At 44.3% G+C, this 121,896-nt stretch overlaps 1 protein-coding gene across 9 annotated transcripts; it reads left to right on the forward strand.

Annotated features, from left to right (window-relative positions):
- The first annotated feature begins 28,787 nt into the window (after window positions 1-28,787).
- SLC15A2 (solute carrier family 15 member 2) lies at window positions 28,788-103,727 on the forward strand. Of its 9 annotated transcripts, none has more exons than XM_027678981.1 (24): window positions 28,788-28,962; window positions 39,586-40,110; window positions 53,368-53,414; window positions 56,722-56,809; window positions 57,422-57,563; window positions 59,424-59,516; window positions 60,597-60,696; window positions 65,513-65,603; window positions 67,757-67,834; window positions 70,438-70,520; window positions 71,492-71,578; window positions 71,873-71,962; window positions 72,300-72,344; window positions 74,486-74,518; window positions 75,594-75,682; window positions 77,426-77,507; window positions 79,437-79,562; window positions 79,931-80,095; window positions 82,738-82,784; window positions 84,858-84,968; window positions 86,044-86,140; window positions 88,583-88,729; window positions 89,766-89,870; window positions 90,718-103,727. In XM_027678981.1, the coding sequence occupies exons 2-24, from the start codon at window positions 40,044-40,046 to the stop codon at window positions 90,892-90,894; spliced, it is 2,190 nt and encodes a 729-aa protein (XP_027534782.1). In that variant the 5' UTR covers window positions 28,788-28,962; window positions 39,586-40,043; the 3' UTR covers window positions 90,895-103,727. The 9 variants fall into 9 exon arrangements, with proteins under 9 accessions (XP_027534782.1, XP_027534781.1, XP_027534789.1 ...); XM_027678980.1 differs by lacking the exon at window positions 28,788-28,962 and adding an exon at window positions 33,892-33,969; XM_027678988.1 differs by lacking the exons at window positions 28,788-28,962; window positions 53,368-53,414 and adding an exon at window positions 33,892-33,969.
- Window positions 103,728-121,896: the final 18,169 nt, after the last annotated feature.

The following is a 121,896-nucleotide window of genomic DNA, read 5'->3' on the forward strand; positions in this document are numbered from 1 at the left end:
GACTTATAAATCTGGCAATATTTATATAAAGTAATTTTGCTTACTGCTGTTAGAGAAAGACCTCTTAAGAGAACCAGATTCTTAAAGGCAGCTCTTCCATACAGTTTAGAACAAAAAGCACACATCCCATCATTTTCCTGTGTCATCAAATATCTGCTAGCTTTGGAATTTAGCAACAGTCACAAAGCTGAGATAACAAGGAACGTGGCACACACCCAACTTCAAGAATGTAAGTAGCCCATTCTTAATGTGAAGCACAGGTAGCAGTGGCACATGGTATCAGTTCAGCTTGCTATTTTATGTTTTCAAATACTGAAGGTACTTGTACCATCATGAAGATCCAAACAAGTCTTCCTTTACAGTTCCTTATACAGCTTTTTCCCTTTTTCTGCATTAAAATGCAACAGTTCTTATCCTATCAATCTTACTTTTAATGCACTCCTTATTAAAATGCTGTACCTTTTCCTGAATAAAATATTTTTTTAATTAGTCAATCTTTTCTGTAACCCTGAATTGTCACATCATAGGAAGATGTGTATCAGATTAGGAGGTGAAGTGGAATCTAAAATAGGATTCTGGCATTCGAAGGTTATTTGTCATATGGAGATTTGTGCCATATCAGCCATTTTATACATGGCTACAAGGGAAAACATCTGCAAGGTCTAATTGCTGATAAAGAGTAACCTGCCCTGCTACTATAAAAAGGAAGACTGCATTTTATTCCTCTCTCTGCATTTGAAAGGGACTAGCACTTCCTAGCGCATCCTTCAACTCTCTTCACAGACTGCAAGGCCTCTGCTCCAAGGTCTGTCTCTCACTAGATGTGGGGATGACATCTTGCAGAATGCAATTGTTGTATCTGGTGCTTTTAGGCACCAGAGACCATTTCTGCTAATGATTATTTCTTGCAGTAACCCCCATGGTGGTGCTTCTGTTGCAAATCAGGAAACTGTAGAAACAAATCTTACCCTTTTCCAAGGGTGTTTTGTGGTTCAAGCAGAGAGTTGCAATGCAAGGGATCATTTTTGCCTTGCCATTGGCTCTGATGTGACTGTAGGCAAGTAATATCCTCCCTCTGTAGGAACTTCATGTCTCTGAAAGCCTGTTTCTGACATGAAAAAGTGGTTGGGTGTGAATCCCTTGTGTAGTGGTAAAGTAAAAGAGTGCTTTGTTCTTGCTTAGTTGTCTTTTATTACTTACCACATCAAAGAAGAAAATGGTAGAGGTCATCATCACAGGGGGAAATGCCTTTTGAGGAATACTTAATTCACTGAAAAATATAGTTTTGTGGAATAAAATTGTTTGTGAATCTGGGTTGAGTTCAGTGAAGTGTTTTGGCCAAAAATGAAGAGGGAGAACTTTTCCAAGGAAGGTTTTATTCTGACAGACTCAGAATAAAATATGACATATTTTGTTGAAAGTGATGTTTATTTAAATCACTACAATTTCTATTCAGGAAAATGAGACATTTACTGTTACCTGGAGGAGGGAAGGGCTCAGAGTTGACTGAAAAAACCTGAAAAAAGTCTCAAACTGTGTGAGGTCAGCCTAATTTATGGGTTATGATAATTTCTTTTCTCAGCCATCATTCAAAGCTGCAGGTCCTTGTCATGCTATACCTGGGTTGATGAGAAGATTCCCTGATGCTTTTCTTATCTCAGAGTTACAGTTTGCTGCTGCTCTCACTTGCAGGAAGAATTTGGCTCACACCTCAGTGAAGAACACAATGGAGGGGTGGCCACTTCCAAAGAACTACTTGAAACTAGTGACTGTATCCTATGGATGGGCTTTTTAGATATGGAGCCATCTCCCAGAAGAGCTGCCTCCCTCCCTTTCCTCCTCGAGTAGGAAGTGCTAATCAGCATCCTCTTCATACCTCTGACATGGAACTTTGTGTAGCTCGGTGATGTTGGGAGGAAGCCCTGATTTCTAAGACAAATAGTGCCAGACTGAAGCTGTTTTCAGTTAAGATAAATTGTGTTGTGTTCCTGCTGTGTTCTAAACTGTTTGAATTGCAGATAAATTGTCTTATGGGGAAAAGCTCCTAACAGGCAAACCCTGCCTCTCTGTTAGTTTGGTAATGAGCCCTAAAGCCCTGGAGGAAGAGGAAGAAACTGCTGCAGCTATTCTCCAAGATCCATTGGTGACTGTGAGGTCTTTATGTTGGGAAAAGCTGCTTTTTTTTTCCCCTTGAAACTGAGGGACAGGGCATGGTGACTATAGTTGTTTATGTTTGTTATGAATGTGCTGATGGGGAAATTGAGGTGTCCTTCTGCAAGGACTTGACTAGTAAGGGTCAGGAATGATAAAATACTTGGAAAACATGTATAACATCATTTTCAAAGCCTGGCTTAGCCATCAAATGTGGATGTCGATGAAGGACTCTGTCCTACATGCTGGATTGCAGCCCTGTGTGTCCCTGATGCAGCAGTGACTCAGGATGAGCTCTACAAGTTGGACAGCACATCTGTAACACCACTGCTTTAGTGGGCAGATGGGAGGTTTTTGGAGCACATGCCAGTCCCTGGGCTGGCCATGCAGTGGCACTGAAAGCAAAGCTAAATCCCAGATGTCAGCTCTAGCAAGGTGTGTGCTGGCTACAAGGAAGGTGCCGGGCAGGCTCTCTTGTGCTGGGAGAGTGGAGGAGGGATATGAAAGGAATATAAGCTTCAGTTTGCAGAGCACAGGGAATATTCTCCATCCTCCGCCATTTGGGAGTTTGCTCTATTTAGCCCAATTGCTCACAATATGCTTCTGCACTCCCAGCTGATTTTCTGGGGCTGGATTTCACAGGGGCTGTTACCAGAGGAAGGCGAGGTTCTTTGTTGCTTGTTCAGTTTGCCCTGCAGAATGACAGAGATTTCAGCTTTCCCTTCTGCAAGAGAGATGTATTTTCAGCCCTCTTTTTACTCTGCCTTGTCTGTCCCGTGAATGATACTGCCTTGGCTCATGAGTGTATCTGCAAAGTGTATGGGAGCAAAGAGAAGCTGGAGGCAGAAGTGTTGTTAAAAGCACATGAAAAGAAGGGAGTGTCTGCATAGCAAAGGTTCTCACTGTAGCTAGTGACAAAGGCAAAGATTGCCTATTGATCTGCTAAATTGCATAGTATGCACGATGCAACAAATGGGTTTGAGCTGTTGTACTTGAAATGGCTGAAAATATTTTGATGAAATAGCTTTGTTCAGAATATACTTCTCAAAAGGGAGGTGGTTTTGATTATGCTCTGCTTGGATCAAGGACACACAGAGAAATGATTGCATGCTCTGTTACAGTCCATAGCATGGGAGTTAACAGCGCTCATCAGGGCAGCAGGAGCTATGAGACAAAGCTGAATGTGAGCTTGGATGAATGGATCCCAACTTCATGTACCATGCTGGGTATTTTGGGGCAGGTTTTTATCAGTTCATCCTATTGAAACTGTTCAACTTTATAGAAGGGAAATATTCACTAGCCCTGAGAAAGGTGGGTTCAAGTCACTGTTTGGTTGAAGCAGTGATGTTTATGGAGTGAGAAGAAGCTCCAGCAGCAGAGATGGGGGCATGCTTGCAGGAGACCTGCTGAGAAGTCAGCCTGGACTTGAAGAATCTCACCCTGTCCCAGCTGATAGCTCATTGCCACTGGGGTACGCATGTGTTTCTTTCAGAAAGGATTTGAGAGGCCTTGGTTTTATTTTAAAATGGGATTTTTCAAAGTTGCAAAAATCTCTGTTGGGTTGGTAACCCGTTTCCTACCAAGTACTTGTTTCAGTAGAGCAGCAACAGGAGTGAAATGCAGGATTCACTGTGTAGTGTGTTCACATCCATGCAGTACCTAATGGAACAGGACAATTAAACTGCAACTTAATAAGTTTCTCTAGTTTACAGATAAATTCTAAATTGGGAACATTCCCCAGAAGACTTGCTGGAAATCTTTGAAAATACATGAGTATAAGTTTCCTTTCAAACTATATTAGCTATTATCTGTGAAATAACTAGGCAAGCACAGAGCAAACTGAACCCCTGACCTGCTCAAATTAAAAGGTCTCTCTGAGTGAATCTGAATTAAAATAATCTCACTGGATGGGCAGGCTGCCTTTCTGCTTTGGTTTTGCAGATCAAACACTGTGAAAACAATCTCTCCAACCTCGTGCCCCATTTCAGAGCGTCATCTGCCTTGTTCTTGTACGATATCTCCCACACTGGCACTACAGCTACCCCCCTGACTGTGTAGGGACAGAAAGGGTGGTGGACCAGTGCAGACGAACTGTGGTTTGCCAGCTGAATCCATTGGCAGACCACCCATTGCCCCAAAGCATCTGAGTTCATATGCAGTGTTGTTCAGGATGTTCTTACTGCAACATGGGATTGCCATCTGCTCACCCATATCCTTGGTTGCCTCAAAGTACTGTTCTTTCCTCAAGGTGCCTTTAAGGAATGCAGTTATTGCAAGTTGACTTCCTCTGTTTTTCCAACCCCTGAACAAGAAACTGATTTTGCCTGTTGTGTTTGGCCTTTAAATTAATGGAGGAATCATAGGGGTTTCAGTTGGAAGTCTGCACTCTGCATTTTCCACCTGTGTGCCAGTGAGGGGCTGTGGGATACAAACAGACCTGGAAGAAGCATCTTCTTTGGCCTGTGAGGTCCTGTGGCTTTATGTAAACAGCAGGTAGAGAGTCCCTGAGACAGGAAGGTATGGAACCAAAGGGGCTTAGTCTGTTCTAAAATACAAGCCAAACCTGCTTGGGGTGCAGAATGCAGTTTTTCTTTCGCTGCTAGCTCCATGCCTCTTGCCAGGCAGGAAGGTGCAGGCACAAACCTCAGCTCCTGACAGTCACAGCCCGTGCTGCCTGTGCCTTACATCAGCATTCCCCTCACCTAACAGGTATATTGCTTTCCTCCTCTGCTGTCTGTCTCTGACTGATGCTGTCATTTGTGTATTGAGACAACCAGAGCCTATAAATCCCTCCAAATACCCTATTATTAAAAAGGGATCTCACCTTCAGCTTCAGGGTGGTGAGAAGGGCTCATTATGCTTCTGTTTGTTGGCTGTGCTTGTGCAGGCAGTGTCTCCTGGGGCTGGAGATAACGCTCAGTGTGTGGTGTAACACGGTCAGTGAGTCGGTTGCGTGCGTCAAAAGGCATCTCGGGGCAGGCAGAGATTTCAAAGGCAGCAGCCTGCAGAAATTGAGATATTTACAGGTCCACTGTGAGGGCTGGCAACGGGGAGACAGGCATTTGTGGCTCCTAGGTGACTGCTCTCTCCACAGAGGTTCAGAGTGGTGGCACCAGTCCAAGGACCCTTTGCTGTTGCTCCTTACCTGTGGCTGAGGGCGAAGGTGGGTGTAAAACCAGAGGCCCTGCTTAGGGAGTGCTAGGCCTGCCTCACAGAGCCTGTTGCAGTGCTGCTTTGTGGGGACAGAAACAGCCAGTATGAGCAAGGCAGGCGCTGTCATGAGCTGATGAGAGGCTCCTCATCCTGCTCCCCCTGTGTCCTGGGGGATTTGCTTCCGTAGGGGAGAGCAGTCATGGACTGGTCATGCTTACAGACCAGAATACAAAAATATCCATGAAAAGAGTCATCCATGTACAGATTTGGCAGTACTGACTGTCTACTTCATGTCACCTCCAAAAAACCCCTAAAGCTGAGTTAAATATCTATCTCTGTGCTCAGGTGGATTGAGTTTTCCTGTATTCTGAAGGTTTTTTTCTCCATTTTTTATTATTTTACCTCAGGTAGAAGGGTCTGTTTTAGGGCCAGTGTAATAACTATTATAACTTTGTCAGGCTGACACATCAGGATGGTGCCAATCACGGTTATAGAGACCCTGGGACCACTTCATCACAGCAGCTTCACTCCAAGGCTTCCTTTAATCTTTCATAATAAAATTTAAATGACAGTAGCTGTTCCAGTCATGAACCAAGAAAAACCTCTCATATTAGTTCCTCCTTTTTTTTTTTCCTAGTGTTGGGTTCTCCATTTTATAGTTATTAATTTATACGAGAGCTGACATCTTCCGGAGCTGGCTATGTGTGTTTGAAACAAGTGGCACTTCTGTTTAGTGACTCTCTTCTCAGCAGATAGGGTATTTCCAGAGTGATGTGGAAAATTGTATAGTTGGGCCATTGCCATCCTCATCAGAATCCAGGCTGAGGCGCTTGATGATTATGGGTGGTTTTGAACAGGAGCTGTTATTGATCTTGGATAGATTTTTGCTGCAGGTTCTTCTAGTCAGCCATGAGACATCTGACCCATTGGTGGTGCTGAGGTGCCTGTCTGCCTTTCAGTCCCACATTAAACGAGGAAAGCCAACAGCTCCTCACATGTTTACAAACTCTACTCTCCCCAGCAGAAGACGGTAGAAGAAGAACTTTAAGAAACTGCACAACTTTTTCACTTTAAGCATAGGTAGCATTAAATAGTCTGCCTCACTGGGAAATGGGCCTCACACTTGGAAGGAGAGGTAAAGTGGTTTGTAGTGAATTTTTGGATCATGCAGGCTGCACAGTTCACAGACTTGGACCAGCCCCTGAGAAAAAATTTTTTGGCACTAAATGTCAAGCCACAGAAGCCAGTCTTAGCCTTTCTAAAGTGTGAGGGGTCAGGGAGCTGTTTGGAAATCCCGTGGCTTGAACCTCAGTTTGAGCTATTTCTAGCAATGAACACACTGAGACTGGAGCAATAATTTGGATTATGCCCATGTCTTTTGCTTATTTTTCATTTAACCTGCTGATGGCTGCTGTCTTGTATTGCTTTTCAGATCTACTGAGAGGAACTGCTTGTGACTGCATTAGTGGGAATGGATGTTTATGACTGATCCCTTGGTGGTTGCAAAACCCATTATGCTTCATCAAAACATGACACAGTGTGGTTCAAGCAAGTATTTTTTTTGTGGTCTGTTCCTCAGTCTGCTTCTGGCAGAAGGCTGGAGAATGACCAAAATCACTGAGGCTCTCAGAGTATTGGTGGGAAAGAGGAAGGGTGCTGGGGTGGGGAGGGTGTTGGTTTGGTGCAGTGGATGCTGCCCCAGTCCAAACACTCTATGAGTGATGAGCTCTTGCATTGGGGTTGTGTGCTGTGGGAGGGTAAATGCAGGATTGCTGCTACCCATATTCCAGGCATTGCTATGTTCCCTTTGTTTCCTTCATATGCTATGAAGCTGGAGGGAAGGATGGACACGGCACTGGTAACGTGAAATCCAAGTGCTGTGGCAAGGAGGTGGGAGATGGGGACTGATGTCCTTTCTCATCTCTGTTAACCTCTCATCCAGTAAATTCTCATGGGTCTAGTATGGGGAAGACATGCTCCACCTACTGCACCAGCACAGACCTCCCCTTTGACATCAAGACTTTTTCTTCCTTTCTTTTAGCAATTAGCCAAGTCACACATGTAAGGGAAAAGGCAGTGAATTATAATCAAGGCATCTTCCATCTCCTTTCAGAATACATGTCAGGGAAGGTGATATCTGGGGCCTTATTAATACTGCACCAGTGAAGTGTCACTGACTCTGTGGCATAAGCAGGCCTTGATTTACATAAGCATGATAGAGATCAGACTGGGATCCTCAGAATTCAGTGTCAAAGGCCTCCAGAGTTGGATTACATTTTCCTCCATGGTGATGAAAATGAAGTCCTGGAGGACATGAGTGGTTTGGTCTCATCTGAATTTTTTCTGAAGTAATGTTGCCTTCAGAAACTCTAACTGGCAGTCAGTGCCTCTCTTCTTGGCAGTCTCAGCTGGAAAAACAAGGAATTAGTGATCTGGGAACAACATTTTTGGCATCTCTCAGCCATCCGTGTTATCTCATTTAGCTGCAAGAGGAATTGTTACAGGAACATCTGTGGTATCTAGGTGGAGAATGATAACAGTTAGAAGATACACTATGCATCCCAAACTCTGTCACTTTCTAGAGCCAATCCCAAAGAGACCATCTTTGAAGGAGATGACATATTTGTTTACATTTCCTGTGTTTACTCAATATCCAGTGTCCTTCCATCAGCCTACATCTTTCTGTGTGACTGTTTGGCCCATACCCACGGAATCATTGCCCTCTTGTGCTGACACCTTGCCAGCCTACCTTGCTGAAGATCTGGCCATTTAGCAGCACTACATGTTCTGGGAGACTTGACCTTTGAAGACTTCTGGCCAAACTATACCTGTTTTTAGAGCTTGGATGTTACAGCTCTTTCTTTCCTGAGTTACTTGCAGGTCGCTCATTTAGAAAACGCTGCCTAGACTTACGTTTGCTTTGCTGACTGTTTTCAGTACTTAGTACTTCTCAAGTTTTAGATGTTATGAGGGAAAGTGAACTAAGGTCATATCTGAAAGGGATCCTAACATGAAGTTAGGTATTCTGATCCTTTGGCCTGTGGAAATCGTTCTTGTTTTGGTAGTAAAATGGGAATTTTGGGTGCTGCTGCTGCAGGAGATGAGTGTGAAGGCCATGTATGTGGATGGCTGGACAGGCCTTGGCTGCTTGTTTCCCTATGTACCAGTGGTTCTCTCTGATCTCTTATTACAGTGATGTTCGTGAGTCCCATTTATCCCCACTTCCCTTCTGTAAGAATTTGTTTTAAGTTACAACAGAAATGAAGAAGTTATGGGAAAGTTGGCATTGTTTCTCTTTTTCTGCTTTCAAGTATATGTCCTCCCATGGCATGTATATCTTGCCCGGTTCTAAATTGCAAATACCCCCTAAGGGTTGTCTCCCCAGAGACTGCCTTGTTACCACTGAGGCAGAACCGAAGTCAGATATGTCATATGGATTTCTGGCAGCAGTCTGAGTAGTTCAGGAACTGTTTTCAGGGTGAATGAAGACCGTGCTTCTCATTTTCAAGGGACCAAATCCCTGTGAGCTCAGTCTAACCCATGTAAAGATTTTACAAGATGCCTAGAGTTTGCTACAGACATCTGGGGACACTTTCTTGAGTCTATTGCTTTCGGTGGATGTCTAAAGAACATCATAAACTGCCATTTTGGAGCCTAACAGACCCCTAGGAGATAACTGAGGCTCAAAGAATTACAGTAACTCTGGCAACACATTTTAAAACCCTTTTATTTTCTCTTACATTTTAAATCCTCTGCCCCTGTGCCTTTTTTACCATGTACCAGTTTGTGCAGTTTCTAGCAGAGAGCACCTAAAGTTCTGTTTATGGGGGACTTGGGTATGAATTATTACCTGCAAAGCTTGCAGTCAGGTAGTGGGTTATAATACTAATTAAGGAAAATGTCACAGCAAGAGCATGCTGACGTTGTTGGAATTAATGGCCCAGAGCATTACTACTTAGCACACCTTTTGAAGTTAATGGAATCGTATTAATTGGGCTCTTGGAGGGACTGAGGGACACAGAGTACATCACTCCTGAGCAGCACCTCTGTTATTACATTAGAGTTGGAACAGCATCCAAGTTCCTCCTGCCTTTTGGGCCCCTTTTGTGCAACCGTTTCACAAATGAATGGCTCTGACAAGGCCCAGGGGAAGGTTGTTTGGTCCTAGGGTAAAAGGCGAAAAAGTCTATTCCAGCTGTGGTTGCAGAGTCACTTTGCCTCCAGAAACCAGTGCTGAGAACTGCCAAACTGCCCCTGGCACAATCCTGAAGGAACGAGGAGGTGTGTCCAAACATAGCGTGTACCCTTGTCCCTGGGTCTGATTCTGCAAATTCACCTGCCCTCCACAGAGCTTGTTCCGATGAGCACAACCCAGGCTATTGATGTCAGAGCATTTAAACAAAAGTGTTTGTCAGTGATTCTGAGTTCTTTTGGATATTAGTCAGCTGTGGTAGCACCGAGACCAGCACAGTGCGTGGTTAGACCTAATGTCTAGAAAATTCTAGTTCTGACATAGCAAACAGCAAATCATGGAGAGCATTTGCTTTCTTTGAAAAAAACCTGGGAGAGCCAATATTTTCCATAGAAAACGAAAACCCAAAACATTTAATACAGTACTTAGAGCAGCATAGGAAAAAGAAAAAAAGCCCTAACTTTTCTACTGAGGATTTTGATTCTAAATCAGAATGTTCTCATTTTCATCCAAGTTTTCCACATGGGGGAAATAATTTTCAAGCATGTCTCATATAAAGTAATTAACCATAGATGAGAAATGGATGATTTCATAAGAATAGGGACACATACTATCTTTAGTTAATGTTATTAAATCCGTTGTGCACTGGGATGGAAGTTTTTATGATACTGTAGATTTGCTGTGCCATTTTATCATTGTTGAGTTCAGATTTAAAAAAAAAACAACTTAGCTATGATAAAACATTATTTCTGTATTATGAGGAGTACAATTATTAGTTGTCCTTTGCAATGTTATTTGGATATAGGTTTTACCATTGACTAAATTTGTAGACTTTCAAATTATCTCCTGGGTTAGCATAGGGGAAACATTAATATTTGCTAGAAATGGTGATGGTTTGATGTCAGCTCAGTCACCCACTGCATGGAAGTTGAAACAACATCATGGTTGAGCCCATGCTGCCTGCATGGGACGATCCTTCTCAGCTCCATGCTGGCCTCTTCTCCCACCTCAGAGAGACTGCAGTATCTATCCAAAGCTCATCCCATATGGTGCTGCTCAGCTGAGCAGGAACTGGAGCATGTAAGCCCTAAATCTGCTACAGACTTCCTGCATGATGTCAGACACACCTCAGCCTCACCGCTGGGTCTGCTGTGCAGTCACCTGTAACTGGCTGCAAGGGATGGACAGGGTTTTCCAGCAGAAAGCCCTTCTGCTCAGGGCAGTTTCTCTCAGGGCTTGTTCCCCTGACCTCAGCCTGTGGAACCTCTTTGCTCCCAAGCAAGCGCAAAGCGCTCCTGGCTGTTTAAATCTATCGCAGCTCTGTTTGAATTGAAGGATTCCTCTGTTCTTTGCCAGAGTGTGTTGTAAAACAGTGACATTTGTTAAATGGATAACACGTAGGGCAAGGACTCCATCAGCTTGAGGAGACAGTGAGTAATGATCTCTTAATGTCTGAGAGCTTTAAAGCTACTATAATATTCCTCAAAGTCAGGACAGTGTGGCAGGGCCTGGCCTAGCTATCCCGTGTGCAGGGGCAGGTGTTGCTGAGCACATAGCCAGGCACTGTACTTCAGCAGCATCTCTGCAGAGGGGAAGGCATTAGTTGCTGTGCAACATGCATCAGAGCCCAGACAGATTTATTATTTACTTGCAAGTGTTCCTGTAGTGCCTATCACTTAGCTGGTTACCTGCACCTGCCAGACGCTGCCTTGCACTTCTAGTGGCGTCTGCTCTGCCCTCTTCCTGACACAAATCAATACACTAAGCCTCAATGCATTTGGGAAGGAGGGAAAAGTTGCACAGCTGTCACCACAAAAGGAGGAATGGAGGGGAAGGTCACGTCTGTGATTGGATGGAAACCTGTAGTACAGCTGGATGTGGTTTTGGTTGGTTTTAATCCCTCAGACTTGTGATGCCACTGATCTCTGTCCAAGGACTTCATCCTACCGCTTGGGCAAGGTCCTGGCTCTGCAGGGCTCAGAAGAAAAATCAGGACAATAACTCCATTCTGAATCCCCTGCTGGGTTTAGTTTAGGCTGACTGTCTCTTCCCCTCTTGTGCCAATCTCTTGAGTTGTCCTGAGCAAATGCAGGACCTGTGAAGGCTCTCCACCAGCCAGCATGACCTCTTCTGCCACACACAACACAGGGCTGAACTGATGAGCCTCGTCAATATGCACATTAATGCTATTTGAAACTTGGCCAAATAACAACTAAATGGTAATGAACTGCCTGTTTTTAGCTTCAGAGTCTCTGGGACAGAGGGATGGAGGCAGAGGGATGATTTATATTCTCAAACCTGTTATTTACAAGTGGTCATGTTCCTCATCTTCCTGTAGACAAATGGAAAGAGTTGTAAATTTGCCATATACAGTCCCTTGAGCTGATGCTTATGGGAAATGTAATTTAAAACATTCATTTGTTCTGGAGAACTGAGCCTGAACAGCACTGCCATGGAAATAGATACAAAACCTGAAAATAGATGGACACACTCCACACCATCCTTCCTGTAAAGAATTTGCTGTCCATATAGACACAACAGAAGAAGCGGGAGGAAAATTAAGTCTCCTGAGTGGCAATTCACCTTATTAATCACTGCCACTGGTGACTAGTTAAGGACTAATTAAGGGCTAACTGTGGGTCATGAGAAGTGAACCAGCTACCAAATAAGCATGACAGCATTGGGCATTTATTCCCTAACTGATCACTTAAACCTGAAAGTGTACTCCTTGTTTTTAGTAAGCATGGGACTACTCACCTTTTAGAATTTATCTGGAAAACAATTCTGCCTTTTTTCTAAAGAAAAATCTTATGTGTGTGTCTGTGGGAATACAACCATTATGTGAGATAAGGTACAAAGTGTGTGTGAGGATCAGGCCTTAGAATTTTTGCCCTTCTTCCTTTCTGGACACTTTAATGAGAGCAGTGTTGTTCCACAGAACTCACCCCATGCAGAAGCATTTGTAAGAGCAGGTGTGGCAAGGGATGGTTCTTTCTCTTTAAAAATAGTCTGGTACTCTATTATCATCATTCCCCCATGCTTGTGCTTACCACCCACATCATGAGTTTAAGGAAGAGGTGAAATATAGCTATTTTGTGTACTTTGTCTGTTTCCTTGCAAATCTTCTTTCCATCTGAAATACGAATTTTTGAGGGCTAATGTGGAAGTCAATAGATCTAGTTAAATGGACTGGATTCCCTTTTAATTCTAGTAATTGTACTGGCTTGACTGGAGTTGTTACTCATCTACAAGAAGGAATTGCCATTTGTGCCATGGACTTCTTATGTGAAGGAAGAAGCCAAGCCTCTGTAATACTTTATGGCTCAGTTTCTCCTCTCTCACCTTCACAGTCTAGTTCCTTGCTGTGATTGGAAAGCCCCAAGTACAGTGAATCCACAGTGTCTGCTCTGGCTCATGGGCAGAGCTAATGACAGGTTCTCAGAGTCACGATTAAAGGCTATGGCATGAGCCTTCTGGCTGTCCTGCTATAAGGCTGCCACTCATACTTGAATATTACTCCTGCTTGGATATTATAATGAAATATGAGAAGACTTTACCTATTTGTTTGGGGATACATCAAAGTAAAATTACAAGCAGATTGCCAAATTCCTCTGTGCTCTGGATCTGCCATTCTTTTGTGTGTACATGGATCAACCATATCTAGAAGCTCAGCAGGGCCTGATGAAACGGGGCTTTATAGGGCAGCTGCAGCAGAGTCACAGTTACGGAAATGTCAGGGCTTCTCCTTGTCCCAATTCCTCTGATCCTGCTTGGGTATCTCAGCGCTCTGCTAATACAGTAGAGATATTCCAGTACTAATGAAAATACAGCTTCCATTGTGTTCCTTTGCTAGCGTGCTAGCTTCCTTAGATCTGATGCTCTCCTGCTATTATCTCCATTTCCCACACAGCTGTTAGGTGCATCTTCTCTTTTAACCATGTGTTTCATGTATCTGGCAATGGTGAATGCCCTATATTTTCCAAAACCACTTTTGTTGCTATCTGCACATTATTTATTCCTCTCTCTCCCAGGGACTGTCTCTGTCATGGCATTGGATCCTCCCCTCCCTGAAAAGAGGCAGAAAGAAAAAAAAATCACTTAATAAATTCCCCTATTCCATCACCTTCTGACTAGTTCACCTCCAGCATTTTTACTGAAGTAATTGTCTTGTTTACCCTCTGCCTGGTACAGATTTGTCCACAGTGCATTATGCTTCCTGGGAACTTCTCTGTAAGTCTGATACTCAATATCTCTTTCTGGTTCCTTAATAATCCTCCTCACTCACTTCACCATGTTTTTGTAGGTCTTCTAGTCCCCTTGCAGGTAGTTCATATCTTTAGTGCAATTCTCTTTATTGCTTGTACTCCTCTTTACCTTCTGGCCTAAAAACACTGGCCTCTAATGCCTTGGGTTTTGCTCCTAGTGTAGACTCCTCTAATTAGCACTGAGCTCACAGAAGGTGAAACAGTAATTTTACAGACCTGCTCATGGACCTGTGTGTGGGAGAGTATCCAGGGGCAGAGCCTGGGTTTCCCTGCTCTCCAAACTCTCTGCCCTTCATGCTCCAAAGGCCCCTCTTAGACCCTGCTGTTCCTTTCCTTTTCTGTGCTCTACTGTTATTTCAAGTACTGACTTTGACTCTTATTAGGCTTGTTTGGTATTTACCAGAGTGGAGCTTGGCATGCAGGTGTCTCCTGCTTGCAGATAAGAAAGATGCTCCCCTGGTAGCACTAGGGGGGCTGTTATCTCTCATTTTTGGGCTTGTATCTGCAGAAAGTCCAATGCCAGCTCAGTGGAAGCAGAGGGGTGGATTTAACTTGGTGTTCTGAAGCATGTGAAAACTAACATCGATCTCTCTACATGGACACTTTTCAAACCTTAAATGTGTAAAAGTTAGAAAAACATCTGAAGGTATTCCAATATTGCACTAAAGCTGGGAAGAACTCGGGAAATTCAAGACTGATAGAAATGCATACTAGGGTGTTCTGTAGATTAGGGTCTCTCAAAGCAGTTGTGAATCCTCATGATAGTTTGTTCTGCTTCATGGATACGTTTTGTATTTGATGTCATTGATTATATGTGCAATTCTTCAGAGGGACTCAGGACTGCTAACAGAAAGGGAACATCTGTACAGGCAATATGCTAACAAAGTGAAAACAAAAATCGTTTTTCCTTCAAATCACCAAGATAAAGTGAAGTGCTCTCCATGCCCCTGACCTGTCACCCAAGTTCCCATCTTGCCTATTGTCTACAACAATGATGACGATAAATGATCCAGCAGGATGACTTTCCATTGAAGACACAGGAAAGGCCAGATAGCTGCAATATTGTGAGGTTATTCAGAGAAGCAAAGATATCGAGGAACAATTGCATTTTTTTTTTAATGGTAAAAAAAGCTGTGCCAGTATGACTACATCTTCCTAGCGTCCAAAAGCTACAGATGGGCTCTTAAGGCCTTACAAGCCTTGGCATGTGCATAGCATGTCTTGTGCCTAGTATTGCTCTGCCTTGTGGCTGGAACTTTGAAACAAAAAATCTTGCATTAAAGTGGAGGAGACCAAGACCAAGTAATACATAAAGCCATTGTAGTGAAGTATTTATGATTCTGACATATCAACAAGAGGCAGTGAGGATTTTGGCTTTGGGGAGAATGGTGCTGAAAACTCCTGGCTTCTTTTGTTTTCAGAACCAACGTGTGCCATGCATTCCTGCTTGTCTTTTTCCCTGGATACCATTACAGAAATTAATAGATATAGGTAAGAACACAGTGTGTCAAATAAAGTATTAGAGACACTGTTTCATGAGAAGTTGCAAGTAAAATTAATTTCAGTTGTGTAGGAAGTAAACCCCAAGGCTTCAGAGATGGTTAGAATATGAAATGTGTGCTCCTGTCTCAGAGAGGGGGCTATGTCTGTGATTTTCTATTCTTGATTAGTAATGTGCATATTTACTTTGTCATGCTGGAAGAGACAAAACCAGAAATTAGGAATGTTTTAAGTAGTTTTCCAAGCCTGTATTTCAGCAGGACTTCGGCACACAGCCTCCTGAATCTTCTGGGGCAGAGGTCCTCTCCCCTCCCTGCAGGCCATCTAAAGGTAGGCTAAGAAGACTTCCTCTCCTCCCAAGGAAAGGGTTGGAGATGAGCAGATAAATTGCCTGCCAGAAAAGCTGGTCTCCCTCCAGTGACTAGAGGAACCTTCTCAATGAGTAGGTTAGACTACAGGTGTCACTTGTTTAGCTTAAGGTAAGTGAGAGGTGTCTCACACCTATGGTCATACTTGCAGAGATATTTAGCCAGTTACCTGACTGCCTCTGTGCTTAAAGACTCTGGGAATTCTTGTATTCTGTAGAAAACACCTTGAGGGCAGCTGAGGATAGATGTCAATGTCATCTGTTGTAAGTAGCTGAAAGTACATGCTCCTGAGTACTGAAGGAAAAAAAAGTGCTTTCCTATTTGAGGATTTAAATGGTAAGGTAAAATCCCATCATTCAGATTTCCCTGTTGGTTTCTATCTTCTGTTATCAAGCATGTTCTGACATCAGTCATATGAACTGCTGGCTGTGGAGTCAATGCTGTACAATGTCTTGAAGCAGAGCACACCAGCATTCCTGTGCTGTCTGTTTTGAGGATTCGTAGGAATCCTGAACCTGAGATGCAGTCTGGGAGAGTAAGCAAGACAGACATCACAAGGAGATGATCCTTTTGAAAGGATTATTTTTTTTTATTCTCATTTTAAAAATAATCCATATTGTCTTCCATTCCAAATTCCTCAGCAGTTTCAGAATATTTAATTAAAAGGTCATATCCATCTATGGCTGGTGACCTAGATAGCCTCTTCTTCCACTTTCAAGAGAAGCTAAAATTCCCCAGTGAGGATAAATGGGGAAAGTATTAGACCAAATTTGGTAGATACAGTTTCTCTGGAACACAGGGAGAAGGAAAGCATATGTAGAAATCACATCTCCTGACAAGACTACTCAGGCAAGACATTAGTCACAGGCTGCGAGTCAAATGGCTTCCTGAATAACACCGGGAAACAGCAGCTATCATCAAATGGCACATCACAATATGATAGTTTGGGGCAAATTGCTTAATGCATATGCATTTCACCTTAACTCACTGTGAAATAAGGACAATACAGTGTTCACTCATCCCAAAAAGTAAATACGTAGGGAAGGTAATAAGTTTGCTAGATATTCATGTTGTGGAATGATACATCGGAGTGTACTGTGCACTAAAGCTTATGCACTGCTACCTGGTCTTGACAAACATATCATTTCATATGGAGATATCTGGAAGCATCTACTTAATCATCCTGGATTGGAGAGGTTTTGCCAGTGTCCTGAAGTGGGAGGTACTGTCCCATTCATGAGGAGTGCTCCTGCCCCCTGATAGATGTCAATGACATTTCTTTACTCAATCACTCTGAATGCCATGTGCGCATTTTTCCGTGCATGCCCTCATGTGCATATATGGGGAAAACTAAAGAGGCTACATTCTCATACCCCTCAAAAAGAAGGTTATTAAAATGTGAAATCCACGGTTAAAGTTGTAAAGCCAGTTTCATAACTCGTGGTAATGTTTCCTCTATTTAATACGGCAATTCGTTGATCTGCAGCAGCAAATTATACTTTTTGAGCATTTAAGTAATACTTCCACTTGGCTTCCAGTTTACGAGGCAATTTAATATTTCCCTGGGCTCACTAGTGCTGACTGTACAGAACTTCTGGTGTTGGGCATTTATTCAGCATAGAAGCTTGAACAAAGTTATTGCTATTTTATGCACAATATGGGAACATTTCCTTTTAGAAATCTCCCCTTTGCCCAGCTACCACCAGCATCATTGGAGCACACCCAATTCTAGCAAACAAATCCAAAAGACATGGAGTAATCCAAGTGAGTTGCATAGGCAGGCAACATCAGGAACACCTGGCACAAAGAGGACATGGTGCCAGATTTCTAAAGCCAGCCTGACCTGGTCACCATCTCTCCAAAAGCACCAAAGGACCTGGTGTCTCCCTTGAATAACGCGAAGAATTCAAACAGAGGAAACTTTAAGAAAACTATTTCAGAGGGATCCGTTGAACAAGAACTGGTGGTATTTTTGTTTTAGCCCTAAATGACTTGAGGATGATATTTTTATGATCCTAAAGTTGTTTTGGTTTTCTATTTAGGTTGGCTCATGTAATGAGAGAGATTGCTCCCATACACAAGCCTTCTCTCAACTGTAGCCTTAGACCGTGGCCAGCAGGGTGGTCACAGCTAGAGTCCTCACAGTCTGACAGCAGAAGTCCCCTGATCCCATTCAATTACCATCATGGTTGTACTGAAAATCTGCCAGGACACTGGATCTGATTCCTGGAGACAGAAATATCCTGCTTGTAATAGTCCTTTTTCCAAACGTATCCTTCTTCAGCTAAAAGCCTACTCTAGCCTGGATTATGTCAGAATATTTCAGAACATGTTTATTCCAGGATATTTCAGAACATTTTTGAGACATTTCCTTTAGGTGGCAGCAGGAGTACAAGAATATTCAGCCTTCACGGTCCTCTGGGCTGCTGCGCAGCACGGCTGTGTGCTGAAGAATGTAAAGCCAGTTTTACAACCCTTTCATAGCCTAACACACGAGAGTTTATTTTCATTATTAGAGCAACATGCTGATGAGCTGAAGTCCTGAGTCAAAACCCCATCATCTGTCTGGGCAGTCCTTTGGGTGTCTGTATGTAACTGCTATGACAGTCTGGACCCTTCATAATACGGAAAGGATGCAGACCCTGCCTAGGAGATCTGTTTGGACTCAGTATTGCCTACACATAATATTGTGATGGAGTGTGAAAGGCAAGGAGATGGGGAGGAGAATCCTCAAGACTGTGTTGCTTCTTCACCTGTTTCAGGAGCTGAGGCAAAACTATCAATAGGCTAAATACAATCGCACTAGATCTGCTAAACTTTGCAGAATTCCCCATCTCTGGGATGGCCCTACTTCTTACTTAGCTTTTGGGAGGCCAAAAGATATTTCTCTATTCTTCTCCTCATTTTCAGACTCTCCTCCTTCACTGCTTTGGAAGGAAATTCCCATCACATTCCCTGGGAAATGCTTTGAAGTTTATAGTCTGCTTGTGAGACAAGGAAGCCTGCAACACCATTTTGCTTTGAACACAAGTATACCTAGGGGTCTCTTGGGATGAGAAACAGGGATCTGGCTCTCTGAACTCCATAGAATGCCATTCAGGCACTTCCATCCAGTTGGAAATGAGCCAGGAACTCTCAGTACTGAGGGGGACCTGCCTCATGCCAGGCTGGCCTTGGGCTTGTGAGAAGCAAGACAGAAGCTGAACTATGGCTGTCATCTCTCCCTCACCTTAAGTGACTGATGTGGGATTTAGCTGGAGATCCATGGCTCAGGGCCTCAAGCAATCGCTTTTATGCTGCTATATAGGAGCCTGCTCTGCTTCAGACCCTGATGCTTTCTGGACTTGCTGGCCTCAGACTCCTCATTTCTCAGTGCTGCTCCAGAGGAGAAATCACATTTCTCCTATGTGCTGGGCTCCTCAAGAGGGCCTTGAAGCAGACTCCCTTTTTTGAAGAACAAGCAGATACACCTGATCATTGCAGTGACTTGTGAAAGTTGGTGGTATAGTTCCCGGGATCCTGATGTTCTCTGTCACGGTCAAATGTCGTTCCATTCATCTGTCAATGAACAACTGCTGCTGCCTCACATTCTCCTGGAGCCTGGCCATTTATCTGGCTTTTATGGTGAGTAAATAATATGCTCAGTTATATGTCTGGAAATAGTGTTCTGTACAAATTCCTTGGGCAATCAATATACAGAGTCATTTTATGTTAGAAATAGCTTGTTCCAAATGGCCATATATATCTTTATTATACTGTAAATTCTCACACTGTCACTGGAAGCCACATAACGCCTTATTATCCAGATTTGGTTGCAGAGCAAACTCCTTCCCTCCTTCCTTTTCCAAGCTTCTTTCTTTCTCTTCCCATCCACTTGGCTCAAGGCTCAGGAATTAACTGAACTCTCCAGTGCACCCCAAAATCTCTTTCTCTTTCTCATACATGTATCCAATTGCAATTTTTTTTCTCCCTTTGAAGACCCCACTGTAGCTTTAAAAAAACCAAAACAAACAGGCTTCAAATGTCCATGCTCTATGGCCTTACTATTTTAGTTGTGTTTCCTCTGCCAAAATTATTTCTATGGCAAAAGCCTTGAGAGCTCCCAGCCAGCACTGAGCCCTGCTCTGTCAGATGCTGTACGCAGTGCACAGTATATCTTAAGTCACCCTGAACCAAAAATTCTACCAGAGGGAATCTGCATCTTCTGGCTGTGGTCTCTCCATATCTGGGGACTAGTCTGAAAGGTTTGTGAAAGATAATGTTTTGGGACCTGGGCAGTCAGATACAGTGAGGGCAGTTCTGGCCACATCATGGAATATAAAATGCATTGTCACTATGGGCAGGGATGGGGAGATGGGTGATTAGTGCCCCTCAGCACCAGGGGGGCTGCTTCACAGACCTGTGTGTTAGCTAGAACATGGCTGGTAGTGGTATGGGAAGGAGGTTTGGTAACTGTGAGTTTTCTCTGGGGGGGGGGAAATATAAAAAAATCATGTGAGAGGCAGAGAATGGTGATACTTACAGATGGAGAATGAGAGCCTTTAAATACAGGCACAGATGCCCCCCCCCACCGAAGCACTCCCATTCTCCTTCCTGAGACAGGGAAATGAAAGCTATTTTCAGGGTTAAAGTTACAGGCATTGGAGACAGCAAAATAAACAATAATGTCTTGGAGAGAAGACAGGAAGATGAAGCATGGCTGTGCCTTGGGAACAGTCACTGCTTGCACAGCATGTCTTGCTGCTGTACACCAGCTCAGAGTGAGTTCCACCTTCAGACTTTGAATTACTTTAGGGGAGGTATTTCTTTTTTACTGTTCTTAGCACTGTTGTGCTCAGAGAGAGCCAGCAGGGCTTGTCCTGCTCTGGAACAGCTGTAGCAAAGCTCTGGCTAAGTGAGAGTCAGAGACTGCCATGGAAGAGAGGGGTGATGCTCATGGGAGTGAGGAACATGGGTTGTAGTTTACTGTGGGTCTCAGCTAAGCTCAGAAGAAAGAAGTTTCTTTGTGAACTCAGCATGTTTGAGCAAGTTCTGAGGAGGCACTAAAGTGTCTCACTGGGAAACCATTTTTCTTTTTCAGGATGAGCATGGATATCAGATGCATCCACATTGCAGGGCTGAGCCTGGGTGGAGGGGCTGAAACATGGCCCACAGGTCTGGGATTGAGAAGTTTCTCCCCATCCAGCAAAGGCTCTCCTTGGAATAAGAGAATTTCTCTATGCCAGGGGCTGATGCTCTGCTTAGCACAGAGGCACCCACATCTTCAGCTATGGAGATATTAGTTGTGGATGAGTCTTGACCTTGGACCACAGCTCTCAGGTAAGGTGTGTTGCCAGCTCCAGGACCTGACAGAGAAGGCATAAGTGAAGTTGCTCAGCATGGTTATATGACATGTTTGGGAAGGCTGTTAGTAAAACACAACCAGGAGGCCTGGCTGCAGCCCCTGGGACAAGACCTACATTTCCATGAGAATCACCTCCCCTTGCTAGACAGCTCCCTGAAGGCCAGCACTGCTTGTGTGTGGAGGCAGAGCTCCGCTGGAAAACCCAGTGTAATCCTGCAAATTGAAGTCACAGCTGGAGGCAACGGGCACATCCTTTGGTGGTGTAAATCACTATGACCTGATTGATTTCAGGGCCAGCCTTGGTATTGAAGATGTCGCAAAAAGTTCTTTCAAAGGGATCTTTAGAGAAATGCTTCCCCCTTGGTCTTCTGTTAACTTGCCTGTGATAATATGTCTGCAGCATGCTATCAGTGTAGAGCTTGCTTGCAAGAAAAAGAAAGAAGAAGAAAGAAGGAGAGAGACTGCTGTTCATCTTATTGACCGCTTATTCACTTCTTTAAAAGTAATTAGGAGTTTAATCAGAGTTTCTATGGATTTTTTGAGGAATCTGTAATTAAAATCTGCACAGTCAACTTGCATTATATAGTTAACTTTCTTCCAGAGCTGCTTAAATATTTTTAATATTCTCACGTCCTCTAATGGAAACTGTCAAGTACCCCAGCATAAAAAAGAGCAGCTAGCAAAACCCCTGCAACAGGCTGCCAAACCACAGCCCCCAACAGCTTTTTGGTTTAGGAAAGGTCTGCTCTGTGATAACAGCCCAGGCTGTAGGTTAACAGGCCTGATCGACTCCAAGCTGATTTTTCTCTAATGAATAGAAATGTTTCTTTTCATCAGTGTACAGTGCAGCGTATGGAGAGGGGGAAGGGAAGGAGAAGAAAAAAAAGCATCTGACTGTGTAGGGATGGAGCCAGTCTCTTGATAAGCTTTCAATTAAGAGCAGATTAAAATTAGGTTTATCTTCTCCTGAAAATGGCAATGACGTTAATATAATAATACAATGTAATAACTTAATAACCCAGTTGGAAGTGACTCATACACATTGGAAAGATCAGAATTTTGCTGCTTAGTTTTGGGGAGGTTAAGCGTGTCCATCCCTCATCCCTTGTTCCTGCAGGTGTGCAGGCTCCCACGGGAAGAGGAAAAGCTGGACAGTAAATCACAGCCTGGGTGCTTCACCTCCCTGGAGGTTTGGTGTGACTGACAAGGGAGATTTGAGGTGCAGAAGCTTGTGATGGGTCCATGTGTAGAAACAAGAGTTGAGGCTCAGCAGAGTCCTCTGATGCCTGGTCCTAAGTGCTTACCCAATCCCATTGCTCCCCCAGGGACAGGACAAAGACCCAGAGCTTCGAGGTGTAGCAGCTGGTGTCTGGCATTGCTAGGAAAAGAGACAGAGTCAAACACCCATGGCTGGCTGTTTCCTACTTCTCAGTCCAGCCCATCACATGCATTAAGGACTATAAAATCTGCTGGCCTTAGTGGGGATTTACATCTCCTGCTGATCAGTGCTCTGTTGTCAGACATGAGACATTGCCCACTGCCCCTCGGAGGAGGGCTGCCTGTGTTCAGTATCCCCTGCACACCCTGCAGAGTGCGTGTGATATGGCTGATTTCTCACCATTCCTTGGCAGAGGTGACTGGTGCAGGATACTGACACCACACCTGGTGCTTAGCCCCTCCTAGAAACGGAGATGTTCAGCCTGAGAGAGAAAGGCAGAAAGGAGCTTCCAATGCAAGGTAATCTCTGGTATCTCTAGTTCCCTCTTGATTGGGCTCTGCCATCTGCCTTCTGGATTGAGGAGATCTGATTTGCCTGAGGGTAATTTGTTCATCTTGTTTCATGGGGCTGATCAACACCAGCATGTAACTTGTGTGTCAGAGAAAGGTATTTGTGTCTGTGCCCTGTGTGGTGTTTTATGGAGGAGGGTATAAAACACTTCCCTCCCTTTTCATGAAGGATGTCTTGGTCCAGAACCTGGGCATTGAGCCTTACCCATGAGAAGTGATCAGATTGTCTTCGCAGACAGAGCACTCAAGACCTCTAAACAATAAAGAATAATGATATAGTTATTTTCAGATGTCAAGGTCTAAGCACTTCAATGAGTTATCGTGATTTTGTGTGCTGGCCACTCTTTATGTGCTGGAGATTTCCTGCACTTCAGCATGCTGTGCCCTTTAGTTTATTTAGCTGAAAACAATGACTTAAAGCAGCTTTCCACTAAGATAAACACTTACCTGTGCCCAAATACAAACCCCTTCAGAACAGTATTTACTCATTCCTGAACTGTATTGTAGGCCTAACCCTTTACCTTTTGAGTTGACTGACTCACTGTGATTGACTGCAGGATGGGTCTGCTCAGTCCAGTGCACATGCAGGGTGGACGAGTTCAGTGGTAAAGAAAGTGAAAAACAAACAGAAAAAGCAACTGAAGTAAAGAGGAAATGCCAGCCTGGAGAAAAAAGACCATATTTCATTCCCTTGGCATTATGGGCTGTGGTTTTTTCAGCAATAAAATGGAGTATGTAGAAGTCTTTGGTCTTAAACTCTAGCTTTAATTCCAAAATGTCTCTAATGCACTGAAAAGTCATCCCATGGAGAGGGACAGCACAGCAATAATGTGGCCACGACTAATCCAGGTCCTTGTGGTCTTCCTTTTCTCGCTTCTGATTGTACAGCTGGGGATATTAGAGTGAAAGAAGAAATGGGTTGAAAGCAACTAAACTGGAAGGTAGTTAGATCCTATGTAATAGCCATAGGCATAGAAGAGAAAAGGGAAGCAAGGGAAAACGAGGAAAGAAGAACAAGAGGTTTCTCATGACATTGCATGAACTGCATGAGATGTGGCATCAGCACTGGCAACAAGAATCCATTTGTCCATCCTGCAATGGTCATGGAGCTCAGTTCCTTTACCCTGCTCTGGTTTGATTTTGAAGGTCACTTGGGACCCATTTGAGATCAGGAAGAAACATCCCTCACTCCTGTGTTTTTTCTGGGGTGGCACTCATCAGGTTGCTTTTCACTACTCATTGTATGGGTGATGTGGTTTCTCTGTGCTGGAACTTGTGGTGGCAAAAGAGAGGGACAGTCCTGGGACTGCAGTTGTCCCCAGGTTTGTGTCTGATCCTATGTGTCTCTTTACACTAGTCTGTCATTTCAGTGCTTACTAGTGAGAGCATCTGTTAGAGGGGCTGTTAGCGTCGGGAGGGGGTGAGACAGGCTTTGTTGCTGATATTCAAGGCTAAACTTTGCAGCCTCTCCAGTACTGTTTAAATGCTCTTCTCCCTCAATTATTTGAGGATAATGAAGGCAGCAGTTTCTTCTTTGGATTTACGGTGCTTTAGAATGTTAAGCTGTGGGCTGCTTTCAGGCACTTCTATGTCTCATCACCCACGTCCCATGACAGCAGAATTGGTAAGTGCCTGCTTAGTTGCAATTCCCTCCAGATCCTTACCAGCAGGACAACTGCATAGATGTGTTAACACTGTCAGGAGGAAATTAAAAACCTGGGGCATTTTGCAATATAAGTCTGATTTTTATTGTAGCAATGATATAGGCTGTTTTTTTGGGGGCTTTGGCCTGTATTATTTTTCCTGATTTTGACTCAGTTATTTTTTAATAGTTTTCCATTGACTGACACAGAAGGTTACTTGTAAAATTGTAATAGAGAAATTCAAATGTTCCACTCCATAGAAAAATAAGACATTCATGTTGAACATCATAAATAGGGAAATTTAGCCTTTGACAGCAAGAACAAGCTCAGCTGATTGTGGATATTTCTGAGGATGCTTTCTAGCTTTGTCCCCTCTCAACAGCCTAGTCAGGACTGAACCTCCTACTTGGGTAGATGAAAGCTCCTTGTCTTTATTCCTGAGCAGCCAAGGCTAGCCAACATTGATAACTGTATTCAGTATTCAATAAATGGTGTTTATTGTTGTTGGAAAAAAGTAATTCCCCTTCTGGCAGTGAAGAAGGTATGATTTGTAAATAGAGGTCTGGGAGCAGTGCTGTGCCTGCAGATACAACAAGGGTTTGACAGAAAGGCAGCAGAGCTGGATTACGGACGTGTCGGTGTGCAGGAGCAGAACAGCCCTGTCAAAATGCAGACTCTGCTTGTTGGAGCCACCGCCCTGGATGAGACCCTGCAGAAAGCAGATACTGTGCAAAATGGCTCATGTATCATAACTCCCAGCTATGCTTACTAAGGGGGAATTCTCCAAATGATGTGGAATGGGAAAAGCATGCCTAACAGCTTTGGTATCATTTCAAATGTGAAATACTTTTAAGAAAAATATTGTAACTTGTCCATGTTGTGGAGACTGAGATGCCCATTAAGGCTTGTCATACAGGTCACAGCTGTTTTTCTTTGAACAGATGACATTTCTTCTACAGAGATGTGTTCTTCCAAAGCTTTACCACTCACCTGGCATGCTTTTGCCGGTTTTCAGCTCTCAGGAGACTTTGCTCTGCTCTAATCTCCCACCTGAGGTTCTCTTTGTCATTAATTTCCTCTGGAACAGCAACACCTGAACTACAAACTCAGATGCTGGAAGAGCTGGAGGAGTATTTGGGATTGTGCCACTTGCTCTGTTGCTGCATATTTCACTGAGCATCTCTGGCCGCAGTTGGAGGTGTGGACACACACCTATCCTGGTAGTGCTGTTCTTTTTAAGTTATTTTTGTTTTTATTTTCTATCCCACCATTTTACCACCTGATCTCTGTGATGAGAAGTTGATTGAGGACATACCTTGGCCTCTTCCCTAACTTGAGCCTGGCAGCATCTACGAGTTGGATGTGGAGAAGGCAATGAGCATTTCAGGTACTATTCCCTGGCTGCAAATTTAAGCAGCAACCCCTCAGGAGAAGTCTCCCTTTCTTAAATATAGGATTCTCACAGTAACTGCAGATATTCTGGATTGTCCCTCACAGCATTTGTCTCCCTGATAATGCAGCCGGTTTCCTGCCCTGAGCCTGGCAGGCTCACTATTTAGTTGGGATATAGATGTTTAGTATGTTTTAATCCGATCCTCACAAATCAATCCCAGAAGCCTCCCAGACATTTCTGCTGCATTTCTCCCAGTGCCATACAGTTTGTCAATACCCATCCTGCTGCTGAGGATTTAAAAATGTTTATGTGTATTTTTAACCAAGCAGCTCTTCACTGAGCTCTTGGAGAGCAGCAACTGAAGGCTGTGTGCATGGAGGTGTACAAGGAGGGGAAGCTGGAAATGGAGGAAGATCCACCAGGATGTTTGCTGTCTCTGACTGACCACATTGAGGACCTGTTCAGAACCCATGTCTTGTTTTGAGCCTGTCACCTCAGTCATTGGGGAGCTGCTGGAACAGGCTGGGAACAGGCTGTGCTAGTGCCAATGGTGCTGCACAAAAAGGCATTCACAAATAATGAAGCTCTGAAACACCCTGAACATAAGTGTCAGCAGCTTGAATTGGGGTCAGTTGTGCCGTGGTGAGAAGGAGGCTGGGCTGGGGGAGCAGGGAAGAGACCTCCCCCTCTTCTGCCTGGCTGGGGGAAGGGACCTTCAAGGCAATAGTGAGCAAACCTGCTCCTGCTCACTGCCCCTGGGAAAGCCAGGCTCTGACAGGGATCCTTAATCCTGCTGCAGATCAGGGCCTGTTCACCCTGGTCAACTTCAGACCTCATGTAGATACCCAAAAAAGCATCCTCCCAGCCACAGAGCTCGGCTTCCTGGGGCTGCTGCAGCAAACAGATGATGCCCAGACCAGCAGTTCATGTAACCTCCTGTCTGCAATGCCCTGAGCAGCCTTGGACAAGTTGCCACCTTGCTCTGTGCCTCAGTTTCCCCTTTTTTATATTGGGATAATAACACCAAGGGGAGGGAGGAGGTGAGGAGGGATGTTTGTGTCATTTTGGCTGTCGCTGTCAGAGGGGCTGCTGATCCCAGAGAGTGAAAGGAGGTTGGTTTTGAGACTAAGGCAGAAGGATATTTGTCTTTGTCATTAAACTAGTGGCTGTCTCTGGCCACATGATGACACCTCTTAATACTGCTCCCTTAAAACAGGAAGGCAGATCCTACCAGGTATCAAACAGCACCAAGGGCTTTTTAAGCTTAGCTCTGTACCAGCTAGTCTGTGGTCCCCATTTTAAGATGTCATGCCTCTTCAAGTTGAGTTGTAAGGACCCACCACAGCAAGGTTTGTAAAACACTGGCTTTCCAAGGGCTATACTTGCTTTGTGAGTCACCTTTGAGGGAAGAAGATAAGATTTTTAATGCTAAACTGAGTGGCAGCAAACCCTGCCCCTGCCTCCCAGGTATTGAATAGCAACTAAGCTGCTAAAGGATTTTGCCAGCAAAATTGCTCTGCAGTGCAGTATGTAGGATTTAGCCACCAGTGCTACCTGCTCTAAGACATGAGGTGCAGACCTGAGAACATGTGGGATGTAGTGTTGCTATTCCTCACACTGGAGTGGTTAGTGAGTGTGCAGATACCAGCTGGATGAGTGTTCAGGATCCTTACAAGTGTAATCACCAAATGCTATCTCCTGAAACCCTGGGGCTGCTTTGCAGCAAATTAAAGAAGAGAGCAGAAGCCCATATGTTATTTCACTGGTCAAAGTGGGGAGAACAAATTAAAGTGCCTATTTTAGCACACTAAGACAGCTGTGCTCTTCTCAAGCCAGTCCTGAGAAGCCACCTATCCATGCTTGATGGAGGGGAAAGCATCTGCCCTAGCAACAGCCAGTTAGCCAGAAGTGGAGGAGCTGGCTAAGGCTTCTTGTTGAGGAAATCTTTGGATGACACCTTGGCAAAGACCGAGGGACAAATATGAGCCCCAAACACTCCCCACTGAGCAGTGTTAGGTGCCTTTCATGGGACTGTCACGTGCCAGGTGAGAGGGGGCTGTGACCAACACAATGGGGCTTTTTAGGGCTTGGTGGCTGTGGGTGTCAGGTGTTCAGTGGGATTTGTTCACTGTTGATTATGACTCTGGGTTACCATCAGCAGAGCGAACCTCGAGAACCTGCAGGAACAATCTTCAGCTGCTTGCCTGCAAATCCAGGCAGCTACTTAAAGAGCCTGTAGTGGTTTTTGAGCAGCACGTATGTGTTAAGTTTATCATGTTACTGTTAAGCCTTGGTGTGCTCTGTAAATGTCTGGCATTCTTATTCTTCTGTTAGCAAAATGAGGTTTAGGAAGTTTAAGTGATCAGAATTCCAATAGATTTCTGCATGAAGGGAAAGGGGGAAGGTGGGGATGTTGTCATGCCTTACCAGAGGCATTAGAAGTGATGACCGCATGTGCTCCTTCTATATTTCTAATATAGTTTTGCTAATATAAACGAAATTGGAAGTTAGAGGAAATGTCACTTCAGCATTAACACATCACAAGAATCAAGTCACTTAGAGGATGCAATCCCTCCAATACATCCACATAGATACTGAGTGTGTTTAGCTGTTTCAGCACCCAAAATACTGTATGGTGATTCTAAGTGCTTTCTTTTAACCCCTTGCTTATAGTGGTTTATATTTCATATGGGATGACTGAATTAAATTAAATCACACCAAATGTAGCTTATTTGATGTTTAGAATCTTATGCTTTGGAATAAGGTCAGCCTGTGATATGCGTGGTTTTGGGTGCCCCTGGACTATTCCTATGTGGTCCAGAGCTGAGAAAAGTCACTCTTGTCAAATTCAAGTCTACCCGCCTCCTGAAAAAGTTCTTATGGATCCACAGTCAATAAAAGGTTGCAAATGATTGTTATAAAGGGCTGACTGCTTTAAGACAAAAGAAGAACTCCTTTCCTTTTCCAGGTGAAAACTTGTCACACAGGTGAAGTGTTTTGCTGAAGGTCCCTCAGAAAATGTAAGGCAGAGACAGGAGATGAACCCAAGTCACCCGACATCTCATCCTAGCCAAACTGCCTACCTGCATTATGGGAAACTCAGCAAGAAACAAGGGTAATGAAGCTGCCCAGCTGCCTGGAAAAACGACTGCTGCTATATAGCAGGTAATCCTTTAGATTTAAGAAATGGCATAACTTGTAAGGAGGAAGTTTACAAAATATGTCATCTGAAGACACTGCCATGTTTAATGCATTCGGTGCCAATAATTTTCTTTCCCTTGCTATACTGTTTACAGAGCAGCTGGTGCAGAGATGTTGAGCTGCTATTGAAGATGAAAGGCTGGTTGTTTTTCAAAGTCCTTTGTGCCTGTTTGCTCCTAGCTGTCAGTGTAGATGGTTTTTATTTCCTTTATCACTATAGGTCTGAAGTCCCTTCTTTAAAGATTTCCTCAATTCAAAGAAAGATTTCTTTTGCTCTAAGTCCCAAAAGACCTGGAGGGTCTTTGCTCTTTTGTTTGGGCTGAAGTCTCCACAGGCAATGCCAATGCCTTGGAAGGATTGCTGAAAACCTTTAACCCCCAGACAGCCAATGTCCCATCTGAAGCCCTTTGATGAAGGCATGAGGAATTCGGTCTGTTCTGCTCATTTCTGTGGCCTGGGAATGAGAAAACCCCTCTTGAACTATACAGATGCAGTGAAAAACTTCCAGTTCTTACTAGTTAGTGGTGTTTACAATGGTACATAAAGGATGGAGCTTCCCCCCTCAAAACAGTCACAGAGAGCATGTGTTAGGTACTGTACAAACCCTCACAAAGAGGCGCTCACTCAAGTTGTTTAAAAGCCAAGTAATCAAGGCGGCAGAACCTTCCCCATTCCAAAACTGAGGCGCTGAAGTTATAGGAGGTCAAGTCATTTGCCCAAGATCATGACAGAAAGATAAGACACAGCTGAGAACTGAAAACAAGGTGCTGCTTCGGTACCTTAACAACCTGATTTTCCTCTTGTGTTCCATCTCTCACGCACTGAAGTAAGGCTGAATTACAGGATTTTCTCTTGTTCACATAGTTTGTGTGCTGGTGGTTCTGTGACTTTGGTGAGGGAGCTATCTTAGAAATCTTTCTGTCCAGTCACTAAATCTGTGTGATCTCACTGTTTTGGAAATGTTTTAGCCAATGAGTTTCTCTCAGAGACAATCTAATTGGTCTGTAATGACAGTCTGAAGGGCTGCCCATTCTGAGCATGTAGCCTTCCCACCCAGCCTGCACCACCAGGGTCATCAGTCAGTCAAACCAATGCTCCCACATGGCAACATCACCCAGATGGAAAGCAAATCTATGCAAATCTCATAACAAAGCTGTACTGAAAAGAACTGGATCCTGAGTGTTCTTGAAAGCCCTCCCCATCAGTGCATTCAAGTGACTTTCTTACTGATTAAATGCTCTTCAGTTAAACGCGCTTTTCATCTGTAAATGTGTCTTCTGTTAATGATTCACAAAAGTGAGTGCAACTGGTAATTTTCATGTTGCCCTGTAGCCCTGCTACCAACATCCATCCCTTGCTGACCACAGGGTATAGCCCTGGAGAGGAGCTGCAGCTGAGCTGACTGTGAGCTGTGCAGGGCTGAAAAGCCCAGAGTCCAGCCACTCTCAGCTGAATGAGAGAGAAACAGTTCCACAGTCAGAGTTGAAAGTGGCCAGAGTGGATGGATCTTGCTCTCTTTGTGGAGCAGTTTGAACACTGAGCAAGGAGTGAACCCATACTGGGTGTGCTGAAGCCAAAGGAAGAATATCTCTAGATGAATTTCCAGTTTTAATGTTCTCCATTTAGCAGAAACTGATGGCACCTGGACACTGGGAGATCCAAACAACTATCTGCTTTGCTTGCTCATATAAAATGTTTTCTTCCAGTTTTATTTTTTTGCGAAATTGTGTACACAGCAAACTCCATGCAGAATGCACACAAACTTCTTCCTCCTGTACATCCACATGTGAGCTACTTCTTTGCTGTTAGTGATTACCCATTACAGAATTGAGATTAGACATGCATGAGTGTGAGGAGGGTGACATTGCTGCCAAAGGAAACTTGTGTTCTACATCTCAAGTATCAGGTCACCAGAGAACTGTGTAAAGAGTAACAAAAACGCACATGCCTACCACTGAAGGTGGTGACAGGTTCTTAGTAGGGGATGTAGTTCTTCCTCTCACTGTTATACTTGGAAAAAAATGCACATCACTGCAAAAAAAAAACATTCCCCAAACCCAAAAGATAGCTGCAGTCACACAAGTCTGTTCAAAACTGGAAAGTTAATGTGAATCTTCTAAGTCCTAGAGCATTGCCCTCGCTTTGCTTTCTCAAGAAGCCTGATCCTAAGAATGGCACAAATTCTCTACCTGATTTTGCTATCAATTTTGCTGATTTCTATTTTAAAAAGGTTTTGTTGATTTTTATTTTGTAAATTTTAACATCTTCAAAAATATCCCAAGTGCAATAAATATGTTATCTCTTGCCACAGAACCCTTTTGATAATTAAGAGATTGATCATCTTCAGCAACGGACATAAAAGTTTAAACAGTACGTAAGTGTTCTCTGTACTAATGCAATAAAAGTGGCTTTACTTTTACAGTAGTAATTTTAGCAGCAATCTAAATCAACACCCTGTTGATAATCAAACAAATCTTCCTTTAAAGAGAAATGCAGTGCAAGTGAGCTTATTAGTATTATGGGCACATTATTGTCTTTACTTTCCCCAATCAGCTTTTATTCAGGCTTTTACAATAGGTGTAAATTTTTATATTTCCTTAGGCAAGCAGATGAATGAACTGAACATCCGGAAGATTACTTAAAATAGGTTATGGTAGTAAGAAATAGACAATCCTGTGCAATGTGTCAGTGGATTAGAGTGCTGAGTTCTGTAAATGGGCAACTCTGCTCTGTTGGGGCTGACAGGCAGCTGAAAAACAAAAACTTGACTGGGGGGTATTCAAAGTGTGGTAGGGTGTTTTCTGTATGGATGTGTTAGGGAATTTGGGAGGGAGAATGGTGGGGAAAAATTCCTGCTATATGAGGCACAGCCGGTAGTTGAATGGTGTCTGAAAAGGACTCATCTTGTGTGAGGTTGAGGACTTGCTCCTGTGTCAGACCCAGGCTCCCTCAGCTGTGCCTTGTCCTTCAGTTCTGCTCTGCCTTCTGTCATGACCAGGTATAGCAGAAGTGAGGGAGATGAGGAAAATGGCTTTGTATCTTTGTGACAAACACTGTGCAGAGAGAAGAGCAACTCTAGAAAGCTCTGGGTTTGATGCATAAATGTAGGGCAGCCAGTTTTATTTTTCAATTGTCTTGACAATGTTGCTTTGAAAAGTGGAAATAAATCACTGAGATATTTCTGGGCTAAAATTTCATGAGTCCTCATGGCATGGAGATGCTTGTTGCTCCACATGACTCTATTTCCAAGCTCAGACAAGCAACATGGTGGCTGCTCACACTTGCATTGCTTCCAAGGCGTAGCTTTTGTTTTTCCTCTTTTCTAGGTCCAGCCAAAGGAGCTGGGTCAGTCACAGGATGCCCATTATGCTTCTCTCTGGAAACTCTAGATGGATTTATGCTTGTGGTTGATCTGAGGATCACCACTTTCCTTATAATCAGGAGTGCAATTCCTGTTGGCTCCAAGAGAATCTTTTCAGCTGAATAACTAGAGAGACATGTTAATTATGATCCTTTCTGCTTCTTTAATGTCTGGATAGTCCCTTGCTGTCCTCTTCTAAAACAATACCACTCTAAAATCAGATTGAATGCTACACACAGCGTGTTACTCCCACCTGACTAGGGACAGCTGTTCGTGTGTGTGGCTGCGCAGCGGAAAATGCTGAGGTCCTGAGGATGACCCATCTCAAATAGGAGTCACTGCCCCGTGTTTTCCCTTCTGCAGCCTTTCAAACCACCCTCCCATCTGCCTGCTGTTTTGTAAACTCTCATAAAATTTGGTTGCAAAGTGCTACCGTTCGAATTTTCAAGCAAAAGGAGAGAAATGGTGGTGCCAGATTCGGTGCAATGTGACTGAAGGTGGTGACATGCATTACATTATTGTTGGCCTTTTTACCTCTGGTCCTCTCTTTTTTTTATGACTAGCAAGATGACAATAAGTCAGTTCAGGTTGACTGCTCCTTGCCTGAAGGGCTGTGAGAGTGTTTCAAGAGATGGCTACGTGATGATGTCCCAGACATTTTAAATGTTAAGCCTTGTATGTTTGCAGTCCAGAAGATTCCTCATAAATCAGTTCTTAATAGTGCAAGTTCAGATCCTGCAGTAGAAACAGCCTCCTTTGGTAGAAACAGCCTCCTTTGCAACCAACAGGGATGAACTCAGCCATGATCTGGTTTCTGAGGCCTCATCAAATGTGCAGAATCACCCATTTCCCTGGACAGGGGCTGCACCTTCATGAGTTGCTCAGTCAAATGGTTCTCCCAGCAATGGTAGGATGGCTGTAGCAGCCTGGTTTGCTTTGTCCTGGAGAGCTGTGACTCCAGGGACTGCTACCTCATATTTTCTGCAGTCAACGACAGATGGGCATGGCTTTGATATCTGCTTGCTTTTTCCTTGAGAACCAAAATGGAATCAGTAGCTCGTAGGTGGGCTGCTGGATTGCTGCTGAGAGGCAGTGGAATTGTATTTTGTTACCAGTGGGGAAACACAGGGCTGATTACCTTAGCCATCAGGACCAGAATGAGCACTGAGACTCCCACAGCTGATGGAAAGGGAAAAAGACCAGGGATCAAGAGTTTGTGGATGAATATTGAGAGGCAAATCCATCTGTCGGCTGACAGTGATAGCCCTCACCACGGTTCTGGAGTGACTCGGAGGATGTGAGACACTGGATTATTATATTTATTATTGGGTTGGACCAGCTCAGGTGTGTGTGGGGTGGGGAGGGACAGTTTGAATCCCAGGGAGGTGACGCCCTGCCCCTCACAGCAGCCCCTGCGAGGCTCCCGGGGCAGCCCTGGAGCAGCTGTCAGTCAAGGGCCCCTGGAGCCCAGTCCAGCCTCTGATAGGCTGGCACAGCAGGAGCCCCCCCCCCTCACCTGGCCCAGAGGTATAAAAGCAACCACACATGGCTGCCATCTTTGGTTCAGCCCCACCACATTGGGAACTGGGACTTCACAGGATTCTCTGATGGTAGCTATGTAATTTTATCTTTCTCTGTCTTTGCTCCTTCTCTTTCTCTTGATCTCCTTTCTTAACATTTTGGGTAACTTGAGACCAAATGGGTTGGATTTTGCTATGTTGTATCTGTTAGCATGTGCTAAGTCAGTGCTTTGTGGAATGCTTTGTTTTGGTTGTATGTTACCCTTTAAACTTTTGCCAATATCTCTTGTTTCCTGAAGTTTATCAGTAAAGGTACCCTTTGAAAAAATGTGTGCAACTTTTGTCCTCTGTGCTCTCTCTTAACGTGTTAGAAGAACCGAAGGCCCTTCTAATAATCCAAGGGTGGATATTGTTTGAGTGTTGTATATATTTAAGGTAAAGCTCCCTTGGTGAGCTCATAGCTCTGAGATTTGAGGTCTTACAGAGGACAAGCACTCTCCAGCTGCATGCTGGAAGCAAAAGGCTCATTGACAGGAGGTTCTGTTGTGTGTCTTGAAGCCAAAGAATATTTATTTCAGGAACAACCCAGTGCTGGGTTGTGACCTTTCCTATTGTATCCTTTGGGGCAGGTGCTTGGCTCTGGTGCTCTGTGTAAGCCCATCCTTTGTCTTGGTGTTGGCTTTCTTTGCCTTCCCATTTCTGGCTCACCTTGGTTCATCTACATGTCAATTACTTCCATCGTCCCTGCCTGCCGGGATGGGGCAGGGGCCAAAAATACAGTAGAGCAAAAGGTACCACATATTTAGTCTGCTTTCACTGGCTAGTTCAAGCCAGTGGTCCAAAAGCTCTTTCCTTAACCTTTAAGCAGAGAGGGAGCCTGTTGCCTTCAATGACTCTTGCCTAAGAAAGCCCTTTGTGTCTTGTCCTACAGGAAGATGTTGAGTGATGCAGACTTGCCTCTCTCCAGGCCTTGTGGTGGAGAAGAAGAGCTGCTTGCTGTGCTGTCTAAGCTATGTTTGGCCATCCTGCCATTTGGGCAGACCTGCTGCCCTTCGTTGGCTTGCACATCCACACCAACTCCCTCAGGCAACCACCCAGGGCATCTGCCACAGCTTTGCAAAGTAGCTACATGCATTGGCATGGCAAGAGTTATCTGTTCTGAGTGAATGGGCCTGACCAGCATCTGGCAAATCTCTGCACCACTGGGATCTCTTGTAAAGAGCAAGAACCAAGTACTCCAGTAACATGATTGTAGAGCTGAAGTGAGTCACTGTAAGCAATGGCTCTGCCCTAACATGGTTCCCTTTGAGCTAGAATGAGTCAGGCTTCTTCCCCATTTAAAACCATCTGAATCCCCAGTGTCTAGCAGACATTTCTGTCACATAGCTTTTTGGGTGCACATGGTTTCAGATTCAGTGGCTTTGGCAGGAAGCACATAGCTGAGGTATCTGAGAGTCTGCCCCAGCAAGGGAGGGCTGGGTGGGGTGGACAGGTAGGGCAGATCTGGCCTATGCAGGTGGCAAGTGGCCATGCTTTTCACACTGCTCTTCCTTAACAGCAGCACAACCCCAGAGGTTGTCCTTGGCTGACTGGTAAATGGACCACGTTCACTGAGGAGGCAGCCAAGGCAGTGCAGACTTGTATTGCCACTCACTGGCAATAACCTGCCTCACTGCATGTGCTTTGTCCAGGCCAGTGCACCATTAGCAAGGTGGAGAAGTAGAAGAGTGTACTGACAATGCAGTTGTCTCTGTCTCAAGAAGATCTGGGAATGTGATGGTCTTAGTAACTCAGAGATGCACATTTCCCCCGTCACCATAATGTCTGAGATTTAGAAAATCTTCTCAGAAAAAGCTGCCTGTATTTTGAAAAGAGTGAAAACACGGAAAACATGACTTGAGTCAGTCAAAATGTTTTTGACGTGTTTTATTTCAGTTGTAAGCCTTTATGATGTGTTTGCAGATTTTTTTTATCTTCAAGAACTAAAATCCTTGAAATGACATATTTGAATAATGGTGGAACTTTGTATAAGCAATCAGAGAGAAAACAATCTTCTCAATTCCTTTCTACTGCAAGCCCACGCTTTTCAGTGGTTTAAGTGAATCCCTACTTCCTGCTTTAAAAAAGTCAGCTGGGATAATGTAAATCTGCTTGATTCAATTAGAAGGAGCTTTTGAGCAACTGCAAAGTCAGGGAATTTATCTCTTATGTGATAAATGATGGCAAAGAGGTCACCACTTGATACAAAATTAACTCCAGAACTAGTTTTTCCGAGCTTCTAGCTCAGTTTTAAATGATGCTGGTAATTCTGTCTTTGGTTTGAGTCAGGAGATCACAGTAAGAGGCCTCACAAAGCACCTAGAAATGATTTGATCATGAGACAGCAGAGATACACATACCCATGTTTTACAGTCCTAACTGCAAGCAGAGACATTAACTTCTCATTCACTGGCAGCTGATTCCAAATCCCTCTAAATGGCTTTAAGAAAATATATGTTTCTGAGCTTTACCCACAGCTAAGTCTCCCCTCATACTAGATCTTTTAGCTACTTGAGTGATAACATGAGGCACAAGGTAGAAGCCACCTAACAGCTTAGTACCACAGTAAATCTCTCCACTCTGTGGAGCATGTATTGTTTTTTAACTAGACTTTGCTCCAGCTCTGTGTCCTTAGCACACAAAACTGTCTCAGTGGTGACAACCCACTGAAATCAGTGGAGTTAAACTCATATCTGTGGATCTGGTCCTACAGGCTCCTCCTTATGTATGCTGTGCCACAATGTCATCCTGGTGTGTGACCTGCCTCCTCCCATGCTGGCATATTAAACTGTCTGGATGTATATATACTCATTTGTATTTTGATGCTAAATGATGCCTGTAATTGTTTGAACAGTTCAGACTGAGGAAGGTTGAACTGAGGTGCAAAGAAAACAACCCTGCCTGACCAAGATACAGCAAAGGAAACTTCTGCCATAACCAATGATAACAAACCACAGCAATTACTCAGTTAAAGCTAAACCCATCTTTAATCAAGACAGTCAATGTAAAAGGCCCTTGGGATTTCTGTGAGAAGGAGGAACTCCCAATCAGTGCAAAGGGAATTAATTGTTCCTTTTTATTCCAGGGCCGAAGTTGCCCCCAGATTTGCAGATGCTAATTTTCAAAAAGAGAATCATTAGTTTTTAATAAAGAATTTGCAACTTGGGAGGTGGGGGGATGGACTGAAAGCATTTCCTCATACAGTTTAGAGTTCATTAGTGCACCCATCAGGGAAAATGTGTGAGAAAAGTGAAATTGGATAAATATTCCTTATTTAACCGCCAAACCAGTAATTCAGGAAAAAAAAGCAATTTCTTCTAAATCTGAGTTCCAGGTGACTGGCTTTTATCTGAGCTCCATTAAATTATTCCCCTCCTAAATTCTCATGAAATAGGCTTTTGCTTCAGCAGACGTTGACTCTCTGAGATAATTTTGAAAGCAAAACATTCTGTTTTTATTAGTAATGATCCATCTTCCACCCTGATGATGTGAGGGGTTTGAGGAAGGTGTTTGTGCCTAGGTGTCAATCCCTGTTTGTTTGCTGTCATGGGGACAGGCTGGGTGACCTGGTTCCTGCTTGTCTCCTTGGCTGTGGGTAGTACTGGGGTACAACAGAAAGACATGAGAGCACCTGGTAGTGATTCTACCTCCAAACAAGTCAAGAGGCAGTGTCCTTGGCCCGGCGTTCACTACTCAAGCTTGTAGCTAGATCCCTCTCACCCTCATTCCTACTGCAGTGTCTCAGCAAGATCTCCTCTCTTCAGTTTCAGTTATGATAATTTTTTTCCTTCCTTGGTTGCCCCATGTGATTCATTCCCAGTGTTTATTTCAGTGTGGCAACCACCAGACACAATTTTTCTATGGTCTCCTGTTTGTTCTGGAGTTACACACGGCAAGTTTCCTACTCAGCTCCTTTTAAAAACACAGATTTATTTGCTTTTACTGACTCTGGTCAAAGCAGCTATTCTGAAATCCCATAGGGATGGAGTAGTAGAGGCAGACAGATGTGATGAGCTGGAGCTGCTCCATAGACCAAGTGCTGCTGGTTGAAAAGAGCCTTGACCTCTTTAATACATCAGGTCAGTGAAAACAGGGCTGGACAATACTTTGGTTGATAATGTTCTGAGGGGACTGGGCAGAACTGCCTGAACATTTCCCAGGTTGTGTTTCCTTGGAGCCTGTTTGCCTTGACAGATTTCTTCCTGTGTGTGAACTCTGAGGCAAAAGGAATAATTTATGAAGCTTTTTATATCACTGTCTATGGTTTTTGTGGCAAATTGAGCTCCCTTCATGTTGTATCTCTTCTCTTCCTTCCTCTCCTTGGTGACCTCGCAGCCATCAGTGCCTGAATTCCTGCCTTTACATCCTTGATTTTCTCTCTCTGCTCTTTGTGAGGAGGGTTCCATATCCATAACTCAGCATATGTGGCTTTAATGCTAGTTACTGCAGTCTGAAGGGCAGGAGCAGACTTGGCCTGTCCAAGTGAGTAGAAGATCCCAGAAGTCTGTGATTCCCTGCCAGATGCAGCAATGGAAATGACAAGCTTGGTTTGGGACTTTCAGGCTCCTGCCTCTATGCCAGGGAGCCTGGAAGCTACCAGACCCCAAGGGTTTACAGGGTCTTCACTATGGGAATGAGCTGGGTTCATTGGGTAGCCAGGTGCTACTGAGGTCTGGGACCCAGGTGTCCTCACTCCAGTGCAGTCCTGCAAATGCCCAAGGAGGAGATTATTCCTATCAAACCATTTTGCTGCAGGTTTGGCTCTATGGGAAATGCAGAGCCTAGGTGACAGGAGCATCAGGTTTCTTAATCTCAAGGGATGCAGGGGCATTTTATCATGTCCTCTGAATTATTCTGTCACAAGCATCTTGAAGGTCTGGTTTCTCTTCTCTAAAATGATTAGTATGCTGCTCATCAATCATTCTTATTTCACAACTAACATGCTGCAGGTGGTTTAGCAACCTGAGCATTTGGACTGAAATAATTGCACTCTCTAGAGCCCTGCCTGAACCAGGGGGAAGCTGCTGGTGCCTTTGAGGTGTTTGGGTGCTGTGGGGATGGGGGCATGGAGTGCTTGGGTGGATGGCCAGCCAGCCACCTGTGCCAAGCTCTGTCCTTCTGCAGCATGCCAACTCTCAGGAGTAGCAAATTTCAGTTTTACAGTAGATTATGAAGTGAAGGCTGAAAAAAGGGAAAACTTCTTTTATTTCTCAGACAATTAAAGAACTCAAGGTTATTTTGTCTTAGGAACACATCTCTACCTGCCTGGCTTTCTCCTACTTTGCTACAAGCTGCACTTGAGTGGCAAAGTGATTCTTGTATGTGTAGAAAGTGGGGGTGCCTGGGAAGAGTTCAGCACTCACAGGCAGACTGGCTTATTGGAGAAGCTGAATAGTCAGCACAGTGAGTTTTCCCCACTGCTTGCCATTCACCAAAGCCTAAATCTTAGGCATTAAGCTGAATATGAATTCTTGAAAACATATGGCATCAATTCTGATGCTGATTGCTTTTGGTAAGTTGGCTTGATATAGCCAAATCCTTTGAGTTGTTTTCCACTCCCCAACAGGGAATGTGAGAAAAGGAGGAAGATCTAGGTCTGAGAGAGACCAGGTCTGGCCAAGCTAGCTCCAACAATGTACTTGTTTTAGCTATCTATCTTCCCTATAGGACCAGCTGTTTCTTCAGGAGCCCTGCTCTGGAATGTGTGCAAGTTGGGAAAAGACCTCACCAATAACTCTACACTTACAAAGCTGCTGAGTGGTACAGAATATACAGAAGACTACCCTGAAATACGTGAAGTAAAGAGTTAATGAATCCTCAAGAAGCTTTAAGTTTGCACAGAGAAATCAGACAGGGGAGTTTCACCAGTACATTTCTCTGGCCAAACCCACAGATAAAGATTAACTGAAAGTCTTCAGGGACAGCAAACAGAACAATGTTACTGTGAGGCCAAGTGTTGTTTTGCCATTTGTTCTCTGTATGTTACCATGGAGTACAAGTGCTGCTTGTGGGTACAAGAAGAAATAACCTTATATTCGTATCCTACATTTATCTTGGACACATCCTTAAGTTTAAACAGTTCATAGCGCTCTTCTTTTGTACTGGACCATTCCACTGCTTTCTTAATGGAAATCCCTCCATCTGGGGACACTCCACTGACACCTTTGTTTAAGACCCGCTGCAGAGATTTCCGTAAGTAATGTGCTTTGATTGTGTTCCTGTTCTTTCCGCATTCCCTGGCTGGGAGTGCTTGAACAGACAGACATTGCGTGTGGAATGTTTGTGGGAGTGGGCTGTTTTGAGGCAAGTGTCCAAAATATCCATGAAAGAGCCTCAGAGTGAGAGTTGTGCAAATCTGTATTGCAAACCTGTTACTAAATATGTATGCTCATCCAGGTGAAAAACTGGGAAGTATATCATGTAACGCTATGTGTCCTGTTGTGCTTGCATATATTGCAGATCACCAGTGCTGTTAATTAACTGAAATTGTTTGCAGAAACTTCTTGACAAATTGTTCTGAAAAACGTATAAACCTAAGGAAAAAGCATGGCTGTTCGTGGGGGGGGGGAAGCAAAAGGCAGAAAATGAGCAAGCTACTTTTTTTTTTTTTGTGAATTAATTAACCATCTTCAGATCTGACAAAATAACTCAGAGGAGGCTGATGTCTTTTGTTGCTCTATTTTCAGCCAGTACAGGAAGCAAAAGTGTCAGAAATCTCTCTGCAAAGCCTGTTTTGATGAGATTTCCAGCCAGTTTCATGAATGAAGTTGGTTTGGATTAACTGTGAATAAGTCCTTGGGCAGAACTAGCAAATCATGGGTTCATTGATCACAGACACTTGTGTGCATGGCGTCTGACCCAACACTCAATAAAGGCAATGGGAAACCTACTGGGGCAGCTTACCCAATAGCTGTGGAGCCACTTTGCAGTTCCAAAGCAGCTGGAGTCAGCTATTCCCAGACACTGGAAACTGGATGGGAGTGAAATTTGTTTATGTTCCTGATTTATGGAACATCAGGCCCAGGGACAAGTTCTCTGCTGCTCATTTACAAAACTGATGTAACAGATGAGACCTAGTAAGAGTCAAGCTCATCCTTTCTTTCTGCTGCTCTGATGTTTTATTTTCCATCTGTAATTAACAAGGATGGATGCCTACTTTTGGGATTGTTTAACTGTGGGGGCTGTTTCAGGGCTGTCCCCTGAGGCTGTCTCCACAAGTAACATGTTTTTTAAGTTATGCCTCTCTATTGATCCATGCCTGAACAATTACCAGTGGTGCTTGCTCTGAGCCCAAAGGTGTCTGCAATCAACCCCACAATGATATTCAAGGAGAGCACTATTTTAAAAGCCTGCCTCTCCCAAAGTGTGCTGTGTGTTTAAAATGTGACAGGCTACATGACAGGACCCAAAACAGAGACATTTGAGAAAGCTTGGGATCTTCTGATCCTTGAGCCTGAGCTCAGCCATACTTCCTGACTTTGGCTTGGGAGTCTCTGTTTCAAACACACCATTTTCACCTGATATCTGTATCTTTATCGTGCCTGCAGAATAACCACTGTTTTAAAGATTCCTGCCTTGATATTACAGTGTCATACTCTGCCTGACAAAGCCCTAAAACCTGGTGGCTGGTAAATAAAAATTATAGATAATGATTGTTTCATTAGAGGCATCAAAAACTTCACCAGAGCTGTTTTCCTAAAACAGCTCAGCTGCTCTGAAAATGGCAAAGGAAACTTAGTGTCACGTAGCTCACTTTGCCTGCTCTGCAAACTCCAGCTAAGGCTCCTGGGAGTCAGATTTTCTAGAGGTGGAAATCCAGTGTTGAATGTCTGATGGGGCATCAGGGCTACCAATTCTGCTTGTGAGGCTGTATGAAAAGCTAATATGTGCATTGAGAAGTAAAATCACTGACTGAATGATCCTGCAGGAGTTGTGGGCCCAGTTCTTGTTTCTGTGGCTGTTTTTTTTTTTTTTCTCAACCTTGGGATGGTTGCTCTTTCTCCTTGTCCTCACACGGGCTCAGTTGCTGGATCAGTCTTTCAGTAGGTGGAAGAGAGTAGGAGAGGTCAGGCCTCCCATCTGCTTCTTTAAGCAGCCTGGACAGCCCCATGGCTGGCACAGTTTCTGCCTGCAGAGACTGGAGTCAGCAAAGAGCCAAGGGAGCAGGGCACTATGATCCCTATCTCCATATAGGGCTGTCACTGTGCTCCTATGCAGCTGCAGCACCAAACTGCTTGTGGAGCCAGATGCCATACAGGAAATGGGACTTAAAGGGAGCTTCCTTCAGGCACAGGTTTTCCTTCAGAGCTTTTCTTTCAGAAGGTAGATAGTCCTCTGTCACTTCTTCTCAGCCTGGTGGCAAAGTTACTTGTGCTGACAGCCCTCAATTTGGGGGCTGATGCAGCAAGACAGGTTGGAGTGAGCCTGTTTGAAAAGGTCTGTGCCAATTAGGGTCAGCTGTTGTTATCATAGGGGCAGTTAATTGAGGGGCTATCAATAGGCAGCAGGCCATCTCTCATTTTCCTTCCCTCCTGTTATTTAGCAAAACTACTGAGAGGAGGGCTGCATTATCTTTACTTTTATCTTTAATTCTGTGACTGCAGTAAAAGCCAGTATCTGAGAAGCCACTGAATACAGGATAGAATTGGTTCTGTAATAATAACTTGTTTTCCCTCTTTGAAAATAAATATGGTCCTTAGTAGAGAATTTACACATTGCTGGCAGTCAATCAGCCAGGACAATCTGGGCTCTGAGTACTCGATTAGAATAACTTTAAGGAAAATTGCCTTCCTCAATCAAGTAAGGATCCATTAACCTGATGAAACAGGGTTTGCTTATCTGAGAGGTTAAGACTCAAAACACAGCCTCGGCTGTATTAGATGAGGCCTCTTTTAGAATGGGAAGTAATAAAAACACCATCTGTCATGTCTAGTCAATCAGACTTTGTATAAGAGAGGAATTATTCCTCTGACTTTACCATTATAAGATCATTTGTTTGTTAACAATGGGAAGTGTCAGGAATTCTGAACACTGGTTTTATTCCATCAAATTATTTCTAGCTGCCTTTATCTTGCAGAGAATTAATATTAATCTGAGTTTATACAGGAAAGAAATATTTCTAGATGAATACAATGCTAAGGCATTCTATGTTGACTCTCTAGTGATTTATTGTTAGAGGTAAAACTGAATGGGAGATGGAGGAAAAAGTGCCATGTACACTTTACTTCTGAAAATTATTATTTTTGTAAACCAATCTCATGCAAGTTGCTGAGCACTCAAACGTTCTTTGAAGTCAATTGAATATATACCTCTCTTGTAGCCATAAAGGACCTTAAAGGACTGGGGTGGCTAGATCTTCTCATGTTATACAGAGGCATAGCTGGAAGTCCTGAAAAAGGTGATTGCATTTTTTTGGCATGGATTTATGTAAGCTAATAAATGCTGGCACTAATGGATTTCTCTACCAGTACATTCTCCTCTATTTGCTAAGGAGCACTTGGAGACATCTAAAGACTGAATGCCAGACAGCAAAGACAGGAGATGGAAGGAGTGGTGGAAAGCCTATACCAGCATATACCCAGCACTGCTGCTCATCAGCTGGGGGGGAAACATCATCTTCCCTTGTCACACACCACAGATGAGATTGCAGTGGATGCATTAACATATGCCATTGCCTGCTGCTTGGGCACGTGCTGTGCTGCTGCCCAGCACATTCAGCACTACTTTATAGCTTCTGGGTGGCCACAAGCTGGAAGCCACCAGAGGTGGTTTTTTGTGCCTGTGGGAAAACCATTTCTGTGTTCAGGGTTGCTGTTTGCACAAGAGAAGCAAGGGGGTGTTTGCAGGTGTGTGATGCAGGACTCAGCTGTTGTGTGATGGGCACAATCCTATGCAAGATCCCAGGAGGAAGGAGGCAGGCTGGGGATAGAGGAGGGTGAAAGCAAATGCCTAATTCAGCATTCAGTCATAGCCAAAAGATGTGCTCCAGTTAGGCTGCTGAGCCTGGAGTCCTTTGAGAAAGGCATGTTGAGCAGAAGGAAGACAACATGTTCTCTGGGGTGGCATCAGGAGAAGGCTGAGCACTCCTGGTCCCACTGATGTCAGGTGGATCAGATGCCACTCAGCTCCTAGCAAAACTGGATCTCTTTTGGGGAGTTAGCATAAAGATGAAGAATCACACATGAGTTCTTGTTTCTATGAGAGAATAACCTTTCTCCCTGCCAAGCTTTGGGGGGATTTGTCATGAGTGCCAGTGGAGAACAGACTGCTGTGGGCACAGGATGGCCAGGACAAAATGAATTGTGCTACAAAGTGTTAGTGTCCCTGGAGACCCAAATGCTCTATGTTTAGATTAACATTAAAAAAAGAGGAAAAAAAAAATCTCTAATTTTGTGCCAGTCCCTTTGGGACCTGATGCAGGAAAAACCCACATGACTGCGCTTCCCCCTGGAGCTGGTGAGAGCTACTCCCACTCACTGTGTTAGCAAATTGATCCCCATGGTCACTGCGGGGGGAGGCTGAAAAGAATGGATGGCACTGCAAGCTCGTTATGAAAATGCAGGGAACCAGAGTTAATGAATCTTGGATGAGCCCCTAATCTGCCTGGCCCTCGGTGGAGAAAGCTGGTTGGGGAGGATGTGATTAACGTCTCAGTGGAAATGACAGTCCCTAGAATGCAGAAGGTTGTGTCATATCTGTCAGTGCTTGCATCTGGGAGGGGCCACTGTCAGCTGATATCTCTGTGGATTAGATCTGGAGAGTTTTTTATCAAAGCAGAGGTATTTTTGGGATTTACATGTTCTCTGTCCCTGGCAGCTTGCCCTGATGAAATACCGATTACACAATTGCAATCTGACTTAAACTATAGTCAAAAAATCAGCTGCATGTTGGGTTATGGTGAGAATACCCTCGCTGTGATGGCAAAGATTTGAAATTGTGCTGTGCATTTTGTCTCCTGACACAGGGAAACTTGCAAAGAACATTGAACAGGCTGTTTACTGTGGGTATATGGAAAAGAATTTGGAAAACTGAAATTAATGCCTTCTCTGAGATTCTCATAGTCCTGTAGCGGGATTAATGAATGAAACCACTTGCCCCAGATGTACAGAAGATTAGTGCTGCTTGACTGTTGTTATATGGCCAGTGGAGTTAAGGTTAGGAAACCTGAAACAAGTGCTCAAGGGGTCTGACAAGTAGCATAGTCAGAAAGGAACCTCAGGGTCCTGCTGTCACAACCTGTAGCTGTCCCCCTTCCTTCACTGCCCGATAGACCCACCCGGTTCAAGGCAACCCTGTGAGCCGGTTGTGAGGAATAGAGTAGTTACAGGATTTCTGCTTTCTCATTACTGACTGCCTCTTGCTGAAGCAAGTAAAAGCAGCATTTTACTTGGGAGCCGGGTGGGAGAGCGTGTGGGGGACACCACCGGAAAGCAGGTACTGGTCAACTGAGGGATCAGTGCAGAAATTCCCAGGGCAGTGTCTGTCCCAGAGGCTGGAAGTAAGCATGGAGAGTAGGGCACTGTACCCAAGGGGTGACTGGGACACTGTATTCGACTGTCTTTTGGCGTTCCACTAGACCCAAGGCTGCTGCAAGCTGCGATATCTTCAGGAGCTGAGCTGTCCCTCAGAGCCTGTGGCACAATAAATCAGTAGCTGTTTTTCATTTGCTGTGATAACAGTACAGGCAGGGCAGCTTACGGGATAGACTGCTGGGCTGGCGTGCAGGAGGTTTCAGTGGAATCTACCTTCATCAGGATGGTTTTTCCCTCTTTTGTTCCTCTCTGAAATGGAGATACTGATATCTGCTCATTGAGATGCCCTGAGACCTGCTGCTGAAAAGCACTATGTTAAGATCCTGCTTCTGAAACCACCAGGGAGAAAATGTTCTTGGGACACCAAATGGCCCTCAAGTATTTTTCCAAAGTTCTGCATCGCCACATACATCTGTCTTCCAGCTGCAGGGACCTCCCACCTTCTCACTCCATGAAGGGGACAACCCAGCCTCAGCTCCAGGCAAGTGGACTGGATAAATCTTCAGATTTTTCTGTTTCCAGGCTCTCTCTGTTATTCAGAGATTTTGAACAGAAAGCTATATCTGAGCCAGACAGGTGTGTCATTGTGTGTCTGAGAGACTAGCACACCTTGTGACAATCAGAATTGATCACTTGCACCCTTGCAAGTCAAACAGAACTAACTACTGTGTTAGGTCACATGCCCTCATACACCAATTTTGGCTATCCTTTTCTGGATGTTTTTTTTTTTCAGAGCATTCTCTCTGACTTTACATACCTATGTGAACAGTAAAACTAGCTATTGTTTCAACTAGGGACTGTCTCTAAGAAGTGGGCAGCATTCCTAAAATGCTTTAAATCTGTATAAAGGGGAAACAAAGGACTACCAGGAAGGGCAGAACGTAGAAACATCCCAGGGACTGGACATGTTCCGATTGCCTGGGGCACCTGGGTGTACATTTTCTCTATGTCTTGAACTTACTGAAACCAGTGCTACCAGTCAGCTCTGAGTCATGGTGTGCATGGCACCTTATATCACAGCAAAAAGTACAACTTAGAAATGGAGGGGAAAATAGCTGAAAAAGAATTCAAGAGGTCACTTAGCCCGTCTCTTTACTGACAACCTGATTAGTTAAATTATTCCTGATTTTCTATGCAATATATAGCCTTCTTTGGTATTCACTTGCTGTTAATCAGTGGTCTGTTCTGAAAGATCACAAGTCTTATTCTCGAGCCAACTTCCATTGTTTTTTTTCAGAGGTTTTGTGACACTCTCATCTTGGGAGCCTAGAAAGTAATTTAAATTCATGGTTGTATTTTGTTTGTGCTGAGTTTTCTTCATTTCCTGCCTCAGCTCTCTCGTGCCCTGTGTTTTGCTTGAGCATTCCCTCCCATGAAGAGAAAAATCTTAATTTTTCTTTGCTATGGCAGCCTCTTAAAAAATTGTTCAGAAATAAAAGCCCTTCCTGTTGTGGTTCCCCCCTCCAATCTTCTAATAGAGTCACAAGCATTACCAAGTGAAGCTTTTTATTTTTCTCAACAATTATTCTCCCTCCAGCTTTTCTTCTCTATTGCATTTTCTGGCCTGTAGTGCTCATATGTCTTTTCTGCTTGTTTTTCACAGTGCTTGCCCAGAGTCTCATGCTGCTGGCTTTGCCATGCTGTGCTTTGTACTTATCTATGCCATATCTTCTTATAATATGACTAGCGCTCCCTGGATTCTGACCATACTTCCTACATTCTGGAATCCTTCTTACCATCTATCTTTTCTTTAATCTCTCTTCTGTGAATAGCTTGCTCTTTTGTAGCCATTATTAAAGTTTTGCTTCAATCCTCCTTGCACAAGCCCCTTACAATTTGCCATCATCTTTTCATGAGTTGTTCAGGCTGTTCTTCTTCCTTTCACTTCAGGCTGTGCATCCCTTGTTGCTCTGTCAAATGACTCATCACCTCTAGGAATTTATTCCTCATTTCATTTTGGAATTTGATCTGTGATCAGCTTAGGTTGCTCACTATTGCACGTATAAGTAGCTATTGCTGCCTGTTTCTCTTCACTCTTAAGTTCAGATGTCTCTCTGTGTTTCCCTGAAACATTTTTATAGTCCTCCCGCCCAATTCCCCTGTGTCAACCTTTGTCCAGCTAATAGGAGAGTTCAGCAGGAATTATAACCTGTTTGTAGCCTTAACTGTATCTTGTGTGTTGAGGTGATGATGAGAGATATGTGGCCATGAACCAGGTGGGACTTCAGTGCAATGAAAAGGGGAAGGATGCAGGTGGCTTCAGGGACTTGCTTTGTGGTCATGGAGACACGATTTTACTCTATTGCTGAACCCACAGAATTTCACTTTAAACCATTTCTGTACTGTAGAAAACATCTGATGTTTTCCCCTGCGGAGGAGTTGCCTTAAAGCCTCTCTGAAAGAGCAGTTTAGAGGAGGTTATAGGGGAAAGCAGAAAGTAGTAAACAGCAGAAGTGGAGTACAGAAACTGTTGATCCTCTTTTAGGCAGCTCATGGCTTAAAGGTGGAAAAGGGTCTGGGGGAGCAGCATGTCAATGTTACGTCTGCATTCCTATGTGATATGTGAAGAACCAGGAGCTGAAGACAGTCTGTCAAAAGGTGATGAAACCTTGTGTCTTCTCACAACCTTAACTACTAGGTGCTCCATCCCTGGAAACATTCACAATCAGGTTGGGCAGGGCTCTGAGCAACCTGATCTAGTTGAAGTTGTTCCTGTTCATTGCAGAGGGGTTGGACTGGATGGCCTTTAAAGGTCCCTTCCAGCCCAAACTGTTCTATTATTCTGTGATACTGAAAGACATGTATAGATAAGGTCAGCTCTGTAGCTGGTTGTACAGTGTCAAAAATTTGGATTTATGGTCAGCTATAGATCCTGCCTAGTCACAGAGCCAGTCCCTGTCCACATCCAGAAGTAGTAATTTTATTGAAAGGTAGTGTAGCTGCAGTGCGAAGTGATTGATCGTGAACATCCATGAAAGGTGCCATGTAGCCTCAGAGGCTGTGTTCAAGAAAGGCAGATTCCCTATGACATTTGGGAGCTGAGCAAAGATGACTTCAGATCAAAAACTAAATGAAAATTTAACTATTTTGTTGGTGGCCGAAGGACTGCTGTTGTGAAGTGAAACATTAACAACAGTGTGAGAGCGAGCTGGGATTGCTCAACAAGGTTCATCTTCAGGCACAACAGAGCTGGGGTTGTTCAACGCAGAGGAATCGTCCGACATGACAGAGGGGGACGGCACGCCGCGGGCTGCCAAGGAACCCCAAGCTGGTGAGAGAATTTAAAAAGAATTCTTCTTGCTAATCATAGGAGAAACTGAAAGTAAAAACGTGTGAGAAGGGATGAGAAGTTTCTTGGATTGTTACAGGTTGACTAGAGACCAGATGACAATCACTTAAATATAGATTAGGTACTTTATATTGTTAGTGGTATTAATCTAAATACCTTTACAATTTTGAGTCTATACAGGCTGTTGAATAGTGGAGAGATGTGGGTTTGAAGGCCCCTGGCATATTTTCCTGGTTGTTCAAATGATTTTATAAATCGTTTTCTTAAATTACTTTGAAGTTTGGGAGAAGTCTGCAGGCAATGGAAACCAGTCTTGATCTGTCTAAATCAGTTAAGCCCTGCTCTTTCTTGTGATCAAAGAATTGGAGAAAATAAGCCAGATGAGACCTGGAGAGGTTATCATGTCCTTCCAGGGTCTGGTCATTAAGCCCTAAGTGTTGCTGGTGCACATTCTTCTGGCTTCTTAAAACCTTATCTTGAAAATAAAGACAGAGGAGAGAAATGCATATATGGTAAAAGGGCTATAAAATTATGGCCAGTGTCTATGAATTAAAAATACTACTCATTATTAAGAGATGAGTGTGACTGAGCTGAAAATTAGGAAGGGATTGTACAACAAGATGAATCCAGGTAAAAATGAAGAGATTAGTTGAGTATAAACAGATTAGGTTGCACAGCACTGCAGCAGGGAGCAGTGAGAACGTGGGGTTTGTAAAAGCAATGGGAAAATGCAGATTTTCTTCCTGAGGATTTGGGAACCAGAAAAAATTAAATTATGAACTCAAAGTCATAGCAAAATCTATTCATGGGAATTTCTGGCTATATGAGGCATCTGGTAGCTGAATATTACATTTAAGCATGAATCATCCTGCAGACTCCCTACTTGCATAAAGGATAACTTAGAAAAGAGGAAATTATACAGAAAGCAGTCCTTGCTTTTGTGCTTACCAAGTGAAGTTGTTTGGCACAAGATTTTCACAGAAATTCAGGAGGACACCTCATCCATCTGCCTGCTCTGGGACAGGACCTGATATTTATCCAGTCCCGAATACATTCTTATATAACGGAAATCATGGGTTGCCTGAATCCTGCAGCTCCAGCCACACCATCTCTGTTCCAGTGCTTATCTGTCCTTGCTGATACGGAAATTGGAAAAAGGAGCCCAAATCGTCTTTACTGAAAATAAAGTCAGTTATTTCCCTCATCCTTGATGAAAATGGAGAACAGTTGATCTCTGTGGCTGTTTTTCCTGTCAGTGGATAGAAGCAGTGTTTGGTAGTCTTCTTCCCCAAATGTCATATTTTTCATTCCAGAGCTGCAAAATGGTTTCTCCCATTTTGCCACACCGGTTTGAATTCATACCCTGTTCTCTCCTATGCTTCTCCATCCTGGTTTCAGACACAAAGGAGAGCAGCACACTGGTGGGCTGGTGTTCTTTTGCTCATGGAAAAGCTGAGGACCTGCATGTTTTGTGCTTTCCTAGTCTGATGGAAAATCATTGATAGCTACTCTGAGAGAGATTTCCCAGTTGTCCACTATATGGGCATTTCATCTGTGCTTTATTTCCTCGTGAGATACCGGCAATACTAGAGTTAGGATATATTGCATACAGAGCTGCTCTAGTCGTTATGCCACTTACCCTGTCACCAAAGAAAGAAACAGTCTGGTTTGAGAGCATTTTTTCCAACCTGAAATGGCTGTTTTGTAATCCTTATTCTCCTTTTGGTGCTTACAAGGGATTATCTGTTCAAGTATCCCTCTGGCTATGTAGGAACACACCTGGGTTGTCCTAACCTGCCTTTTTAAAGGCAGTGGTGATGCTTGTTGTGCTTCTGCCCCCCATATGGGAAGTGCCTGAGTGTATGATATTCAGCACTTGAAGGTGAATTTCATCAGTCTCGAATGATCTGGGTACATTTGAGGTATCCAAATATTACTTAAGCAGGTTTGTCTTGTTTCATCCATGTTGCTATTGGTTCATTTTAATGGTGTTGGGCATCTTGTTGCAATTTACTTTTTTTAGTGGAAAAAACCCAAAAGGATACAACTTTTCTGGCTTCTGTGGATGAGCTTTTGTTTGCTTGTTTTCTGGTTTAAATAACAGCCTTTCATTTTCCTTCCTCTTTCTCCAGTATTGACAGCATTTCTAACACCTTTTCTTATTGCCTTTTGTGTCCCTCTGCTAGCTGTAACTCATTTTGTGCTTTGGCTTTGCAGCCTCCACCGCTCCGTGTTTGATCTGTTTGTTTATACTTGTCTTCAGAAATGCCACCTTATTTCCATTTGTGGTACAATTCCTTCCTGATTTTCAGCCCAGCCTCACAGGTCTCCTTCTATCAAGTATTATTCTGTATCTGTATCTAATGTGCTTGCAAAGTTATTCTCCTTAACTCACTTTTTGCTGTTTGCTACAAGTTACCATTTATTGCCAGACATTTGAATTCCTTTTCTCCCTTTCTGTCTGTGAAGACCTTCTGGCAGCTAATGGCCTAAAAAGCTCTGCAGTGTATTAGACAAGTAGTATGTTAATCCTACTGACTGATAGGGTTTTTCATGCTAGTATTAAAAAAAATAATCATTTAGCTTATGTGACACACAGGGCTGTATACACACAGAGGAAATATAGCTGCAGAAGGCTGAAAATATTAAGGCATCACATTGCAGCAGTGTGGGAGCCCTGTGCAAGAGACAGTGAAACCTTTTCTGTCTTCCTTTTGTATTACTCCTTTAATAACTCTGCTGCTGTGTTTGCTCTGCTTGCCTGTGTATGGCAGAATACAGCAGGTTTCTACTGGGAATTGTATAGAGATACTGGGGGCAGTAAGAGATGCCACCATCAGAAATACTCCTGCTGTCTCTAGCACAGGGTCAGACTTGCAGGACACGAGTATGTGCTACCCTGGTGTGCAGGAGACAGGACTAATGTGCACAAGTCCTGCTCCTTGCACTGCCTCCAACGTTGGGTCTGCTTTTGAGTCACTCTTGCCCGTGAAATGGGCTTGACAAACCCGAGCTCACTGGAGGCTGGACCCAGTGAAGAGGTTGTGTGGGTGTTAGATAACCATGAGGGCTGAAGATGAGCTGGTCTGTGACAGTACAGGGCAGGTATCAAACTGTTGCTTTGCTGCTGCTGTAGAAGAATAAAGGAGTAAGAAATGGGTAGACCTTCCTGGTCCCATCTGTAGTTTGGGTTTCGTGTTTATCTGCCCTGTTTAGTTGCCCAGTGAACAGGATCCCCGGGGATTTTCAGAGAAAGCAATGCCAGAGCATATAAGGGAATGTGGAGAGTAATTATGCTTCCTCTGTGCACTCTGTCACATCTGATTCCCTTGTCTAAGTGTTCTCCATGTCTTGTTAGCAATAACTGAAGCCAGATTAAGGATCTGTGGTGTGAGTAAAGGCCTGTTTCCTCGTTTGTCAACTGCAAACCTGGTTCTTGTGATACCCAAGCACTATCAGCAAGTCGATGCTGGAGTTAAGGATGAGTTTATGGAGCCTCCTGTACCAGTTACGGATTCTGGGTGTGGTCTGTGCTTTGCTGATAAGAGAAGGGGGAAATATTTGGGAAAATTCTTTGAACAGTCACCTTTTAAAGAAGCCAAGCATAAGAGGGAGAAAAAACTCTGCACTGCGCTGAGGATACTGCAGAGACACAATCACTGAGGATAGTTTATGGGAAGGTTGTGAATTTTGCTCTGTAATTGCAACTGGCACTGGAAGAATACTGATGAAGGGCTCTGCTATTCCTGTGGAAGGGCAGGGAAGGAAGGACATCAGGGTACCTGCAGGGAGCTGAGCCCACATAGCTGCAGAGGGAATTCTGGGACTCCCAGCACAAATAGGCTGCATTTGCCACTTAATGAGTCCTGAGGTGTTCTTTTGAATAATAGAAAGTAGAGACAGGGTTTGGGGCTGCTTCTGAGTGCTGGCTGTGCCCCCTTGATTAAACTGTCCCATGGGAAAAGACTAGGTCGTTCCAGGGAATTGGTGTGGGAATGAACCCTGGGTCACTTCACTCCTGAGATAGCAAAGAAATGATTTAACACAGTGCAGGCATCCATGACATCCACTGTCCAGGGGTTTGATGTGATGAGCATTTTAGTAGTTTATAACTTGAAATGTGTGGCTTTTCAGTGGAATGAGATCCCTGCAGAGTAAACCTGTCATTACCACATCGGGAGGGAGATGCACACTCTGCTCCTAAATCCACAGGCTGTAGGTGTGTCTGGGACCTGGCATTTTTATTCAGCTCACATCTGTGCAGCCTACAGTGCTGTGCTGGCATGGTGCACGTACCATGGCTGGGGGCATGCCAAAACACAGGGAGGTCTGTGCCACAAAGTGCTGACAGCCCCAACCTGTGAATGATTTAGGCTGTGTTCCCTGACTCTTCTTGAACTCTGCAGTTGTCTTTCCGGGTAGCATTTCCCTCCCCTTTCTGCCCTGGCTGCACAAATGTGCTCAATTAGGGTTAACTCAAACTGAATCAAACTTCATGCCTGAGGTTGGAAATCTTCCCAGTCAACTCACCACAGCCACATAGCATGGTGGGAGACAAGGCGAGAGGGGAGATGAACGCTTTTCAGAGAAATGAATCCAAGGAAACTTTGTTCAATTTTATGTCTGCAGGAGATGATCCCCCCAAAGGAGATTTCCCTCTTCGGAAAAAATCCCCGGTGAGTGTTACTGCTGGTTTCCTTTGCTTTGCTTTCTGCTCAGATTGCTCTAAACATTGCAAGATCTCTCTGTTCTCTCCTCTGTTGTGCTCTGGCTAGAGACAAACACCCTTTCTTGCAGAGCGTTGAAATAAGCATTAACAACTCAAGGAAAAAATCCTTCCACTAACCTGATTAAGTTAAGAAAGTGCAGCTTAAAGGGGAAACACAAACTGTCTGAATGTTTGGGAAAAAGGGTAAGGTTTTGATTGCTGCCTTTTTCCTGAACACTACTTTTCTTGTGGGAAAGGACTTACTTCTCTGAAGTGGAGGGGGATGTTGTGCATGGGACAGAGAGAGCTGACCCCTGCATTGGCTTGGTTTGATGAAACCCACCAGGGAAGGGTCCCCAGATGTTGCAAAGCAGAAGGAAGGACAGGAACTGAGGACAGGCCACTGCTGAGTGTTAGAGCCCAACTGTAGTGCCAGAGCCTTGAGTTTGCATCTTTGGCTCTGATTTAAAGCCTGACTCGGTGAATATATTGCTGCTTTGCAGGTTTGATGTTTGTGCAGGTTTTCAGTCTAATTCTGGTTGAGTGCTTGACCCCTAAAAACTATTCACTGCATTGGATTCAGGGGGAACTTGGCTTGTATTGTAGCTGCTTTGACTTGCAGGATAATACGTAATACTTGGTTTTAAAGCTCACAGTCATGTCATTAGCAAGCCAACTGTTTAACTCAGTTATAAGTACTGTGCAGACATTAACTACTGGATATCCAGAGCTCCTTGGAAATATTAATCTTTATCCCACTTTGCAGCTAGACAGCAAGAAGGAGAGGTGAGAACAAACGTCTCCTGTAGCAGGCTCTTTAAACGAACTACCTTTTTTCCAAAGACACAGACTATCAACTTCTACAGTATCTTTAAGAGGTCCATAATCCTGCAGATCCCAGGCTTGCTGTGGTAGCTAAGCACTGCAGACTATCTGTGCGTTCATGAATCCAGGCTTAACCTCTTTGCTTTTGCTGAGGCTCTCTGCTGAGCAAGGTTCTCCTTCGCGAAAGCGAGCAAACCGCACCTGTCTCTCCGCATGGATGAAAGCTTCCCACTTTTGGATGTCCAGGCAGGCCACAGGCAGGTCAGTGATACAGCGGAGAGAAAACATGAGGGTTTCTGCAAGTGCTGATACCATCTCATGTCATACAAGCCAGATGGAAGTACCCCTGCTTGTAAGTCGTTGTTCTGTGTTTGTAAGCACTTACTCAGGGTCCCGGCTCAGGCGCTCGGGGAGGTTTAGCTGGGAAGTCACCGCCCTCTGCTCTCCTTTCCCTTCTTGCCTCTACTCACCTGTAGGAGGTGCCCGTCCCAGAGCAGGAGTGGCTGAAATGAGTCACTGCACCTTAAACCGCTGCAGCTAAATCCACCGGGGCTTGTGCACTGGGTGTGGAGGGGTGAGTTCAGGCAGCAGCACTCCTGACAGCTGGGTTTGAACAGTCACGTTCTGCATCTCCATCAAATGTTGTGAAATGTGTGAGAGAGAGGAAGAAAAAAAAAATCCCTGTTGTACAATTTTACTTCAAAGTTCAGAAAATGCCTCCCAGCACCCACAGGAAACATAATTTACCTCTTATGGCTTTTCTTCTTTTACTATGAAAAACCTGTTATAGAAAGGTATTCTGTGTGTGCTTATGTTTGTGTGTTTGTGCATTCACAGCTTGTGTATGCCACCGGGTTTAGGCTAGTCTAAAAGCAGGAGGCCCCAGTGCTGTTTTCAAGGGACCCTGCTCTTTCTTACAAGCCATATGCTGAGCATGATGGTTTCAGAGTAAATAATAAATGAAATGGATAATTATGTATTTACTCTAGTAAAGCAAACAGGCCAAGGGTTTTTTATTAAAAAGGCAGCCCATAAATAGTGAGAGAATATATGTGTATATATATAAAAGAGGGACAGAAATATTTGTCTTTAGAGATGCTTGGTTAAGTAATGGAAAGTGGGGTGGGGAAAGTTATGGTTTGGGTTTGGGATTTTTTTTTTGACAATCATTCTCTTTTGCTGCTCTTTTATAATGTTGAGCAAGACAGCATAATTAAGCTACTCTTCTAAAATTGGTGCTGTTGCTTTGGGAATCCAAATATGCTTAGGTTTCTTGATGGTGAAATAAACCTGAATAAACACATCTATTTTGGTACCTGTATTTGCATTTGGTACTCTGGGAAGAAGTACAGGAATTCATTATTTCCGACACGAGGCACAGAAATGCATGTGAAGAGTTCATCTCACTTCACTGGCCCATACCATGGCTGTTTAAAACCATAAATATAAGTGCAACTGTTAACATCACACTCCCCTCAGTCCCTCACCAAAAGCATGGCCAGCCCCTCTCTCTCACGGATTGGCAGAGTCTGGCAGTGCTGTGAAAACCTGCTTTCCTGTTGCGAGGCAGTGGAGCTACTAAGCAGCTGGAAGCTGAAAGCTGCTTAGCTCAGACCGCTGTGGGGTAGCAAGAGGGACGGGGGCCCACACAAGGTCATGCCAAGACTCATCTGTTTAATGCCTTGTATTTCACTTGGGAACTGCTGATTTTAGCTGGAGTAAAGTCAGGTTCAGCAAGAGAGTGTCCATGCTCAGACAGGTTTGACAGTCCCATCGCTGTTTTTTTTTAGTTTTGATTAATAAATTGAATTATCCATAGCTATGCCAGCAATCTTGGAATGTGAAATGGATGCCATGCCTGAGGGAATGCTGGACACAGGGCTGATGTTCTGCTTCAGTGAATGTGATGGCACACTTGGGTGCAAGTGAGGTACAGAGATTGAGGGCAGTTGTCACATGGGAGGGAGCAGCTTCACACACAGAAGCAGACAGGAGATCCCTGGGGTCTCCCAACTTCTGAGGCAAGATCTGGTGCTGGAAGAGGGAGCAGTTTTGGGGCAGGGCAGTAGCTTTATATGAGTGTAGAAGAAAAGGCATCCAAAGGTGTTTTTTCATCTCAGTGACTTTTTGCATTGCAGTAGGGAGGTGGTAGCACCCTTCCAGTGGAGTTCCTTGAATTAAAAGCATGGTGGCTACTGACAGCCCACAAATCCCCATGGCAGTCCTTACTGGGCCTGTATCAGCCAGGCTGATTCACTGGGGAGCCTTAATCAAAGCAAGAGTGGTGTGAGGTCCACTCTTTCTCTTGAGTCCAACTCACAGTTCAGTCAAGCAGCAATTGGCACCTGGTTTTTGTACTGGACTCTTCTCCACCATCCAGGCGCTGTGGGGATATGTTGCTGGGGTAAAGACTTTCACAGAGCTGATATGTTCTTGTTTGTCTACCACAGAAACTCTGTGGCTCCAACTACCCTCTGAGCATTGCCTTCATTGTGGTGAATGAGTTCTGCGAGCGCTTCTCCTACTATGGCATGCGAGGTATGTGGCCTATGTCTGGGAAGTGACTTTCCCATCCTAGGGTTTCTATACACATTGGTGTTCCGGAGCTGTGCTATAGGTGATCTCAGCTGTCTTTCAAAGTAAATTGGTATTTTGCAATGCAGGTATGAACAGTGTACCCTGACATTGTTGCTGTATCTGCTCTGAGCAGAAGTTGGGAGTAGAGGGCTTCAAATGTACCTTCCAGTCTAAATTTTTATATAACTCTCTATATCAGACCTGGTTTTCTAGTGTGGTATGTCTTTCATAGCTGTGTGCAATCTGTGTGTTTGGGAATTGAATCTTACAGGCACCTAATCTGCAAATGGAAAATGTGCATAAACAAACTAAGGTTACAGCAAGATAAGCTAAAGAATATATATTTTTCGGGTAAGCATAAATGTTTATGAGCAAAGAATGTGTGATACTCATATATCTCATTGTAGCTTTTCCTGTGTCAGAGATTATGAGGAACAGGTCTGAAAGCACAAATCTTTCCACAGCAGTGCTCATAGTTGCTAGGCAAGTCAGTGGTTTTCTTGCCATTGTGATTCTGCTTACCTGCAGAGATACACATTAATTATCTGATGTGATTTGCTTGTTTCCTTTTAGCTGTCCTGACACTGTATTTCTTGAGCTTCTTCCACTGGGATGAGAATCTCTCCACCGCTGTGTACCATGCCTTCTCTGCGCTATGTTATTTCACACCTGTCATCGGTGCCATCATGGCAGACTCATGGCTGGGGAAATACAAGTAAGTGAAGACACCTTTCTAATTCAGTCAGCATACATCGACACCGTGCAGCCTGTGCAAGGGCAGTGCTGTGTGTGCTCCCAGTTTTGAGCTGGCTCAGAGTGCAGCAAAGACACAATTGGGAAGGTCAGCTCCCCTCTGTTGACAGCTGATCTGTCTGCTCATGCTGTTCCCTGCTCCTCTTACACCCAAGGGCCAATAGGCAACAAAGCTGGAACAAATTAATTGCAACAAATAGGCTTTTTCTCCCCTGCCCTTCCCTACACTGTTCAGGAAGCTGATGTGTAGGGTGATTAACCCTCAGTTTGCCAAGGTGTGCTGCTGGGAAGGATTCAAAGATAATGAGGAACAGGTGTCATCATCTAGATGAAATGACACTAGCTATTGAAATGACACTAACTATTGTGTACTTACTTAGGCTTTTCACAGCATAGGGAATGTGTGAGCACAGCCATTTTTATGCCTGAAAAACCTGGGTTCACTCAAATCATCTCCATGAGAACATAACCAGGTAAACTCTTCCTTAGTAAGAGTCCTTAGGCAGTCTTCTCTTCTAATGATAATTTGTGGAGCCAACATCTGCCCCAGAGTGGTGGTGAGCAGCTGGATATAGGACTTTCTTTGCTTGGCACTGTTTATTCATTGTCTGAGGAGTCTTGGCTGTTGGGGTGATAAAATGCAGCCAAACCCTTCTCTCTAGGACTACACACATCTGGCAGAAGAGTCTCAGCAGGAAATAAACAACTGCCATATGCCTTTCCAGAAGAAAGTTCTTAAGGAAGTATCCATGTTCTTTCTTTTCTCTGTTCTCAATTTCAGTAGTTCTCTTACCGCTTTCAGTGAAAAAAAATAACAGCGAGGGTTTATTAACTTCGTTATTTAAGGTCACCTAGCAATGTTCACTGGTATTTGAGGATGTCTATTGTGCAGCATGATGTTGTGAGAAGGTAAATCCTTACACAGACTTTGATGTGTTAGGCAAGAGACTTTCCCTGGAGTAATCCCTATAGTTTGATAGGAGGTGGCTTTTGCTGTAGCAGCTGGACCCTGGCCAATACCAAGGACAGGATAACAGATTAGAGGGGCTTTTAGGAATGTTCTGATGTGGCTCTAAATTAGCTGTTACAACCAGAGTTTGAATGTATCGGGGACTATTTCCATGCTCAAAGCTCATTGGACTTCTTCTAGTGTCTCTGTCCTAACAAGTCCTTTCATTCCCTCTGTATGTGTCATCTGCACATAAATAGATAGATATCTCTTAATCCTGAAGGTGATGAAGAAATACAATACACTCAAGAGCTTGATTGTCCTACTCTGATTTCTTCTTCTCCTTCACCAACACATGGGAGGCAGATAGATAAGCTCAGTCCTTCAGAGGTACTTGGGATCTAAAACAAACTTAAAATGGGGAAACCACACTCCTAATTCAGATATGTTTGTTAGGTGGGTTGACTGTCCCTAGGGATGCCTTCCAGTCAAGGGATTCATTTAGGCATATGCTACAAAATGCCAATTATTAGTAATCTGGAAACTGAGTTGGACTGGAACAGTATGTTCCTCTTTGCAGCCTTCCATGCATGACAAGACTGAAACACTTTAAGTTTATTCTGCTCAGTAATGTCTGCAAACAAAGCAGGGGCTATCCCTCCTTAATCTGAACCCATTTGCCTATCTGTTTCTTCTAGTGCACTCAGAGTTGGCACAAAGGAATTATAGCTGCCTACTGTACCAGTGGTGGAACAAACCAGTTCCTTGTGTGTCTGCCAAGTAGAGCTGCTGTATCAGGAAGCACGGGAACACTCTGTTTTGGATTATACGTCACCTGGCACCTTCAGTCATTGCTGTTTGCTTTCCTCACAGGACGATCATCTACCTCTCCATTGTGTATGTTGTTGGCCATCTGATAAAGTCAGTCGGTGCCATTCCATCCCTGGGCAACCAGGCGGTTCATGTGTAAGTAGCTGTTGAAGCCACAGTGCTGTAGCAGGTTGCGATGGTAGTTGGTTTACTCAGGACTGCGTTTAACCTCCATCAGGCCAGCAATCTGGGGGCTGTGCATGGATTACTTTCATCAGGGAAGAACTAGGGATGCTCTGAGTAAAAGCAGAAGGGTGGATCTAGTGTGCGAACACACTAGATGGAGTTGGAAATCTCCACAGAGATTCTAAACCCTTTATCACAGGTACCTGTGATTGCCCCCCTCTGTTATACCATGCTACTGAAGTCTGGTCTCCTCCATCCAACTGCCTGCACTGGGCTCATTCCTCTCTCATTTCATCAGCATAGCTGTTCAGCTCAGCAAGGTTCGCTGGTGTGCATGGGAACACAAAACCAAAAATGCATTTTCTGATGACAGAAGGGTCTGTGTCTTCCACTGGGTACAACCCGTCTTGCCCTCTAGATTCTGAACTGGTAGGCTTGTCAGAGTAGTGTCTCTGGAACCACCAAGCTGTTTTTGCCTGTGTGGTCACAGCTCTAAAAAAAAAAGTACATGTAGGCAAGAGCACATGTAGTTTACAGAACAGTTTTCTTTTGTCCCAGATGTGGCCAGTCCTGACACTCTTGTTCCCTGCAGACATAATCTGCCAGGCCAACAATGGTATTTTGAAGACCACTGGGAAGTAAAAAACAGCCAGGAATGAGCCTGTTTCAAACAGTTTGTCTGCACTTATGCAGGCTGGAAGGCTACAGGAAAAGGCGCTTTCCCTCCCCCCGCATTTTTTTTTCTTTTTCTCGATTGATCTGTGAAGTCTTTTGTTGTCATATGAGTGAAAAATAATCCCACAGATCTTTGATCTCCTGTATGTCCATAGGGCCTCAGAACAACAAGAAACTGACAAAAACAGTTTGGTTAATTGACTGCTACTGAATGCAGAAATTAGGATAGTTAATTTGTTTTTCACACTTAGCTGGTTTATCATCACTACCCATGTGCAAAAAGCAATGTTATCAGGGGAATTATGGTGGGCTGACACTTAAAATGCTCTCACTGGAAAGGTTTTGCAATGGTGATATTTTTTTTCTTACATGAAGGGTCCTGTCTATGGTTGGTCTGTTTTTGATCGCCCTTGGAACAGGAGGTATCAAGCCCTGTGTGTCTGCATTTGGGGGGGACCAGTTTGAAGAGGAACATGTAAGATTTCTTTTATTTCTTAAAATCTGCAGTGTCTGCTTACTTTATGAGGATTTTTTTGTGATCAAATCCTGTTGTGCTAGAAGAATAAGGGCCAGTTTGCTGGAAAAGATGTAGTAAGATTTGAGGAAGGATGGTTTGCATAAGACTTGAGAGTATCTGGATGCTTCAGGAAAGGAAAATGACAGCAGAACAGGACTGATATTGGAAAGGATAGGTCATAATTGCATGAAATCATCTAAATGTTAATTGGACATCAGAGTAGCTGGAAAATCCTGTCTCGTATATCATGGAACTGTAGCCATTTCTGAACCAGCTTTAATAGGGGTGATTATAATGCACTGCAATGGAATACAGCAAAGGGGAGAAAAAAATTTTATCACCAGCCTGTGCTTCCATGGGAATTTTTCCTCAAATCATAATCTGTTTCTTAGACATTGTTCAGAAAGAACTGTAGGAAATTCCAGTCTTTTGAAAGTAGTGCCAGAATGTTTTCTAGATATTCCAGAATGGAAAGTTCTGAAGAGTTATGGAAATGTTTCTGTTTAGCTCCACTTGTGCTTTGTATCCTGTGAATTGTAGTCCAGTTGCTTCATGTCCTCATTCTCTGTCATAAGTGCTTAGCCCCTCATCTGCAGTAATCTCAAACTCCCATTATGCAGCACAGGGGCTCAATCAGGGATAAGGTAGCGCTTAAAGAAGCAAAGCAGGTCAGGAAGTGCTAATCCTCAGGCAAAATGCTAAATTTTAAAATTGACCTGAAACTAAACAGATTTATGTTGACCTAAAACACAAATAGAAATTTCCATTTTCTCAATGACAGTATTCAAATCAACAAGTTCTGTGCATGGCGTAAGTCCTCAAATATGTAGAAGGCCACTGCTACAAAAAAGAAAATAAGTGTCAGGGTCTGTGATGACTAGGATTATATTCAAGGAGGATTATTTAGGAGTGACAGTACAAAAAATTGTTCCAGAAATAGTTCTAGAGAAATACTGGAAGATATAAGGACCTTTGGGAGATGGAAATTCCCATCAATGCAATTCCAGTCCTTCATTGAAGAAGGACATTATATTAATAGTCTGTCAGGAAAGGCACAGGTAGAGTTGGACAAGAATTGTCCCCTTGTCCTTGGACAAGGAGCCCCATAGAGCAGTTTTTTCTTTGTCTTTTGCAGTACCCCAGTATGTAGTCAGCATTTAATGAACTAATAATACAGACTAGATGTAAAACTTCATGAAGACTTGTGCTTTGTGCACATGAACTCTGTGATGCTGAAGTAGTGAAGATTATGGTTACTAAGGAGTAACAGACCACGGGATGTTTCACGGTCACTTGTCCAAAGCGTAACCTTTTGCAGGCATGACCATCCTGTGCTGTCAGTTGGATCCAAAAGGATTGTAACTGGTGTTAGAGCAGCATTTACAGAAGTACTACTTCTATGAATATTAATAAATAATAATGTTTATCCAGCATCTTTCAATTACCACCTAATTACAGTATGATAATATGTACCACTTATCTTCAGAGTGTTTTATAGACTTCAACTAATGAATCTCAGCACCCCAGTCAGGCATTTACATATTATTATCCCAAACTTGCAACCACAGCTGTTACAGAGAAAAAACCTGAATCGCTCATGGTTGCGTGGGCCTGTACCCGTTCTCCAGCATTCAGACTACATCTCTCCAACAAATTTATCAAATACTAAGTCTCAAACATTCACCTGTATGCTACCTTCAAGAAAAACTAATTTAGAGAAAGAAAACCGTAAAAAGCATTCTGATAAGGACAATGTGTTCTGGTCTATTCATTCTTTTCAGAATAGAAAGTTTTCTATTTTACCATTTTGAAATGACTTGACCTTTCAGAAGAAACAAATGTTTTATGCTATATGATAGGAAGTTTAAGTCTTCAGAATTGGAATGAGAATTTGTAAGAAATAAAAGGTTCGAGGCCACCACAATATTTCTTCCCTCTGGAGTGGTGTTTGAGGGGACTTATGTTTTTCTTCTTACACTCCAGGTACGATAAAATAAGTTTTGAAAATTCGCTATTAAATGAAGCATTTGATTCTCCCTTATTTTTCAGGAATAAACTTCGGCTGAGTCCTAAAGTGCACAGGCTTAGTTGTTCAATGTGAAAGCTAAGGATGAGGTAGTTTTGTGTGTAAAACAATAAATTGCCCCTGAGACAAGTTTATGTTTTGAGGTAAATGTGCAACATCAGTCTGATCCTCTTTTAAGTACTTTATGAGCGTAATAGTCTTGGATCTGTCACTTTGAGAACAGTACTGGTACAAACAGTGATGGAGAGTGATTTGGCAGGAGGTCAGATAGGGAAAGTAGATTTACCTACAGGAGATTTCCAAACATCTTTGTCTATGGGATTAGGAGTCCAAGTTAAAAATGCCTGAACAAAATTATATTTATGATATGTTATAGAATGTGGAGCTGCTGTGCATATTAATTAGGGACCAAAGCTGCTTTCAGACAATGCAGTATGGTGTTTAAGGTACTAAATAGCTTTCTCTTGGTTTCTTTATTTTCTGGTTGCCAAGCAGATCAGGATTACCATGTATGGTACGTTTTCTCAAATTAGCTAATCCAAATCATGTTGTTAATGTTCGTCTGCCCCAAAGACTAAGACAATAGGGAAGGAATTATTTTTTTTTCCAATCAGTGTAATTTGCAAGCTTCTGGGTCATTATTTTTGTAGCCTTTCTGTGACCATTTTTTTTTTTACATTGTGTGAAATAAGATGCTCCAAATTCTTTATGCATCACTATCCTCTTCTGTTACCACCACATTCTTTTTGGTAATTGTTGCTCTAGACTTTACCATGTCAAGAGCTGCATGCTTGAGTTTATTACAGCTCTCAGAAATTCTGAGTTGCTCAGATATAAAGGGTTAGAGACATGGCATGAGAATTTGACTAGAAGAGAGCAGGACTGTAAGGACTCTACTGCACCACCCTTGACAAGCTATGGCAGGGCTACTGCTGGAGTGGGAAAGATTGCTGAGGCTGCTCATTTCTCTAGATTTCCTCAGGATGACAAATATCCAGTCACGAAGATAGAATGAAAAAGAAAATATGCTTTTACTAGTTTAGCAGTAGAAAGTTTCACGTAATCAAAACCACTGTTAAGGACAGAAATGGAGTATAACAGATAGTAAGACCCAGCGCTGTTTTCTGTTAACCACAGAGATGATTTTTATAAGGCTTTCAAATCCTTTAGTCTAGGATAAATAATTTGTGAGTAATGTATGGACTAGATAGCCTTGAACACTCTAGGAAATAAAACTGTGGAAAAGCCAAAAGCTCAAGTTGATGGGGTCTTCATGACTGTGCTGGGTCAAGATAGAAAGCCCTTAATCCAAGTAAGCAGACCTCCAGACTCCTTGGCACGTGGCAGTGGGAGGTGATGGGGCCCTCACACTCACCTTCCCACTACCTGCTTTACAAGGGAACAAAAAGAAAAACCCTTCCATGTTCTTCCACCTCCCCACCTTCCCTGCAGTGAACCCCTGTGATGAGAGACTTCTTGCCATACGAAGTAACAATATTTCCTGCTATCTGCACCATCAGTTACAGGAAGTTTTGCTATGTTTTTGGATCCCAGGATTCATTACATAAGAGCTGTCCTCTTTTAACTGCCTGCAATTCTTCACATTTTCTCCAGTTTCCTAGCCTTGTGAATAGTGTTGTCTCAGGGAGCGAAAGGAAGCAGGACATATTAGAGGGAAAGGAGACAGAAAAAGGTCCCTGAGGAGTTCCTCATGCTCAGCTAAGTTAAAGCTTCACATTCAAACGATGCTCAGGTCATAGAGATGTGGCTCAATGTGCCCTAAGGAGCTCTCTGCCGGGCACTATGCCATGTCTGAAGTAATTTTCCCCACTACCTTTACCGACTCAGATGTCCCAGAGCTGGTGATAGAGATGAGCATTTGTTAGGTCAGGTACCCTACCCTTGTTTCTCCGCTCTGCTGGCGTCTAGCATTGTATATGCATGAGACTGTGCATGTCTGTCTCTCCCACAAGAGAGACTGGCCTCAGCTGAATGCCCTCACATATTACTCCTGCAAAGAGGGCCCAACTCTGCATCAAGTTCTTGATTCCTTCCAAATGAGGAATAATGCCAGAAGAAAGCATGTCAACAGGAATCCTTGGACTGTATGAACTATAATACATTACAACATAAGTTAAAGTCTGAACTCTTTTGCTTGGAGTTCACCCCTCCATCAGGCTGTTGAATTTGCTCCCCTAGATTTAATTTACCCTTTTAGTTTGAGGTTGACTGTCCTCAGCTTGGTAACCTCATGTCTGATGGATACTTTTCATTTGCTGGCACTCTTTCATCTATGCTGTAATTACCAGCTCCTTAAAATATACAGATTTCTTTTTCTATTTCTACACAGGAGAGGAGAAGAGAACAAAAATAAAGAGCTCAGACATGGGAAGAAGTTATGAGCTTGTCAAACCATGCCAAATTGTATTGAATTAGGTGACAAAGGATCTGAATCATGCTACTTGTTCTGAATAAGTAAATGCTCTCTCTTCCTTGCAATCTCACAACACTCCCAAAGCAGTGGCTCTTCCTGTGAAATGCCAAAAAACCCCAAAGCGCGTCTCAAGTAATGTGAGCTGATTTGTGTGAGCATTTACCATCACCTGAACACAAGCTTGTTTGCTTAACATTTTATGCACTTCGTGTCAATATTAACTCAGCCTTCCTAACAAGAGAATTGATAGTGTTCAATTTGCAAGCCCAATGCTGTGTTAGCCATGACATTGATATTGTCTTCTCTTGTTTTAGACCTCGGAGAGAAGCAAGTTTTTTTCCATCTTCTATTTATCCATTAATGCTGGAAGTTTGATCTCCACGTTTGTAACTCCTGTATTAAGAGGTCAGTGTTGATTTAGAATAAAACAGTAAATTAGCTGCCCTATAACTACTCTACTGTGCATAGTTAGGCTCTTATGACAACTGAATGGCAGAAATTATATTATCTGTGGAGTGGTCACTGTATTACATTTATGCCTTGTTAATCCTGCCATAGCAGTGTAACAGATTTATAATACATACAGACAAGTCACAGAAATTATATTCCTGCTTGTATTTCAAAGCCAGCCTGAACTGCAGAATTAAAACATGAAAGGTGAAGGACCTATATGGTCATCAAATCTCCATTGCCAGTGAAGGACTATTTCCCGTCTTGACTGCAGGTAAACTGTGGATGGGAAATGGTCTCTGCTGTCCCGTGCAGCTGTCAGGGCTGAAAAACTTAGCAGGGCTGGTTTGGAAGTCCTACCTTCTCCCTCCCACAGGATGCTGATGACTTCTGGAGGGCTCTGTCCTGGCACCCAGGTGTACCTGCTTGGGTCTGCTTGCAAGATTGCAGCCCTGAGCAACTAGCCTTGAAGACAAAGCATAGGCCTATGCCCCATTTAAGACCTACTTTATATTCTAGCCAGCTTGCACAAGCCTTTTTATTCCCCAAGTCTTGCTGCACTTTCTTCATTGTGTCACAGCGCCTTGAAGCCAAGGGGGTTGGCACACTCTAAATTACAGGCACAGAGGCAGAGCTGCAGGCCATAGGTGATGGGGACAGAACAGGGAAAAGGTAGACTTCACATTTTAATAGTGATTTTTTTTCATTCTGCCCCATGGCTTCCAGGAAGCTTTCTTTGTTGCAGTTGTTATTTTAACAGGCCATTCATATCACAATGGCTGTGAACAATTGTGCTTGTCTCATGTTTACACCATGCATAGGAGCGAAGACAAATGCTGTATCTTACTCATTCTCTCTCTGGTGTCCCCAGGTCAGCATTCAGTTGGGAAGGGCTTTTGCTCAGTATTGTCAATGGCCAGATGAAAACTCAGTCCCCTCTGAACATCAAAACCTGTGCCATTATAGCCCAGCTATAAACTAGTTGCAACGTGGAATTGAGGAGGAGAGGATGGGGAAGAGTAAAATTTTTGCTAAGTCTGAAAGCTTTGCTTGGAAAAGCAAGAAATGTTGTTTGTAGACGTTTGGCAGAAATGTGAAATATATGCTTCTAGGTGGAGAAGTCGAGCTCATTTAGCACGTCAGAAGTTTAGTGTGCCCATAATGTCTCTCCAAGCTTTATCAGATTTCAGCTAATTGGCTGAAAATAGGTAAATAAATGCTCTGCATACACACAGCTATGCAGCTGACTGTGGCTGCCCAGCTACAACAAATGGGAGCAACAAAGGCTTCATGGATTGGTCTCCTGTTAGCTGTGTTGGCTTGTTTTAGCCATTTTATTATTACTTCTTGTAGGAATGCAGTAATTTCTAGCCACTGGCATAGAAACACAGATCCCACTGCTGGCTCACTGTTTGAAACTGGAGCTCTAAATTCACATGGTGTGAGAACAGAACTGGTCCAAGAGGTGCAGGGTTTCAGTGAACCATAGCTCAGATTGCTCAAACCTGTGCTGTAACACACCTGGCTTCCTGATGGCTTGCTGCAAGACCTGACATTTGGAGCAGGCTGCCCCTAGTGAGACTGGAAAGGTGGCAGGAAAGGGAACTGGAGTTCTAAGACTAATCCTGTGCTCCCACTGACACAGTTATGGGCAGTGGCTTCCACTTTGTCCACTGCAGGTCGCTATGAAATCAGATTCAGGTTTTTCACTCAACAACTCATGCAGCTGGCACAAGTAATGTGGAAACACAGTACTGGTTATTTAGATCTAGGCAAATACAGAATGGCTTCAGGTTATTTTAAATGTTGCTTTTTTCTCCCAAGTGCAGTTCCTAGTACTTTATACCTATTTGTCTACTCCCTCTCTTCTACCATTTGCATCAATATCCAATTATCAGCTGCTTTTGCTGGCAGACTCTAACCCTGCTTAAAAATTGTCTTCATCAAGGGAGGACTACTGTTTCAAGGAGATTCAATTCACAGTGTCAAGCACCAGCAAAGAAGATTTAAAGCCAGGGGAAGTGACTGATTTAGGGAAGCAAATCAAAAGCCCCAGAACCATAAGTCTGACTGTAATGAGGTGCTTTTATTTCTGACTTCTTTTTCAGGGGATGTGAAATGTTTTGGAGAGGATTGTTACGCACTGGCTTTTGGCGTCCCAGCAGCACTGATGGTGTTGGCGCTTGGTGAGTGGAAACAATAATGCTTGTAATAGAAGTTACCATTTTGAGTCCATGGATAGATGAGAAAATGCACAAATTCACTAATTCTGCAAGGGGAAATGCAAGGGTTCAAGGTCATCCAACAATTCCACAGTTTAGAACAGCAAGAAAAATCAGTAGTTCACTGATAGTGGACAGACCATGGTTTTACTGCAATACTTTACCATGATACTGTTAAGGGGGTGGTCTGGTGGATGCTTCGCTCTAATGCAAAGAGAGGCATCAAAATGATTCTCCTCGTGGCTTGCAGCTTTGCCTATGAGCAGGCTTGGCCTTTGAACTGCAATCTGAGCAGTCCTCAGAATCCCCCAGCTTATAAAAGAGAAGCTTAACATGCTGCTTCTAACCTTTCCACGGGCTCTTTGCAGCTCTGGGCCACCTTTAATGTCTCAGACTTTTGCTGCTGAATCAGTGTGCCACGGGAATTGCAGAAGGAGCTGAACGAGATGTTACTTTGTTCTGAGCTGTCTCACTTTGCTTGGCTGAAGTAATTCCCACATTTACAGTGACAACTTATTATGCTGCGATAAAAAGTCCTGATTGTCCAACTGTCAGGAGGCAGCCACAATCCCCCTGCTTCCTAAAACTTGCATCTTAGCCCCATTAATGTACTTGTCAAGATTTCTTCTTCAACCCTTACAAAATACTCAGCAGTCTCAACATTCTTACTGTTACTCCTTGATAGCCTGTACAGAGGACACCCCATTAGCTTTAGTTTCACATCTTCAAGATGCTGAGGAGAGCAGTCCCCTTATTAAGCTGCATTTGTGAGGTTTTGGCTTCTCATTCATATTGTTAGCTTCACTGAGAGACCAAGGAATTGTGTGATTTCACCACAGCATCTGTGATTTGAAAAGCTCATCCCTCAGAGAATGTGAATGTTGCTGTCTCCACTCAAATTTCCATCAGGGAGAAGAGTCAGTAAACTGAAGAAATGTCATCAGGCCACAGCTAACATTACATCAATTATTTTCAAAAAAGTGCATGGTCACAGGCCTGAGAAGCTTCAGTTTCCCCCCGTGGCCCATTCCTATCAGTTTAAGGCAGCACAGGCTCCTCTGTGCACCATTGTGTGATGAATGTTTCTAGCAGAGTAGTAGTTGCCCAGGAGAAAACGAACGTGTAAATATTGCAGTTTCCATGAAGGCATCAATCGAAATGTGTTTTTAGCTAGTGTCCTGCTGCCAGATTCCATGGCCTGCCCAGCAAAGCAGCTCTGTGTTCTTTTGTAACATGCTAAAATGCTCTGGGAAATGATATATTTGACTATGTGAGCAGCATGCAGAACTGGATGAAATAACCGTTTTGTCCCTAACTAGCCCTCTCCCCATGATGATGGAGACCAAGGATAGATTAAGAGGCATAATGAAATTCTTAAAGAGAAAGATTTTCTGCACTGCTTCTGTTTCTGACTGATGAGGTAGATTGATGCTATTTAATTCCAAATGTCAAACCTAATTCAGGAACCTCAGCTCCCAAAGTAGTCAGTGGCATTGCCAGAGGGTGTTTCGGCAAACCTAATGAATCACCTTTTAGGGGCACCAACAGCTTCACAGGGAGATGCTAAAAATTAGATAGTGCAGCTACCCCTCTGGGTGACTTTGTACAAGTGCAAAGTCCAACTCATCTAAACTGACCTCAGATGTCTCTCAGAGGTCTGCACGTCTAACCTGGATGCTAAAAGTCTTCATAGTTAGAAAAGAACAAAGGTGAGTTCCCTGCGGAGTTCCAGGCCTTCTGTATTGCGATAGAAGTACCTACTATTCTTCACTGGCTGCAGACTGACCAGACAATTGGGTTAGTTTGAGAAGTTGGTTGATTTATTATATGGATTGCATGCCTTAGCTTTTATTGTGCTTCTCCTTGATAGTGTCTTTGGAATTGTAATGTGCTCAGAGGCTCTCACAGAGCAGGATAAATGATACATAATCAGGTAGCTCCATCTCTGACAGGATTTTGAAGTCTCGATCTGATATTCTTTGTGCTTTGAGGAAGGAAATCAAGACAAAACAGTATCTTAAATTGTATAACCCTTTGTGGAAATCATAAGTAGAGATAATTTCTGTTAACACCTGTATGTGATGCAGTGACCTTCGTGGCAGTTGCTTTGAAATGTGTGTGAGATGCAAGAACAGAGAGCCCATGTTGTATCTGGATTAATCCTCACACTCTTGCAATGAGTAAGGGCTGATTTCCAACATCAGGTGCAGCAATTCAGTGTGGATTGTATTTTAAGTTTAGTCTACACAAAGCACAGATGGAGTGAATTTTCAAAGTTTTATTCCCAGCATGAATCAGATGTGGAGGTTCCTGTTGTTCCAGAGCAGCATGAGAAGATGATGGTGACTTCCTAGGGGTCACACTGCGTCTTGTAGGATGTTGCATTTTCTTCCATCTGAAGGCATTAAAGGATTCCTGTATATTCATTTAGTTAAAAGTGCAATCCTGTAAGCCCCAAGGGCAGAGCATTTGTGTTAAATACGGGGGTGGGGGATCCTTCCCAGAAGCCAGTGCAGGATTGAGATTCAGCCATGTGAATTCCCATTTGGATTATAATATTTTTTCAGTTGTGTTCATTGCTGGAAGTGGACTGTACAGAAAAACACCACCACAAGGGACCGTCTTACTGGAAGTGTGCAAATGCATCGGTGTAAGTGTGTGCCATTCTCTTTTTCATGCATCACTCTGAGGTTGCAGGACAGGAAAGTGCAAAGGCAAAGGGGAGGTGACTTTTGGAGTTCTGTATGCTGCTTCTGGATATCTTGCTGATGAGCTGAAAGGAATGAGAAACATATTTAGGTTCTAGTTTATTCTTTCAGCATTTGAATTGTCTCTCCTTAGCTCCATGAACTGTTCAGTTGACCTCAGTAGAACCACTTGTGGCAGATGCTGGTGGAGACTGAACTGAAAGGAAAATTCAGAAACTCAGAGTATCAGATATATGACTCCATTTTTTCAGCTAAATAATTTACTGAAGTTTATCAGTTCAGCAGACAGTAATAGCACACATTCGTATTATGCACATTCAGCATGTTCATGTAAATGCAAGAGACACCCGCTGAAGTTGCATTAGAGCCTTATCAATTGTTTTTCATAGTGTGTGAGCTGAATACAGTATATGAAAAAATACTGTCTTATTATTAGGTGGATAATGATGTTTCTATTTCAGGAAGCTGTTGCTAACAGCAGATGTTTTCTTTTTATCTAGGTCAACCCTAGTGCCAGATTTACCTTGGGGAAACAGGCGAGGTCTTAAAGACAGGATTTCTAAGTGAGGTCTGCCTTTTGCCAGGGTGGCTGTGTTCAGTGTGTCCACTGACTGGAACACACAGCGTAAACAGGCTAGGAGTTGGACTTTGATGATCCTTGTGGGTCCCTTCCAACTGAGGATATTCTATGATTCATTTCCACATCATACCTTTAATCAACCAGTGTCACAGAAACTTCCCTGCAGAGAATTCATCATAAAGCATCCAATCTGAGATTTTGGAAATATTCAGCAAAACCCCCTGCAGTTTTCTGGCACTGCTTACGTTTGGGATGGGGAAGGCAGCCTTGAATTGGGAATGTGACAAGGGCAGGTACGGCACAAGTGAGTTACTCACCTGTTTTTCTCCCTAGTTTGCTATTAAAAACCGGCTGAAAAACCGCTCCCGTGAGATTCCAAAGAGGAATCACTGGCTGGACTGGGCATCAGAAAAATACTCGGTAAGTAATGGTCTAACTGGCAGGTTTGGAGGGGGAAGGGGGCAGATGGGCAGACAGTAAGACTGACTCTGGGCACACGTTTTCCTGTCCCTTCCCACATCTGTACTCTCCTGACCCTCAATGGACAGTTTAGGTGCTGCATTGAATTGTAGAAGAGCAAGCATGTCCCATATTACGAATAAGTGCAATGAAGAACTGCCATGCAGACAGAAATAGGAGTTATCATGCTTTATGGCTTGAATCACCTGTTGGCTTTACACCCCCACCTTACCTTTTTGCCTATTCCCTTTTTAGAAACAGCTGATTGGGGAAGTTAAAATGGTGACACGTGTTCTCTTCCTCTTCATACCGCTGCCAATGTTCTGGGCCCTGTTTGATCAGCAGGTACAGTACAGTGTGTAGAGGTCTGCCTGCCAGCCTGGGTTTGCACCTCTGTCCTTCCAGGGTAACAGCAAAGCATCTTGGGGACACAGAGGGCCATGCTCCTACCAGGTGTCTGGGCCTTCCACCATCACTGCTGGCCATCCCTTCACAGTCCTGCCAGGTGTCTGGCAGAGGAGGGTGAGAAGGGAGAATGTGCCCTGCCTACTGACAGGTGTTACAGGGGAGGGAAGGAATAGATGGGAAATAAGACCCCCAGTGCTGTCATCTTCTCTGTCCCCATGTTTTCTAGTCCCACAGGACATTTTGAAGGCTTCACAGCTGTCTGTTTTCTCCTTAGGGATCCAGGTGGACTTTGCAAGCCACAAAAATGAATGCTGATTTTGTAAGTACTTGATGTCACCAGGGCTGGTAAGACTAGTAGTAACATCACTTCTCTTGCTTTTTAACTGGAGCCTTGCAGTACTAAGAGCGTCTGCTTGGTGAATCTGGGTGAGTTTCACTTTTGGTGATTGGAAGCAAGAGGCTCTGTGCAGCCATGTTCGGTTCATCACAGCTTGTCTGTGCAAGGAGCAAGGGCTGGGGACCCATCAGCAGGTCAGGAGGGCTGACCTTCAGGCAGCCAGTCACTCTGTGGCCTAGAGCAGGTGGCATTTTCAGCCTGCTGCCCCCACTGGAGACAGAGAAGTCACACAGCCCTTTTAAGGTGTGACTAGAGCTGATGTAGTTGTGTATTTCTGCTTTGGCTTACTTGGTGATACATTAATGAAGCCTCTCAAAATCAGAAGGTTTCTTGGGTATAGGCTAGGGATGCAATGAGGAGTAATTAGTTAGTTGCCATATAGTTCTTCAAAGGTGTGAATGGCAAAAGGTACAGGCTGCAGTCACAGATAAATGTAGATCAGCTGTGTGCCCAAAGATGCCACCATACAGGGCTGGTTTTAAGACATATATGTTTTAACAGGCAATCTAGATCTTACCTCTGAATGCCCACATCAGAATCTGGGATTGTAAATGACCATTTTCCAGTTTATAATTGACTTAAAGCCCCAAATTTGGGACCTTCTAGGTCACTCCTGTTAAAAATTGGGCTCTCAACATGTGATACTCATTAGGCTTAATTAGTTCAAATGAGGCGTGAAAAAGACTACACCTTGGATAACATTTATTGACCTCAGAAAGACAACACAATGTAAGTCCATGCAGTCTTCATGATGTATTTCTAAAACCTTTTATTTCTACTGTTTTGCTCACATGCAGTTAGTGATCCATCAGCAAGGAGAGATAAGAATCACCAAATGTTACTATTGTGACCCAAACTCTCCTGGGTGGAGAAGGACATATTCAGGGCTTTTTTTGTCACACCAACTTGGATAGTTTTTTTGGCTTTTGTTTCAGTCTCATCCACTCTTCCCTCATGAGTTGTCCCAGCTCAAGAAGATGAGAATTAACTTCAACATTGGGGTGATCCCACCCTTAGGCTTGTTGGAGTTCATGTTTGTAATACTCTATGACCTTCTGTTCTGCAGACAAAAGGCTCAGCTAGGAAGTCTGGAGTCAAACAGGGAATGATTTAGTGTCAGATGAAATACTTCCAGGCTTGTTTCCTAATGGCACATTTCTATAGTAGGCACAAAGTAGCAGGAGGGGGTATTTGCCTGATATTTTTAATTGACTCCATTGCTGTGACCAGCAGTTTCCACTCTCCCAGGAGGCAGCTGCGGGCAGAGACAGGCAGCCATTCTAAGCTAAGCTGAGGACAGGCCTGGTAGACAGGAGACGAACCCCCACAGCACTTTCTTGGAAAGATATTATTTCCTTTCTAATTTCTTTCCTCCCCTCCCCCTACCTCTCCTTCTCTTCATCTTAATTTCAAATGAAGAGCATTTTGTGGAGTTCAGACAAACCAGTCCCTCCCTGGAGACAGGTCATCTGTCCCTTTTGGGGTCTGGTATCCTTTTGTCCTTCTGTGCTCAAATCAAGAAGTCCCAGCTGACCAAAGCCTGTTAGGTGCAGATGGAAGGAGGAAAGAGGTGTTCGTGCAGCCCATTGGCTGCACATTGTTATCCTTTCTGGGGCTTGGGAGAAATGCCCACAGAGCTCACAGGGTCCTGAAGCTTGGGAGCGCTCACTTGTAGGATTTAGGCTTTTCCCATTATAAAAACGGGAGGAAGGAAGCTCTAAGCCCACATCCCAGCTTGGACACTAACACGCCCATTCTTCTCCACTCGCCTAGTTCATGGCTCAGCCAGTCTGAAAGATGGGCCTCAGTACCTGTCATGGATTGTGTCACAAATGCCAAATATCAAGGATTGAGTGTAGCTTCCTTCTGCAAAATGATCTTAATAAACACTGTGTCCTTAGATGACAAGTGTCAAGAGCACAATATCAGCTGCTAAAGACAACATAAAGCATTTGAGGAAGCACCTTGGCTGCTAGGGCCTCTACAGGACCAGTTCCTTATTTGCCATAGGCACTGATTTATTATAGTGTTTATGAATCATTTGCAATATCTTTTTGTTTCAGGGAATATATGTCCTTCAGCCTGACCAAATGCAGGTAAAAGATATTACAGGGTAGGAAATAACCCTTAGAATGTATTTTATTTTTCTCTTTCATTTTTATTTTTCTCATGAGACCAGTGGCCTTTCTCTGCTCCTTTTGAAGGCAGTAGCAGTGCTCCTGCTGGTTGCTGTGGTGTGGACTTTACCTTATTGTTCTCTAGCTGCTTTTAGGTTTAGCCTTGGGGTTCAGAAGACCCCAAGGATGTCCTAACACAGAGGTTGAATCCTGCAGAATAGTGCAGAGGTGTAGGAAAACCTCTGCCATCATAATAGTTCTTGAACTAGTGCTGACTTGTGGAGGATACAACCTGCATCTCCTTCTAACAGGCCCCTGTGCTGGGATGAGCGTTGTTCCTGAAACATGTTGCTTCCTCCCCTTCTGCAAGGCAGATGAAAATGTGAAAGCTCCAAGATGGTGCTGTGTTGTCACAGTTGATTACAATTCCTACGCTGAACAGCTCTGGAGAAATTCAAAGCTGTTCTGTTCCCTGAAATCTTCCTTCGGAACTGAAACAACATTTCCCTCTGCTTGTTCTCCGTCACTCTCTATTTTCTTGCGCTGCCACTGCTGGCAGGCAGACAAGCTGTGCCCCTCCCAGGAGAAATTTTGTTCCTGGGGGATTACCAAGATGTGTGGAAGTGCGAGATATTGCCAATCTCACAGAACAGTGCCTGTTCCTTTGGGATTTTGCTGGAGTCCCAAGATGTTTCCATTGTTGCTGATTTGTTGTTAGGTCCCACCACAGCACCGAAGGTCACCTGTCTCTATCGTCGGTGGGGTTTGTACTCTTTAAAAACATCATGCTTCAGTTCTCTCTCCAGGGAAACTGGGCCAATGATGCTTGCTTACCTGTTAGAGGGGAGGATATGAACAAAATGTATTCATGCCTGTGAAAACTAAATAGCAGAAGCTGTTAAGTGCAAACTATGATTATATTTTAAAAGGAGGTTTTTAAGTGTTTGTCCATGTCCTTTCTGTAATGGAATTATTTCTGGAGGACATTGCTTTATGGGTTTAATTACTGAAAGTTGCTTTCTAGTCACTAACCTCCCATTCTTTTGTATTGCAGTTCTTAAATCCACTTCTTATTCTTGTCTTCATCCCAATTTTTGACCTTGGGCTCTACCCCCTGATAGACATGTGCAAATTTAATTTCACGTAAGTACTTGGAGACAATGCAGGTGCCTCAGTGCTTTTTCTTTTGCAGCAAGTGTGCAGAATAGCTTTTAAGAAGGAGAAACACAAATTTCCATTCACCCTTCCCAGTACTTGATTATACTTCAGCCCCAAGAGGCACCATCACCCTCTTCCATAGATCCTGGAAATTCCAGAGGGGAAAGCTCTGTGATTTTGGATTCTGCTCTGTACAGATTTTCCCCAAAAGCTGTTATGAATAGTCTCACTTTGAATTTGTTCAACATGTTCTTCATCTTATTTCCTGTATCGTGCCTAAATAATTCCCTCCCTGAAAGGTTCATGTGGGCCAAATTCCTGATCCCATGTGGACTACATGTGGTATTGTGAAAGCAGATTCCATACTAAGATCTGAATCAGTGAGTGCATAAGGGGATTTTGTATGACCCAAACACTTTATCCCTAGTCTGTGTTAGCAACAAATGCAGTGTAATAGAAGCAGACCTCCAGGTTGTTTCTGAGACCCACTTTGTGCATTTTGGGTGATATTACTTCTGTGTCCCTCTATTCTGCCTCTGTGCACTGACACCCTGTAGCACTGGGAGTATGTTTGTGAGCATTCATGGAGTGCCTTTGCCAGTGCAGTTTCAGCTGAAAGGAACCAAGTTTCCATGCTCCAGCACCGCTTCTCCCTGCGAACCACAGTGTGGGAAGGGATGATGAGTGGGGAGATGGGCTTAAAAAGCATGTTCCTAGTCCAAACTAAAATGCTGGACAGGCAAATCCACATAAAATGAGGATGGAAGGAGCCTCAGAAGTCTACCCCTTCACCCTGCTGATCCTTTCCCATCATGCTGAATTACTTGCACCTAAAGACCATATCCAAGACAATGTCTAGTCCAGCAGCGGTGCCTTTTGGAGGACACAGCCCAGAGGCTGTGCTTCTCCTCGTTGCCTCAGTGTGAGCCCACGGCCCGGACTGTGCCCTGACTTGACAGAAAACTTTCTGCCTGGAGACCAATTCACAGAGTAGTTCACTCAGCAGCACAAACTCAAGCACCGATCAGGACTGAACACCAGGACTGAAGACCATTACAAAGAGTGGAGACCACTGAATTTACAACCAGATTTGTTTCAAATCTCTGCAATTCAATACTTAGGTTGGACATGCTGTTCTGGACCTGTTTTATTCTGCTTTTTATCAGATTGTCTCATGTAACTCTGGTACAGTTGTACTAGTTTTGCCTTGAGTTTAGAAGCAAGCTCATTATTTTCTAGAAATGTAAATGTATTGGCATGAGAAATAACCCAGAATGATGCCCCAGATGGTCAGAAACATTGATGACACAAACTACACATTTTTCTGCTCCACGTTCCCACTGCTAAGTAGCATGCTACTTTTCTTTTGCCTTTCCCAAAAGGGACTTGAAGATACATCATTTCTAGTGCTCCTTCCAGTATTACAGATTAACATAATGCCATGAGCTATTCCCACTAGAAGAGCTGGGAAAAAGATAATATGAAACTTGCAAGGAAAGAGCTTTTTTCATGGCGTATCAGTTTTAATTGGCCTCAGTGCTGGCCTCATACAGAATAATAAGATAGTTTTAAGTTAAATGATTGGCAATTTAAACAGCCTGTCATCCCCAGTGCCACCTGTTGGACAGTTTATTACATGGTTTTGGCACATATTTGGCTCTGAGGAATGGTATTCTATAGTTTAAATTACTTTTTTTCCTTAATGTACCTCTTTCATTTGCTCCATAGACCTATTAGAAAAATGGCAACAGGTATGATCCTTGCAGGGCTGGCGTTTGGACTTGCAGCTATTATAGAAATCAAAATAAATGTAAGTAAAGCACAAGGGATTCCTCAGAAATACTTTCCTTCCCTGGAGTGTTTTTATTGATATCTGTTAGATAATCCTTTTAACCATTGTGTTCCTTGATCATAATTTGTAATGTTTTCTTTACAATTGAGCATACCAATCCAGTTGCTAATGATAATTCTTACCTTGTCTACTTTTCCCTCTCTTTTTCTCTGTCTCTATGTCTTTCTTTCTAGTCTTGCAGTTTTGCTGTGCTGGTCATCTGTATTGGTCTATATTCTAGATTTCCATCGTCAAAGTGCTTGACAGACACCTAGTTAATGCTAGTGATTAATTCCCAAAAGGTAGTCCGTTCTCTCTCCTATTTCTTGCTGTACCTTGCCTATATTTTTCTGTTTGGGGTCTTTGTGTGTGTGTGTGTGTGTGTGTGTGTGGTGGTTTTGGTTTTTTAATTTAATTACTTTGCTACTTTAGGGTGGGGATGTGTTTTTTTACAAGCCAAATTGTTTCTCCAGTGAGGCAGGTGAATGCAGTCAGAGGCATTAGGGACTGCTGGGCATTCCCAGATAGGATGGCAGCAAATCTCTTGTAAATTCCATGTTAGCTCCTGCAGATTTGCTGTTTGTTTCTGGCCCAAGACCAGCATTGTGCAGACTCTGGCTGACCTTTGTCTCGTGGAAGTTACTATAGGATTAATTTTTAAAGCTTTCATGTATGCTTAAAATGTTCTGTTAGAGTGGCTGGCACACAGCCAGATTAACATCTGCTGGTTCCTCAGGTGAATCCACTAACGAGTCTCCCACTGAAATGAGACTTTGTGGGTTCGGGTCTTTTTTCTGATCTTTTTATGTGAACAAAGAAATGCTCTCATTGCCACCAGCAGCAGCTCTGGCTGAGCACTGAAATTTGCTCTGGCTGTGGGTGACTCCTCTGGGCAGAGGCAAGGTGAGTTAGAGGTTCTCCCCTGCCTGTGAATGAAAATTTTATCCTGAAGGCTAAAATTTTACCCTATAACCTCTAGAGGATAAGATGGTGCACCTTCACTTGAATGTGGGTTGCAGAAGCAAAAAGCCACAGTAATGGAATTTGCTGTAACATTAACAGGCCTGTTGGCAGCATGTGGATACAGGGAAATCAGCTCTCTCTATCTTCTATGGTGGTGTGTGTCCCCACCGAGTTAGGTTCAAAATGTACTGCCTGCAATACCCAAAATATCAGATACGATAGAGAAAAAATGAATAGCTCTGCAGTATTGCTGGCAGCTACTTGAAAATAAAGTGAGAAGAAAACAGGACTTTAAAAAAAAAATTAGCTCTGCAGGTAGTACAAGACTGACACTGATTGATGTACTCTTTCTAGGAAATGATTCCTGACAGAAGGAGATACCTCTGTGCTGGAGGCATCATCTTCTCTTTCTCAGAAAACAGGGAATAAGATCTATACAGTCAGCATTTAGATAGCATGGTGTCAAGTAATGCAAAAGCACCAATTACAGGCATGGAACTGGACTGGGATTTTCAAATTGCTTAGCTTCTGGTCTGATTCTTTTCCCAGTCACTGACTGCAACAGGAAATAATTATTCTGGTCACTGCTTCTGAAAGCTCAGCACAAATTTTTCGTTCTGATATGGCAGTTGGTTAAATCCAGGCACTAGGGAGCTGTATAATGAAAGCTGTGACATTGTTCTACCTGCTCAGTAGGTGTGTAGTTGGTATGCTTAGGGATGTGAAGAGAATTTTTGGGAGGAGTGATAGGTTGGCCATTCAGCTACTATGAGGAAACCTCCCTAAATAAGATTTATGTTCAGTTTTCGCTGAGTGCAACTTCTGATGAGGAAGGGATGGAAAAGTGTCATTACAGAGAGGAAGACTTTTATGGCTAAAAATGAAGAGATATTAAAGTGCTAATAAAGCATACAGATAGCACTTAAAGCCTTTTACTTTAATTAGGAAACCGATATGCCTCGACTTGTCCCAGAAGAAAGTTTAATTCGGGTCCTGAATTTGGCAAAGAACCCTGTTCAAGTTACAATCCAGGACAAGGACTTATTTCAGCAGCCTGTGGAGGCTTTTCAGGTAAACATATATTTGGGGCTGGAAGGCCTGACTTGCATCCCATTGAAGAAAGGATGGGCTTTTTTTTTTTTAAGGCATTTTCTAATAAAGCCAGTGGATGCAAAAGCTTGTTCTCCTCCATTGCCTTAGAAGTGTATGGGAATAGCTTTACAAATGGAACATATTATCTCTGTTATATGAGACAGAAATTGAACACTCGGACACATATTTCTGTGGCAAAGGGAACACCTTACATTTACCTGTAATTAGGAACAAAGGGTAACAGGGTTACAGACTCCTTTGAAGAGAGGATAATGTTGCACTTAGTGGGAAAAGACAGATCCTTTCTCATCTGAAGAAAGTGTAACCAAGTTTGTTTTCTTCCACAGAACCCAGCTGAGTACTCAAAATTAATATTGAATGGGGAGCAACAGAGCCTTCGCTTCGCCCTGCAACATCAAGGATTGACTCTTGCTTTTAACTACACCATGAAGGAAAAATCAGTATACAGCTTAATTGTTTTTGAGGCAGAAGGAAGCCTATCAAGCCGCTTAGTGAGTGTGGGAGTGAAGTGTAAATACAGTATTAATTCAATAGCTGTGATGCTACAATGGGGTAATAGGCTCATTAATTCATTTGCTCAGTTGCAATGTCTGTCTGATTGCTCTCAGATGCTCTAAACCTGACTTCTTAGCTAGCGGCACTGGATCTGTACACACTTCTACTGGTTGATTAATAGAGGCGTTGTGGCATCTGAGAGTTTCTGGGCACACTTTAATCCATTGAATGCTGCAGTGGGAGAGCAGAGTCATGCCTGCTAGGCAGCAGAGCTTGAGAAAGCTGGGGAAACAGAGAGCCAGAGATTTCCCCCCAAAGATGGTTTTATAAAGCAAAGATGTTAAAGAGGCTCTAGGGCTGGCCCTGGAATAACAGCATCAGAGAAATGATTCCTGGTTTAGTTATTGCAAGTGTTTAGTGAAAATGCACAGAAGGCCCATTTGTTTTGCTGAACAGAATAAATGATTAAGCTCATTTCAGGCTCTGCAGCAGAGCCGTCTGCATTTGGACTTTTGTATATTGCTGCAACAATCAGAGAAGGGCATATTGGGATGTATAGGGCAGATTCTGATGTCTTTTATGTGTAGCTGTGTCCTAAGAAGCTCCTTTGAAATGAATGGTGTTATTGCACACTGTGGCAGGTGTGTAAATGCCATCAGAATCTCTCCTCATGCTAAAATATCCATTCTCTTTGCAGTTTCTCAGCCTCCTACATTTCAGGGTTGCCACATGAAACATTCAATATTGTATAGTAGAAATCACATAACTGTTTTTAAAAATGAGTTTTGAGAATTTATTTTGTCATAACATTAAGGTTTTTTGCTGCCTTTATGGTTTGGAGCCTACAGCTCATTATCACACAATGTTGTTAAGTTTCCCTGTGACCTCAATGACTGAGTGCTGTTGCCTTAAGAAATGGATACTTGTACAGTGATTTTCATACAGTCCTTAAGAAGCAAAAGCCTGTGACAGGCTGACGCAAAGCAATGTCTGAGCCTGAGTATATCTATGCTGCCCTAGCTATGCAGCCTGTGCTTAAATTAGTGCCCACCGTGGCGTGGGCAGGCTCCCATGTGCTGGGAAACAGCCGTGCTGTTGGGGGATGCTATTGACCTGCCATTCACAGCTGTAGATAAGGGGGATGTGGAAGACAGCATGGTAAATGATACTCATTTTTTTAGCATTGCAACACAAGGAAGGCAATGCCAGTATCACTGCTGTGTTGCTGGGCTTGCCCTGGAGTAACCTCCCACACTGCTGGGTTTGGCCCACTCACTCAGGTGGGATTGCTTTCCTGGAAGGATCCAATCTGAAATTGGTTTCTTCTCCTTTGTGGGCTGTTGAGTAGGCAGGAAATGAATTTGAGAGCTCTTGGGATCATCAATGAAAACGAGTTATAATTTGGCTGGCCTATCTGCAATGAATTAAAGTGTTCATCCCCATGTGTCTCCCATGGAAAAAAAAATGATGTTGCTGTTTATTATTTATTACTCTGGCATTTGTTATTCACTGTGGCTATTTATTATTTAGGGCATATGTTATTTGTGGGTAGCATATCACACTAGGTACACTAGACGTTTTATAGATACAATGAAATTCTGGATCCTTGGGCTCAGAAGCTCAGGGTTTAGCATCAGGGAAAAAGTGTGGAGAAAGAGCCAGAAAATTTTTAGAGAAAGCCAGTTTCTGAAGGTAGAATCAGTCTCTTTTGGCTTGCCAGAGTTCCATCTGTGGGCAGCGCAAATTGAAATTGCCCTGCCAGCTTAAATGGACAAGGCACAATTTTGGATTTCTGCCAGCCAAGAGCCTTGCTTTGTATTCTTTTTGTGTGACATACAACCTTTAGGGCAGGGCTGTGTCTTTACTGTGTTTTTTCAGCATTGTACACCAAAAAGGCTTTCTTTGAAGGAATGTTGACCATGTTAACTACTAAGTTGCTGCTCTAGCTTTGATCTCCAGGAGAGACATGCTCACTCCCCAGTGTGCCCATCCAGGTGACCATTTCAGGGATTTGTCTGCAGAGACTGTGAGCACAAACAAGGTCGGTGCATCATGGTCTCTCCTCCTCTCTTCTGGCACCATACAGCAGTTTAATCTCTTGAGTATTCAGGGTCAGGGAAAATATGAGTGGTACATGATGATCAGGATAGTAACCTAGCAGTTCCTCTTGGCTTTAGACGTCTGTGAAGTCTATGAATGTGACAAGAATCAGAGTCTGAGAGTTGGACAGTTTCAGATTTTGTAGGAGTAAGGCACTCAAGTTTACTTGTAACTAATCACTGAAAGATGGTAATGTGGATAATGCTCTCTTGCTATCTCCAGATCAAGACAAATACTTTTTGGAGGGTGTTACATGCCTCAATAGAAGGGTGACTAGCTGAAACTGTAGCCTTTGTTACAGAGGAGATGAGAAGAAAAGCTATGATCTCATCTTGGTGGAGATGAAATTTTGCCACTGGCTTCATTGTATCAGGACTTCCCATCTGTGGCCTGACATAAAGCTTATATATGAGAGTACAGTCGAGTTCCACAGGCTTTGCAGCAGATGTGTAACTCCACAGCACTAGTGTTTTCTGCCCCACGTTGTTGAAAGGCAGCATTAATAAATATGTTTGTTTTTTTTTCTTCCCCTCTTTAGATTACAGACTTGGAAGCAAAGCCAGAAAATGGTTTGGCAGCTGTTAGGTAGGAATGAATTTTTTTGAGGATTTGGAGGTGGTCGGGAGAGGGAAAGTGCTTTTGTCTAATGCAAACTGTCTGTAACATAACCCAGATGTTCTCGGGTTGGAATCTAGTCCACACTTCTCATGCAAGACTCGTGTGTCAGCTGCGGAGGCTTGACAGTGTCACCTCCCACACATGCTATGCAGAGCTGAGCATTATTTCTGCTTACTGCCTAGGATAGTCTGGGCTGAGATGGCAACATGAAAGATCTCCTCCCTTGGAAAAGTGGCAAATTCATCTCCCTTTGTCCCACCTCTTTGGGAAAGAAAGAGAAGAAGCAGTTTGAATAGGAGCTGTTGCCATGTCCTCTGCAAATTGGCCAACTCATGATGTTCTCACTCAACCTTATGCCCAAATGCCTACTAAATTGGATACAGCAACAGTTTTACATCCTTGTAAACAGTTCGGCTGGGCACTGGGCTCTGCTCAAGCAGCTAGTCTACTTTCCTAATTTGAGCTAGTCCATGTAGTCCATGAACACTCCTGTGCTGGTTTGTGCCAGCTGCTGACGTGTAGAAAAAGCAAATTTGGAAAAAAAAAATCCTTGTGCACTGTCTGGAGGATTTGGGCAAGCTAAAATTAAAAAGAAACCCAAAACCACAGCAAAAGACCCAAAAAACCCCCACCACAAAAGTAAAACTATGAAACAACCAAATAAAACAAACCTCAAGACCCATGTCTAACACCCTTATCTGAAAGCCTATGTTGACAAAGCAGGACAGCAGTACCTCTTCATAGCCCTGTGCTTGTGAAGGCTTCTACTGAGTAAACACTACTTGATTAATACCTGCAGTCAGGAATGTTTTACATTTTCTTGTGGACATTTTTGACAAAATTCCCAAACTTTCCCTTTACAAATTGCTAAAGAGGAGGAAGAAACTATTTTTCCACTGAAAAGTTTTTCCATTAAGCACTTGACTGTCTTCAGGGGATTACACCCCCATTTTAGGAACTGAAAACCAAAATATTTTAAAACATAGATCAAATAAAAAGCATTTGGTTTTTGCCAACAATTTTTGAGTTGTCAAAAGGAAACTGTCTTTTATGTATTTAAAAAAAAACCATGTAAGCACTGGATTTAAAAAAAAAAAACAAAAAAACAAAACACCAAACCAAAACATTCCCATGTAAGTTTTTGTTTTGATGAAAATATCTTACTGTGCTAGAAAACTCTTTCCCACTGGTAGAAACTCATTGTCAGCATGGTGCACATGCTCATCAGGATACACAACTTCATAGTTTCCTGTGGTGGGCTGAGGCTCTGTCCTCTCAAACAGCCACAGAGCAATCACCATAGAATGGTTTTGGTTGGAAGAGACCTTAAAGATCATCTCATTCAAACTGCCCTGCTGTGGGAAGAGACACTTTCCACTAGACCAGTTGCTCAAAGCCCCATCCAACCTGGCCTTGGACACTTCCAGGGATGGGGCAGCCCCAGCTTCTCTGGGCAGCCTGTGCCAGGCCCTCACCACCCTCATAATGAAGAGATCTTATATAAATTAAGCCTACCTTCTTTCAGTTTAGAGCCATTGCCCCTTGTTCTGTCACTCCATGCCCTTGTAAAAAGTCCCTCTCTAGCTCTCTTGTAGCCCCTTGAGGTACTGGAAGGTGCTGTAAGGTCTCCCTGGAGCTCTCTCTTCTCCAGGCTGAACAGCCTCAACTCTCACTGCCTGTATTCATTGTAGAGGTGCTCCAGGCCTCTGATCATCTTCGTAGCTTCCTTTGGATTTGCTGCAATCTTTGAAGGTCTCTGAGAAGGGATTGCACCTTCTAACCCACAAAAAGGGAGTTCTAACCCACAAAAAATGAGGATCACTTTCCACAGGAGATAGAGTAAAATTACACAGCAGGGAAACTTATATTGAAAAACTGGGCAATGAATTTGGCAAATATTTTGGTAATTTGCAGAAGAGAATGTCATAACCTTATGGAATTACTTGTACACTTTGGGAGAGGGAGCGAACTTCTAATGTGTCTGCTATAATGTTTCTCCTGCATTGTCTGACAGCTCAGTGAAATATGATTTCTTTGCAGATTCATTAATGGTTTGAGCCAAGATGTCAACCTCACCATTGATAACAGGAAGTTCATTGCTGTTCAGAAAAACTACAGCCCTTCTGAGTACTCGCTGCTGGAGAGGGACATGTAAGTTTCCCTTGCTGTGCTGAAGGTCCTTGCTGAGGCCTTTCCCTGGATTCTTTGAGGCTTTTTTCAGGCTAATAGCAAAACCTTCATTGCTATTGTCTTGGCATTTGGTTGTGGGGGCAGATGTTTGTAAAAAGCAGAACTACCAGCTCTATGCAGAGCAGGTGCTCCAGGCCACTTGTGTGCGTGCAGAGGCTTTTATTCACATTATGTGGGGACATGGAGGGAAGAGACTGGTCATTCCTGTGCATCTGTCAGCAGAGTAGGGTGGAATATGGTGAGGTCCCCTCTGCCATTTGGGTCCTGCTTTATTTTGATACTCTCTCAGGCACAGGTTCTTAGTGTTAGGGTGCTCTCACGGAAAGGCCAATTCATATTCCACGCTACAGAGTGTTGGTATGTGGGCTGGTAACATCAAGTAGCATTACATGGCTTTGCAGGCTGAGCTTGTTAGGGGCTCCATATGGCCTTGGTTTGGCAGCATTGGAGTTGGCTCTTGTAGGGTATTTCTAGCATTTCTAGTGTTTCAAAACAAGCTTCATGGCTTTTCTCTGCATCAACTCCATCCAAAATATTTATTGCTGCAATTTAGTAGGATGCAGCAGCCATTGTGGCAATGCTGCTGAGCCTCTGTGCCATCTCACACATCCAAAATCAGAAGAACAAATATGAAGGCTAATTTGCTTCATTGAAAGGAAACAAAGTGGCTTCTGGGTGCACATCTGATTTCCTACAGACTGCTTGTCTGGCCCACAGTTCCTGAGGGAATGGAGCAAAGTTGGGAAGAAAAATAAACCTGAGGGGAAGAAAAATAAAATAAATCAGTACTAAGAAGAAGCAGAAACCATTTAGAAATGTTAGCAATAGCCCAGATCATTAGGTGAACTGCAGTCAGTGCCTAAGTGTTTCTGGAAGGAAAAGTTGGCAAGAACTCTAGTGATCATCTGACATAAATGTTGCTGCATCTTTACGTCTTGCATCCTTCCTGCTCCATTTTAGGGGCACATTTGATAGCTCTGCTCTGTGTTCTTTGTGGAACTAACTGGGAAATACTGTTCTTTATCCTTTTATCTAGATATAATAATGGAAAAATCATAACTGAAACTGAAGAGTTCCCCCTGGAGCTGGGGCTGCTTGACTTTGGCGCCTCCTACACCATTGTGATAACTAACGTAAGTGTTCCTGTGATGGTAACATGCTCCTGTTCTAGTCTCTGGCAGGGCTTTTGCTCTTATGCTGGTGGCTCTCACTTGCTTTCTCCACTCTGAGACCTGGGCAGTAGCCACCTGAAAGCAGTCCATTATGCAAGGGCTAGTGAAAGGTTTTGGCACCTACGTAAGCAAGATGGGTGTGTATTCATTCCACCTTACACTGTGATCATGTCAGATCTCATGGGTTGAAAATTAAAATCTCTTCCTTGATAGAAATCCTCCATGGAAAATCATATAATCTCTGGTTTGTGCTGGTCTCACGCCATCCTTGAGCAGTTAACGTTGACCCAGCACACTGCAAAGAGCTGTTACCATCTGCCAAGAGCTGACTGCTTTTTCTCTTTAAAGTACTGTACCTGGTGGTACCTCACACCTGAAAAACTGCAGAAACAGTCTGCCCTATCCCCCTATTTAACTTACTGAACTAAAGGCTGATTTTCCAAGATTTGTAGATTATGCATAGGGGGAAGAGGGACAAAGTACTGGGGGAGGAGGTTGGTGACATTCTACATCTGTGTTTCCTCCTCTTGCTGTCCGTACAGCTCATTTGGAGCCTAGTGTAAAGTCAAGGCATGGTTTTCTGAACAGCCTAGCCCTGATGGGGTGTGAGCACTGCTGAGAGGGTGGATTCCTTTCCCTGCCTGCCAGCCTCTTTGACACGCTGCTTCAACCTGGTCCAGCTGGTTGGAGCCACAGAGATGAACGTGCTCAGCTTAGTTCCCATTTTAACCTTTCCACTGCACAGGCACACAGACAAACCAGGTCTGACAGGACACACTGCTAAGCTGCCCTCTGAGACTTTGACTACTGTGTTGTGATGAGCAGAGCAAAGTGCTGTCAGCTACTCCCTGGCAGTAGCATCTCCCTGTTGGGCAATTAATGGGAGCTGTTCATGTCTGCAGAGTCCAAATACGTAGGGGGAAAAATATAGCCATGAAGCACCTGGCAGTTCTTTTTTCTAATTCCAGTAGCTGGAGTGGGATGTAGGGCCCTGGAGGGAACAACCAGATGCTGCCATCTGTGAGTACAGAGATTTATGTACATAAAACACACACACACTTGAAGTGATGTTGGCCAGACCCTTCTTCTATGGCTGCAAGCCTCTTTCACCAGATGACAAACTAAGCAGAGAAATTGCATGAAAAATATTAAGAAAATTGCCCCAGAGCCTGTGGTAACACAACTGAGTCAGGGCCAGCTGAGGCAGATGTGTCCCACATCACTGTGGCCAAGGATTCCTGTTTGCGATCCCATCCGCAAAACCTGCTGCCATGGCTGCTCAGGGTGGCTCTGTGCCTCAGCCCCTCAGCCCTTCTGAACCCTGTGCTAGTAATTTAATCTTTTTAACCCTCTCTCTCAGTGGTTTCTGCCTTCTGTAGAGAGTTGGTTTGCTCCAGGCCAAGATCACTTTTAATTATTGCAGTGATTTGTACTGAGCCTTGCTCCTCTGCCAAAGTGCCATATAGAAGAACTAAGAATACAATATATTAGTCTGCTAATGTAGCTGAACTATGATACTTAAATCATGGGGATGCTGCCTTCTACCCAGCCTTCCACAGTGTGCAGTTATAGTGTGGGGCATTGTGACATCTCTTTATGGGCTAAAGAGCAATGCACAGCCCTCCTCTCACCCCTTTTAGCCTGCAAAAATACAGTCTCTTGATTTGCCTCCTACCAATGATTGGTGATTAAGTACATCTCCTAAACATCCCTCGTATTTTCCCAAGTACTCTCCTTAAACACAGGGCTTTCTGCCTGAAGTAATTTCAGCCTAGTGTTTTTCTGGCTACTAGTCAAATCTCTTTCTGCCTCTGAGTCTCTGTGCTTCAGAGGCAGTATTAATTACACCTGGGAAAGCAAACAAAAATAATTAGGAACACAACTACCATATCTATCTGAACACATCTGATATGGAGCAGGCTTTGCTATTCTTGGCACTCCTGAGCTGAATTTGTTTGGGTGTCACTGTTATCGTAGGGAAGTTGTACAGAGCTGATAAAATGGAAGCAGTGACCACATGCTTGCAGTGAGTACTTGTCCTGTCATCCTTTTCTGGCCTTGGGGGCAGCAGTGGGTCACAGGCTCTGCAGAAGTACCACACAGGCTTTTCCCAGCCCAACTACAGAAGGCAACTTGTTGGTTTACAATAACTCAGGGAATTCTTGTGGCACATGAATGAGTTGGAATGCTTCCATCCTGCTCCCTCTGCCTTGTGCACCAGGAGTCAGCCCATTCCCAACAGGCTTGGAAATGGCAGGGGTCAGACCCATAGTTTTGCTGCAAAGGCAGAGCTTTGCTTCCACCTTTGCTTAAAATGTTGTTTTGGTAAATTCACTGTTGTCCAGGCTAAGAAAGATCTGCTCTTTCAGCAGCTAATCAATGTGCCTTTATTTTTCCTGCTAGATTTCTGGAGGTGCTGTTCAGACATGGAAGTCAGAAGACATCAAAGCCAACAATGTCCATATGGCTTGGCAGTTGCCACAGTACTTATTAATATCTGCTGGGGAGGTGATGTTCTCCATTACAGGCCTGGCCTTCTCCTATTCTCAGGTATTCCACTTAATGATAAGGGGCTTACAATTAGACAAGTATTTATTTCTGCAACTGTCATTGACTCGTCATATGTCCTTTGACGTGACACTTACTAATGATGTTATCTGTGCTTCAGCTGAAAGTGGGATTATAACACATCCTGCTGGGTGCCCTCAAGCTAAATTAATTCATACTCTGAAGATACCTGTTCTTAATGATATTTGGAAAACTCCTTATCTGGTAATCCTGAGAACATGGAACAGAACAAGATAGAAGTTTCTTTTAATGTGAAAGCTCTGAATACTGTAGTGTCAGGGTTTACTTCCAGTGAAATATTTTGTGATATGTATTTTTCAGTGATAAAAAGTCAAAGGTATCTCAAGGACTACAGGGTGGTATGGGAGCTTGGAGTCTGCTTTAAACTGAGAGATTGAGGGGGTCTAAACCCACATGAGTCAGTAACAAGGGAGCAAAGGGTAAAAAGTGTGCAAGGGATGATTTGATTGCTGTCTGGGGAGGTTTATGGGAAGAGAGGACTGAGACAATACAAGATCAAAAAGTTGAAGCTACTCAAATTTATCCTTGGAGTAAAGTGCAAATGTTTATTAATAAGGATGATTAATACAGTGGGATGATCTATAATGGGATGTGAATAATTTGTTATCAGCAGGAAGTTTAACATCAAGATCCAGTCTCTTTTGCAAAAGCGTACAGCCACATGGCACCAGACTCCGAGCTGCAGGGCTTGTGTGGCTCCTTGGACTTCCTGATCATACCATTTCAGATGATGCAGGTTGGGGATGACCAGGATTCAGCTCTGCAACAACAGCATCATCTCCTGCTTCTTCATGTGTCCTCCTGTCCATGTTTTGAAAGCTCCTTGTATGCAGCTGTTGAAATTAACCACAGAGATTAAGCACTCTGCACAGAGGAAATCCCACCATCTCCTCCCAGGCTGAGCCCAGTGACACCTGCACTGGGCAGGACATCACAGGGTAAACCAGGGCTGAAGGGCACAGTATGACACTCACTGATCAGGCCCTTCTCTTTTCAGTCTCCAGCCAGCATGAAGTCGGTGCTGCAGGCAGGCTGGCTGCTCACGGTGGCTGTGGGGAATACCTTTGTGCTCATTGTTGCCGAAGCTGCACCAATGGCACAGGTATGGTTTGGCTCATAAAACTGAGGTTAATGCTTTAAAACAGGCTTCTGGTGCTTCTGGACGCCTGTGTCCTGGAGGCTCAGCTTCCCTGTGCAGCCCTCAGCTCCTGCAGCTGATGGATGGCAGCCCCCCCTGAGCTGCCTCCCAGCCCGTGCTCTGCGTGCCCCTCAGCAGTGTTGCCCTGGGGAGCAGTGGCCCTCCCTGAGCCTGCCAGTGGCAGTAAATAACAGTGACCTGCACTGTTGCTGAAGCTCAGCTCTAGGCAAGCTGGCTGGATTTGAACCTGGAGCCTGGACACGATGCCAGCCATACGTTGAGTTACTTACCAGGAACAACTAGACCAGTGGGCAGTCAGCCTCCTCCAGGGTCTTGCTTGGGAGTCCTTCCAGGCCAGCTGCCTGTGGCACCCCTGAGATGTCAGGATTATGTGGGGAGGTTGTGTTGCAGAGGTAGTTTAATTCAGTCTATCAGGCTTCTGGGATGATGTCATGAAGGCGTGAGCTGGGGATTATTTCTGGCTAACACAAAGCTGCCTCTCCCAAAAGCATCTTCTGGGCAAAAAGCCCAGGTAGATATGTTCTAGTCAGGACAGACTTGCAAGAAAAGATATAATTAAACCAGCTCAATCTAACTGGTTTGTTTCAAGGTATATCACATATTCATAATTACATTATGTGTACAAGCATTTACTAGAAAACAGGATGAGAAAGTTTGTATCTTGTGAGCCATTTTGAAAACTAAGAAGTAATTTTCACCCAGCTCTTGAAAAAGCACTTGAAAGTGCAAAGATATCCTCTGGACTGAGAGTCTGGGTTCTCCTGACTTACTGTTCTTTTTTCTTTCCTAGTGGGCTGAATTTGTCTTGTTCACTGTTCTCCTCTTTGCTGTGTGCATTATTTTCTCCATCATGGGATATTTCTATGTCAGTGTGGATCCAGAGGACCTAGAAGAAAAGGAAGAGAAGAGAGAGACCTCAAGCAGAGGAAATATGATTGGTCTCGTTACTCAGAAAACAAAACTCTAACACATGATGGGTTGGGATTTTTTTTTAAACTCAGTTATGAAAGGGTAAAAGAAGGGTGGAGACAGTGTTATTTTATTTTAGAACACTGCAGTCTTTATTACACAAAATGTAGCCACCTTATAAATGGGACCAAATAGCCCTCTATAAAAACAATGGGGGTCCTGAAATCAGAGCAAAACTCCCTGGGAAAGCTCCTCTGGTATTAAAAACCCTTATTAGTAATTACAGTGTAAATTGAAACCTGCCCATCTTTTAAAGTATGGAATGCTTTCCTATGATTTTCTCTTAAACATATATTTAGGGCAGCAGGGAGGAAGGGTGAAAGGAGTGCCGTATGACAGAAAAATTTGGAGATGTCAGGAGAGAAGAAAGAAAACCTAGTATAGGAGTTAGGGAAGAACAGATGTTAGTGACAGAAGAATTTTTAATGCTGTCGTCAAGGACTGTAAAGGTTACACACAGTCCCACAGGATTTCATCATGTAACTCTCCCTATGAGCATTTCATCCCATTATTGCGTGTTATGAATGGTTCTGATTTATGATTTACACCTCCGGCTCGGAAGTAATAACAGGGAATTAAATTCAGCAGGCTAAAATATTCCCAAAACACTACTGACAAAGATAGTCTTGCTACTATCTCTCCAATACCTATTTTTTCCTAGAAGTTTTTAGCAATTGATGGTGTTCTTTGATTAGATGTGATTACAGAATTGGTTTATGCTTTCTTATTTCAGAATTCTAGACAGTTATTTGCCATCTTCCTATACATTAAGCCGTTATTGGGCATTTCCTTTTACAGCATCTGTCACTGCAAGTTAGGATATGGTTGATTTCTTATCTCATACTTCAGTTATTCCCTACTGAGAGACAAGTTGCAGTAGTTTCTATAAAATTCCAGGCATCCTGTCGTGAGTTAAACAAGGATGCACTTTATCATTTTTTCAGTCTACAAGAGGAGACCATGGCATATGAGATTTTTCTTTTTTGTCCTCGTTTTTATGTCTGTCTACCAAATTTTAGATATAACTATTTTACTGGAATAGTGATATAATTGTTTGATTTTCCTCGATTGCATGAAGCTGTGATTTTATGTTCTGCATGGAAGTAATTCAGCCATTGCTGATCTAGTAAAACTCCTGAGAGAAACCCTGCCTTCCTCTGTCACTCCAAGGCTGCAGTTGTAACAGGTATGGCCTAATTTAAAACCAGGTTGTCAATAGGATCTTCAGGTTCACAGAGAATAGATTTTAAATGATGCTTTCCTCTTCCATCTTGGCATTGGGCATAGGTGGTTGCTAATACTTTGATTCAGGAGATCACAAAATACATGTTTAATTTCATTCCTATTCAGGTCAGTGCTAGGAAATACACTTAGTTTGTCACCAGTGTTCCTTTAATGTGCTGCCATGAGTTTGTATGTCGTCTTGTGTAAGACTGAGAAAACACCACTTTTTGGGTTCTAACTGGAAGACTCACAGCCTAAGACTGTTTCCTCACCTTCTTATTCTAAATGGAATTCCACCACTAGTTCTGCACAAGCTCCTGCCCGCTGTGAAATAGCATCCAGGTCCTGTGCCAGAGGGGGATCATGATCTCAGATAAATGGGAACAGGCTGTGGGTGTGCACGCAGGAGCACTTGATGTGGTTCAGTCAATGCAGAGCCATTTATTAAGCTGTGATAGCTGGATCCAGGGAGCTGAACCCCGTGACTCCGTGGGGAATGAAGGGCATTGAAAGCCATCTATTAGGTCATCCAACCTGCTTCTCAGAAGCCAAGTGAGGATTATTCCCCTCTGTTCCTTTCTGGTATTGTTCTCCTGCTGTGATTCTTTGTGCGCATTCTTTCTCCTCCAAGCATTGTTGTTTTCCTAATCCCATTTTATGATACACTGTGAATCAGCTCAGAGGCTGCTGAATCATTCTGCTATGATGCTGTTTGACCAACTTCCAACTTGAAGCACTAATAGAAAGCATTTCTTCTTTCACCCACTGCAAACAAAAATCCCCAAACTGAAGGAATGGCCAGGTTCCAGTTACACTGAACAAACACAATTTAGAATTATTGGAGCATTTAATTTTTTATAAGCCTAGAATTTGGAAGTATGTTGGGGTTTGAGGGCATATGTGGTGAGGAGACAATTGAAAATTATTGGAGCACTTTCCTTAGGAAGCCCTTGGTAAGCAGTTCAAAGTGGCATGAGGGAAAGCAAGGTATCCAAATCTCTGAGACTACATATGCCTAAGAACTTCTTGATTTTTTTGTTTTATTTCCTTATTGGCAGCACTACCAGAAGCTGTCACACACTCTGAGCTTTATTTAAAGGAAGTGTTCCAAACTCATAAAAGATACATTTAGGATGTCATCTGTATCTGCTTTTTAGACTCCTGATGCCAAATTGCCCCTTTCCAAACATCTCCATGTTCCAAACTATCACCATAATGCTGGGGGGAGGAAAAGTTGCAATTCACATTTGGGAAGGTTATGAACAGGAAGGCAATGTTATAAATAAAGTGTTAACATGAGGTTGGGGGCTGCTTCTGCAGCCCCTCCCAGAAATTGCTTGCTTGAGGGACTGTGGGGCTCTGTTCACATTTTCCTTCCAGCTGACACAATTACTTCTTCTCACCTGCTTGTCATGACCTGTTGGAAGCTTTGCCCTCCTCTGATCTGCCTGCTTGGTTGCTGGTATGATCCTTCCCCACCGTTTAAGCTGCAGCTGTAGCTTTGCTAAATTAGACCCGTTTATTTGGCGTGCACCAGCAGTTAGGAGGGATTTCCACAGGCATGCTCACAAACAACCAGGAGCAGGGTGGGGGCTGTAATGACCAGCTGCCTCTGCTGTAGCTGAAGAAGGTGACAAAATAGCCCATTCAGCATAGCACTTCTCCAGTTTTACAGCCACAGCTCCATCCTCAGAGCCTTTTCTTCACTTGTTAGCGGACTCAAGACTGGATCAAAGATTTTGGATCCGAGTCTGTGCAGTAGTGAGGCCTCTGGGTTTTTCTTTCATACAGCTAGGTCAGAGATAGGTTAAGGCTCAGCTCTTAACCCCCAAATTGAGAAAAATATTCCTTATTCCTCTCAGTTATTTGATTTAGGATCAGAGAGAGAATCCAAAGTATATGCATATGTAAAGCTCTATGACCCCCTACAGATAGCAGCCTTCTGTCAGTCCAGCTTCACCTCTCACTGAAGAGTCTCAGCTGCTGGTGGAGTTTGCCCTGGAACAGATTAGGGAAAGCTCACACTAGCTGACCTACAGAAATTACCATCTCCAGCTAAGGGACAGTAAAGGTGGTGAGGATCTGTAGGTATGTTGCTGCACAAGCCTTCATGGAGATTCCAGGCTTCACTCTGGAACTATGTGCATTTCTCTGTTTTTCTGGAGTGTGCTTTCTGATAAAGATTTTTTGTGCAGTACATTTCCTTTCATTTGCACTGGCTGTTACCATTTTTCCCCGTAGCAGGTTGAAAGTGTGGCCAGTGTTATTTCCAGTTTTGCATGAGATAAGCATAAATATGAGATTTCAAACTCAGCAGAACAATGTCTCAGCTGTGGGTTCCTTAAATTTACCTCTCCTATCTGAGGCAGTCAAATGCCTTTATGTAGCAAGCTTCTCTGTACAGCTAAAAGGGCTGACATCTCTCATTTCTTTCATCTCCCTTTCACCACAGCCCCAGAATTCCAGAAGATGGGGTTTAGAGGATTCCAGAAGAGGAGTCCTGGGAGGGCAGCATGGGACTGGCTTGGATGCAACTGGTGTGTGCTGTCAGCACTGACTAGGAAGCAGGAGCCTGGGTCAGGAGCTGGTTCCTCTCTGGATACCCAAATGGGGCCTGGCAAAGTAGACTGAACCAGAGCTTTTCCTGGTGTAAGATATGGTTTCCTGAGCAGTGATCTGGGTGTGAGTTTAATTGTGAAAGTGAAATATGAGCGAGTGAAAGGAAAAGTTTTCACTGTACTTGGCTTTGGCCTGAGACACTGTGCAAGGAGGCTGCAGACTGATGGGCAGGAAGTAAAGGGCTGTTTGGTCAAGGTCTTTCCAATTCCTCAGTGAATAGCTGAAGTTACTCACACTGAATTAATTGGAGAGAAGATGAGATGGGAGAAGTGGAAAGCTCAGATGATTAAACAGTGGTTGACTTCAGACCTTTCAGAAAAGCGCTCTCCTAGCTGGTGGTGAAGGGCCATTGGGAGAGGTGGTCACCCATGGTTTGAAAAACAGGTTCATCATTCCAGAGTATTGCAGAAAACAGCATGAAGACTGGTAGTGGTGGGTCTGCAGTAACTGGAGGAGGAGGTGGCTGTATTCCTGGCAATGTCCCTACCATCCATGGCAGCCACCACCTTGGCTTCCCCTTAGGACAGAAAAACTAGCTCATTGGGTATTACAGATGGGATTGGCACAGGAGGGAGAGCTACAATTAGGGATGGTTAACAAGTTTTAGTCAGGGTTATACGCAGAAGGATAATCTCCTTTTCTCTCTCCATTGAATTTATTTGCCGACCTACAAGAAACACTTTCTAGCACCAGCTGCTTAAACTTCGGAGTTCAGCTCCATGGCAAATACCATAGCTGCTGAATTTTGGATGGTACCAGACTCTGCATTTCATTATCACTACATTTCTTATTGTGATACAATTTTAAAATGGCATTTAAGAGATGTCTGGTCCCAGATGTTGACAGATCTGGCCAGGGTTTTGCATGTTGACAGCTGGATTCACTAGCTGTTGATAGCTAGTCTTTCATATTAACACGTGCGATGAACCTGTCGCGTACGAGTAGATGTTGTAGAGCCCTTGGATTTCTCTGTCAGTTTAGGAAAAACCCCACAAAATTTCACATGAAGCTGGCTAAACATGAACTGCTTCCTTGTGGGAGCTGCCCATGTGCTTTGTAAAGCAGGGACCCTCATTCATCTCTTGAAAAGTGCTCCCCAGAGAGACAAAAATGGGGACATTTAAACATTTTGCCTTGAGAAGGGCTTATGTTGCATTATGGAAATTGCATGAAGGAGAAGAATTGCTTTGCTTGAAATCCCTTCTTCCTCACCATCTCAGGTGGACAACAAGGTATGAAACAAGTTGTTTCTTAGTAAGCTGCTGCATCTTTCCAAGGTCTCTCCATGCTGTGTTTTACTAGCAGATCAACATTAATCTGGCTCTAGCACCTATAGATTAGAAGACTGTCAGGATGCAGCCTCCCACAGTCAGCTGATGAACTCTGATCTCTTCATTTTTAATGAATAGTTGTAGCAGTTATCCTGCAGGGCTCAGTCAGAATTGTTCTAAATTTAGGCCACAACTAAGGACCTGAGAGAACTGTAATCAACAAGATAAATAGCTGAATTCTCAAAAACTGGCTAAAACACTTAGTGCTTAATTAAAATTTTAATATGCTTACAGAAAGTAAGAACCTAAACCAGAATTTAGCAATGCAGTCAGAGCAATGAGGAGCTACAGTTGGAATCCAGCAGCATGGCAACTGGCAACCAAGATGAAGACATAAAAATCAAGCAAACATCCCTTTTATGATTATTTTATTTCATTGCATATGTTGTTCAGTCTGCATGGCCTGTCCTGTTCAATCAACCCATGTGTAAGGAAAAGATGCTGAACTGACTTGTTGAAGCCATGTACCCTTCCCAGGCTGCAGCTGGGTTTTCCTCTTGTTGCAGACTCCCAAGTTAGCTCCAAATTACTCCTTTCACTAGCAGTCAGCCCCCTCTGTCCCATATGCTGGTCTTTCCTCCCCACAAGTCACTCAGACTTCTCACAGATGACTTTGCCAGCCCTCAGCACCTTGCTTATTCCTCCTCTCATGCAGCCTCCTTGTTGCCAGCAACAGTGTGTTTTCTTGGGAGTTGTCCTGGGTAATGCTGCCCAATTTTCCACATCTAGAAAAGCTGCTCACCCACAGGAATGCTGTGTCTGGGCGGAAACCACGCAGAGCCAAATGTCTGGGTCGTTGGTAACAGGGCATCTGCCCTGGCTTGCTTTGGCTCTGGCTTCTTGTCACAGCCTCATATGGCCTGACACATCTTATATAGGCAAGTCCGTTCAGAGCACAGGGGTTATCCAGAATCTTCCTCTCATCTATCCTGTACCTAGTTAGCTGACCACGGTCAGCCCTTGTGTTGTACCAAGTCAAGCCACAGGGACTTCTGGACTGAGATATGTCTCTTACCAGTCATGGGGTGTCCATTTGTGCTCTGTGGCCATCCCAGGCTTGACCAGGGTGCTTTAAAAGCCAATGCCAGTGTTTTGTTGAGAGATCTGTGTTGCTACTGTGCATTACCATGTGCTGCCAGACTTCAGCTTCTGAATCTTCTGGTCAAGGAGCAACAGTCTGTGTGCCTGGACAGGGCTGCTCCTCCTGACACAGGGACCTGTGCTGGTGGTGCTCACCCATGGCGGGGCACTTCCTGCTCCTTCTTTGTCTGCTTACCCATCCCCACTGACCAGGTCTCGGGTAACTGGCATCTCCCAGATCTTGCAGTGTTATTTACCCGCTCGCAAATGAAGTTTCTTCAAATGGAAGTGAATTTGCTTGATTAGAGCTCTGATTCTACCCAAATCTGCTTGGAGCTACTGGGAGCCTTTGTTTGGGCTCTTGCTCTGTTTAACCTGTGCATCAAAACACTTTCCAAGTAGGCCTTCATGCCTTCGTGCTGTCCTCACCAAAGAAAGAAACCTCTCAAAGGTGCTGTGCCAATATGGATTTTTCCTGTCCAAGTTAGAGGTGAAGCAGGCCAGCAGGAATTCATCAGGCACCGGGAGCTGCTGCCTTTGAAAAAGGCAAACTGCTGTCAATCACAGTGGCACCCCACATGTGAGGCCATGCAGTCCAGCTCCTGCTGTGCCTTCAGCTCAGCAGAGGCCAGCGGATGCTCAGATGCCTCTCTGGGGGCTCCAGCTCCCAGCTCCGAGCACTGGCCAGCCCATCTGTGTGCCAATTGCGGGCTCTCTGTGCCAGCTTTGCTTCCTGACACTTTTTACTGCACAAAATCTACACAGGAAAGAGAAGAAAGTTCGCTTTTTCCCTAGAGTGTATTTAATTTGCTTTTCCCCTCTCCTTTCTCATTCACCGCCAGTGTCATTAGCTGCCCTCCAGTTACTCCAGGGCTGGCCAAGGGAGCTGTGCAGTCCCATCATCTCATCACTGCCTTGGAGCAAGGGACTCTCTTACTCTGCCCACCCATGAGCACCTTCCTGGAAGGTCTCCTCAAATTCAGGTCCCCCACCTCTCCAAAGTGCACATCCCTCACGAAATCAAGGATTTGACAGATTTTTAACCTTTGTGGGGATTAGCCAGCCTGGGTAATGTTTGCATTTTACCCTTTGGTGTCCGCTGGTTGTGGATTTACTTTTGGAGCTAATATCACTGTTTTTCTTTCCTTTTCCCCCTCAAAGGCTGTCCTGAGCACCTGCACTCTCTGTATAAAATAAATAAATGGCCTTGCCTGTTTGCAGGCAGGTGGTCCATCCATCTTCTGCCAAAACTTTGACAGTGCCATGAAGAATCCTTCTGCACTAATGGTGCCAGCACAGTCCTTTACATCCCTACTGGAGGATTTCTTTGTTCCTTCTTTACACCATCCTTTTTTGCAAGCTGGTTGTAACCAAAGGGCTCATGCTCCATTTCCCAAAGCCCACAGCACTCCTCAAGCTTCTGTAATGCAGGCTCTGAGTTCCCTCTTCTGTTTGAGCTGAAAACTATTAAAAGCCATTGAGAGCTTCATAACCAGCTGGGTTTTGTCTAGTAAAGTTCTTTTTTTTTTTTTCCTATATTCACATCCATCACTCACAGCTATGTAGTGAAACACTGCTCAGTCTTCTGTCAATTCTCACTTTTCTGGAGATGGTTGGGCTTTTACCTTTTCCTTAAAACCCTTACCTTTGAAACCTATGGTCCTAAAGCTGTACATTGTTCAGCATCCCTTGAAGCCAGGGATTTGGGCTCCTTCCTTTGGGTTTTTGCTTCAGTCTGCTCAACATTTCTTAGCTGGTGACACTGTATTACACCTTCTGGGGCCCACTGACCTAGTGGGATGAAAATGAGCAGAGGAGTCATCCCAGTGCCCCTAGGCTGAACCTGTTCATCTCTGAAAGTTTTGAGCCTCTTTTCAGCTTGTTAGGGAAGAGCAGGGACTTTTCCACATAAAGGTATGCTCTCATACTTAAAGCATCCTTCTCTGGCTGGGATGGGATGCTGGCAGGTCAGAGCAGATCTGCCACGCACAGCACTTTGTGCCTGCTTTCCTTTGGCTCTTCATTTCCTTGGGTTCATCTGCTCTGGACCCCTCCTTGGTGGGTCTCTCACAGTAGCCATAGTCACTCCACGGGAGCTGTTTCCTCCAACAATTTATTTTACCAGCCTCATGATATTACTTGTGGTGACACCAATCATGGGGTTTATTTTGCCTTTTCAGTCTCCACTCTCCACTGTTTTTCCACGTTTTTGCTGTGGTTTCTTTTGATTCAGACTGTCAAGCTCTTGCCAATTTTGTCTTCCTGCCTCTGGCTTCCTGTTATCAATGCTGTGCTTGGAGTCCAAGTGCCTTTCACACCCCAGATCTGCAAGCTAAGTAAACTTAGAAAATCATTAGGGTGGACTTTGACCGCTCCTGTCTCCATCAAAGGCTGGGATTAAATTAGATCCCTTTGATAAACTGAGCTGATGGGCTAATTTGGATTGCACATGTGGTATTATGAGCCTCGTGAGGCTTATGATTAAAAGACATAAGAGAACACAATTATTTAGAGAGCTACTGGGAGATTGCTGTAGCTCACTAGTCACTTCTTTATCAGAACAAAAGAAGAGCCCAATTCTCCAGGGTGGCAGGCAGCTCCTGGGAAGTGTCCCTGAGTCTCTAATTGCTGCGGGAGGCCAGAGTCATGTTTTGATGTGTCTGATAAGACTGTGGGGATGGTGGTGGGGAAAGTGTTACTCTGACCATTTCTGTCCCCAAGGCACTTGCTCCAGGAGTGAAACCTTTCACACAGGTGGCTTATCTCTTTTTACAGTTGCTTGGGTTTTTTTCCACCATAAACTACAGTTGCCTTTGCAGCAAGATAGAGCTCAGCTGGGTTTCTTGGCTGGACTCTAATCAAATCCTGACCTGCACGGGAGGGGGTCAGTGCAACATAGGCTGATCCCCTGCATCAAATCTTCAAGCCTGGGCTGGATCCTGACTCTACAGGAAAAGTTGTGTTAGCTTAGGCTGTGCAGCAAGCCCTGAAGATGAGAAATGTCTGACTGGACACAAATACAATTTTGCCTGTTTTTTTTCTCTCAGGGTCAGGTTACTGAGTCAAGGCTGGATGGCATAATTGTAGCAGGGCTATTCTTCTTTTCTTTTTTTTTTTTTTTAAGGAACATTCATGCTGCATTTTAATTACAACATTTAGAATATGTCCAAACAGCTTGAGCTCAAATTGATCTTGTTTTTCAGCTGGGAAGCTTTTCATCTATTATTATAATAAATGTGCAATTGGTAATAGTTTAGGTGCAATACAGCAAAGCTTTGTGTTATGCATCAGCTCTGGAGGCTCAAAATTTTCTTATTATCCATTATTGATATGACAGTTTACAAATATTTAACAGACAAATTACCAGGTTTTTCTTGTTCCCTCTTAGTTTGCAGTCTCAGTCCTTTTGACAGCTGAATTCAGGATTAATGATGATCTTGTTTAAGACAATTGTTTGCTAGCAAACAGATTTACTCTCTAAACCTACAAGTGCTGTAGAAGAACTAACACTGGCACTTTGAATTAAATCTCATCCTCAAAGCAAATTTTTTAGCTTTATTCCCTCAGTTCTCCTAAGAAGAAATCAGATTTGCTTGGTAAAGTGCTTAGGCCTGTTATTAATTTCTTAGTTTATGTAGTCATTTTAAATATAGATGCTTAACATGAAGGGCTGGCAAAAGGAGTGGTTTTTCTCTCCCAGCCCTGAGCTTGCTGCGTCTGTTCAGACTCTAGGTGCTATTAGGTCCTTTCTGAGCACAAACATGGGAGCAAAGAGACCACCTTGAGCCTCCTTGGAAAAGAGAAATCCAGAAGGACATGCTGGATTTTGTCCTCTGTAAAGTACTGGAGACATCATGGGGAAACATTCAGTCCAGGTCCTGAGACTGGTAAAATACATCCATGCACTTCAGCAGCTTCCTCTCCATTCACTCCAGGTCTGAGCACAGGGTAAAGGGCACAGAAAGGGCTGAAGCACCAGTTTCTGTGTAGGAAGTTTGTCTCTGGTGTAGATGGCTGCAGGTAAAGCAAGGAGGGTACTACACTCCATGGGAAAGCCCAATGCATTCCCTGGGGGAAGCAGGGGCATCTTTTGGGAGAAAACACAGCACCAGACTAGAGACTGAAAGAAAGTGTGAAGCCTCTGGAGCACATGCTGGGCACGGGGCCATCCCTGCCCTGCGGTTTCTGACCCTGGCTTTGCACTCACAATACAGGAATTCACTGGTGTGTGGGCCTGGCTTTGGAGATGAGAAGTGAATTTGTTCTCAAGAAAAATCACCCTTTGTTGGCAGAAAATCTGTGAGTTGGGTTCCCCAAGGGCATAGTGTTTGAAAAATCACAGATGATTATAAGATAACACATTTGAGGGTTTGTTTTGCTTTGGGGTGTGTTTTTTGTTTTTTGTTTAGTTGAGTTTGTTTTTGTGGAAGGTTTCTGTTTATTTGTTTGTTCATTTACGTGCTTTTTGAATATGAGAAACTGAATGCCACACGTAAATTTCTCCACAACTGACCTGGCCACAAACTTTTTGTTTTAATGCACGAAAATCTGAGGCTCTCCTTAAAAGAGGAGCCCCCTGCCTGAGTTCTGAAATACCAAATGTCGCACCAGCAAAAATTACTAAAGTTGGCAAGTCTGAGTGTAGCGTATCATATTGATCTTAAACAATAATAAGCCAAATCAAACCAGACTTGATGAAAGAGAATAAAAGCATGCAAGCACCGCAGCTTGGCTTGAAATAATGTGTTAATAGAGAGTGTTTATTCGTTACATTTTATTTGATAAGCAGTAAACCACAGACTCGCACTGCATACAGGTTTGTATGTGCCCTCTGCTAATTGCCCATCGCCGTTTGCAATGCAAGCGCTCATTACTCACTTCCCTTGGAACCAGCGTGTCCAGCATGGAGCAGCAGGGAGAGGGGCACAGCTGTGTGTGTCAGCATCTCTGCACACGTGTTTTCAATCTTGGAATAATCCCCATAATATGGACATCTTAGCTCGGTATTTAAGCCTTCATCTCACTTCTTTTTAAGGCTTGCTTAACACTTTTCCAGTTGATTGATACAGCATCAATCACAGTAATATGCCAGCTATGATGTTCCCCTTAATAACTACTGAGGAGATGCGTGGCTCTGGGCTCTAACCTGAGCACGGGCATTTTCTCTGCAAGTGCCAGGGGAGATTGCTGACAATAGCAACTTGCAGATGTGTGGGGCAGCAGCACGAAACTGCTCATCATTCCACCCCCAAGCCTCTCCCATCTTGGGAACGTGGCTGTTGCTGGGGTTACATCTGCAGCCCTCTTCTGCTCTTGGGGCTATGGCTTTGTTAAAAACCACGCTTACGTGCAAGTTTGCGAAGTGGAGCGACCAGCTGGACACACCAAGGGTAAACTGGCTCCAGTTACCTGTTTTGCTTACACCAACTGCCATGTATTGCAAATCAAGCCAGTCACAAGGAACCAAGCTATTAAGCTGCTTTCTCATAATCATTAATTATAAAGATACCATCACTCATGTTTGTAATCTATGAACTGTCCTGTGATAGCAGATTTATTTTTTTCAGTTCAGTGAATTGTGATGGTGAGGCTGCAAACAGTGTTGGCGAGTGATTCCCACAGGGACCTGCTCCTGCAGGAGCAGGTCTGAGCTGGTGAAACCCCTTTTCATGACACAAAGCCAGCACAGTGACCTCGTGGGTACAGATTTACATTCCCCTCATCCTCCTGGCCACCCTACCCAGTCTTTGGAAAAAGCTCAACCCAAAGGCGTCCTGCTTAGATGGTCTGGCAGGGCAAGGTCAGGCAAATATGTGATACCCTGACAGTTAATTTAAGGGGAAGCTTTCAAGCCTAGAGGGTGTCACCCTAAAGACTTTCTCTGGCATGCTGAATGCCCCAAAACTTTGCTGGGATCCATCAGTATCTGATTTCCCATCTCCTGCTTTGCCAACTCTATTATGTTTAGGTTCAGTGTGGCAGACAGGGAAGGGGGCTCTTAAACCCCTCCCAGGGCAAAGCAGCAGCTATGGGGCAAACTCCTTTTTTCAGGCCTCTTCCCCAATTCATCCTGCTGATGTTCGGTCTTCCTTACACATCTCTGCCTTTTCCTGCTGCTGAGAAGAGCACCAAAATGGGTCAGAAGATGAAAAGCACCCCAGAGCTGCTCATCCCAGCAGAGTCACTCTCTGCCCAGGTCACGATTTGGAGTCTGAGCTTCCATCAGGACTTGCTACCACAGCACCTGGGACAGTCTTGCACTGATTCCTCCCATAACTGCCTTCAGGACAGATGCGTCCCCGCTGCTCGGTCTCCTCAGATGTGCACATGAGTCCATGCGTGTGATCAGATCACTGATAGATGCTCCACAGCCATCTGGATCTAGGGAAGAAGTGACAAATCCCCCCCTCCACTGCCACACCTTCCATGAGAGTTTGATGAATGGGATCTTTATTGGCTGCTGGGCTAATTAAATAGAAGTTGCATCAGCTTCTAGCTGACAGGCTTTAATTGCTCCTGAGCAGATTTTGAGAGGACCAGATGAATACGAAAATAAAAGGAAAGACTATGGATTGGATCCAAGGATATATCTGACTGCATTGTACTTCAGAAGTTTGTCCCGCCTTTCCCTAGGGAGCTGAGATGGGGCCGTGCTGTGAGAGCACACAGGGAGGTGCTGTCAGAAAAGCAAAAATTAACATAGATAAGAAAAGGGATAAAATAGTATCTGATTTTAGATAAGAATTTCTGAAGTTGTGTCTTTGCCTCAGTCCCTAGCTTTGGCCTTGAGCAGCTGGTATCCATTGCTCTGTGCTCCTGTTTCCATTTGTCACACACCTGCTGCCGAGGGCTGAACTGCCTGGATATTCTGACAGCGCATGTATCCTGGGGTTTTTTTCCCCTTCCTGTTTCTTAGAAGTCCAAAGACTGCAAAAGGGGTGTCAGGCATCCAACAGCTCCTGTAGCCATGGCCAGCCCTGTGCAGCTCTGCTGAGAACTTAGGAGAAGGATGCTCCCCTCCAGCAAAAAGGATGTTGACACACTTTGAGCCTGGCCATTCCTTGGCACACAGTCCTTTGAGGACAAGAGGTGCTGTATATGTGTCCCACACTGTGCTGGCTGCCAGAAAGGGCTGCAAAGCCCTCTCAGCCTCTTGCTGCCATTTCCCATGCAGAAGCAGGGTAGAGGTCTGATTTGCATCTCTCCTCCAGGCTCGTGCCTAAACCTCCAAGTGGGACATGTGGATGGTTTAATAGGACAGTCACTGACAGCAGAAGTTTCTGGGTACCCAAGTTTTGTGCTGATCCAGGACAGAGATGGATCCAGTAAACAGTAGATGAAAAAGTTAACTGAAATTAATGACCAAGCCCTCAGTGACATCAGTGGTGTCATGTTTTCCCCAGTGGACTCTGCAGTCTATAACTGGGCACATCCAGCCTAAGAGGCTTGTCCCACGTTTAATTTATGGTGTGATGAATTGGTTCTTAGCATACAATGCATTTAATTCCATTTTGGCCTGATTTATGGTGTGATGCGAACTGCACGTGAAGATTTTAATTCAGTAGGTGGTGACTCTGTTCCACTATATGAAGTGTGACAAGAGATGATAAATTTGATTCCAAAGGTGATGCATCAATTTCAGTGTGAAGTGCATCAAATTTATCACATGGCACATTGGTTTCAGTGCATGACAGCCCAATGACGGCAGTGCTGGGCCAGTTAAGTGGAATACTTTCACTGCATCACCAGTGGTCCCCACATCCACCACCTCCTCGGAGGTAAATGGCCCTTGCTGTTCATCTTTTCTTTGATCTTGCAGGACTTGAAGAAAATCAGAAAAATGGCCCATCAGGTTCTGTTCAAAATATTTGTTTTCAATTTAATACATGCCCCAGGCAAGGGCTGTTGATATCCCACCTAGTTTCAGGTCTCTGGAAGATGTTGTTGCTCCTGGGAACCTCAGCACCAAACAGCAAATTGGCCTAATTTTGGGTTTATTTCATGACTCAGTAGCTTTGCTTTTAGCTCAATGTCTGGCTGATCCACACTGCTGAATGAAGATATGGAGTTTGAGTCCTCTCCAGGAGATTGGGCTCTTTAACAACTGAAGGATATTTAGAAAAAAACCCCCAAAACCTGGAGGAAACCCCTTCTTTTCTCCCTCACTCCACACAGGGGATGCTTTTGGGATAAGACTTTCTGGCTGAAACAAACCCACATCTTGATCAGGGGATCCTAATGGCATTCAGGGGGCAGTGGTTTGGGCTGGTGAGACTTGATGCACATGAACGGGCAGCCTGGGGCCTGCTGGACACTGAGGGGGCTCCCAGTGCCCGTGTCACCCAACCCCTTCCCCATCCTCACGCCCCATTACGCCAGCACCACTGAATCCAGCACCACTGAATCCAGCACTGGCACAGCAGAGCTTGGCAAGTCACTCAGGCAGCCAAGAAAGACGTGAGACGGCTGATGAAAGGATTTGGTGGCAAGCTGAGCGAGAAGTAATTACTTTTCTCCTTCTCTCCTCCTTTGGCTGCCACAGCCTCTGTGGCAGTGAGGATAAATGCAGTTATATTAGCAGCAGTGAGTGGCAGATTCACTGGGCTGCAATTTATAGCACTGTCCTCCCCAAAGCCTCATTGGAGGGCATTATGAAGTTAGCTTTGTAAAAGGGGATAAAATGATGAGAGGGTCACTATGGAAAAGTGTTTGGAAACCCTCAGAAAAGGAGCTATTTTCTTCTCTCCAGCCATCTCACTGAGCTGACTCCAACAAAGCTCCAAGGGAGGGTTAGCACTCAGACACCAGATATTAAATTCAATCCAGTGAGAAGGAGCAGATGTTGATGTGCCAAGCCTGTCTGCCACCATGTCTAATGCATAAGGATGGCTGAAAAATCTTCCATCAAAATGTTGTGATTTTTCTTGAAGCAAAAATAAACTTCTACTGGAAAAAAAAAAGAAAAAAAAAAAAGCAAAAAACAAACCAACAACAAACCCTCAGGGCAGAAAACTTATGGCTGAGAAAACTTTGTCTTCAGACTGTTGATAAAGGGTTGCTGCTGTCAGAGGGGATAAAGAGGAGGATGTTTTTCATCAGTCATGTTAATCTGATCTATCCCTGCATGCAGGCTTGTGCAGGCAGATAAAATAAAACAGATCCTGATACGCTGATGAGCCAAACTCTATCAGAGTTTCCAAGGGACTTCGAGCTGTCTGGATGGTGAGGCAGGGGAAGGATTTGCTTATAACTTACCCCCTGGTAAAGAGTGTCAAGCACTAGGAAAGGCACTTGGGCTAATATGCATCTGGTCTGCCTGGAGAGAGCTGTTTGCAGGCTTGGTCTGTGCTCTGGGCTCCCCACACCTGTACAGCAGACAGGTCGTGCTGCTCCTGCTGCTGACAGCCCAGTTCCTGCAGGAAGAGGAAGCTTTAAGCACAGTCCTCCACTCTCCAAAAGGGTCAAAAAACCCACACAGCTATGTGGTTTAAATGGTTTAAAAAGTACAAGGGAGAGGAAATGCTAAAAATCACCCCTTTCAATAGCAAAAACGCTCATGAATCTGAACTTCTGTTTCAGCACCACCTTGCAAACAGCTTTGTTTCTGACCAGCGTAAGAACCACTGGGTCTGGGAAGTTGCTGTGCCTGCTCCTCTGTCACCCAGACACCCCACTGAGGGAGGGTGTCCCTGTCCCCAGCCAGGCTCAGGGATGCTCCCCTGAGCATCCCTCCATAGGGAATCTCAGTGGCTGACCTTGCTGGAAGCTGGAACCAGGAGATGAGCAGCAAGGAGCATCCCAGACAAACAGTAGGGATTCTGCTCCTGCATCCCAGCTCAGAGCCCCTGGCACACACCCTCCTCCAGCACCATGCAGCCACCCTGAGGAGCTTCCCAGCTGCAGAACATCTCTCAGTTCTGGAGAGTTAAGTGCATAATTTATTTTTTCGTTTATTTGTGTTGCGTGGGAGACAAGGCTGCTGGTTTATAATGTGGAACCACCATTTTAACTGAGTGAAGTTGATCATATAAATCAATTGCCCTCTCCAGAGCATTAACCAGTCCCCAGGAACCAGCAGTTTTACGACACCTTTCCGTGTTACTCTGGGTGGATTCTGGGCCAGAGTCTCAGCTGGTGTAACTTGTTCTTGTTTCCCAAATCCAGGTGGTTTACATTGTCTAATGCTGCTATGAGCTTCTGCAACTTTAAAAATCTCAGTTGCCTTAATTTTTACTGAAGGAGGGTTCATATGTTGCTTCAAGGTGTTTTAAAATACATTTGACAGAGCACTCAGGTCAAACTGTACATCCCAAACAAATGCATTTATCACTTCAAAATAATAATAATAATGGCCAGTCTTTGCGAACGAAGATTTTGGGAAAGGTCTTTTACCTTTCCAGCCTGCGCAATGGATTTTTTAGGTGAGACACAGCCTGTGCTGAACTGAGCCCACCCTTTAATCCTAAGGTTCATCTGCCGGGGCCAAGCAAGCTTGGACAATGGCAGTGAGGTCCTCAGGACGTAGGTTTGTTTAGAGTGACCTTCTCATAGATGGATGGCCTCACAGGGCTAATGAGCTCCATCTGCCTGGGAGACTGGGATTTGAACCTGGGTTGCAGCAGTGAGAGTCCTGCATGCTAACCACTAGGCCACCAGGGGTCCCCTAATTCAAAATAAGTCCAGGCCAAAGCACTAGCAGAGAGGAGGTCACTCTCCAGTAGTATGTATTCCAAAGGCTACTGGTCCCAGTTAGCCAGGCCTCCTAGAGGCTCAACTTCCTCCTGTTTGCATTGCTGAGGCTCTCAGCAGACAGGATGGTTTTCCTTCAAATCCTTTGTCTATTATCAGCGGTGAGGCTGATGGCACTGCAGGCTCATAGGATGGCACCTGCTTCCTCCTTGATTCACTCTTCTCCACTATTTACATCCATTCATCCATCCATCCATCCATCCATCCTTCACCTTTGATTTAGAGTGCAAGATCTTGGGGCAGCATCTGTCATTCTTTTCTCTTTTAAATCCCATTCCTCAAGTGGCAGGTTTTTATTGACTTGCAAATACACACAAAGCACATTTCTGCCCATGATCAAAAGGAGGTGGTTGAGCTAATCTTTCCAAGCTGAGCCCTTGTTTTTTATTTAAACTTCAGATTTTAATTTCTGATGGCTTAAATGATGGTTTTGTGCCTCATGGGCCACACTGGGCACCCACATGGCCTCTCCACAGGGTGGGCATCACCACTGGGGATCCCTTTGCCTTCCTGCCATGCCAGACCCCTCACACCTCTCACAGTCAGATGGTTGCTCTGTGCTGTCGGATTTCCTGGAGATGTTTGAGATCCAGGTGATTTGCACCATTTTGTCTCCTTCTGTTTTCCCACACTGCTCTGCTATTCATTTTTTTAGCTAGAGAAGAGGGAAAGAAATCCGAGGCCTCTGACTTAGATTCATCTGTTGTAAACAGAGTGCAATGCACACTTAGCTGGTCATGGGCCTGTCCTGGCTTTTGATATGTTTTCTGTGCAGATAGAGCTAAACTTAGTTTCACCTATAAAATTTCCCATTCACATCAGAGGCTGTTTCGGTTAACCAATAATCCATGATGATGAGTTTTCTGTGAACCATAGGATCCAGGAGGTTTGAGGACAGTATCTGTCTCTCCCTTAGGCAGGGACCATTTGGGAAAGGCTGGGTTCCAGGCTGATTTTTGTACCTCTGCTTTAAAAGGGTGGAAGCTATAATATTTGGGCAGTTCCTTGTTTGTTTTGAATCAGCTTTCCCCAGTTTCCACCACCAACATCCGGCTTGGCACATTTTTAATGTACAGCTTCAGGTTGCAAACAGAATTGAAATTTTCAGCCATACAGTGTAAGCTCTGTAAGTGGTAATTGCATCAACTTGGGATCAATGGAGCAGAATAATATCTGCCCACTATTAACGACTTAATAAAATTAATAGCACAGCTCTGCCATGAATTACTTTAAAATAGAGATTGTAGGATAGTAATGTAAACAATCATTGATTTTTCTTGGGAGAGTACTGTGACTTAGATATGACTCTCTTCAATATATAGTTGATACCAGGCAATGCAGAAAATGTATCAGAGTACCTTGAAGGTGGGTGCAGAAGGAAAAAGTGACAGGGGCCCCTGTGGCACTGGGGAGGTGATTAGATAAATGAAACAAGCCTGGACCAGGAGATGAAAGCTTGGAGCTGCCTGGCACTCAATATTGCTGCCATCCAACCTGACCCAATTAATAACACATTAGTGCAGGACAGGTCTGCTCAATGGTTCAGGGCTGTTAATTGAAATAGTGTGATTAATGGCATGAAGGGAGACGAGAAATACCTAGAAAAATGACAGGAGTCCACAACTCTGCAAAGCAGCTGGTGCGCTGCTCAAGGGTGAGGAAGGAGGGAGGTGGCCCAGTGGCCGGCTCCAGCTCTGCTTTTATCCCCCTTAAGATCCTGCCAGCACCCAGCACTGAGCTCAGTGTCAATGCCAGATTTGGAGAGCTGGTAGCTGGAAGGGCCAAATCCATCCTCAGCCTTGCCCATGGGCATGGGGTAATCGCGTGAGCTCAGCGGCACCGGTGCCTGTGGGATTTCCATGCTGGTGTCTGGGCTGCCTCTGGCTGCTGGGACAAAGGCAGCTGGAGTGAAGGCAGCTGAGGTTGGGCTGGAGGTGGAGTCACTGGTCTCATGGGTGCCAGCACCCACTGCTACTGTGCAAGGGGATATCAGGGCCCTGGCAGCAGCGTGGCTCCATTTCCACTGGCTCGCACACATCCAGCATCCACATTTCTCCCTCCAGAGGCCAATTTTCCTGTCGATTCCAATTAACCCCTCTGCTGATGTCTCGAGGACAGCTCTGAAGGCAGCTTTGCAGAGGAGCAGCAATTTGGAATGTGTCGTAGGGCTGAGATGGCACCTCAGAGCCCAGCCTTAATTACATCAAATGGCCAGAAAGAGCTGTACAGTGATTTGAGCCATTGCCATTTGCAGAATGATTCAACTGCAAGATTTCCTTCAGTGCTGCTCCCATCCTGCCATCTTTCCTTTACTCAGTGCCTCTGCTTGAACACAGGGCTCAGCACAGGGGAAGGTGCATGCAGTACACATCCTGGGTGTTTTCCTGGCAAAAACAAGTCTTCCCTTTCTTCTCTCTGTTAAATATGCACCCTGCAGCTGGTGCATGAGCGTGCCAGGGAGGGGGCCAGTGGGCTTTGCTTCCAGGGAGCCAGGGCAAGAAAGCAGCTCATTCCAAATCACTGCCCCCCTCCCCGCTGGAGGGAATGAAGCATTGTTGCTTCAAGATCTGCTCTGCCCTGGTCCTTTCTGGCATTTTCATCATCCTCATGAGAGCTGAGGATGGGTGAGCTTTCCCCCTGTGCCTTGTGCTAACCTCCCCCTTGGTGCCTGTGCAACCCTGATAATTCACACCCGGTTTGAAATACCCAAATCCATAAATTCTTGGAGGACAGTGTGGCTAATGGGGACAGTCTGGGCACCTTTGCTCCTGGCAGAGGCTGCATGAGCAGCAGCGTCTGTTTTCCAGTCCTCAGAGGCAAAGGGACAGAATTACAAAAGCAGCAGCAACACCAGGGAGAGGCAGCTTCAGAAGGACAAGTCAAAGCACAGCTTTTAATGTGGGGAATAAAAAATGAATAGAAAGATCCACAGTGCCGCAATAAAACCTCCCTTCAATCCTTTGTTTTCATTTTGGATGATAAAGGAAAATCATTAGGGCTCAATTAGTTATGAGAGGCAGAGGTCCTTCTGCATTGCACTGGCTTGAGAAAGCTACTCCTGTTCAAGAGCACATCTTCCCCATCCAGTGTGGGATCATTAAATATCAAACACTTTATTTGTGCCATTTGCATTGCTTATTGTGCCCTTGTGCGGGATGAAAACTCTGCGGCGATAATTGATGTTTGTGGTTTTAAAGGCCCTCTAAAAACATACAGGGAAATGAAGGAGAAGCTCTGAATGGTGGTGGCTGCCAGTGCCGCTCCAGCAGCACAACAGGATAAAAGAGGAAAGAAAATCGGGAGGGAGTGACAGATGAGTTTAGGTGACCCTGACACAGGGACATAATGGTCTTGGGTGCATTACCTTTGACTTGAGAATGGAAATGAGGGGACAGGGCAGGTGACAGCCACTGCTGGACCCGTGGTGGAACACAGCTGTGCTGCCTGGTCCCAGCATGTCACTGGGATAAACTGGTGTCTCCTCCCTGCTGTGCTGGGGGAAACTTTGCTGCAGCAGGCTGTGCACATGTACATGAGATCTTTAAATATTTATAAAGCAGTAAATGATGTCGAGATGATGGGCAAGAGACTCCGAACCAAGAAGGTTCCCAAAGCTGTTTGCACACTGGCTCCCTTGGCAAGCCCTTGCAAAGTGGCTTCTGGGACCCTTGACAATGCCAGCACAGAGCTGTAGTTCAGACTGAGAAGAGAGAGGACACCCCAGGAGGAAATAAAGTAAATAGTCCATAAATAAATCCCCCACATCAGAACAAGCTCCCCCAACCCCTCTCTCTCCCTAGAAGTGGCTGCTCTGCACACAGGCTGCAATTTATTGTTGTCACCATGGGAAATGTAAAGCACAGCAGCTGTTCATTGCTTACTGCTTTATTCCCCTTCCCGCTACCTTAATTTCTTTGCCGAGACTGCAAATAAAAGAGCAGACAAGTGGTGGCTGTACTGCTGTCCCTGTGCTCAAAGGCAGGGTGGGCAGAGATTGCCAGAGAGGCAGAGCTGCCTCAAGCCCCAGCATGGCCCCGAAGAGAGGAGCTGCTGCTGGTGCCAGTCACGGAGTGGGGATGAGCATGCAGGTCTGTGCCTTGTCTTGGCACACAAGAACCTGTGTGATGGGGCAGAGTGAGCATCTCCAAGCAGTCACCTCAGGGACAGGTCACACACAGGGGACAGGCTCTGGCACAGGGTTTCATGAGGAGCAGGCCAGACATGGGATAGGGTCAGTAACTGGCCCATGGGGAAGGAAGATGCTTGTGCTGCATCAGGCGCCTCAGCAGCTTTGGAAGGAAAAGCCTGACTGAACCTGCCCAGCCTAAAGCAGAAGGGACCTGCTGTGGCTCTGGGACTCAGGGATTTAATTTCTTCCTCTCTGTGCAATTTTTTCCTCCCTGCAAGCGGGGACTGCAGCAGGCTAAACAAATAAGGGGCTGTAATGTAATCTTAGACATATGCTCTTGAATTCACATTTAGAGTGAAAGCAATAATATTATGGTTTATTATTTAATTACAAAGCTTGTAAATGTAAATGGATTTAGACCCTTAATTTTAGGAGGCTTCAATTACTTTCCTTTCCTTGTTTAATATTCAGGTGGAAAAGCTCCCATGTTTGGCTGCGGCACATTTGGGGTGTGCAATGGAACTGGGTGAGCCAGGCATTTTCACCACTCTTCTCACTTGTAGAAATTGGGCCAAATTATGTTTTACTGTGAAGTGCCTAAAATTAATTAAGTGGCAGAGCATAAGGAGTTGGTTTCAGTCCCTCTTCCCCCAGCAGCACTTTGCAAACTGTGATAACCTCCCTGGTGAAAACCAGGAGAAAATTGAGCCCCCAATTGCCAGTTTTTCTTTTGCACCTGAAAAGAACAACCCTATATTTCTGGCAATGTTCCCCCATTAAAAATTGTTTGCTTAATATTAACCATGTCATTCAAATTCCCCATGGTACAAGGCCTCCCTGACTTGGAATTTGAGCTCTGTTCCTGCACAGTACTGTGTTTTGTTTCAACCAAATTTGTCAAAAGGCTTGAGCACGTGTGTGGGGCTGATGCTGGAGTATGCTGGTGAACTGCTCCTGTTCAAGGTGACTGAGGCTCCAAAACACTAAAATCTGAGCAGAAACTGCTTTTGAGGACTCAAGTCTCAACCCCCTGCTCTTGGGACAGCTCCTGGTGGGGTCACCCCCACAGCAGGAGGGCACTGCCCGCACTGACCCAGCGAGCCCAGGACTCCTGAGCCTTGTGCCTCCCAGACATGCCACCAAAGAGTGGGGGTGTCACTTAGGGGAATTGATTCCTTGCCCAGGCAAAGTGCCAGCAGCCACATTGCCACTTGGGAGTGAAGTGTTTATTCAGGGAAGCCCCTAAATAAACACTGGGCGTTTGCATCCCCCCCGCTGTACCTGCTGAGGTGTGGGCTCTCACTCCGGGAGGCACAGCAATGCTGTGGGGGTTTGGGATGCAGTCCTGGGGGTCCTTCCCTGCTGCTTTGCAGGTGACCCCCCTCCACTGTCTCCATGATGGGACCAAGGCAGGTTGGGGGATGCGTTGCTTGTCCCCCATGGGGAAGGGGACTAAGCCATTTTCTCTGCTCAGATGAAGCCCCAAATAGAGTTAAAACCCCTCCAAAGCAAGCCAGAGGCTGTTGCATGTCCTGGCTGGCATGACAGTTCTGAAAGCAAGCTGCATCCTTTCTCACTACGACCAGAGGAAAAAATCATTTATTTCCTTTATCTATTTTGAACTGTGTTTAACTCAGGCTGCTCATCCCCTGCAATTCCCACCTTCTCTCTCTTCCTCCCATCAGTGATGTCTGCAGGCAGCTGGTCAAAGCTGTGAGTGACTCTGCAGAGACACTACACACGTACACACTTAAGCCCTTTATTTACCTGGCCAAAATCAGGGAGGGGGCTGCAATCACATCGATACCTTATCAGGCAAGTGCACACTCCCACCTGGCTCTTGAGCCTCAAGTTATGGATAAAGTAACCTCTAGGTCAGCTCTTGTAAACGAAACTCCAGCTTGTTCCATGCCAAGTAAATAATTTCTCCATGAGAAGGATCTGTGAAGAGTCATGCCAAGATTGGTAACATATTCTTTGAATGTACGCTAAGGAATAACTTTTCTCCCTCCTGAACATCATGTTTTAACAATGGCCTCGTGTTGTTTTTTTTTCCTTTTTAATGTTGTATGACTTTAAACCTCTGCATTCAAGCAGATGTACATTTGGCATCCAGATAGACGATGCAACACAAAATAATTACCACCTAATTCCTATCCATCTGGATATATATATCCACATAAATAATCAGAGCAAGTACCTTGAGAAAGGAGCTGAGGGGGCTGAGCCCATCAGCAATGACATGCAATAAACAGCAGAAGAAGATGTCAGAGTCCACAACGTGTCTGTCTTGGTCCTTCGCTACAATTCAAGAACACTAAAAATACCCCTGCTTCGAGTTTGGGCTGTTTACACAGCTGTAGCATAAATATTTAGATTTGCAAGAGAAATGCTTGCTCAGCCAAAATCATTGTGAGATCTCTGGAGTCAGCAGCAGGGGGTTTAGAGAGGCCCAACATTTCCTTGGAAAAAAGAAAATCGATAATAATTAAAGCAGGGAGCTCTGTTTCTACAGAAGACTCGGCACTTATGTAAAACTAACTCAGCTCATGTTCTTCAAGTGCATTTTCTGTCTGTCAGGTGTTCCGTGGGTGACGTGTGTGGCATTGCCCTGGCCAAGAATCACTGTATTTCCATAAATTGGTTTTTTCTTCTTGCATTTTATTACCATAAAGTTGGCTGTGGACCGCAGATCATCTTTTGACCACCCCTTGCTAGGGGAAAGGAAGTCTTTTGCTGCTCTTGAGTATTACACAGACTGGTACAGCATCCCTCACCCCAGGGAGGGAATGGAGAACCAAGCGGGCTTCTTCCCACTGAATGACTGCAGCCTCCTTTCTAGATAAAAGTCTTTAACTGGATTTTCCACCTGGTGAACCCTCACTTTAGGAAAACCATAAGGTACAGCAGTTATTAAAAAGAGGATTTTTACTAATGCATCTGCTGTGTCTTCATTATGTCAGGGCATCTCTATGAAGAGATTTGCAGAGGAATCCAGCCATTCATTTCCACACATAATTCCTCAATAGCCCATTTGCTTCAAAGACTTTTATAGACTTTTACTGCTACATGAATCCTCAGATACTTATATTTTAAGCCCCAGGGGACCCATTGAAAAAGAAATTCATTTTCTGGAGTTTTATGACAAAGGTTTTGCTCTGGATAAAAGCTTCCTGTTATTTCCAAACTTCTGTTCTCCACAAAGATGATTTTGGCGGGTCTGTTCCTATGGCTGCCACAGGGCATGAGGCATGGGTAGAATTTTAGGTCCCAGGAACAAATAAGAATATATTTCTATTGGAAAATGCTCCGTACTTACCTCCATTGCTTTCAGTAGTCCAGACATCTTTCTACAGATATCCAAATGCACACAAACACCTGGGAGTGGGAACTCTGCTTCTTCACATGTTGTTCCCACTACCATCACCTGACCCATCTCAGCACAGGCCAGCCCCACCATGGATGGCCATAAATGCCCTTATAGATCCCCCTCACGTCCCCTGAGTCCTGCCTGAGTGATGGTGCTGGGGAAACAGCAGTGGGTGGAAACCCTTTGAAATCACTCCTGATGGGGTAGCGATGGAGGCCAGCTTCTCCGGGTTTTGCTGAGCAGAAACCTCCATTACCCAACCAATGCTTTCCATCCAAATTTGGGCTCTGCCAGAGATGCTCACAGGGCTTTCTGCTGCACAGGATGCTTTGACATGGTGGCTTTATTTCCCCGGGCTGTCACAGCCGGTGCAGGTGATGGAGAGTGGCTGGTGGACTGGGCTGGGTCCCCCACACAGCCCCTTCCCAGCTCCCAGCACCAGCAGCAGACAGGGATGAGCAGGAGGAAGTGGCCCAGGGGCTCCCAGACAGCCTGAGGATAGTTGTGATGTCAGCCCCTAGCCAGCAGGATCCCACCTGGAGAGAAAGGACATGGAGATGGCAAAACTTAATAAGAAATAGGCAAAACTAGTAATAATAAAAGCCTTTCTCCTCATTTCCATGATCCTAGTGGAATATTTAAGCCACACAAGGGCAAGGCAAACTCAGAGAATATTTTATATATTGACTTTGCTTTTTTTGGGAAGGAGCCAAGTCTCTTCTCATTTTGCTTTCCTGAGGATTAGGAGTTTCCAAAAGCAAACCAGATGCCTTGAAAAATAGGCTAATGTGAGTATGGGGATATCACACACATCCACTACCAAAGCAGGCACTATTTGAGGGAGTCCAGGTGTTCCTGGCTTGTGTAACTCCAGGATGATGGTGACCTGTGTGAACTGGAGCAAGCTATGTGACTTGTTGTTTAATAAAAACATAAGCTGTCTGGCTGCAATCCAGGTGCTCCTGCTGAAGTCTGTCAAGATGAGATTTCACGGCCTCAGTCTTCAATGAGATACTGGGAGAAGTCGGATGATGGAGATGAGGCCAACAGAGAGGGTGGGAGAGGAGAATTAGAGGAAAGCCAACATGTCCACATCATCGAGGCACCAGAGGGAAAGCCAGACAGTTACACTGTGACAGCGTTGACACAGCTAAAGGAAATATTTAGCTGGACTCATTTGCCACAAGGTATCATTGGAATTAAGAACCAACATGTCCATCAAAGGATGAGGTGCAGCCAGCACTGTGGTTTTTGAGGATTATAAACACCACACTTCAGGAAGCTGCAGACAGACAGGCACTTTCTGGTTTTCTCCATGGAAAAACATGCTGGCAGAAGCCACGGTTGGGTTTGGTGTTTGTCTGCCAACGTGGTGCCATGGCAATGCACCAAGGATCACTGCTAGCAACTTTCTCCATATGGAGCTTCTACATCAAACCAAGCTTCTTCCTCCATCATGGCTGGATCTCTCAGGACAACGTCCCTGTCCCTTTTTTTGCCCTGCCCTGTGATCCATAATCAGCGATGGGGCCATGGTGAGTCCCACAGAAAACTGGGCAGCCATCTCATCATCTGCGAGCACCCAGAGGGCATCTCCAGACCTTTGCAGCCCAGTAGTTCTGCCTCGGAAACTGCAACTGGCAGTAAAACAGGGCAATTAGCCCTAATCATCCTGAATTATCACAAGTCCTCCTCCATCCCGGCTTTTCTGCTTCTCCTCCTCCCAGAACTTTGCTCTCTCATTAATCGAAACAGAACCTTTCTGTCACCACTGATTGCATCGTCCAACATCAGCTGCCTGGAAGGATAAAAATAAAAGATGGAAAGTGTGTGCTTTTGGTACAAATAAATAGGTGCCAGAGAAGGTAATTTAATTATGCAGTGATTGAATTAGGTGGAAGAAACTGCATTGTGCCCACAAAATATCTGCCTTGATGATTGATTTGAGGCATGGTCCCTGTTTGGCCAAGAGATGGGGCTCGGTAGGGAAGGCTGGGAGCAACTCCCTCCTGATGCCATCAGGATCCTTGTGGATACCTCACCCCCTCTTTTTTTTCCAGCATATTTGGCTGCTGGCATTAAAACACTCTTGTTGCTCACTACAAATTTTCTGTGTAAGAAAAAATTACTTTAGAGCAGATGAGCCTGATGGCTGGGCTGTGTCCCTCCACTACTGCACCTCCTGTGGAATTACATGGAACAAAGTGGAACAGTTATTGGACAGAATGGAAAAGCTCACCCTGGATGCATGCTACTAAAAAGTAAAGGCCCTGAGGAGTTTATATGGGAGGGAAAAATATGAATTTATAGCCAATGAAGGGTTTCAGGCTGGTTCCAGAGCCAAGTGCCCTGATGACGTGCCACAGCCTTGGCACACCTCTAATTGGGATGAATTTCCCTGCTGCTGGAGTTAATGCATTATGTATTGAAACCATTTGTGTTCATTTGTAGCAAATAATTACTTTAAAATGTTATCATTCATTTGAGTTATTTGACTTCTCTATTAATTCTATAAATAATTGTTTAAAATACTGTGTTAAGGTTGGTGAAAAGCATCAATATTATATTGTTATTGGGGGAATAGACACAGCGGAGCAGCTTCCTGTGGTTGGGTCAGCTGGTGGCACCATCAGAGGTCCAGCCTGAGCCCTCCACCCCCAACAGCTTCCCACTGGCCCTTCTCAGCACATTGATGCTGAAAATCACCTCGTACCTCAAACTTGGTGCCTCTCTCTTAATTGTTCTGAAATGCTGTGATTTCCATGTAAAGCTGCACACATGTCCTTGCTTCCCCTTGCTGTAAATTTTCTGTCCCATGACACCTAAAAGCAAAAGCAATCTTCTTAATCACACCACTTGAGAGCACAAACAGAGGTACAAGGTAAGAGGCACAGAGCAATAAGCTCCTCTGTTGTGTGCCCTTCAATCTGGCTTGATAAATGGAGATTTTGCCCGGAGATTTTTCATGCATGAGCATTAAAAGGGGAACAAGGCTATTTTCTTTCCTTGCAAGGCGAGACAAAAGAGCCACGCTTTCCAACTAAGCAACATTCGTTATTTCAAGGGGGGAAATTAAATAAATTAATTTGAAAGTGGGAAGGGGGGAAAAGCCTTCAGAACAGGATTTAATAAAAAATTATTTCTGGGGTTCTCCACAGCCTCACGATGTTTCAACCAAGTCCATAAAGCATTAGGGAAACACACGGACCCTGTAAGCATCCACCAGCTGCCCCTGGCTGGGTACCCGATGCTCCAACCCAGCAAGTTGCCAAAATTTTTTAAAAGTAACCTGTCAGTTAGCAGATTCTCTCTGAAGAATTTACTATGTGTAAATCCAAAGGGAGAACTTAAAAGCCCTCTATGTTTAATTCGATCAAGGCTTTAATAACATCTGGCTGGATTAGCGTGTGGGTGCTGCTGCGCTCTCAGGAGCGGAGCTGGAAGCGGCCTCCTGGCACCCCATGTTTGCTGTGCTTGAGTCATTTCCCCACCAAGCTCATGCTATTTGCAAGTTAAAAGGATGATGATGTGGGGTTCCAGTGGCACAGGTCTGTTCCTGCAGGCACTCTCTGGGAGCTGGGGGTCCTGCCAGCACCAATCCTCCCCATTGGCACTGGGAGGCTGCTGGGTGTGAGAAGGGTGGAGAAGCCAATCCTGGCAGAGCCACTGTCCTGATCTGGGGCAGGAGGGGCTCTGTGGGGTGGCTGGGGGCCAGTGGGGACAGGGGGGTGAAGGAGCAAGGGATGGGGGCTCAGCCCCTCTTGCATCTTGTGCCACCACTTTGTCTTTCTGTGGTGAGGCTTCTCCTGGGAAAGCAACTCACACACCTCGCACCAGAGAGGGATTTCGCCTCCCTTTAAATCACAGGAAGATGATTTAAGGAACTGAAAGCTTCAAGCCAGGGCTTCTAACCGAAAAGACACATTGATTTTCTGTAGCTGATGGAATAAAAGAATTACTGTGGTGCAGAAAAGAAAAGGAAGCAAACTTTGTTCAGAAAGCCACCTTGGCACGTGCTGTGCATCAGTGGGGCTGATGCTCCCAGGCACTGGAGATGATCCTTCTGCAGCCCCAACCCACACAAACATGCTGACGTGTTTTTGGGTGCTCTGCAGCAGGAGCAGGCAGAGCCCCACACCCAGGGGGAGGTAGGGCAGTGATGGGGGACCAGCCACACTTCCTGTGTGTTGCTGGAAGACCCCTGGGCAGGCAGGGAATTTAGGGAGCTGCAATGGGCTGCATCGCAGTTAGGGGGTAGGCTTCAGCCCAGCGAGGGGGTAGGCTTCACCCCTGCTCACCAGGAGGGACACCATTTCCTTGCTGGCTTTTCTGTGGTGTCTTAGACATACTAATCCTCTACCCTCTACCCCTCACACACTCCCCATCAAGGTTATTATCTCCATCTTGCAGAGAAGGGATGGAGGGGACCACGACAGACCAGCACTGGGGCTCCTTCCCTCCAGGTCCCTCCTTTTTGGGGCGCTGGGTCTCGACCCCACTTTGGGGTTTGGGGACCAAACTGCATCCCTTATAAAAGGGGTACAAACACCGGTGGGATGAAGATGGGGAAGCAGTGAGTGGGGGTTCCTCTTGCCTCCTGGAGGTCTCCAGCTGCTGGCAGCTGGATGCTGGTAGGCTTTGCTCTCCCTGGTCTGGAAGCCGCTTCGCTGGGGATGAATAATTGATCTCCCCCTCGCCCGTGCCCTAATCGCCCTGTCACAGAGTCTATCGCTCACTTTCTCGCTCGCTTTTCCGGATGAATGTTTCATACCTCCCCCGGGACGGCGATGCGGCTGGGGCGGTTCAGGATTCCTGGGCTTTAGGGAAGCGCCAGCTCCAGTACACCTGCCTGAGGGGAGAGGGTGGGAAAGGACAGTACATTGCTCAAAAGTACCCTAGAATGTGTTACGGGGTCGTCCCTGGCGCTTGCAGCGAGTTCGGTTTGGTGGCTGCATCTCCCAGAGAAGGGGCACAAGGCAGGAGAGCTGTGGCCATGGGAAAAAGCAAACGGGGGTCACTCTGGGGATCAGCAGGAATCCCGACCTTTCTCAGTCCGGGATTTTGGCGATTCCCCTGCGGGGAGTAGCTGCCCATGCTGGTGGCAGCCTCTCACCCCGGCACCCCCCACCCTGGCACTTTGCTTTCCCTCTGGTGCCCAGGTAACCCCCGAGCACCACCCGCCCAGCGAGGAGCTGGCAACATTCCCCCAGCCCTTCACGAAGGCACTTGTTAATTCTCTATTCTTCCTTAATTACACAAAAGCAATGACCGTTCTATCATCACTTTACAACGCCTCTATTAAGGCAGAAGTGTTGTGGTTCGGACACTTTAATTAACATGAATGATCTCACCTTTGTCCATAGCATCTTTTTACACGTTATTATATCAGGTAATTGTTAAACTACTCACTGGTTTGGAGAGGTCTGTACTTTCATTAAAATGTCCTGTTTTTTCTGACCTGGCAGATTACCCACATTTTTACGCTTAGAATTTTCAGGTGATTTGAGTTAAATCAATCTGCAAGAAACCGGATGATTTATTTAAAGCACTAGTGGTCTCAAACCAGGAAATGGGGTTTGGTCAATGCTTCTCCAAATTTTAGAAGTTTCAAGGTGCTCCCAGAGCTGTCTGGGAAATAAATCCCTATTGACCAAAGCTATCAAAAGAATGAACTGAATAGTTTAAATTCATTTGAAAACTCCCAACATTCATGGGGAAAAAAAGGCATTCATTAATTTTTAAAATCCCCTTTCTTGTTTCCTCTTGCACGAGAAAAAAAGGCTGGTAGAGAAACCAGGGGCTCTTCCCTCAGGAAACAAAAGCCCTTCCAAATTTTTTGAGCTTTTCAGAAATGCTGCCTGTGGGTTTTTTTGAAGTGAAATTACATTGAAAATGGGGGACGATTAAATAAAATCCAGCCCAAAAACCCAGTGGAGAAGCCCTTTCAGGGCACACTCAGACATGGATGAAACTGTGGCTTCTGACCAATTTTGACCACTTGAAAATGTCAGTTCTCTAAAATCATGGAAAATTGAAATAATTTTTATGCAAGTGACTAGGACTGGCTAAAGCATCTTGCCTGCACCCCGTCAGCCCTGAAGGTGGGCAGTGATCCTGGTTCACTGCTAAAACATGGCTGGGGGGCTGCAGGAGGCTTGGTCCTTCCCAGAGGCGGCTCCAGCTCCTGCCTCCTGCTTTTGGAGAGTGATAGGTAAGAGCAAGATGGGGACACAGGCAGAGGATGAGACTTTTGCCTTGGCTCTTCAAGGACCAAAGCACTGGGTAAACCCTGAAATTTGGTCTGAACACCTAAACCTTCACCTCCTCTTCTTCCTGCTTAGAAGCAGCAGCAGTGCTGAGTTAGAACAGACCACGGAGAAAATCCCGCTCCCCTTCCACATCAGCACTGGGAGCAGCATCTGTCCCCAGCCCATGGCAAGCACAGGCTGTGGCACGTGAAACCTTGGCCAGCTGCTCGCTGCTTGGCTGTCACTGGAG

The sequence above is a fragment of the Neopelma chrysocephalum genome, unplaced genomic scaffold (assembly GCF_003984885.1).
Source record: "Neopelma chrysocephalum unplaced genomic scaffold, ASM398488v2 Primary Assembly neopelma1_44, whole genome shotgun sequence".
NCBI lineage: Eukaryota > Metazoa > Chordata > Aves > Passeriformes > Pipridae > Neopelma > Neopelma chrysocephalum.

Coding starts and splice junctions, on each gene's coding strand:
- SLC15A2 (XM_027678979.1), top strand. CDS start 53,283: ATGGTGGGAGACAAGGCGAGAGGGGAGATGAACGCTTTTCAGAGAAAT. Junction 80,096..82,737: donor GAAGCCTATCAAGCCGCTTA/GTGAGTGTGGGA, acceptor TCCCCTCTTTAG/ATTACAGACTTGGAAGCAAA. Junction 86,141..88,582: donor ACACCATTGTGATAACTAAC/GTAAGTGTTCCT, acceptor TTTTCCTGCTAG/ATTTCTGGAGGTGCTGTTCA.